Source organism: Colletes gigas, unplaced genomic scaffold (assembly GCF_013123115.1).
Source record: "Colletes gigas isolate AHSC1104 unplaced genomic scaffold, ASM1312311v1 Colletes_gigas_Sc00002, whole genome shotgun sequence".
NCBI lineage: Eukaryota > Metazoa > Arthropoda > Insecta > Hymenoptera > Colletidae > Colletes > Colletes gigas.
Genome location: NW_025106631.1, coordinates 6,721,026 through 6,845,773, shown reverse-complemented (window position 1 = coordinate 6,845,773; position 124,748 = coordinate 6,721,026). Strand labels below are relative to the sequence as shown.

The 124,748-nt window shown below is 38.3% G+C and overlaps 5 protein-coding genes across 7 annotated transcripts; 2 read left to right on the top strand and 3 right to left on the bottom strand.

Moving 5' to 3' along the window:
• The first annotated feature begins 24,097 nt into the window (after nt 1–24,097).
• On the top strand, nt 24,098–30,286 carry LOC122404018. 2 transcript variants are annotated; one of them, XM_043407870.1, is made up of 3 exons: nt 24,098–24,431; nt 28,264–28,454; nt 28,961–30,286. In XM_043407870.1, the coding sequence occupies exons 2-3, from the start codon at nt 28,370–28,372 to the stop codon at nt 29,509–29,511; spliced, it is 636 nt and encodes a 211-aa protein (XP_043263805.1). In that variant the 5' UTR covers nt 24,098–24,431; nt 28,264–28,369; the 3' UTR covers nt 29,512–30,286. The 2 variants fall into 2 exon arrangements, with proteins under 2 accessions (XP_043263805.1, XP_043263809.1); XM_043407874.1 differs by lacking the exon at nt 24,098–24,431 and adding an exon at nt 27,784–28,178.
• Nucleotides 30,287–30,383: 97 nt separating this feature from the next.
• LOC122404007 (alkaline phosphatase) lies at nt 30,384–34,203 on the bottom strand. Of its 2 annotated transcripts, none has more exons than XM_043407856.1 (8): nt 34,062–34,203; nt 33,501–33,721; nt 33,225–33,417; nt 32,212–32,375; nt 31,483–31,830; nt 31,047–31,245; nt 30,699–30,917; nt 30,384–30,593 (listed from the first exon to the last, which is right to left on the bottom strand). In XM_043407856.1, the coding sequence occupies exons 1-8, from the start codon at nt 34,135–34,137 to the stop codon at nt 30,397–30,399; spliced, it is 1,617 nt and encodes a 538-aa protein (XP_043263791.1). In that variant the 5' UTR covers nt 34,138–34,203; the 3' UTR covers nt 30,384–30,396. The 2 variants fall into 2 exon arrangements, with proteins under 2 accessions (XP_043263791.1, XP_043263799.1); XM_043407864.1 differs by having other exon boundaries at nt 33,501–33,703.
• Nucleotides 34,204–46,271: 12,068 nt separating this feature from the next.
• LOC122404298 (chromatin assembly factor 1 subunit A-B-like) lies at nt 46,272–111,964 on the bottom strand. Its single transcript, XM_043408231.1, has 9 exons — nt 111,828–111,964; nt 104,595–104,841; nt 63,761–63,823; nt 53,934–54,001; nt 53,211–53,325; nt 50,106–50,274; nt 48,899–49,041; nt 48,304–48,434; nt 46,272–47,081 (listed from the first exon to the last, which is right to left on the bottom strand). The coding sequence occupies exons 2-9, from the start codon at nt 104,829–104,831 to the stop codon at nt 46,733–46,735; spliced, it is 1,275 nt and encodes a 424-aa protein (XP_043264166.1). The 5' UTR covers nt 104,832–104,841; nt 111,828–111,964; the 3' UTR covers nt 46,272–46,732.
• LOC122404316 (ena/VASP-like protein) lies at nt 54,366–57,217 on the bottom strand. The gene is made up of 3 exons (XM_043408249.1): nt 57,066–57,217; nt 54,577–54,916; nt 54,366–54,502 (listed from the first exon to the last, which is right to left on the bottom strand). Exons 1-3 carry the CDS (start codon nt 57,114–57,116, stop codon nt 54,480–54,482), a joined length of 414 nt encoding a protein of 137 aa, XP_043264184.1. The 5' UTR covers nt 57,117–57,217; the 3' UTR covers nt 54,366–54,479.
• On the top strand, nt 70,218–79,843 carry LOC122404307 (pancreatic lipase-related protein 2). Its single transcript, XM_043408242.1, has 6 exons — nt 70,218–70,275; nt 75,368–75,467; nt 76,648–76,796; nt 78,273–78,508; nt 78,706–78,949; nt 79,608–79,843. Exons 1-6 carry the CDS (start codon nt 70,218–70,220, stop codon nt 79,841–79,843), a joined length of 1,023 nt encoding a protein of 340 aa, XP_043264177.1.
• Nucleotides 111,965–124,748: the final 12,784 nt, after the last annotated feature.

Genomic DNA, 124,748 nt, shown 5'->3' with positions numbered 1-124,748 from the left:
TCGACAATAAAGTGTTCGATTATGTTTCTCTTGAAGAGCAAGTATAGAGAGTAGAATAATGATAGTGTCAGTGGTGTTTGCTTAGCCATAACTTCTACAAATGCTGACTTTAAAAAAAGAATTAATATTCTTGTTCTCTTAGAATGCTACTTTTCAGTAAAAATGTTTGAACATCGAATCATTATATCCATAGAAAAGACAGTAGATCTAGCGATGGATCCTCTTGTCCGTGTCCCTTAATGCTGTCGACCGACGCAACAGTGGCGAACGACAGGTCGCATAACACGCCTCACAATTATCGTTGAAACTTGTGTCACTTGCACGATAAATCGTTACGCTGGAGAATCTTGCAATTAACGAACGATTACATGAATTAATTTGTGCGCGATCAACGACTGCCATTTACTCTAGAAACCGGATATGCTTGGCCTCAATTAAGATACTCTTTTTTCGTAAATACCGAGAAATTAAATATCGAGAAATTAGAAATTGAAACTTGAATACATTTTCGATGGGATGGGAATTTAATCAAATTTGTTGCTCAGTCAACACATGATCGTCCGAAAATCTTGGAAACGTCTTTCGAAATAATATGATCACCCCCTCCATTTAATCAAATTCAAAATGTTTTTCACAAATATTATACATTTCTTTTTGATCGTTGAATTGACAATTTTTATTGAATCAGAGATACTCATGAATTTTAAGTTTTATTTAAGTTATATTTTAAATTTCTTCGTCAAGGAGCTATTTATCGAAGTCTTCGTTCAGTTTTGATGGATCGTAATTATTTTGAGAATACTTGTGTAACTACTTCCAACTCTTCGATTTTTTATTTAAAAGGGAAACAAGAAACATTGTAGAAAAGGTTAAAAATTCAAAGAAGAAAGTGCAGTGTCTGAAACAGATTCGGACGAGCTTTGATCCGAGAAATGGTCCATTGGACGTGTACAGTGAATTGTTAAGCACCTCTCGAGTACGAAGTTCAAAAGTTTATTTTGGTTACTGAATACGATCGCCGATGATTTTGATACAGAAAGGGGAACGATGCATTTCGATCAATCGTTGCCTCGCCGTTGGTTAATTGCGTTAAAAAGACACTTAAGTGCAGCCATCGCTGACTTAATTCAAAAACTTCTGCATCTCATCGACTGTACGTCAGTATCATTCCACTAGCGGAGGTGCGTATACTATAATAGCGTCGACTGAGGTCGGGACGAAATCACCTGGCCGCCAAGGCCCATCGATATGTACCACCCCCACCACTCTGCCTCCCACTTGAACGCGTAAACATAGAAAAGTTAAGAAATCTGCGCAACCGTACAATAAATTTCAATTTATCTCTCGCAGTCAATCATCTTTTATAATAATTAAGCTATTCCAAGTGACTATTACTCGCAGACAAACGCCATTTTCCGTGTATTTCACAAGTTCAGCCTGAATTTTAAGAAACAGTACAATTTCTGCATTTCAAGTTTACCCTTTTGTAAATTGTTTAAGCTTTTGTAATGGAAATAAAATTAAATGTACATTTATTGCTGTAATATTCAAAATTGTATTGTTCGGAATACAAAGATGTACGTGAATTACTTATTTCATAGCAATTAATTTTGATTTATTTTTTTGTTATAAAACGGTGTTGTTTCGATTAATATAATGATTTTGCAACAAATTGCGTTTAGTATTTGATGTTTAAGTGCTTTCTGTTGGGTTTACTCAAATTTCATGAAGGTGGAGCTGCCTCTCTATTGTTGTAAGCCCTTCAATTACCAATTTATTACACACGGAGTTCATGATCAATTCACGACTATGTACAGCTGATGGTAATTTCATGTTTCTATGCATATAATAATCGAGACAATTTGTTGGAGGTAATAATTACAGAAGTATCATTAACTGCATCAGATATTTATGATTCGAAATTCACGTACCTCAAAACAAAGGGATGAAATTGATTTGCAAAAAGTGGAACTTGGAATGCAAAGCCTGTATCGAAACAATATTTACCTCTCCATGCTTCTTCTATAATGGTGTTTATCGGTTTCTTTGCAATTATTAATGGTTTAAATTGAAATTTATGTACTTATCGGTGGAATTTTGATCGGAAAAAAGTGAACTTGATTGCTGGAGATCGTCAGCTGGTGACAGAGGATCGACGATAGTGGGGGTAAAGTCGCGATTGAAAGTGGGGGGTAGCGACCTCGGGCGACCGACGAATGTTGCCCGGACTGTAGTCGTCGATCCTGCCTCGTGGTCGAGCAAAAGGCCGCCCCGATCGATTCCTAGATCGATCCCGTGGTGTCGGGTGTCTCGTTGTTCCCCGGAGTCGTAACGAGACCCGACACCGCGGCGTACAACGCGAGAAAAACGAACGGGAATCGCGAACGCCTGGCGTGGACGGATGGGGGAGGGAGGGAGAGGAAAAGGAGGCTGCTTGGGAGGAGGAGGAGGAGGAGGGAGGAGGAGGCCAGCCATTTTAAACGAGTGCCATAAACCGCGATAGTAAAAATCTCTCTCGGGCCTACCGATGTGTATAACTTTTTACTTTTTACTGTTAAGTTCCGTGTGCACGCCGGGAGGGAGGGAGACACGCGATCTTGTAAAATATTTATTTTGATCGGAACCGGAAACGGGGAGATCGCGGGAGGATCGAGCGTTCGGAGGGCGAATCAACCTCGACGGGTCATCGCGAGAGGCTCGCGCAAGGTCAGAGAAAAAAGAAAGGATCGACCCACGCCACACACCTAGTGTGTCTCGAGGAACGACGATGAACTGAGGTTGCCTTATAACTATCGAGCCTATACATTATACATATATATATATATATAAATATATATATATACATACATACATATGGTATGGTATATGTGTATATATATATATACAGAAAATATTATTGTGAGATTGTTCACGACGATCGAGATAAATATTAATTGAAGAATGTGAAAATGAGAGAGATAGTGGTATGTATGTGTATGTGTGCGCGCGTGTGGGTGACGTGATGTATACCAGTAGAAGACGTACTATTATTTGAAGATGTTAGAGAGAATCTATCGTACGATCATTAGTATTAAAATACCTGCTGTATGGATGTAAGAGAGAAGAAAACTATTATATAATTTTATCTATTATTATTATTATTAATTATTGATTAATATGCTCTATTATTATTATTATTATATTATTATTATGAATGAATATCCGGAACCACACATTTTATGTAGCTGTGATTTTGCTTTCGAACAAGTAAAGATTAAAAATATTTATAGCAACGGAACGTCTACTTTAGTTTTGTTCGTTTATTTTCTGTCGCCCTTGCGGAGTTCCGTGAACGGTTCAGTACGTCTTCAGTCTTCAGGCATCGTCGACTCAACATCAGAGCGGTTAAACTCGCAGGTAATAGGTTTCCATTAATGGAAGAAGTGGTAAGAATGTACCCTTTTTAGTTTTTAGAAAGACTATCCTTAAACAAGGGTAAAATAAATTTATTGTAATACTAAGAAGGTGATATATAGAAAATAGAAAATATTCCTTATAATTCTAATATTTTGTGAATGAAATATTTTTTAGTTTATGTGTATTTCATATATTATGACATATTTCAATGCTCCTATATTTCCAATAACTTCTTCGCAGTTTTTAAAAGAAACTCTAAGAATAGACGTTTATTTTCGAGTTAATTCGACGTTTTTTCAAAATCTACGCCTTCGATTATTTTTTAAAGTTTGAACAATCACACTGGAAAGAGACTTTGGAGCGAAACGTTTCATAAATTTTTTTTTCCCCCGGACGTGAAGTCATTTCGCAGTTGGAGCAGCTTGGAAAATGATTTTATTATTCAACGCGATCACGTGTCCTGCACACATTTTTATATTTAGCTGCAGACGGTCGAGCATTCGTACGATAAAACAAAAGACGATGAAAATGTAAGTCGAGAACGTGATCATCGGCTATTAGTTTATCAGCCAGGGTGCTGGTTTCGATAATTGTTAACTCCTACCGTCCTACAGCCCGTCGAATAGGCGAACAGAAATGAAAGAACAATTTAATTACACAGACGCACAGTAAATACAAAAATAAGCGACTGAAAATAACGATAAATCTTCATTCTAATTCAAACTGCCATAAATTAACAACTAAAAGTAGGTCAGAGTTGCTTATCTTTTCATTTTCGTGCCGCTTCTGAAACATGTAAATTGAATATGTTTATTTGCTTTCAATTCGAGTTTAAGAAAAAGCAAGCTAGTGTAATTTCCTTTAAACATCAGTTCGTAACAAAAGAAAGCTAGTTTTTTTAGGAAGATATTCAGTAAAATCGATTTTTTCTTTACTCCAATTAAACCTGTTACGGTGGTAAATTACCAACTGAAAATATTTCATCTTTTGCAAAACACAAAAATTAGGGATGCTGTTCCTATTTGTTCCAAAAAATTGTTTTATAGTATAGACGTAAAAATTTAATGCAATATCCTTTAAACATCAATTTTTTGTCTTCTGAGATGACGCAAAAGTTTTTCTATCATACAACGACCTGTTACACCTGTTCGAACAAAACGAATTTGTGAACATTGATTGATGTAATATACATTTCAGTCCGTTATTATAGAAAATGAATCGACAAGATCAATTATTCAAAGAGTGAATAATGGCAGTGCAATTAACTCGTTCAACAGAGAATTTTTTATCGTCATAATGCAATTAGTGTCGCCGTAAAATATCGTAGAGATAAAACATTATCTCTGAGTGACACGAACATGGTTTTTTCGTCACTTTATTTCACAACATATAAAAAAAGAAGGATACGCGTATCGATCGCTGGATCGGTAAAAGAAGCTATCGCTTTGTGTTACCGTTAAATAATATCGTTACGCGATATATTGAATAATCACGTAAAACGTGCTACGTATTTTTTCGCTCTTTTTATTTATGCTTTGTCATTCGATTCATTACGCGACGAACCGCGTAAATGTTGCCAGGACTCCAAGGCTTTTAATTATCAGAAAGTTTCGCGCCACGATAAAAGAACGAACAAGTGAAACGGATAGTTCGTTTTTTATACTATTCTGTTCTGTAGTTTATCGCATGATTTATTGCTTACTTTATCGCCAGACAGTGGCCACGTGGACGTCCAGCGAACGCCATGAACTTCCTACTCGACTATTTTGTTAGAAAAATGTAAAAAGAAAATGTAATAAGCACGAGGATTCTCGAGAAAAGGCAAGAATTTTTATTCGACAGACTCGATTCCTCCGAAGGTGTTAAACTTACAATTTGATCTAATGTAAACTTTGTGATCTACTTGTGTAACTACTTTTTCTTGATAAATGTGTGTTGCAAACCCTCAAACATTTTCTAGATTATAAACATTGGGTACCTTGAGTTTATTCAAACTGCGATGAAACAGCAACCAAAAATCTCTCTTTACAATCAAATCTTAAAATGAATTGCAAAAGAAAGTAATTAAGGTCCGTAGAGACGTTTGAATTTGTCAAACTTTTGAAAGAATAGAAAACCTTGTTTAGTCTACACTTTGATGTAAGAAAATTTTCAAGATAGTTTGTTTACGTGTGTGAAACAGGGACTTAAAGTTTTAAAATTAGCTCAAACTGATTATAGAGTTAGAGCAATTCAAATAACTCGTACGGTTCAAAAAATGGACTAGTATTGTTTTAGAACCTATGGTTTCGATTATTATATAACGCGATAGGAACAGCTGCAACTGCAGCGACACGTGGGGATTTTCAATTGTGTAAACACTCGATGTGTGTATTGTTACACGGTGAATTCATAAGAATTGCGTCAATTGAGCTGTTCTTACAAACACAACCGAAACTAGTTACTTAGAGCATCAACAATCTTTATCGGTATTTCGAATGTTTAAGAATAAAATTTTATATGATTTTATCTCATCAAATTTTCCAATAAAAGTAAAAATATATGTCTAAAGACTAAAGAAATAGAAAATTACAGCAAATGAAAAGCAACGGAGGATTAATAAAGTACAGTGTCCCAAAGTAAAACTAAATAATTTTCAAAGAAAAGATGAACGAATTTTTATCAAGTTATATTCATATTTATGCAAGTTCATCGAAAACAAGAGCAACGGTTATTTACATTAACCTCTTCACGCCCTTTTTTTTTATAATTATAGTTACTGTCAATAATAAATAGACCCCAAAAAAATCGTCCCTGAAGAGGTTAATTGACAAGAGATTTTCGAACATAAAAAATAAAAACTAGAAGGGATGAAAATTCCCATTTAGTAATACCAAGATCCAAATGTATATCATTCATCGTCTAATCCTAAATTATTTTCCAAGCCTCCAGTGAACTCAAAATTGTCAAATTCAGAAATTATGTCAACCACACGCTAAGCTTGAAATTTTACAAAACAAGTAAGTACACACAAATTAAAAGCTACCGATACGCGTAAATTATTAAGAATTATAATAAAAAAAAGACCCCACCTTAAAATAATTTTCTGCCCGTAAGGTTGTTGGTATTCGACGAATCGAGTGTCACGGTGTATATTATTTCGAGGATCGTGTGTTTCGCCGGTGCAACGGCCTAGCCTAAAATCCCGAGGGCCAGGCAGCGTGTAAATAGAAGCGTTCCGACGCGTATATACCTGGCTGTTCACGTGCTGCGTTTATAGTCCAGAATTCTAGCACGTGATCGTCACGTGATCACGCCTCCTATTGGCTGGCCGGGGTTAGATCACGTGCCTCGTTCGTGACCGTATCCGAAATCAGCTGAACACCCTCCGTGTTACAAACTTTCCATCGACGTCGCGCATTAAATCCCTGGGCCTGGCCTTCGTCCGTTCTCCTCAAAACTTTCGTCTTATCTCGCCGATGCTGCGTTGCCCGCGATTATGAATTTTAAACGATACCGGAGGACTGTTTACGTTTAATGCACGAGACCACAGTCTGGCGATACGGAACGCGGACTCGTTTGAGTCGATTGTCGCAACACTGTGTGTGTAGCAGAGATTATGGTCCGGAACGTGCATATTACATACACGTGTACCCGTCTGCTAATAATATTTCTGTACTTTATCCAATATTTTTATGTAAAATAAATTACTCGAATTTTTAATTATATAATGTTTAAGCAAGGAAATAATTTTGATATTTTGGTGGTCGAGGTTGAGCGGTATGACAACATACAACAGTGTTTCAATTAAAATAGTTCCTTTTTTTTTTTAAACTGAATTATACTGAAAGGTTTTTAATTACTAGTTATTTCGTGACTCATATTGTATTTGCAACTTTCATTTCCCTTGTCTTACTGCACTTGAAAAACCGCTTTTCGGAGGTTGAAAATTTGGAAACATTACGTAAAATAAAATATCGATATATTAATGTACATACACGTTTAATCGTTTAACGAAATACACGGGTGCACGTGTGTTAAAAATTACACGACTCCAAATGCGTATAAGTTATTTACACGTGTACACGTAAAATCGTGATCTTTAATATAAATATGCATGTCATTTCCACTTATTTCATTTTAAGTTTGCAATGTTTTTCGAAAACATTTATAAACTTTTAAATATTTTAATTGGAAATGCTGTAGAATACAAAGTCCATTGAATTACTGAGTATTTATACTTTTTTACATAACTTGAAAAGATATTCAGGACAACCATAGTCATGGAAAACTGGTGTGGCAGTGAACGTGTTAAATACATTTTAAAAATAAACTTAATACAATATTCTTTTAATTTAGTTTTATTAAACTTCTTTCAGTCTTTTCAACATAATTTAGTCCTTATTTCACTTTCTGACTGCTATATCCCTAAACATTCATATATACATACGTATCAGTTAAAAATATAAGATATAAATATAAAGTATAATATATAAAATCACTAATAATACAACATGCATCCATTCTTCGATATCGAACAACACAAAAATAAAGATCTCATATATTTATATTATTATAAAAATTAAAATCGAAATATAAGAGGAACTAAAATAAAAATACTTTCTTTTCGTATCAGTATTAACTTACATAACTTTGCCTTTCAACAACGCCATTCTTATCGTATTAGCCATACTTGTCCCGTCTTTATTCGCAATATCTCTTAATTCTAATTACAATTGTTCTTACGTCTATGTTTGTACTAATTTATATTCACACTTATTTAACACCTGTTAACGTTATTTTTTTTTTCATTTAAGTGCACTTGTCTCCCTTATCTAAATAGCTTCTGCGTTCCTGTTAGCGTAGGAGCAAATCTCATAGCATTGCATAACCAATGCTAGTAAAACTGTTCGTTATCTTGCTTTTATAATCCTCTGTCCTCGTCTAAGACCTCCACTATAGTTCTATGTTCATATTAACGTGCACAGCCTAAGCCCAACAAGACCCCATAATCAAAGTTGGTGAACCAATTGTTTATGCTACTTCCACATTGTTTCCATTCTTGTTTAAGAGCTTTACTATTGTTCCATGTTTTTGTTCACGTCGGAGCAACATTGACAGGGTTTCATAAAGTTAGTAAGCGTGTATCTTTTATCTCGGTTCTGTAATCTTTCTTTGGTTCGTACCTCCACTATCGTTCTATGTTCCAGTTAATATCGGAGCGTTTCCAACAGGATTCGTAACAAAAATTAGCAACGTTATGCAATACACGGAGATTAGATAATTACTTAGATATTAAGTTTCGCACGAAACGTTCGCAAAAATATTCTTAACTCATTCATGCTTACAATCAGACTGTTAGACCTTGTAAAGAGTACAAATTCCAACATTTTGACAAGTGTGACGATAACATAGACATAAACAGTGCCGATTACTTTATCTACATAGATTCTCCGTGCGAACAAATATGAGTAATTTTCTATGAAAGAAAGATTTTTACAAATACTTTTTTAGGAGAAATTAACATTTATATCAGTCTTTGAAATATAATATACGTTCAAATAAATTTGTACTATTATTCGCGTTGTTATTGAAAAGATTTTTATTATCGTGAAACAATGATATAAAACGTTCCATGAGATTATGATATTGTTTCTCGATCACTTTCTAAAGTAACTTTTTTGTCTATAAGATGCTTTTATATACTAAAATGGTGTGCTTACAATTTCTGTTTAACTCTCAGTGTAAATTTATTATTGCAAGCAGCTTCTGTTCATTTAAGATGGAAAAGACAAATTGTCATCCATTTTTGTATAATCTTTTCATACACAATAAATAATGAAATTATTATGTAATTATACGAAATTTATTTTTTATTTTTGATTGCAAATAATTTACAATTCTACGATATTCGGAAAACTTGTTTGTGTTGTTTCTTCTTTTTGACTCGCAGTTTAAAATAAGACACCACGAGACAATGACATGACTCACGCGTATTTATCATTGATCGATTAAACGAATTTATGCGGAATAATTCGAAGAGCTTTTAAAAACGGGCAACGTTCAAGAACATCTACGACACTGAATAATTAAACATCTTTATTTTCGTCTTTATCGTTATCGAAATCTTCTTATCAACGTACGATTAAACGGTCTTATAATCTGGATTAGTTTATCATAGGAATACTTTATCGTTTCGCTAATATACTCACGTGGTGTTCGATTTTAATCTGTAAATGTAAATTATTTTTAAAGTAATCGTTATACACAAAATGGTTCGGGCAGAAATTTAATAGTTTCATGGAAAATACAATTTGGAGTAATTCGTTTTTCTGTAAATGGACGTGTAGAGATTATCTGAACAATTGTTTTATTTATAATTAATGTTGTACTGTATTGTTTCGTAGAATCGATTTGTATAAAATAAAGACGACAATATAAGGAACAATATATCGATTCCATTTAAAAGTTAATATTATAAAGTGATACTTAAATGATTTAAGGGTTAATATTTGTCAAAGGACAAATATACAGGATTATTTTTTTACAACGTTTGAAAAACACCTTTTCATAGATAATGGCGAGCTATTTGCATTGGCGTACTAAAAATTATATAATTTCATTTTGGAGAACGTATGGTAATTTTCATATAATTTCCATGCGTCCATTTATGGAAATAATAAGTAAATTAGATTATGTCTTCCTCGAAACAGTTCATTTTCGAGTGCACTATGTTTCCGTGCAGTGGGTAGTTCGTAAATAATTTTTATTTATAGATTAAAATCGGACACCCTGTATGTAAGCTGCGTTTCGAAACAGGTGCACGCGACCGCGAGATCGCTCGGAATAAACCGAGAAATAATTTAAAAAATTTCCTGCGGACAAGGCTGTGCCCGTGCTGCGTTCGTCGACCTGTCTGCGGGAATATAGGCGAAAAAGCACACGAGAACTACTGAAACCCCGGGGTATGAGAATAGACGTTTCTCTCTGCGGCTTTGAAACGCAAGAGGAAAAGTAAAACAGAAGCCTAGGCGCAAACATATCGAAGATCCAACGCCGTAGATCCAAGACGAGTTCAGTGATGCCAGATTCAGCACCGGGTGCACTACTGACCACTTCTGATACTTCTGACAACGTATAATGATTATTACTGACTGCTGCCAGGATCTACTGGCCTCTGCTGGCCTCTGCTGACCACCGCCTATATTTCTAACAACGCACAACGATTACTACTGACTTCTGCAAGCCACCGTTGGCCTCTGCTGACCGCTGCTGACCACTCCTGTTACTTCTGACAACGTATAACGATTACAACTTGCTATTGCCTGCCCCTGCTGTCCCTTGCTGACCCCTGCTGGCCCCTGCTGACCACTGCTGACCATTGTTGACAACTTCTGATACGATGTATATGTATTAAAGCCTTGTATAATGTAAATCTATGGCAATAAATGTTATAATTTCAAAGAACTCTATGTGTTCTCGTCATTTTTACCTTTCTTTACCTCTCCAAAGCATTCCCATAGTTATAAGATACGTGCCACCTCTTCCCATATCATGTCCTCCTAATAACAAAGTCTAAAATGAACTTAAAACCGCCACCGCCATACCTACTCAGCTCTCGTACTTGCTGCCAAAATCAAAAATTAACTTTTAAATTTTTTCTCTGTAACCGTCACTCTCGTACCTGCTGGCAAAATCGAGAATTCATTTTTTTCGCCAAAAAATTTTTGCTCGAAAATTTCGCCGATTTCCCAATTTTTCAGCTGTTTCAGGACTTTCCAGCTGTTTCAGGACTTTCCAGTTGTTTCAGGACTTTCCAGCTGTTCCAGGACTTTCCAGCTGTTTCAGGCCTTCCCAGTTGTTTCAGGACTTCTCGAAAAATGAATTCTCGATTTTGCCAACAGGTACGAGAGCTGGACACTTTGGGAATCCAATTCTAACCGGAAGAACGGTCTCTTAAAACTAAGGCAATGATTTGGAGAGGAAAAGAAAGGTAAAAATGATGAAAACACATAGAATTCTTTGAAATTATTTCATTTATTGCCATAGATTTACATTATACAAAGTTTTAATACATATAAATCATGTCAGAAGTTGTCAACAAAGGCCAACAGTGGTCAACAAGGGCCAGCAGTGGTCAGCAAAGGCATGCAGAGGCAATCAGAGACCAGCAGGAGCAAGCAGTAACACGTAGTAATCGTTATACGTTGTCAGAAGCATCAGGGGTGGTCAGCAGTGGGCAGCAGAGGCCAGCAGAGTCCAGCGGAGACCACCAGTGACAAGTAGTAGCAAGCAGAGACCAGCAGGGGCAAGCAGTAGCCAGTCGTAATCGTTATACGTTGTCAGAAATACCAGGAAAGGTCAGCATCGGTCAACAGAGGCCAGCGGTGGCTGGTAGAAATCAGTAGTAATCGTTGTGCGTTGTCAGAAATATAATCGATGGTCAGCAGAGGCTGTGAGAGACTGGCAGTAGCTAGCAGTAATGGTTATACATTGCCAGATGTATCAGAAGTGATATCTGAAATGATATACATATGTACGCTCATACATAGGAATAATAAAAAAGAATTTATTTTTTTTCAATAATTCAAATATGATCAGGGGGCCTTAAAACGTGTATTTCCGTAAGACAAATTTCACAAAATTTCTTTTCATTATAGAACCTTGCTTATGTTCGTCTACGTACATAGGTCGGAAAGTAAAAAAGACCTGGGCAGTCGAGACTTGGAATCGTATGCCATTGACGTGAGGTCGAATTTCAGTTGTCCAAGATCTGGAAGGCAAATGTGAGCCTTCCTCTCTCGACTCCCACGAGGCGGTCCGAAATTACTTCCGGCATCTTCGGAGAATCGAGAAAGAGGGCATGCGTCAGTTTGTCTTTGTCGACATTCCGTAACTCCACGAGCTCACGTACGCGTGATCTGGCATGGGTGAGTAGGGCACAAGTGCTCGATCGACTCCTCGATTGCTATACATTCATTCCTCGAACGATTTTCCAATATTCCAGTCATCAAAGCCTTACCGATGAGTCCACTAGCAGGCCTGGACAAAATGGGGGGCCCCCCTCCTTTCGTTTTCTGTCCTCCTACGAAATTCTCACGAGATTCTACACCCTCAGACCCAAGTATAGTTCCACAGAATACACATTTAAACAATATTCTGTTCTCTCGTTGGAAACGTGTATCCAAAATCCCCTAAATAATAACAAATTTTCATCAACGCTACGCCCCTCGATTTTTCACTGTTCTAATACTTGGTAAATTTTATTTGCTTGCCACTTTCCTTCCTAATATGTCAGTAAAATTATGTATATATTGTATAATATTTAGAAAGAATGAAACAGAAAAATAATTGGCGCCAAATAACTTTCGTTGGAAACACTTTTTTATAGCACAGGGCAATCTACTAGCAACTTCAAGCGATTCCGGTTAAGGGAGTCGTGTTGTATAGTTATCTATAGTTATGTGCATCGGTGTCTGTTTAAAATTGCAGTTGCAAACGGTTCGCTAAATGTTTTCGTTAGGAGAAAACCACGAACGTCGTCAGAAAGTTCTGCGGCTCAATAATCTCTCTCGGACACGATAGTCAAACACCAACAGCGTAATTAATTAAATACGCTGATAACAGCTCATTTCTCGTACTGAAACGTCGTTTTATGTACCATCGTCTCAACACGTGGCCAAAAAAAAATGAGACAACGTTCCAGAATTGTCTTCCACTACAGAGAACAGCTAATTGCAAAGCTTGTGACAAACATATTGGCGTATTTCTATATTTAAAAGAAAGAAATTGTACATTTCGTGGAATACTTTCGATCCGTTGCTTCGTTTCCTCTTAAATGAATGCACTAATTAAGTAAATGACCGGTTTCGACAGAAATCGTACGAATGAAAATACATTTCTTTTTCTCTTCGTATTTTTTAATTAAATAAATTAAGTAATTTCATGTAAATTTAATTAAGTAAATGATAGGTTTCAACAGAAATTTTGAGAATGAAAAATAAACTGTTTTTTAATCTTTTTCAACAAAAGTCAGCTCATATACATATTTCTTTTTGTAGTATGTATAAAATCAACACATTCTTTTTTTATATACGAGAATTGTCTTATATTTTTGTTCAATGGAATACACTCGACACTGCTGCTGGCGAATAGCTGATCGATCGTTGCCTTTCGAATAAATTCCACGACTCCGTAGCTCCAATTTCCTTCCCGTTTGCATTTTATTAGCAGTTCGTCGCACGTGCACCTGTTCTCTGTGTATTTTACAATTTTTCACTATTAATCTATCATTCCCACTGTACACATATTCGACATATTCCATGGAATGGAACATTACTATCGTCTCATGTCAGTGGTGTGCAACTTTCTTCATCAGTCAGTTAAGGAAAATGAAATAATTTTTTATTATAATTACAAATAAAATTAAACACAAACTATTCGATTTTAAATTGTCTTGCCTGTGAATTTAAGCTGTATATAGGAATAGTGCATTAATGAAGATATTTAGATCCGGGTTCTGAGTCGTATTTTGGGTCGTACTCGTACACATACAGAGGTAACAATTTTAATTTTAACTAGTACAGCATGCAAATTGCACAACGAAAGGTTTTACAAAGGTAATAACGAGTGTAAAGTAATAACAGTTGCAAAAAGTCGTTTGAATACCATTGTACAATCGAGAAGAGAGCGCAAATAAACGCGTTTATCGCGGTTTATCAGTGGCCGCTGAAAATGCTGCCGTTGCAAGTTCTTATGAGATTACAGAAATGTAAGAATTTGTTAAGAAAACTTTGAAATTAACCTAGTCGATTAATTTTTGGAATAATGGAATATTGAAATTTTCGACTCCAAAGAATGATTCATTTACTAGTATTTATTTTTTGAAACCCTAAAGAGTGACTCATTTACTAATATTTATTCTCACGGAACGAGTTCTTAAAAAACAATTATATTATAGTCTCACAATTATTATCGATAGAAGTCACAGTTACTTAAGTTAAATTTAATATACAATATTACTAAATTAAACAAAATTGTATTCTAAGGGGAACCGAAATTTTCTATCAAATTTTTCTGGAATTATACGGATTGTTATTTTAATTTTAGTCTAATGCCTGAAGAGTTGATGTGATATATTGTACATAGAAAAAATTCTTTAGCGCCAGTGCATGCAGTATGTGCCCCCGACGCAAGGAAATAAACAATGCAAAAATGTTCGTGCATTTTAATAACGTAATTTTCTAGACATATTAACTCGCTTATCGAATATTTTCGTAACATTGTTGACCCATGGATAAACGGGGATCGATAATTACGTAATGTCGACGAATCGGATACATGCCAAGAGAACGTAATTCATCGTGAATACTGCGTTATGATTTGCATATCCTGTTGGCATAATTGTGTCATATGTATATCGAAATTCTTTCGATGGATGAAAAATCTAAATTTACTGCCAACATCTCTAGGATGCCGGTGATTGTGATTAATAAACGAGGAATAAGTAAAACCTGTTTGTGGACATTCATATGGAGTTGTGTATTTTTAGAAAGTGAATCCATTTTAATCACATGCTACACACGGTGTTAAAACTTGACACTACATTCTCTTTTTAATATCTTTTAGAGTCCTTTTACGTACAAAGTCCTTACCATGCAATAGAAAAAAAATACAGTACATAAAAAAAATACTTCCTGGTATGAAAAAATTAATAGGCAGTTCAGTATAATATTATCCTTCGTATTGTATAATATTTCCTTATTTTTTGGACGTACTTCTGGCATTGAATTCTGTTATTTATTGTTAAATGTAAATTGCAGAATTGATTTTGCTCTTAATACTGTATTATTTAATGGAAAACCAACAATGGCGCCAAGTGAAGCTTCTGCATGTACCGTTATTCCGTGACTAATGCAGTGTTTAGAATGACTTCGATGGAAGATCTGCAGATTATATGAACGTATTCTTAAGGCGTGAATTACTCGTCCTTAAAAGTGCCAGTGACGCATAGTCTGGTTGACATAATGTAGATAAGTACCGCACATAGATAAGAATTCACATTATAGGTAAAAACAAACTATTTTCTTTTGCTTGCCATTATCTCTACTTTTTTTACTTCAAAAAATTCCATACGTGATACGATAGAGGATAAATTTAAAAATAATAATACAATACATAATTGAAAAGATATTTAATAATGCTTTTTAAAAATTAATGAATTAAATATGTTTGTTATAGAAGCTATTTTTCTTTCATTACCATGTTTATGGCAAAACACAGCAGAAAAATTTTTTATTCTAGTTGGGTATCTAACATATTTGCAGATTCTTCCTCTTCAACAATATTTATTGTCATCCTACGGAGTTAAATAATATACAGTTAAAAAATATTCGTCCAACGACTAGCTTGAAATAAAATTTTACATGATTGCATACAATAATACATTTTCACGAAACAAACAGTCTGTATTGTATTTTTAAACTTTAAAAAGTGTAGTAACTGGTGGAAAGAACAGTTATTATCAATTTGCATAAAGACCTGTCTGAAACTTCCTGAATTACGAACAGACCACGGTCAACAATATAAGGGGTAATCGGTAGATACGAGACTCGTAAAAAGTTAATAAATAATCCAACGAGTGGTTGACCATGGTTAACGAGGACGTCTGGCAACTTGTTATTCGAACGACCAAGAGACATAAAAAAATAAGTGCGGTTAAAAATGACTAAAAAACGCAAAGGTAACTTAAATATTAATAAATCCGGTAGGAATGTTCATAACATCCTGTGGAACCGTGGAGTTTATCGAAACAAACAGGAAGCGAAGATTTGAGTTCGTAAATGATTATGTAAATATAGTAGGGCCTCGATTAACCGGTTTAATTGGGCGACAGCTCTGATAAATCGAGGCCCAATGGATATTCGATATTCCATACAAAATGAGCTGTCCATTCTTCGAAGACATATTTCCTTTATAATTCCGAACTTAAGAATGTTACTAAAACTCGAAATCGATTTTTGATTCATCTTTAAATTTTGAACAGCAATTGTGTTTGATTCGATGACATTTTGGTATTAGATTTTTGACAATTTATCCTACAGACCGACGTTGGATTTTTGTTTGTTTGCCATTGTATATCATGAGTTTAAATACCAAAATGTTAGCCAACAATTAAAAACTTTTGTTTCACGACAATCGTTCGAATTAATGGTTGAATTTTATCAAGAATTATCTTTTAGAATTCTTTTCATCAAAAGCATTACAATTATTGTATATTTATTTTAACTTCATTCAAAAGTTATAAAATTTCCATTAAAGTAGTAATTTAAAATGAATAAATGTAAGAAAGCGAGATAATAAAGTTGCTTCGAAAAATTGTGTATCTTAATTTGCATTCTCCAAGGCTAGACAAGCAAAATGTCTGGTGACTTATGAACGATAGCGTGAGTATCCGAGGTTCGGTTCGCGCCACTGTGACTAATAGAGAAATGACATGATCGTTTCTCGTCATAGTTGTTGACCAAGTCACGGAGGCGTTATCTCGCGATCGAAATGTCGCAGTTTTTAGTTATCAATCTTCGATTGTTTTGTTTAGTCTTCCCGAGGCCTATCTTTCTTCGTTGCTCGGAGAAGCATAACGCTCATACGATGGGACTTCCCCCGTGAAATTGGCCAATCGTGTGTTGTCTAGCGGCACGCGACCCGAATTCACGAAACACTTTTTCCTTTGGCGATCTTTGTCCGCGTATGACCCCGGTTCGATCATTCCTTGACCCCGTTGTAGTTCAGAAACAACTTAACGTTGATGCATTGGGAAGACTGGCAACGATTTGTTAATAACTGTTAATTATATACCCTTGTGCCAGTACCATACATATGGAAACTCTCACTTTCTGCAGCGGAGATGTATTTCGAACCGTCGAATGACGTTTTGTGTTTCTAATTTTACGTCAAGCTCATCGATTTTCATGTTAGAAAACAATAGTCGTTCTATAAACATCACTCCGAACTTAACATTCCGAGGATTTATCAAATTACACATTCCTAGTTCTCATATTGACATTCTAAGGAATATTTTCATTCGATATTTAGTAGTTTTGATTACAATGGACAAAGATTGATTTAATTTTGCATCGAAAGTTCGAAGTTATAAATTAATTCGTGAGCAACCATATTCATAAAATTTCATTTTTTTGGGTTCAGTATTTTCCCACTCATATTTCGTAATTGAATTAAATTGAAAAGGTGTAATTCTAAGTTAAAAATTAGCTCATCAACTATACCACGAATTTGTAAGGGTCACTTGTCACTTTCTGAATATGATTGTAATCAAGTATGTTTATAATAATAAATAATTATTTAATTAAGTTGGATCGACAGTCACGAAGCGTACGTCACAGTATTTTGAAAATGTCTTTTTCGTGTTCGTCGTATTTATCTATTTTCTGAGTTAATAGTTCCTGGAACGAAAAATGTTATTAGATTTCGACATACGCAATGATGGACGGTTTTTTTTCCTAATTGAAATGAGAATGCAGATCTTCTTCGATCAAAGTACTGTTTGCAATTATTTTAATGATTATGCAATTAAATTTTCATTGCGAAACGTGTTTATTAAACCCCAGGGTTCAATCTTCTAAGTTGGACCTTATACTGTCACGAACGATAACATGTTACAGTTAATAAAAATATTTTAAAGAATAGTTAAATCGTTTAAATAAAAATGTGGTTGGAGGGGGCAAGTAAATTGCGAAATAATTAATTGATGAGAAAGCAAGAATGGATATCGTATAGCTAAATGCCTTGTTCTCATATTTCGACTTTCGCCAAGTGTCTCTTATCTGCTTAAATTATAAAATTTATAATTTTTCGAGAACTTCAAATTCTTTCTATTTTGGTTTCTTGACATTTAGGAATTTATCAAATTTCGAGGATTTTCAAAATAAAATTAAGTTATTGAAATGGGAACTATGAACAAATATTTTTGTCTAATAATTATTTAACGAAGGGCTTGTGTATTAGAAATAACCTTTTAAATGTAATGTCTTCTCGAGCTTTATTCTTTCATTTATTCAAAATAAATTTTATTCGGTTCACAAGTTATTTCATTTCATTTGATTTCATATGAATGTGTTATTATTGTATATTGTATATTATTTCTATTTAATAATGAGATAAACTTATATTCCTATCATATGATAATCTTACTTTAAAATTAACGTTAAAAAGCAAATTGAAAAGGAAACTAAAAATGTCTTAGAAAATCTCAAGCACCGATAAAGCTTCTTCAGTTTTCAGACGCAAACGAGACAATGTAAACGGAAGCATTAGAAGTTAAACGCATTAGCATAGAGATTGACTCGCTTCGAACACGCGAGTAAATCACAGCCAAATGCATCCATTGATTTTTAAAGTTCGCATTAAATAATGTTCCCACGAGTGCAACGCGGAGCAGAAAATACATAATAAATCTCATGAAAAAATGCAAAGAATCGAAGAATTTCATGCATCGTTCATACGGAAGTATCTTTATTCTAGTCTACAATAGCCAACAAGGTGCATCAAACAGTATTCTGGCATACTAAATTGCCTAACACGCAAAAACACGGTACTATTCTCTTTTACAATAACAAAACAGTCGTTTCGATCGTATTCTAGCGCCTTATGTTGCACATGTGTGGGAACGTTGCTCTATTCTCTTCGAGGATGGCGAAGAAGAACGCACATATTGCCATCGATTACCCAACGTCACCTTAAACCACGTTTCCACTCGTGCAACTTTTGCAGCAGCGTACGACGAAGATGAAAAGTTGTCGTTTTTGAAAGGCAGAACGTACAGACATTTTAAACGTGTACGTGGTGCAATAACTTCGTGGAAACGTAGCTTTATGCCTCTCTAAGGAGATCAACCTGTATCTGATTGCACCACGATTTTCCAATTCCGTTCCGATTCGATTGGCAACCGAGTCAGGAGTCCGCGATGCACGATGCCACGGATAACGAATCTAGTTGGTCAAAATTCGAAATAACGAAATGTATTTATATTTAATAAAACATCATATTCTCAAACATCAGGATAGACATTAATATTGAGATTTAAGTAATAGAAAATGATGAAAATTCTGAGTCAACTGGATGCAGGTTTGGTCGAAAAATTTCCAACGTTTCGAAGCTCACGTATTACCCGCGTAAGCGAGGCTAGTGACGCTTAATTAATCGCTCGCCCACGCACTCGATTGGATATGAGGAAAGTGAAAAGATAAGGGGAGTCCAAGTGTCGCCGGAACCTCCTAATCGCGCTCGCTGGACCAACGTCCACTGCGATTGCTCGCCAGGAAATTAGACAATTGCCGGGTTCAAGGCATTTTCCCGGCATTTGTATCTTTGCAATCATGCATGCATCGTGTGGTAAAAGGGTGCAGATACGGGCTACTCGAATCACAACTTTGAAACGATTCCAAAATTTTTAAGACTACTCAAATCGTTTCTAATGTGATTTGAAGCTCAGAGCTCTCGAAAGTGTCGAAGGTTTCGATAGATTTGAAAATGTTAAGAATTTCGATTAAAAATGTTTCAGCCCCTTCTTCAAACGTTCCAATTAATTTTAATCGATTAAATTTCCCTCCTTTTTGTGTATTTGTTTAGGTGATAGGCATCTATCCGTAACGCCAACTTTATGATCGATTTGTAACAATAAATTCGTAAATTGTTACGAATGACGTTAATTACAAAATGGACTCCGTACGATATTTTCGAATGCAGGTACATTTGTGAATATAATACTAATTTAATATAATAATAATTTTAGACGTTGCAGAAATACGAAAATTCGCACAAAATGGTGGAAAATGTCTCGAAGATCAATTTGCAATACGTATATTACATAGAAAATTTTCAAGAAATGGCCAACATTTCTGCATAGATCTAATATACATATAAATTCTAAGCGCTTTAAATGTCATTGTCATCTACGGATGTTGAGCGTCTGCGATTCGCATATAGCCAACGACCCTTTTACCCGTCTCTCCTGCCTAACTCCACGTTTGGATTACGTCAGGGATCAATGAATCGTTGCGTAAGATCTACGTTATCGAGATCACCGACACGCGGAGCGACGATCGGTTGCAACCGCGCGCGAAATTGATCTCGATATTTTTACTATTTTTTTCGATCCCGCGGAACCGCATCGATGAATTTTAGCAAAACGGCGGATTACTCGGACAATCGTCGCAACAGGGTTTCCCGTTTCTTGGTCAGAGGTCTTTTTATTTGTAATCGATAGTTGGGGATGCTAAATTGTATCTGGAGCGAGACAGATCGAAGACGAAAAGGGGATTGCACGATTCAACAAATATTTATTGGATGAATTACAATCGTTTTCATTGATCCAATAAGTTGTTACAATTAATAGAAATTACATTGAAAATTAAATATAAAAATTTATTACTTCCTTTCACTCGAAAACGATAGATCTATTATTTCTGTAAACGAGAATAATTATTCAGTATGTATAAAATTAGAAATGTTATAACACTAGTACAAATTGACGTTACAAATTTGAACAGTGACAGTAAATTATATTACAGACTTTTAGAAGAACGAAGCTAATTTACGTGCTCACAATTATACTTTTTTAATTCTTTCTCCTATATATGATCATTTCTACTTTTAAATTTAATTGTAAATTAAACCTAAGCGTCACTATGTCTGCCATATTCTCGTGACACAATGCTACAAAGTCTGTCAGTAAACAAGAATTTTAGTTTCCCCCAAGTTGTTCATACTTAATCGTGTTACGCATAATATGATTATTGCTATGAAAATCTTTGCATGACATTTTGTTAGTCTTCTCCTCCCCCCTCCCTGACCTCTTCAAGATCCGCCAGTGTCTGGAGCTTCTGTTTTATCAAAGTGACCTACTTATTCGGTAAATTGAACGAGCACGAACGTCGATCGAGGATTTTTGATGTAAACACTTTTCAATTACCGTGATTTATGTTTCGTGCAGGTAGTGGGGATAGCAAGACGTAAGAATATAATGAAAATGATTGCTCGACATTCGTACAAAAAATTCTGACCAATAATTTTCATAAAAAACAACGACGTTAATTATCCGTGTGTACAGAGTCCACACAGCTGTTACAAGAATTTGTTCGACGCACAATTTCGCCGAATAGTTAAGTCGAATGACGTCGAGATGTTTGTCGGGGCCACGTTAATTGGACGTTAAATTTTAATATTTTGTTAATCGAATTGTAACTGAACTTTACACTCGTCCGAACGTTGATATACTGTTACAAGTTTCCGAGCGTTGCAACTCGAAGTGGTGTTTTTCATCCGCGAGAACAGAGTCGAGTTAATTACGTCCATTCGTAAATTAATTTTCATTTGTAAATCAAAATCTATTAATAAAGTTTTTTTAATACTAAAAGAGGATTCAAGAGCGAGTTTCTACGCTCGTTACTTTCGAGCAAGTGTTGCCACACTTTTAAGCTAGGTAAGACATCTGGATCTTTTTTTACACAGTTCTCTAACTCAGTTGCAAAACGTACCCCTAATTAGTTCACATCAAATGTCATAAAAATCCTGATCGTGAAAAATCGGTGGGAAATCGTTTATGGTTTATCGAACGTCGTGGTTATAGTGGTTAAGAACTAGACTCGAATTTGTTAATGTATGTGTAGAGATCTCCACTTTGTTCTCAATCAGTCCACTCCACAGAAAAATATGCTTTACAATGTTAGGGTTTTTCTCGGTTGTGTATTCTTAGTTTCTACCTGGGATTCTATTGATCCTCGGAGAGGTCGCGGAGGGTGCAGTTTTTACCGCTTTAGGTTTAAAACTACACCTGCGTAAGATTCCTCTCCAAAGACGATACTTACAAAGCTTTTGCGCCTCAACATAATTTAGCTTTATTATTATTCAACGGAACTTGCGATTTCAATCGCTACTTTTATCAAGAGCCAGAAAATTGATTTTTCAAAGACTTTATTTTAACATTTCTTAAATTTTCTTCGAGCTTGCTCGTTATGTCTCAAAATATAAATAATAAATAAGTTCGGTTGCAAGTATGATCATGTCTTAATTCTAAGCAACTAGGATTCTATTTAGTTGATTAAAAATACTAATGGAGATCGTGCAATCGATCGAAAGCAATTCTGTAGTATGTTATTTTACAAACAGAAATCTTCCAAATACATCAAAGTCCAGTTAATAAATGTTGGTCGTTTGCGACAGAATTTGAAAAAACGCGAATTTCTAAGGACGCGTCAATACCAAACACAAATATTTCCCTCTCCACCCAGTCTCTTGCAACCAGACGAAGATGCATCTACGGGACAGGCTTTCTTGTCAAACGGGTCGTATTTCATTGCGCATGTGCGGATGTCGAACACAGTGACGTGCATAACGCAGGTTGTATGGTTGTCAAAGTCTTAGGGAGGTCCATGATCTGAGAAGCGCTTTTTTAGCTGTATAATCAAATTGTAGAGTCAGACAACTACAAAAATAATATAAAAAATAACTTCAAACTATACAAATATCGTTATCATCGAATCAAGATGATTGCTCATGCAAGTAAAAGTCTCTAACGAAATGGGTATAAATTTTTTATAGGATAATAGGTCTAGAATCGATAATTTGATTTAAAAAATTCAATGTGCTGTTTTTATACACTATTATTGGACCTAAACAATAGCACAATGCTTCAAATTCTTTGTCAAATGACTTGCTATCAATATAAGAATCAAAAAGAAAACATACAATAAATATAACAGAACAGTGATTTATTAAAACATAATATTGTTTGTATAATACCTACTGCAATTTATAATCTTAATTTTTTGATAGTTTGCAATATATTTCTGTTCGAATAAAACTTCAATGTTTAATGCTGTTGTAGAAATTGTCGTATTTTTCTGTGACATAAGTCCTTCAAAAATAAGTAAAAATTAAACAGAATGTTGTATTCTGTCTTTAAAGGTAAAAAGCCACGTGATAAATATTACAAACTAGTCCGGTGAAATAATTAAAAATAATTCGTGTGAATTTTCACCCCTTAATTTTCTCTTCTTGAGTATTTCATGTTTATCCAAAAAGTAAAGACATATTTCTTTTGCAATTTGAGATACTATCATACTATATGTATTATATATTTTTTACTACTATTATAATTGAAAAACTGCTTCTTCAGAACATTGCTTGTTAATGAGACGTATATCAACATTGATGACAACATATAAATGTGTTTGTTTATTTCATTTTCGTGCGTAGTAAATATTCATATAATTGAAGCGAGGCTCAGTCATATTTAAGATAATAGAAGTCCAGTAAATGGAGTTCTACTATACTGATATTAAGTCTGTGTCATAAACTCCCTTGTTGGCGTGCCCTGACGAGCAACAACCAAAAATAAGGGCGATGGCGTTATCTATTTGGCAGCTGCGACCGAGACGAGCGTCCCAAGGGTCATTATTTCGAAAGATCACGAACAAACTTCGTGACTTCGTGATATGTCTACGTGACTGGTTCCAGGCGTTTGCGTTAAACAGCCCTTTTGCTTCCTCCACTGGCCTCCGCGGTAGTCCTTCCAAGAAGCCAGTCGATTGGTCCGGCCGCTCGGGAAGCCTCCCGCGGCGGCCAATCGGCGCGCCGTTTCGGTTGGGTGTGAAAGAGAGCTGCGAGGTCGCCACTTGTGCTACGCTTAACGTCGCGTCCCGCATTGCCGGACGGCCACAGTCTTTGCGTGTGTCTGGCCGTAGATGGTGATGAACTTCGTTGCCGGTTCGATCAGCTTTTAACCCTCCTCAAGCAACATCTCGTGACCGACGCCAATCGCGACCGGTTTATCGATTTCGGGGAAAAACACCGAGCCACCAAAGAATGGGCATATTCCGCGAGTTTCCAATAGTATTTAATCTTTACAAAAAGTATAGTTAGGCGCGTCCGTGAACGAACGGGACCGGTGGAACGCAGTGATCGTACGGTTTATATGGGCACCGGCCGTCGTGAATTTACATTCGACGTTCATGTAAATACAGAACTATACCGTGAAGGTGAGTAGTCAAATGGCTTGAAACATTTCATTTTCTTCATTGTGTCAAACTACAACGTTGTGACACCGTAAAACGTTTTTACGAATTTTCGTTCGAAAACGTATTACCGAGAAGGTACGAGCGTACATAGATTTACGGACAAGTTACGGTAAATGTTCGAAGGATACAAGCCTACATTCGTTGTAATTGAAATTTTTCAAATTCTTGTGATTATTCGTTCCGCGTTACGAATTATGGTATATTTACCGTATCTTCGTGAACCAACTGCTCTACACGACCCTTGTAAATAAAAATTAAGGGGAATTTTAAATCTGGTGACCTGGAAGGTCGACTGTTAGATCTGCTAACGTTGAAGGAATTGTTTACTCTCGTTTATCTAATTCAAATAGATTTGCTCTGGCTTCGAGACATCCTATTAAGTATTCATTTCCTGAAATTTAAGGATATAACCAGGTATCTTTAAATTACAGAAAATAATTTTGTTAATGTTCGACAGTTGACGCTGGTATTGGATCTGTTTTTGAGATAAAAAAATATTCTGATTTCGAATTTAAAACCAAACCACGGTTTCACGTACAGTCCCAGAAACGTTGACTACATAATTTTTGGGCAAAGGAGTGACGTGACGTTCGAAGGTTTTTTCTTTATGAGCGCTAAATGTACTTGAGCAACCAGTGCATAATTTATCTTGATTCCCCATGCGCTGGAACATTCTCTTCGTCAATTGGTCTGATGGACGGTGACAATTCACCGTATTTCCGGCATCCAATTATTAATTAGTCCGCGACCTGTACCGTCGAGGGTCGATCGACACGGTACTTTGTCCCCCATGTTTACCTCGTTGTCCTCGTCGTGTGTTTAAGGACACGGTCAGAAGTTTCTGGACGCGATTTAAATTTTACGCGGAATACTTTCGCGATTTGGTCACTGACCATTATCATAAGATCAACGTGACCGTTTTGCTAAATCAACCGTTTGGTGTGCCACTCTTTTGTACCGTGTTTGAGGTAACTGGTATCCTCGCGAAGGAACAATGCAACGAAAGAGGTTACTTTTTCTTCGATCGCTGTCTTCCACGGTCGAAGCAAGGATTTCAAGGTCTACGACACCGAATATGCTTCGAATTTGTATATAGAGTGTTTGGACACCCATGGGAAAAATTTTAATGGGATATTCTGGAGGACAAAATAAGATGAAAATCAAAAATATCAATTTCTTGACTGAGGCATCGTTAAAAAGTTATTAAAAAATTTCAAATCGTTCTAAAAAAATTATTGTTAGTTGCAAGGAACGATTACAATAATTTTTGGTCACTATACATACCCACGAAATCCTACGTATTTACAAGAAAAAAATTCTTTACCGAACTACAATGTCTGACACTGAAATTCCGATTCCCCTGAAATTTCAAAAAATTCCAAATCGTCTGGGAAAATTATTTTCGGTTGCGGGGATCAATTACAATCATTTTTGGTGAATAGACATATCCCCGAAATCCTACGCACATTCGAGAAAAAAATTCAAGAATGTAGTCAAATTTTTCGGGGGGGAAAAAAAATTTCAAATCGTTTTGGAAAAATTATTTTCGGTAGCAGGGGTCAATTACAATCATTTTTGGTGAATAGATATATCCCCGAAATCCTACGCACTTTCGAGAAAAAAATTCAGGAAGATGGTCAAATTTTTTGGCGAAAAAAAAATTTCAAATCGTTTTGGAAAAATTATTTTCGGTTGCGGGGATCAATTACAATCATTTTTGGTGAATAGATATATCCCCGAAATCCTACGCACTTTCGAGAAAAAAATTCAGGAAGATGGTCAAATTTTTTGGCGAAAAAAAAATTTCAAATCGTTTTGGAAAAATTATTTTCGGTAGCAGGGGTCAATTACAATCATTTTTGGTGAATAGACATATCCCCGAAATCCTGCGCATTTTCAAGAAAAAAATTCTGTAAGGGAGGAACTTTAAACGTTAATAACTTTTTAACGAAGTTAAAATCAACAAATTGGTATTCTTGATTTTCGTCTTATTTTGGGTTCTAGAATCTTGCATCTTTCCCAGAGGTGGTCGAACACTCTGTATAGGGGGCTTAAAGAGGATTTAAAAATTAATCAAAAAGATAGAGACGAATAAACTTTTATATTTGAGACTTTGAGTAGTAACGAAAAACAAATAGTATTTAAAATTTTGATCAAACTAAAAAATGACACAAAATAGTTTGGAATAGTGGTATTTCTATCTATATAGAATTTATACAGTCGCAAATGTAATTTCCGGTATCATAAGGAGCACATTCGCAATGCACTCACATTTCATAGATAATGCACGCATTCTTCTCTTCTTTTATCTTCGTTGCACTTCATATTACAGAAGAAATACAGTTGGTCTTTCGAATTAGCAAATTATCATGAAATTTTAAATTCAATATGTAAACGAGCATATTACATGGTTTCCTTTAAAGTTTTTACGAATGACCGAGAACTGAGATACGGATAATGTTTCTTGCACGATGCAGAACCGAGAAAAACACATTTTTCTTATCTGAATTACGTTTTCACCTCGGTCAGCGTTTTAACGTTTCTCTTTCTAAAGCAAGGACTACGCGAGTTTGTTTACATGCACTGTTTCACGGTAATCATACTGCAATGTTTACAAGGTTAACATATATTTATAGCATAAATAAACTTGTCGCAATAAATCATAGTCTTCTCATTAGAGCTGTCCAAATATACGAAATTCAAACCACGACAAAACTCATTTGTTCAAACCAAATCAAGTATATCATATCCAAGTAGCTTGAATATTTGTTCAAGCTTGAAAAGATTCAATCTCTTCAAATGTTTGAACTACTTGATTCTTTGTACAAAATTATCATATTCTAAGCTCGAAAAAAATGAAAAATTTTAAATCATTCTTCGACTTTTACTAATGTGAGGCCACAGATATTTCTTTTTAATTTCTAGAATTATCTAAACTTGTCCAAATTTTAATCAAGCGAACTTTAATATTAAAATATAATAATTATGTAAGAATACATAATCAAGTTTGTTTGAACGATCAAGATTGCTTGAACGATCAAATAATTGATTTAAACAGCCCAAATTGAGCTTGACTCTGCATGGTCGCCTCTAGTTCTCGTAAAAAGTCCACTGCAAGTGCGATACGACCTACCTAAGTCAGAGTATGACTGTACACAAATGGTTACATCAGCTCGGACCAGTTCCTCTACATTCGATGGCCCTCTATCTACGATCTACGAGGTCGCTTATTCGCGTTGATCAAGAGGGGTTGGGGGGGAGGCATGGGGGACACGACACAAGAGTATATTACGATCGACTCGACCGGTTCGCGAGTGTGTCACGAGGCTCGTGCCGTTGTGAAATAGTGCGTTGCACCGATACGCGCTCATAGTCATTGTTTGCTCTTCTGCCCTGACGGTTCCTCCACCTTCGTGTACCTTCCATCGCGCGTTGCATTTCCAAACGTTCATCGAGTTTCTCGGTTTCGCCAACGGTACGGCTCCGAGTTCGAGCGAACTGTTTCGCGATCGACGTTGCTCCGAATCGTCTGAAAATGCCGCTGGCTCCTTAATCTCGGGTCGCATGGGCTATCTGGCCGTCGCCTTTTTTTCTTCCACCACGTAGCTTTCACAACGCGAAAAGGCAAAGGTCTGTTCAGCGGCGATCGAAATGTTTGCTCGCGATTCTTGAACCGTGCGTCAAAGTCGACCCGGTCTACGTGCATCGGTGAAAATATTTACATTTGCGTGCATTGCCAAATCCCCTTTCGCTCAGACCCTTTTCAAACAACGTTTTTCGTTTATTTTTTCAGAACGAGGTACCAAGCCGATCGCGATTGGACGTTGACTGGAACGTCCAAAAGGAAACGCAGACGATCCAAAGATAACACACAGGTCTCGAGCTAGGTAACGAGCGGCATGGCGAAAGTACCAGGAATGGTGGAGACTGAGAACGCGGTTGGGAAACAGACTCTAGTGGGCCGTGTATCCAATATGCTCAAAGGTGAGAAACATTTTATAGTTTACGTTTACCCAAATTACGCAGTATTGGGAGGCGAGATGCTGAGACGCAGAAATCGAATGACGCAAATGTTCGAACTCTTCCAGTTTTCAGGTTCTTGTTTATTATTACATTGGTGGAGACGTAAACTCAGAATAGTAATCGTTAACGGAGTATTTCGATCCAGAATTTCGAATATTATTTCATTTTACATCAATAACGAAGTTATAGATTTGAATATGTTTGTTACATGCAGTCATATCTCTCCTGATATCTCAACATTTCGTCTATCAATAGTAACAACGTCGATTTCTGCAGCTTCCTAATGATTACTCTTAGGATTATGTTAATTAGTATAATATGGTTGTTTTAAGCTGCCAAAACATGGTGTAAAAGGAAAATTACTTATATCTAATCGTTTCTTTCTAACAAATCCTTACAAAAAGGCTCGATCTGATTGCCTGGTCCCCTTAACGCGTCGCTGAAGCATAGGTTTCCTTTGCCGACAGATGGAAGCTACAGCGGGCCACCGATGCTGTTCCGCCACGCGTCGATGCAGCGAATCCGCCATTGTTGCCAGAATCTGAATCTCTTCCCTTATTTGCTCTACTCGTTCGACAATTCAAAGTCTCACCCCATAGCTCGCAAGGCGCATCTGCGCTTCGGTCAGCTTCTGCAGAGTATCGCGGCGAGGATCCTCTGTCTGTTCAGGAGCTTCCGGCAGTCGTTGGTCCAGGAGGTTCGTCCCGACGAATCCCAGACGCAGGAGTCGACGACGCGGGCCAAAGAGACGTGCAAGACGACGCTCAAGTTCCGGTCTGTTGATCCGCGGAAGCGCAAACAGCACCCGATCGGGCTGATCATAGCCGTTTACTTCGCGCCGATGCTGCTGATCTTCCAATCGATCGGTCTGTTCAGCGTGATGGTATTCGACAAATACACGCCGGGGTTCATCTTCCTCATCGCGGCTCTGCTGATCTTGGGCGGTATCTGGCTGAAGATCCTCTTCCACGAATCCGTGACGCACAGACCCAAGCACGATAAAAAAAAAGATCAGTGATAACCACGGTGATTCCTTCTTGACCCCATCATCCGTCATGCTGCGATCGAAAACTGTTCATCGAGAAGATAGCGGACTACAGAAAGTATTGTGACACTTGGTCTCCCATTGCAATTATCCGCCCGTCGCATTTAAACACTTAAACAGTGCCGGATAGAGTTTATGACTGTCGCGGGGCTAGCTCGTCCGACAGGCCGTGTTCTCACTTGTCCATCTGCTTCGATAGGTTTGTAGGGATCTCTGGTTCGACCCGGTCAGTTTTTGCGAGTTCCGTAATATTTGTTCTATTTTGTTTTTTTTTTGTACATCGCCAAATGGACATGTAAGAAGCGTTAGAGGATAGGAAACGGTATGACGTACGACCGTGAACTCGGGTAGATTTTAAGGATACCGTACAGCACTTAAATGCCCGCATAATTGTAATTGTTCTTTATCTTAAACGTAATTCTGGGAATTGCTACTTTCCAGCGCCGTTACGAATCGAGAGCAATCGAAGGAATTGTTTAGATAACGATCGCGAAGCACCTTATCCTCTGCAGCAGAAGACTGAGAACCGTTTTAACTTGTTTGTATATATAAAAAGAAGAAGAGGAGGAAGAATAAAAAATAGAAAAAAAAAAAGATAAAACGCGTTAGGGAAACATATATTATCTATATTACACGGAGTTGCTTGATCGTTCTTGAGAAGATTCGGTGCGTCCATTGAACAAGTTAGGTTGATCTGTGATGAAGTGGATCCGAGTGTATTTTTCACGGCCACTTGCTATTCCACTTACTTAAGTACAATAAGAATACATGTGTAACGTCGATTTTTTTTTTAAAATATATGTTGCTTACACAATTACCTTCTCTCTTATTATGAATACTGTACACTTTGCGCTATTTCTACCGCCGGTTTACTATAACCAGAAGGAACAAACTGCAGTACAAAAGAATGGTGATCAAAACATCGCTGTCGTGTCTTCGACCACTGTTCACGTCCGAATTTGAATTCGCGCGTGGTTCCATATTCGCTGCAAACCCTATAACGCGGGCGACGTAATTCTGCTCGTGCACGCTATGGAACAGGTGAGCGAACGGACCTACGAAATGGAAAAATATATTACATTTTGATCAACTCTGACATTCGAAGTTCACCATTGCTATACTCGTTGCAGACTCCTATTATGAATCATTGATACTGGTACCTATTGCATAGACAGCTACGTCGCCGCCACCGTGATAAGCTTCGTCCGATATGATCGTAGCTTGCTGGCTGTACGTGAATGCTGTCGTGTTTTCTTCAGAAGGGTCCATCCTAACCGAAACGTTGTTCTTTACCGTGTACGCGACGTTGTTGGGGCCCCCGGTGCTGTAAGTCAGCGTCGTGTATGGAATACCGTCGTGTTTCGACTTCTGAGCGACGCCTGAAATTTTTTAGTCCGTTACTCACTTTCAGATTCACTTGGGTTTAACTCATTACGAAGTCTCATGCATTTTCGTACGACTAGGTTGTTCGATTAAAAATTATCTAGTGTAAACACGGTGTAATGTACCCAGGATGTTCGAGCCACGTTCGCTGTATCCGTTGAAGCTCATCGAATGAGTGTGATCGCTCGTTACGATAACCAGAGTATCGTTGGTGTCGATCATCTTTAAAGTCGCGTTGATAGCATCCGAGAACCTGACGGTCTCCAGTAATGCCTGAGCGGCGTGGCCGCGATGATGGGCGAAGTCGATAAGACCCCCCTCGACCTAAAAGTAACACCTCGTGTTAATAATGATGGAACACCTCTGAAATTTTTCTGTTTCTCGAAAACAATAATGTGGAGGGTCGTCCCTGGGAAAAATTTTAATGAGAGATTCTAGAGGCCAAAACAAGACGAAAATCAAGAGTACCAATTTGTTGATCGAGGCCTATATTAACAACTCTAAGCGAAACAGAGAAATTTCAGGGACGTCCTATCATTTTGTCACGAATTCCAGTTTTACCACTAATAGGTAGCCCCGTTTCGATCTCTGTAAGACTTTCAACGCTGTGACGGTCATCTCTTCGAGACTTGGCTGCCCTTTCGGACCCTTTTCCCTGTTCCAGTCCATGTTGATGTGACCATTCGCGAAGATGCCTAACAAATAGTCCACCTTGCCAGTGTCCACCTTGGACAATTGTTCGTTATTTTCAACGACACCGAACGACAATTTCCTGGACACTTTGTCCCGTTTCCATTCTTCGATCAAATCTCGACCATCCTGTCTTTTACACGCCCACGTATCTATCGGATCGAATTGCGTACCTGTTGCATTGGTCTTCATTACTTGTCTTCCTCCTCCCATGATTACCTGCATATGAAAGTTTCTGTTCAGCCGTAATCACCCTCCGTGTAAAGTGGGTTGCGTAATAGATCCATGCGCATCGTGTAATACATAAGGTTGTTGCATATGAAATGACTCGATTCTTGACATTCACCGGATGTCGATTAATAGACTTTACATTGTTAGTGTTTATAGCTTAAAAATTGGCTTCTTCTCAGATCAATATTTTACTTGTTTTTTTTCAAACTTGTCATGATAATTTTAATCCTCCAAAATGAGGTGTTTGTGGGTCATTTATAGTTAATGGAGGCCACAAACTTTCTATGACTCTATGCAAAAATGAAAATTCCCATCCCTGTTATAGTTTATGAAATCAGTCGTTTCATTTTTAAGAATTTAATATTTTGCCTTTATATTTCTCCCTGGAAGATCCTCCACCAGCTGCCTCGCGATGTCCTTGCATTTTCCAGCAGTTTTTGGCATGGTTCCATCGCATTCCCATCTCCTGTCTGCGCTATGAGCGTACAAAGGCGCGGGGGTAGCGTGGGTGACTCTGGTGGTCGTCACGAATCCTGTAAATTGAAGGGTGATAAACCCTGACATTTGTTTGAGGGTAGTTTCTCTTTCAAACAAGTTCGTAGAATCCGACATCATGAAAGCATTCGAGAAACTTTCTATAAAAATGTAAAAATATGGCGCAGTAACTACGTACTTCGACACTTATTCAAGGGGATGAATCAAGTCATGCATTATGTGCTATTCTCATCTTTAAAAAATATGCTTTGATAATAAAATTGCTCGAGAGTTGAATATTTTAATTAATTTGGTTCAATAATTTATCTTCATTGGATTTGATTGCAGTTGTCTTTAGTTTTGTGATTATTTTTTCGCGTTTGATATTCTTAGGTAGGGTCCAGGAATCAGGCGAGTCTCCGCAGCCTGAGTCGTCTTTCACTCCGTTGGGAATTAAAAGAATTCTTGTAATTTCATTTCCTACCACAAGAAGCGCTACGGTCGTTTTCTCTAGCCTGTCGGTAATGTTGCGAGCGACGCCAAAATGATAATGGGCCGAAAAAATATAGTTCGGGCCAGAATATAGCGAGGTGGTAAAGTCGAGGTGTCAAAGTTTACACGTTTCAGCTCTCGAGTCAAGTGAATTGACAAAAATACGAGCAGCTAAGGGCCTTAGACCATAGTCAGGGCTCTACGAAGAAATGTTTTATCTACTGTCGCCATTTTTAGAGGTATCGTAACAGGTAAAGGTCTTTCTCAAGTCTTGGATATCTTAACTCAAGCAAGATGTCATGTACGACCCTAAGTGCCGCAGTAGGAGTCCGCCCCAACCCTCGAGAGTTTTGTGGCCCGTACTATACATTGGGTGAAAGGTCTACTCTCATACCTCGTCTATGGTTGTGACTCACCTGTGTCTTTACCAGCAGCCAGTGCCCACGACACGATCGAATCCACATGATTGTCGGTATTGAGGCTCGCTGTGCAATTAGCCAGAGGCACGTTCGCGTTGACACCGACCACTTCGTAATTAGTTTTCACACCGCCGAACAGTGCTGTTGCCGTTGACGCAGAGTCCGGCACTTGCTTGTCCACGTTGTAAGTCTGGCGTAAACAACGTAATATACATAAATGAACCTCTACGAAACACGCTGTGTATATCGTAAAAAAACTGTAGCGTCCAAGACCTTGAGAATTCCAATGTGTGGGAATTTCTCCCAGGCCAGATGACCGGTTTCGCCAGCACTGTAAATCCTGCTAGCAGTTATGGTGTCGGGACTCATACCGTCGCCCACAAAAATTATCACGTTCGTCGCTCGGTTTGTGTTCCATTTGTACGACAAAGCCTCCTCTAATTCCTTTTTTGATAATTTCTGCCAGTGTTTACTGTCTGCGCAATCAATGATCTCTTTAGATCCTCTTTAGGTTTATTTTTTCGTGGAAACGTATTCATAAATGTCTTAGCAACGATAAGGAATTAATGCACGCGCAAAAATGATCGAGATAAGAGTTCAGAGACGAGGATGAATGTCACACGATTCGATGAGAGAATCGTCGTTTTAAATATTCTTTTCTGAATGTTTTGCGTGTTTCTGATTCTAACGACGAGGCTGTAGTGTATGTTTGCAAGCAATTTATGAGACTTATAAACTACAATGAAAATGGAAACTGCATTATCGTCCGAGGACGTCGACGCAGAGAGCCACTGACGATCACAATTTACGCACGAGTCGATAAATTTAATATACCTTCTTTGATCGTTGCACCAGCGATTCCCATCAGTAGGATGACAAGGTGTAACGTGAAAATCTTCATTCTAAACATGTTCTTTTCCTGCCTCTTGATGGTTCTTGCTGGTCATGTCACAAACTGGTGTCAATTACGTTATACGCCAGAGGCGACTGAAGGGAATAACAAGGCTCTGCTAACTACTTGCTTACGATTGCTCCTAACGCTCCCTATTGCAGGACAGATTGTATCATGTCGGTAAGAAAGAAACCTGTTTCTGGCTGAATATCATCAGAGCCAATAAACCTATAATAAAATTCACGACTGTTCGCTGCAAAACATTTAATTCTATAATTGAAATGTCTATTCTAATAAATAAACTATTCTAATAAACTACTGCCTCGAGAATTAGTGCATCTTAAATATTTGAACTCAAAGAATCAAGGTTTAAGATAGGGTTATTGAACATTGATCAATTAATGCTCGGATAACTGAAAGAAACGTGGGATCGAAGTCTTGCAGTTATAGAAGCATTTTTTATTGTTCGTTAATGGAGTCTTTACGAATATATTTGTGAAATTTTTTTGATTGAAATAAGACCAAAGTATAACTTCAATCATACTAAACTGTTGCAAAATTAATAGATAAATATTATTCAAATTATATCGTGTTTGGTCCCATTTTAATCTGAAAAATCTGAGAAATACATTGCTAAAAGATTCATTAAAAAAAAAAGAACAATAGTAAAGAAACTTCATCTCTGCATTAGGTACTACGTAATCGTTCACTTATCCGATCGAAAGTGACTATCAGTTATCCAAACATTGTTGCATTTGATACGATGGAAGCTTTTTAGGAGCACAGGGTGGGCAATACGAAGGGATCGGACGGATTTAGCTAACATTCACTGTAACGTTTTATTTGATTTTTGTTCATATTCACTGTCTGTTCGTACAGATCGTAACACATCGCGTAATACAATTTCTGTAGACGAATTTTCTTCTCCACTCGCGTGTTCGACGTTAAACAAAACTACTAAAAATAGACTCGATAAAATCAACCGTTCAAGTCATTTTTCTTGCCACGTCGCTGGGTGTTACCTGGGTCGTGCGTTTCTTTTTTTTGTTTTTTTTTTTTGGAGACGAGAATCCGTTTCTTCGAGAAACGCGCAGTAGAAAAACCAGGAGAAACCTACAATTTCTAACGTCCGTCTTCTTCGCTTTCGACGTCCACCGCGTCGAAGGATTCGCGAAGAAGCGCGCTCGCGCTATTATAATATTATCAGATCACGTCCCTAACATGCCTAACGTCCTCCACGATCACGGGAGTCGACGATACAGAGTATAAGTTTGTAAATTTTGATTTTGTCACCGCGGTTAGAGGCTTCTTGGGCGCGCTCGATCCTTCAACGCTCGATTCCTGTTACCCTTTGGCCGAATTTCGAGTCAAATACACGTGTGCATGATCTATCGTCTACCGTCGACAAGATTCTCTCGATGAAAAGAAATTAGGCGTATCAGCGGTCCCGATGGTTCTACGTTTCGCCGATCCAGCAGGGTCAGCTACGATGAATTTCGTGCAGCAACAAAGTTTAATCTTTTACGGACTACGCGAGCATGTTTTGTACTGGCACTCGAGGTATCCTCTTTATCGAATTCCGTGTTATCGAACAATTGTACAAACGCGAACTCGTCATCAACGGCAATCGTTACGCGAGTATTACGCTGGAACGCGACACGATCTTTTGTGTCTAGAACTGTGGCCAACAGTTCGGGCTGCTCATGGTCACTGCATCGTCATCCATTACTTCCCCCCACTTTGGTTGGTTGTTCCACTTTTCAGGGGTCTCTACACGACATGTAGCTACAGTAATATAATGCAAGGTTAATTTTCGGGTGATTTGGGACCCAAAAGTGAAAGAATGATCATGCAATATACATATGAAACTTCACTTTTCGTAGCTTTCGTGTTATCCTTGAATGGTACACATTCTTCAGATTTTTCTAATTAAAATTAGTGTATACACGACCTCACCCAAACTACTTTTAATTTACTTAATATATGTAGTGTTACAAAATTGTCCTTGACTGACCTTTTGAAGGTCAATTTTTTTTTATGAATGCATCGTGCACTGTTAATTATAAGCATAACTCGATCGTACTCTTGAAAAATTATATTAATTTATAAATTTACATTTTAAAGAAAAAACTGTGTGTCATCGTTGAACTGCATTTGTTTATATTTTAAATTCTAATTAGTGTAAATGTTAATGTGTGGAGAGATTTTATAAGGGATGATATTATAGACTCTATTTGCCTACATAATTAAGAAATCAAAATTATTTACATTTTCTTTGTTCTCGTCTCCTACTTGAATTAAGGCACATCATTTCTCGACATAGACGTAACACAATTCTTTTTATACATGGTGCAAAAAAATTAAGGTGAACATCGAATATCAGCTGTGGTAAAATTATTTTGGAAAAAAATTTTCACAATTTTTAGGTTTCGCGTTTTGTAAATACGGAAAGTGGTATAGACTTGATTTTAACGATTCAATTTTTTCTTTAAAATGTGAAAAAATGAAACTTTAGTAATCTTTCAAAAATTGAAAGAAAAATGCGCAAACAGTGTCACAAATGCTACGAATCAGTTATTATATGTTAAGTTTGTTAAAAGTAATTTGATTTACGTGGTGTTTGGGAAGTAAACATTTTTCTCATTGCATAATTATCAATCTTTTTAGATTCACTTTCTTTGTTCAAGTTTCTTAGTGAGAATTCATTTCGATCCCAACGAAATTTACCCGATGGTAAGAACTTCGATTTCCTCGAAGCTTGCGAAATCCACGTTCACGGTATAGTACCAACAAAACAATAGAAAGTTGTGAAAGGCCGCGAAATGGCAAAAGGCTATGGATCGAAATGGTAAATACGTTCTTCAACCCTTTGCACTCCATTGAGCGCCGTCACGGTGCCATACACAATACCCACAACTTAGTTCGAGTTTCATTTATGATAACGCAAACTGAATTAACTAAAACGAACGAAATTAAAATTATAAACACGTATAAAATTTTGTGCGATACAAGAACACTTATAATTTCCAGAAATGGCGCTGCAAAATTGCCCTGACGTCTAGACTTTCATATTTTTGGTCTTTTTAGGAATCTTTTTAGAATAAAGGTATAAGTTTCTAAATTTTTACATCTTGCATATATATTTATTTATACCAATATTTCTTTAAAAACTGGTGTCCTGCTGGTCGACACGATTATGTTTATTTGAAATAATAAAGTCAAAAGGATTCTTGATTGGTATGATTGTGATTATGGTGTGAATCAAAATGGGGGAAAAATAGTTTCAGAATAAGATTTTAAATTTTGAACAATAAGGAAAATTCTTTTTTTTATAATTATAATCCTTTCGATTTTTTTTATATCAGATAAACAGAAAAATCGAAATTCTATTAACTAGCAGGACATAATTTTTTAAGAGGAATCTTGTTCAATGACATATGTATAAGTCAGTAAGTTTTGATTATTTTCACTTGAAAAAAATTGTGACTATTGGACTATAACATAAAGAAACACGTATGCAGAGTATCGAAATTAAGAAACTTATACTTTGTTTGTAAAAAATCCCTAAAAAGACCAATATGAAACTTTAGGCTAGAATATCCCCTTAAATAACATTGCAAAGGATTAATAAGGTACTCGTACGTTTTAAAAAGAATAACGTCACTTTTTGAACAACCCAATTCCTTCGAAGATTGACCGAGCAGCCCGATTGGTTAGCTACGACACTAGTTGGGAGAAAACATCGCTATCATAGAACTCTCGCTGCGACAATTGCTCTAATATAAACTCTCTACAAATCTCTCTTAGACGATAAAGTACAATAAAGTTGTCCTCCATACGCATTAACACAATACACGCGTGTCACGCTGTATCGATTACAGACGCCGCTCGATCGTTCGCCCTTCAGCTACTTTCTTTCGTCTTCCTTAAGTCGCATATTATTGCCAACGGTTTGTGTCTTTGGTATATCAGTTCTCTCTACTCCTTTAACAGTCTCCGTGACGAACTACCCTTTCCAACGAAACTATCGCTAACACATTCAGACGAGTCTTCTTCGTTTCTGAAGGATCCTCCGCAACGTTGACGATACTATTACCAGTCCTGAGCTTTCTGACGCTAGTCGACTCTGTATTAAATGTTATTCTATCCATTCTCTAGCTTCATAACTAGTTTCAACCTTGTTCAACGCAAGGACTCCAACCCTGACCACAATCTGGTTTAAAAACGCAATAATCAAGCTTATATTTTAGCTTAATCAGACTTGCTCGAGAGGTCCAATTTCTTTTATAATTGGACATAAAAATCGGGACAAAAGAAATCCTTAAAATGGGTTTTTAGTTAAAATCCAGGACATTTGAGACAAAAATTGGTCAAATGGAAACCGTATTGTACATCTACCAAATGTTTACGATAGATCGATTTATGAAAAAACTGTTTCGATGGTGTTCATCGCTGGAAATTATAATGATAGACCAACAAGCACTGTCTGACCAACGTGATCACGTGCTCCAAAACAAAAGGAGAAATTCGATTCCGTCGATAATTGAATTTGCAGTGTAAAACCTGCAACGGAGTCAGCAGACTAGATTAACGGTAGCAGTTAGACGTCATAACATTTAATACGGACGCAAATAACATCCGGAAGCCTAGACTATAACCAGGTCGCAAGGAACTGGTCGCTGTAGGTTACCTTCTGCCAGCAAGACACTCTAGATACGTCCTCCAGGCTTAAGCCTCGTACATACTTGCGATCAAGGCTCGCGGTGCAAAGTTATCGACGAGTTTCGTACGCGAATCAGCCTGACTCGTCCGTAAATCGAGGAACACAGCGATTCACGATCACTGTTTAGATCTTGTCTCAAGTGCGTACGCGGCTTAAGGGTTATACCATGCTTGATCGCCGCTGGTGCATAACTGTATGCACGATTGCAGCTGATACCGCATATGTATTGGGAAAGTGTGCTAAACATAACGCCAGACCTTGAACGGCCAGTTGCTTCCGGTCGGGTTACGGTAATAGTAGGAACAGCGGCCGTGAAAGTCTCAAGACTTTAACGCTGACGCCCGAGTATTAATTTATTCGTTTCCTTTCTTCCACGAAGCACCGGCCACGTACATATATCGGAAACTAGCCAAACGGTCCGGTGAATTCCACCAGAAATATCCATTCGCGGCGATGCATATACACACACGTACACGATAAAATTGACTTCACGATGCCAGAAAACAGTCATTCTCTCTCTCACTCTCTCTCTCTATTTTTCTATTTCTCTCTGTGTCATCCCTCAGTCGCTCGACATCGGTTTCTCTTCCTAGTCTCCATCCTTTCCTTTGGGATTCGAGAAAGTCTCGCGAATGCAACGAAATGATCCGAGGTCGTTCTGAACACGCGAGGATTCTCTTGACATTCTCCCCATCGATTCTGGGAACTTCGTTTCCCTTTTTCGCGTTCGTAGGATTCTGACTCCAAATCGCGGGAATCCTCGTTTTTAGAACCGTTCGACCCTTTGCGTTCTTCGATGCAAACTCGATGTATCTCGCCTAATTCGATCCTTTTACCAACGTTTCGCTACTAGCTTTATCAGGGTTTGTACGACACACTGATACCGTACACTTTGTCCACCGAGACGAGACAGCAAATACAAGCAAACGTCCGCGCGATGGAACGGATCGAACGTCAATATTAACAGGCGATGAATAAAGACTAGCTCGCTGTCTCGTCTCGTTAAACAAGGTTTATGTTCGAACAACTTCGAGTGTTTCGCGAAGTTAGACGATTCGAGTTACATTTGATTTCGTATGCATATACAATCACTCTCATTCGTGTTTGTACACTATAATGGTGATTTGCTATAAGCAAAAAGAAACTTGTTTCTTATAAATCCTTTGCAGTTATTTTTATCAAATGTTACTTCTTTCACTGTGTTACTTCTATTTATGAAGTAGTTTTTTAAAAATATTAACGGATAAGGTATAATATAAACAGTATATAATAATGTCAACAATATGGCGGTGTTCCCAAGTGTTTCTATTAACAAGCTTTGTTTTTAATTTATTCAAACACACAAACTTAATTATCCTTAAATATCTTAATGTACGAAAAAATGTACCAGATTCTAAAACAATGGCTGAATTCATAAGAAACAAGTGTACGAATACGAGTAACTATATTCATTGTTATATTAGTTATTTACAAGCCAGGGCAATTAACTCTATTTTTTTAAATTTTAGTGTCAGAGCATCGATACATAACTTCTTGCATTTAAAACAAATTTCCTTTACTCAAATGATTATACTAAAATGAACTTTAAGAAAGAATGCAATTTCTTCTCCTTTTGTGGGGTCAATTGATTCGACAAATTAGCGGCATAATTCCTTCTTGAAGCCTAAGTCCGCGTAAAAAACTTATCACAGATGAAAATGACACTGCATCTCGAAACGTCTACCAAATTTTTTGGTTTCACGTAGGTAAATTCACGTAGTTGATTCATGGAATGAGAGCTATGCATCGAAGCGCAAAGAGTCCTCAGTCCACGGTAACTTCTGCTTCCAAATCACCGACTTCCATTAATAGGTTCACCAAGGTTCACCATCGAGATAAGCTATCGATATCCTGGTGATGTCGTTCGGAAGTAGAAATTGTTGTAATCCCCGCGAAATAGGAGCAAACAGACACCCTAATCAACCCCCTAAAAGTCACAGAGAATCGTCGGCGCTAACCACGACGTCCTCCTCATCGTGAAACGTCGACAATGTTGAACTCGTTACAGATGAAACTGATGTAATAGGTAATAATTGACAGTCTACATTACACGCTAATTAGCAGCGTCGTTGAGTAAACTTCGTCTCCCGCGAGCACGACGGATGTACGCCCGTCCTCGAGGTTGAAGTTCAAGCAAGGACGCCAATTAAAATGTACTAATTACTACTGATATGTGCGCGACGTTCTCCTTGGATACAACAAATTCTGCTCGTCGAGTTCCTCCGTCGCGTTCCGTCGAACGCGCCGCGAGAACTTAAAGCGTCCACCCTCGTTGGCGGTTCGTCTAAAAGCGACGTAACGAGCTCGTCCTAACAGAGAAGAACTTTTTTTTGGAGACTTTCTCGACCGTTTGCTCGCGAGAAGAACCCTGGCTGGGGTAACGATGCTTCCAGAGACCAGAATGTCCGTTCAGCCCTGGAAACACGGCGAGCCTTTTGACGATGACCCTCCCTCTCATCTCCGATCGTTGGAAAAGAAAATGTTGGTTATTATTTGGAAAAGGCCAAGTCTCACCGATTTCGATCATTTCTTTCACGAGGGACTGTTTAATCGAACTAAAATTAAATATCTCTAGGATTATGAATTTATTTCGGTTGCTTTACTTCATTTTTCCCTCGAATGTTTCATTTCACGTTATTGATATTGGTTATCGGTGATTCGAAACGAAAGTTGTATTATTGATATTGGTAATTCATTAACCAAAGCATTTGGATGGTCGTATGCAGTCTAATAAATAGTTCATAAGTAATGTTTGTTGTTTTTTGAAAAATGTATTCCAAACATTACATGTACTGCTCTCAACCTAACACTTTGATGACCACACTAATTACCACTGTACTTCTAATCATTTGTTTGACTTGTTTACAAAATCTGTGTTTAAAATAGTCAATTTTAACAACAAGAACAAAAATTGTACACTATACAACGAATGTTAAATTTGTTTTGAGAGGTCAGAAGATCGCAAATAATACTACCTATGTAGTTTCGTTTGTATTTCACGCGCAAATGTCGAGGAAAAAATTGTTTAAAAATTATCGATGATCGACGAGACTTTTCATTTTTGAAATAATCACCAAAAAGTTACCGGCAGTGCGTAAATTAGGTCAAGTTGAAGGAGGACGTTTCAACGCACGCGGGACGTAAGAAGCAGACGCAAACGGGGATCGTAGGAACAAGCCAAGGGACAAAGTATGAGAAAAGCAAACGAGAAGCTTTCCTGCTTTCTCGTTTGCTCTTCCGTGTCTTTCTATTCGCCTGCTCGTCTTCCTCTAGTTTTGATATCGCGTCTTTCTTTTTTTTTCTTCTAAATAATCGTTGCGCGTTGTAAAAAAATTGCTTTTGATTTTTGGCTGCTCGAGCTGGCGCGCGAGCGACGCTAGTTGACCTAATCGAAATAGTTATAATATCGGTTTCGGTTCTTAACAGGGATTCTAACTCAGACCTAACTCTGGATCGAGTTTTTAGTAGAATGATTCACTTATCCGGGTTAACCAATGCACGAAGACTTGATTAACCCGGTTAACTCGCTCTTACAACGGGTCGTTTTACTATAGTTGACTCTTGGAACCCACTCTTGAAAAATAGGTTACTATTTAATTCCTATTGGTTATTCTCAATAATTTATCATACAAACAGAACGGTGCAATTATCACATTCGAAACGCATTACAACATCGTTGATCAGTCGATGCGAAATAAAATTAACAGTAGGTTATTTGTAGCACTTAAATCGTAAATACCGCGCGTTCGCGAGAAGTTGTTTCGACCAATAGGGCGCGCCAAACTTGGAACTAAAGTGGGGAACCAATCAGACCCGCATTTCTTTCGCTAGCCAATTTCTCGCGGACGAACAATATATTGTCTGGTCTTATTACATATGTACAACGAGAGTCAAAAGTAAATATACTGTACACACCTTTCGTAAATATTCAAAACTTCCTCTTGTCAGTAAATAATGCTACGTTTCACTAATAATAACGGTGTACTTTAGCATTGCTTTGCAAAGTACAATTTTTAATGGTTTTGTATACATACTTTTGCCTTGTGAGTTAGATAAACTGTTCTAAACGGTTTAACCCGAGTTGTTCTCTTGTGTGTTAACCAGTCTTGGTTAATCGGGTCACGGTTAGGGTTATACAGTGGTTAGAATCCCTGGTTCTTGAAACAGTTACGAGAACCGAGAAAATTTATATATTTGTATTGATTTGTAAATTTTCCATTTCTTAATTTGAAACCAGGTTCGAAATCAGCATAAACTTTAAAAAAATTATTTTTTGCCAAATGCTACACAAGACGTAAGCAGAGGTCGTCGAAAAGATAAATAATAAAAAGAATCGACATAAATAATGTTTTTCTGTAATTTAAAAATAGTTTTCCCAAAATAGAAAATTCATAAAAATCAGTTACTTTTAGAGCTATTCCAATGAATTTTCTTTTATCAAACCATACTCAAATCGATATAAAAATGTATTTATATACACAGAACCATAATCGAAGCAGAATGATATATCGGTTCTTCAGAACTAACTGAAATCGATATAACTGTAACAGTTATGCCATTTTCTAGGTTCTCCATAGCTCTTTTAACTCAGAACCAATATACAATAGTTCGAAATAGTCATTTTCGTAACCATTTTTGCATTTGCAGCTGTGTAATTAAAAACGTGATGTTGAATCCCATACATTTGAGTCTGTTTTGAGTACTCAAACCTCTCTACCTAATTACACTGAAAGACAAAGTATCGCTGGTTCGTTTAATATCAGGTCATCGCATAAGTTTGTGCCTTTCTTTCCTTTTAAACTGGCGAAGATAAAGTTTCATAGATCAAATTCACTAAAAAGTGAAGTAATAATGTAATTTTGTTGTTTTTCGTAATCTCATTCGTACTTACTTGTGCGGTTATGCGAGCTAGCACTCAAAAACGAGAAAACTGATTCCTTCAAGTGTCAACTAAGCATTGAATGTTATTTTTTGTGCAAGTATCATTACATACATGCAATAAAATTTTTATTACAATGTAGTAAGAAGAAAACTTGATTTGCGAAAAGGTTAATTTCGAAAAATTACCATCATCGTGTAATCATGGGTGTAAAATGATCAGTATCATTGAATGGACACAACGTGATAAAGACATTGTGACAACGTTAACCCACACGCGACAAAATATAAAAAAAAAAAGTTATGTATATTTTTTGGAGAAATTTTGTCACGTCCATCTTGTTGTGCGGATATTGCTTTGTACGATAGTCACTCATTTCGTGCATTACTCACAAATTTTGTAATACCCATTTTTCAATGGGTAATCAATTTGAAAATATCAAAGTATTAAAAAAAGAGTATTGAATAACATTTCAATGAAAGAGGAACGAGAAGGGGATTACAATTTTTCTCAAAATTCAATGGTACGTTTGAATTAATATTAAATTCTAATAATTTGGCACAAACTTATGGGGTGGTTATAGAACAGTGCTCGATCATCATTATTTCATCTAGCGTCGCTCACGCCGCCAAAAAGGACGAAAAAGGAGCAAAGGTTGGGGTCGGAGGGTGAACAGTTTCAAAGAGTTCTAATCGCGTATTAGTCTCGTTATCGTTAATCGTATACTCTTAATATTCGAACCATTTTCCTTTTAAACAACATTCCGCGCGTATTATATTATGTATATATTTATATGTATGCGTTTTCACTCATTGTTACTATTGTTCTGTAACCTTTTCACTGGACAACTCGATCTCGGTGTTCGAAATGACGAAACTCAGATTTCTCGTGCACCATAGTCGACACAAAAATTAACTGTCCGCTCGAGGTTACTGGTAAGCGCCATCCCCCACTCTGCCGACTCTCTAAATAGGCGTGGCGTAAAAGTAGGCGTTGCGTTTCAGCGGGCAATTAATTTTCCAACCGTGAGACGAACACTTGCGAAGAAAGTTCTTTCAATAATATTATTTAAAAATGCATATTTTACGAGTTCCATATCGTGGATACTTTTTGTTAAAGTAACTGTCTACAGAGCTTTTCAAATTAACCCTTTCGCAGATCAAGTTCTTCTAGAAATTTGTTTTCTTAATACTTCTACCGAACAGGTCTAAGAAAAACAAGAAGAAAAAACTAAAATTTATACGCTTGATAAAGGTCACCAAAAATTTCAGAAACTAAAATAAGTTATTTTGACCCCCAAATGATAAAATGACGTGAAATTAACGTAAAACACTTGTTCAACGATGAAAGTATTGATTGGTCGATTTTTGAGTGCTGGCTCGCTAATCAAAATCACAGAAAATTACAAAATGACGTTATGTTAGTGTTTTTTTTTTGCGTCGAGTTTGATTTGTGAAAGGGTGAGCTTGAAGAGCAACGCCTCATTGACTCTCTTTGAGTCTAAACGAACTTGGACGCAAGTGCCCGCAAGAGATCGTTTCGGTATGCCCGGCGAAAGGGTGACTTCATAAACAGCGATTAGGGTAACGTGGCGGAGGGGGATATTAGTTTTGCAAGTAGTCGATCGATCGATCGAGCCTCTCGAGCCGCGTCTCGAGCGAGAGAAGAGGAATTCAACGAATCGGTTCGTAAAACGCTACGGATCTACGATAATCACGAAGTGACGAGACACTCACTGCACTCGAAACTCTGCTTCGTCGTTTACCTATTGTATTGTACTATGATTTAAAACTATCTTCGTCGCGGAACGGGCGCCGTGTCGCGCGCGTTCCTCGATTAGGCTATCTTCGTGTACGCTTGTCGCCTCCCCGGCGGGGGAACGAACTCTCACCTCGCGAGGAAGAGGGTCGGAACAGATTGGCGGGGGCTCACGAAAAGCGAAATAAACGCCGTCGCGTTTGGAAATTAGCGCAAACGTTCGATGCTCGTCGATTCGAGCATGGTTCAAACTATTCCCTCGTTCAACCTGATTCGTCCTTTCTGCGCCCGGAGGATGGTGACCCGGGGTTCCTGGGGTTCGAACCGACTGGAGGAACAGGCTTTATCGACGACGAACGTTCACGCGAGTCCTCGCGACAAACCGGCGACGATCAGTTGCGAAACAAGCTACCGTCCACAAAGTATTGTCTGTGAAGCAGAGTCGAAATAATAGATCGCCGTTTCTTTCACCGCTAAAACGACAGACATTAAGTACGAACTGACGGGTGATCTATAAAAAAAGTAACGACAAACGTCACGGCGGTTACTGTTCCTAAAAAGGAAACGTCCAGAATAAAGGGGTTTCGAGGTTTTGGGTTGGGGGGGGGGGGCAGGGGGGCAAGGGGGGGGGGCGAAGATTACGCGATTAATCAAATAATAACAACGTAGCCGCTACGCTCTCGAGTCTTCCTATCGATTAGTATTATTAGTCCGCGATAACTCGATATGACAGGTTGCTAAGTTTGGCCGCTTCTAGGTTTTCTTAGGTATACTTCTCTACCGTCGCTATACGTTCGCTGCCCCCCGGGATCGTTGGTGGTTCAAGATGCGTCGCAAACGCGCCCGCCAGCTTTTTTCTATTTCATTTTATAAAACGTTAAAACGCCTTATCCTAATTTGCCCGTGAAACGAAGCGACGGTACATTCGACAAAGAGAACCCATTCTTCCGGGAACAAAACGCCTACGTTCGACGTTGTCACGCCCCCGGGGAAGAAAACTACGCGAACCCTAACGATTACAAAACGCACGCGGATCTTTGATTTTAACGGCAACGACCGGGTTTGCAGTTCATCTTGAACGAATATCCCGGTGGCGGTGAGATCAAGTGTATTCAAAATCCTTCAGTCCCCATCAGGGTCGAGAGTCGTACGGGCTATTCGAATACGTTATTGATCACTCTGAACTCTCTACGTTGTTCCTACTCGACAGAAGACTACTTTTCTTCCCTGAGGAGGTTCTCCTCGGCCTCCTTTCGCCTCGCTTTCGCTTCCTTCTTCGCTTTCTTCTTCTCCTCCTTGGCCAGTTTCTTGGCCTCCTTCTGTCTGGTCTTTTCCGCCTTCTCCTCCTCCTTCTGCCGTGCCTTCTCCGCCTTCTCCCGCTCCTTCTCCCTCTCCTTCTCCTTCTTTGATTTCTGGACCTCTTGGATCACCGACAACTTCGGCGCCGGCTGCGGCCTCTTCGTCGACGTCCTCGCTAACGTCGCGAGCGTCGTGGTGGCCCCGCTGCTCGAGCCTCTAGGACTCGGTGATGTCTCTAGTTGAGTTACGATTTTTTGAGCACATCTGCGGAGCAAAAATTGCGAATATACGTCGCAAAAGGATGGAGCAACGATTGCCAGTGGATGGTGTCAGTCAACGTTTCCCAACTTCGTTCCTTCAACGTATCTTGCTCGACTCGACAATTTTCGAATCCTCTATTTCATTTTTCAACCAACAGAGTCTTGAATCTTAACGTGAATCTACAATTCATTCGTCTTCGCTGTCGCAGTCGTTGCAATCATTTAAAAAAACTACATATACAGGGTGTTCAGTCACCCCTGGGAAAAATTTTATTGGGAGATTCTAAAATCAATAATATCAATTTGTTGATCGAGGTTTCGTTCTTTTTCCAAAGAAATTTTTTGTAGTACAAATTAAACAATTCCTAAAGCATTTCGAGATGCACTTCAAAACACTACAATCTTGAGCTTTCTCTTGTTGCAATCACTCTCGTTATCACTTGGGTCATAGACACGATCAATCACAGTTTATGCTTATCTGTAGGTACGAATGCTATTAATAGTATGTCTATCGACCAAACAGCGACGGTTATTCGGTTTTTATGCGTTTTTAGAGTCGCTCTAGAATATAGAGGGTTAACTAGAACTAAGTCATTTTTAATATCACGTTGCTCAAGAAACATAATTTCGAGTTAAAAACTTTATGAGATGTCTTTCGACACTTTCGGGTAGGAGTAGTGTAAATAAAATTAATCCTTATCCTTAAAAAACCTCAGTGATTGTATTCGATCTACAGTGTTAAATATGGATCACTATCCTCTGGTGTGTTGAAACACCCCTCACTGCTTAGGTTCGTAGTCGTTTTAGAGCTCCCCTGAAAGACTGTAGCGCCTCCCAGAGGGTTATTACCGTTCATGTTGGGAAACGCTGGTGTAAATGTTTCGGTTAGGCTTGGAGTAGGTGCAGTGGGTATGTTAGGGTTTAAGTAGCCGAGATATGCCAAGTCTGAGTTAATTAAACCGGCCGCCGAATCATGATATGCACGCCAACTCTGCCAGATAGGTCAGATATATTAGGTGTTGATTAGATTTGGATTAAGTGATTCCAGACTTCGATTGATTAGAGTGGGATCGGTTCCTTGGATGTTGCTTGGGTTAGGCTGATGCTAGATTCGCTTTACGTGTTTTTGGTCTGTAATAGAGAATATCTTGATATGCCTCCAAGTGATAGTCCTCTGAATGTATCGTTCTCCAGGTATGAAATATATAAAAACGTCCACGTATTACCGTATCCTAGTGGAGGCTTTCCCTGCGCGATAGTCCCTCTGGAACTCCTTGATCGGTGGCAATCTACGTTCCCGGTTTTCTCTCATCACTTCCTCCTCCTCGGTGACTTGCTGAACGGGATCCTGATACTCCTAGTACGTATCCGTAAAGTACACAAGGTTAGTGAATTTTGGTGTGCTGCAATTCTCACTTTCAAGCGACTAAGTTGGACAAAATCGAAACAGGTTGCTCTGAAGCAATTCCAACGAGATGACACCTCGATTGTACCGCTTTTTTAACGATCTTTTGTAAAATAATGGGATGTTTAATAATATGGTTTTATAGTTGCTCAGACGACACTGATCGGCGTAGCAAGCTATTAAAACTGTGATTATACAAAGTGTCCCACTATCTGTATACAAATAAAAGTATATTTTTTATCACCGTACGAAAGATCGTTAAAATCGAAGCGTAACTTGGAGTCTTCCTCTTTCAAGCATCGATTCTTCTATTGTTCGGTGTGATTGAGCTCAATTTGGTGCAGTAAGAGATTGTCGATCGAAAGTAAGGATTGCTATAGTTACTAATAAGCGTTGTTTAACTATATCCAACGGACCTGAATCCTCATTTTCATGGATTGCGTCTGCGAACGTCTCAAGATCGCGCTACAAGGCTGCCTCACTCTTGTAGATTTCCCAAGGTTGGAACTTCCTGTGCTACTTGCAGAAGACGAACTCGAAGAAGATACGGAAGACACTCCTGCACCAATAAAGACGAGGCAACTTCAGGCTGGTTAATCTTTGTATTCATGTTTCATCGGTTAGGGCACATAACGACTGGTCAACAAATTGTTAACAATTGTTTGCATTCTTTACGATTAAGCTATCTTTCTATTCATGTACACTAGGAAAGAAAATATTTTTTTAGCTCTGGTTTGAAAACATAATGCATGGTTTATTTGGTTCAAGCCCGGTAGATTAAAGTATACGTATATTAATATGAAATGACATTAAACTAATGAAATTACAATGGATTTTTATGTCTATGTTGATCCATCACAGATTATAATGGAACTGAAAATAGTATGTTTCCATATTAAGTCTACTTAGCGTTTATATTTCAAGAATAGTCTGCTGAAATTGCAAATCAGGTAAAAGGCTAACGGATATAAAATGTAAAACCCGGAAAGAATGACCTATTTTTATGCATTTTAATTTAACTTTCATCTCTGTACTTCGAGTCGTATAACAAGAACTTGAATCGATCGCTTAGATGAAGAATAAATATTTGTCGTTGACCAGTCTAATTAACAGACACACAGTAAGCAACACTTTCTTTAATTTAAGATAAATATTAATTTCTAAAATTAGGTTTACTGTTACTTTAGACAAGTTAACTTATCAATTTTCTCTTTTGAAAAATAATAGAAATTTCGTTAAAATATTCTTGCAATTTTCGATACGTATGAACAACGTCGTTCAAAAAATATAGATTTTGCAATGTTTTCCCTAATTTTTTGACAATTCTTGAGAACTGACAAGGTCCTACCAAACACAATGATATTCGATATTCCGTAACTCCGTTATTTTACAACTTTAAGTGCTAAAACTTGGTGAACATATAGTTCAAGTACTGTTTAATATGTGATAAAAGAAAAATATCCTTTTTCTATTTAATAATTTGCCCAGGAAGAAATTTTAAATGAAAAATGAATACTTCGGGACCACTCGAAATTTTGTTGGTTTAACTTGTGGTGCTTGGAATTACAGGACGTATGGTTAAGTAATTTCTACATGACAGATTTATACATGGAGTGTACGAACCAGAAATAGAGGACGAGCCGCTGGCCATAGAGTACAGCGATGCAGAGGCTGGTACGTTTCCAGGAACCCATCTGCCACCAGGACCAGACACCCCTACGGGCACCCCGGTGCCCATGTTGTACTCCGATGCACTCTGAGGCAGCACCCAGGACTTCCCTGACATCGAGTACTATGAAAAGAAATAAATCATAATTTATTATATCGGTACCAAAAAACCTTAAAAAATGATTCGTTGCTTTTTCATTGTTTTTCGAAAGGCTACGTTCAACCCCTAAAGTACCAGGGGCCAACGAGCTCCAAAATATTTATATTTATTATACACAGTGATCTTTAGGTTCCAGAATAAAGAAATTCGAAACCAAACGCTCCTCGAATTTTCCCTAAAATATTATACAGTGTTTCAGATTGAATCATTTTTTATGATTGTTACTATTTATATTAATTCATACGTGAACTCCTTTCATTTATGACAAGTAATAAGTTCACTGAATACTTCTCAACAAATATAATAATAATGATATTCTTCTTTAGCACTAAATTGAAGTTCGATTATGAAAACAGAGATAAACGTATGTCTCTAGTGCATAGACTGCCAAAATACTTCTCGGAGTTAGTTTTTCTTTTCATTACAGAATATAAGTATATATCTAAATACTGATCTGTGGTCCAAATTACTATTATGAAAATATTGTTTTGTAATTAGCCATTCTAAATTGTTCTTAAATTTTTCTGTTCGAAACAATGACCACGTTTTCGATTTACGAAGGTTTCTTAAATGGTCCAATATAGGAAATTAATTCCTTGATATTTTAATATACTTCCAGAGAGTTTGTTTTATGTTTATTCGTACCTCGAATCCGGCTATTTAAATCAGAAATGCTCCCGTGGAAGAATAATAATTACGAAACAACATCGGTGGGAATAAATGACAATGGGGTCCGCCGCGAGCTCCAATATAGTATTAACGAACGAACAAAAAAAACTGTTGGTACTCTAAGGTTGAAGCATCGCCAAAGCACTCGGGGCTTTTATCGGGGCAAATTCGAGCGGGTCTGAACGGATCATTTACGGGTCGTTTCTCGTCCGTACAGCGGAAATTTCGCAAGATTAATCGCGAATGAATGGGAAAAAGAGCGTGGCGCGCATTCATGGCGGACGGTATTTATGAATACTGCTTCGAACGGAATGGTCATACGTCGCGCGACGTGGCATTCAGGTTCGCTGAAAGGCGACGAGGACTTTCCGAGTCCGCTCCAATTACTCGCAATTTTACGCCAACGGAATCAAATGAGCGAACGCGAACGCCACGTTGCCGTGGACGCGTTTCTGGACCTCGATTTCAAAACGTAAATAAAATTCTCGGATACTGAAGGGTGGCCAAACTAATGGCCTAGATCCCGGTTGGCTAAAAATTTCAAGGATGCACGAAGTTTCAGGGTCGTCGTCGAATCGAATATTTTTTTTAAATAACGTATTACGCCTCACTGTAATTTCGTTATTTAATTTTTATTTAAAATCGTCAAAAGACTTGGTTAATCGAAAGCAATGATTCTTGGAACCATTTTGGCAGTCTAATGGAGCTTATTGGACTCTTTTATGTAATATTTCTATAGCGAATATTTTTTTAAGCAACGTATTGCGTCTCACTGTAATTTCGTTATTTAATTTTTATTTAAAATCGTCAAAAGACTTGGTTAATCGAAAGCAATGATTCTTGGAACCATTTTGGCAGTCTAATGGAGCTTATTGGACTCTTTTATGTAATATTTCTATAGCGAATATTTTTTTTAAGCAACGTATTGCGTCTCACTGTAATTTCGTTATTTAATTTTTATTTAAAATCGTCAAAAGACTTGGTTAATCGAAAGCAATGATTCTTGGAACCATTTTGGCAGTCTAATGGAGCTTATTGGACTCTTTTATGTAATATTTCTATAGCGAATATTTTTTTTAAGCAACGTATTGCGTCTCACTGCAATTTCGTTATTTAATTTTTATTTAAAATCCTTGAAGGACTTGGTTAATCGAAAGCAGTGATTCTTGGAACCATTTTAGCAGTCTAATGGAGCTTGTGGGCCCCTTTTATGTAATATTTCTATAACGTTCTCAAATATTAGTTAAATGGCACATTTTTCGTTCTGAGGTGAACGAGTTTATTCTTGGCTAGGTCGTGGAAATTGACTGGGGTGGTTAATTCCGGAAAAACAATTATTTACGAAGAAATGCTGGAACAGTAATTACGAAAACATTGTGTATACAAATTTAAATTCATTTTCTATTATATAAATAATTTATAATCCAGTTTTATCGTACAACATGTATAATCAATAGGAATTGCTGAAACTTCTTTAGATATATAGCTTCAAAGTAAATATACAGCATGAACTATAACAGTAGTTACATTCATCGGTTAGGGGATGAAGAGCCCTTTAAAATGAGGGTTCATTCAAGTCGATAGCGTAATTAGTTCCGGAGATATAAGGGTTCGAAGCGTTTGTTTACTTTCTATTGTTGACGTCGCGAGGTCAATGAACTTTCACTATGGCCTTAGCGAGGTCGTTGATCGTACGTGCTCGTAATAAATAGTGAATTCTTGGAAATACTACTACTTTCTAGTCACGAATGTCAGAGATAGTTGAATTTCTAAAAACTACCCCTTCATTTAAATTACGATATCTTCAAAATCATTTTAAAGGAGAGGCCTTTGCTTCTTCTAACGTTTCCTATTTACATCGAAAGCTAACTAGAATTCCATAACAAATTTTGTTGACCGGTCGTGGTATATATAGTGTTAATTTCCATCAAAATTAATTATCGATATTTCGGTATGTTCCATTGTTAATTAACCGTATACTAAAATAACAGACTAAAATACAGGGGAAGATTTGTCAAACAGACGGTATTCAGAATCAGAATACTGGAATAATACCGGTATTTATTTCGGTTTTCGGGATAACTTCGCTGGCATAATACCAGCATGAAAATCACACCGGTGTTAAATCCCTACTCGGAATGTCTCTCGACGAGCACGAAAAGTGGTACGACGGATATACAGTCGACACGGATGTTAAAATACGAACGTGCATAATTATTTGCGCTACTTACGTCCCGTGGGATTAGGGTCTGCTTCAGACGCAGGATCTTCGCTCTGCATATGACGCATCTCAGTGGTAGCAGCCTCTGCGAGACAGCCATTTGTATCGTTTTGACGAAACAGCGTCTGCAGCACACCGAGAACAAAGGCACGATTAGCTAAAATAGCATTAACTGTCTCACTTCCAAACCACACACGTGACTCTGAAAATCCTTGGAGTCGAGTCTACACTTATTGTCTCGTTTCCCAAACTGCCATCGCGAAGATGGGCAAAATTCTATTCGAAAGAGAAACAACTGATAAAACGTATAGCGTATAACGTTTAATGAAACAGCTAAGTTTCTATCTGTTCGTTAACGATTCAATTAAAATCTATAATTAATATACACCTGGAATTCCTTTTACACGATTCCAAAGTTGCAGTGTTCCCATTATTTAATACGTTTCATTTACATTCACACGTTTGCATATCTTTACACTTTTGGAAAAACGTACTTTTAATGGAAATTTTAATGCATATTTATTGATAATCAAAGTAGATTTTAAGTGTGAAAGTAATTACTATTAGCATCTACAGGGTGTCTTATCTAAGTGAGTACAGCAGGATATCTCGAATGGAGTTGTAATTATTAAAAAAATGTTCATACAAATGTTGTTTACATCACGTAGTAGTAATTGTCTTTTTGTGGCAAGAAGGAACATCGAACACAATGTGATTATTTTGTCTATTTTACCTGCAGACCACTCGATGCCCACACGGAGCCGTCTGCATCGTGGCTCTGGCGTTCACGCAGATCACGCACTGCAAGAACAAAAAGAACGATAATTGAAAACCCAACCCCGTACGAATGCAGCTAACTACGTTAACCGCGTTAACTCGATCTTACGAGCTAGCATTCGAGATTAATTCCCCAAAAGGTCAAAGATAAAACCTGATGAACCTTCTTTGGGGAGTTTCTGGTTATCCGGCAGAAATTTTCGGGGAGTTAAATGGACAGCTTTCGGGCGCTTGGGTCTCGTCAAAGGGAGCGCTCTTCGAAAGAGGATAGTGTACTTAACCCAAATAAGGTACGGAATTTTCGAATGGAATTCTCAAAGGAACCCTGCGAAAATAATTTCGTTCCTTTACACCGGAATGGGAAAGATTCACGCTGTGTTTTTGTTGCAAAGAGACATTTATTTCGTCATTCTGACAAACTACAAACAAAGGAGTCGTTTACAAGTACATTGTCGGATTGAAGGGGCGTAAAATAGCTGGTGGATGTAGTTTAGGCTTCCGTTTATCCCATGTGGTGACCTCCACCTGAAGAGAAACGTATCAGTTTTTTAGATTCTGTGTTAGATGAGTTCAGAAGAATTTCGAAGCATCGTGTTCACCTCCTCCCATCGGGTTGGGCAGGTTATCATCCATGTTCTTGTCGCGACCGTTACCACCCTGTCCTCCCTGTCCGTCCTGATGATCTAATAAACGATCGTGCGCGGATCTTTTCATCCTTCCCATGGATGACATCATCGCTTCACCTGCGCTTGCAAGTTGAGCCATGTTACTAGGAGGCATACACGGAGGAGCTCCGTCTGGAGGAGGTCCACGTGGTGGTTCTCCATTTGGCGGGGGAGGACATGGAGGCAGATCCTGTGGACTGCGTTTTCCCCGGACAGCCAACACCTGGGGGGTGGGGGCTTCCGTCGAAACTTCACCGGCCGAAATTTCGGTAACCTCCAATCAACATTTATCCATTTTAATCAACCTCATCACTAAACTGCGGATCTTTATGCAAATTCATGTTTTTATTAATAGAATTAATTAAATAGGAGCTTTGAAGAGGGTTGTCTCAGCTCCTAAATATAATTCATATCCTATTTAAGATATTTATTATATTTTTGCATATTGAGTGCATTTTGTAGTTTCTTGAGAATTAAAATTTCCTATAAATGCATAAACATCCGCAGTCTACTCATCACCTTCAATTTTAAACAGTACAATGAAGCTAAACACCTAAACAGCTAACAGATCTTTTAAGGAATTACGTTCCAGAGCTTGAAAAGAATTATAATATAGATTTCGGTTCTTGTAACAATTATGAAGAACTTTTATTCCGAATAACTGTTATAAAGAATACTGTAACCATTAGTTTTTAAATTTTACAAAAGTTTCAAATCTATTAATGTGAATGTCTGCTGTTCTTAATGAGTCAGATCAAATGTTGATTATCTTTTCGAGATATTTATTACTATAGAGATTCGAAACTATTTCAGAACGAATATAGCAACCATACACGCCAGAACATTCGATGATTCGTCGAGTACTTGTGAGAAAGTGGTCCCTCTATTGGCGAGTGTGGGAGGTATCGCTACAAAGAGCCTATATAACCCACACAAACCGATACAATTCGACTTTTACGTTCTTTACAACAATTTCGATTACAGCTTTTATACAGGGTGTTCCAGTAACGAAAAAGTAAACCGAAAATGAAGAATAAGACATTTTCTTTGTAGTTGCTTTGGTATGTCTGTCCACTATCCACTGTTTCTACTTATAAAAAGTCCAAGTCGTACTCTATTGCTTACATTTACAATGGAATTTTCAATTTTTTTAAAAACAAAGCCTCAAACGAGCAAACTATTTATTTTCAGCCCCCTCTTGGTTGTACCATCGATACTGAAACCCCCAGTACGAAACAATTATTTTCCTAGCCTTTTCAAGCTCTGATTACGCCACAGAAAAGATGTAAAAAAAAGAAAATAATTAATAATATTGTGAAATTATAAAAATATTATATAATCTTACTTCGAGCCCCCCAATTGGATTATTGTAAAGAAAATAAGGAACACCATTGACAGCAGTTACTAACGAGAAAAGAAGTAAAATTCTTAATGAAAATGGCCACCTTGCAAGCAAGGTTATTTCGGAATCTTTTGTCAGGATGTTCCTCAGACAACGAAAATTCGTGTAAAGAGTGTTGCAGGTCACGTTCTCCACCTCGAAGCACAGTTTATAATCAAACGGATTGAAATCTGGGCTACCAAAAGGTCAATCTTTAGCTGAAATGAACTCTGAGACATTAGCCGCGCTTCGGTTGTTTTTGCTTTGTAAGCCGAGGCAAAATCTTGGCGGAAAAGTAACCTTTGCCTTTGGAAGTGTCACACTCAAGGGTTTTACCACTCCTCTCACCTTTTTGACTAGACCTTGTCCCGAGCTTTAACGCCCTTCTCTCAGAAATAAATCCGCGTTACGGCTTAATGGGCCACTTACCATTAAATTATTAACTTTGTATGGAGCCTCGCTCGAATTCATTCATGGACGATTACAAATTATGCTCAAAATCACTAAAATTCAGAATCTCAGATAATTCACTATGCAATGAATCTTTCTCAAAAATGGTGACTATGTATATACTTTCTTTATTTCTCTGGCAAAATATCCATACTACTATGGTTTCAATTTTTATTATAATTTTACGTGTTACTATTATCTAGATTTATTTTTTATTGTATGACACTTTTTATTAATATTTCCAGGACATTTCCAGGCCATAGGAAACTAGTATACCACTTAAAGTTTTAAAAAACTTGATTACAATTTTTACAGTTATAAAACACTACAATAACACTTAAATATTTGAATTAACTACGTTAAATATTTAAATTCAGTTCGAGAATGTAGACTCAAATGGTTCATAATGCCGACCAATTCTTTCTCAGGATGAGACATAGCTGTTGCTAGCTACTCCAACCGATTGTTTTTTGTGCACATGATAATGGTTCTTGCTCCTTTACAATAATCCAATGGTTGTGAAAAAGAGTTGAATAAATATAAACGATGGTAATATTTTGAATTTGGAACTGGATGTATGAATGTAGCTTACAGAGAACACCAGCAAGGTGGCGATGCCAGCGAGTAGGATAAAACGCTTCATGATCCTTGATGTCTTGGTACTCGATACTGTTCTCCGTGATTCCGGATCGAGGGAATAAATAGCAAACAGTGGATGCACCACGTCATCGTAGAGAAAAAAGGTAGGAGAAGCAAAAAGCGTCAGATGAACGTTGCACGGCACATCGCACGCGAAAGGAACTTGCTGGAGAGAAAATCATCTCTGTCGTCATTATCGGCTCCCCCGATTACCGGCCATTGTTCTACGCCCACGATATGTTATTTCCCTTCTTGTTTTATTTTTTTCTTCCTATTCTGTCACGAACAGCAACGGAAACGACGAACGAGGCGGCATGAAAGCATTGTTTACAGGTACGGAAGAAAATTACCGCGCCTGGTCCCGAGATTCACGACGTTTATCTCTGATTGGCCTCAATGTTATCGTTGCTACTCCTAATTTCAGTTTAATAATTGCGATGCTTATCGACCCCGGAAAACAATTTACTTCGCGACAACAATATTTAAACATTGTCTTGGGAACCTGGAATTACGCAATCGAAGGTGACGTCGGATCTTTGATTACTTCGCGTGGTTTTAATTTCCTCTTCATCGACAGAAGTCACTTCGTACGAAGAACTTGACGCGTTCACGTATTTGTCAATTTTTATGAGAAAAATAAATTTAATTTACCCGAACTACGCTTTTATGTCTCTCGTGCTTATTTAGTTATGTCTGATTGAATACGTTCGATTTTCAGTCCATTTATTAATTATATGTTTCATGGAATTCAGTGTCCATTTTGGACTATTTTACAGAGTCCTGTTTTTAAACAATTAGCTGCTACTAGAGAATTTTAATTATTAATTTTTCAATTGACTATATATCAGTTAAAACAATTGAATATTATTTTATTATTTAATTATAATTTGATATTTAAATGTTTATATTCGTATAAACAAATGAACTAAAAACTTCTGACTATAATCAAAATATTCAGTTGGTCTGTTAAATATATTTTACTACAAATACAGCAGTCGTTGAAAAATATTGAGAAACTTCGTGAAGTGATTCAACTGTTCGTCGATGTGAAGTTTGCGTCCAAGCAGAACGTTTTGAAATTTTAAAAATAATTTAAGATTTTAAAAATAATACGACATGGAATATAGTTTGCAAAAATAATAACACGCGTTGATTAATTTCCTGAGTACTGTGGCATACGTGAAATCGAAAAAATATTGAATATGGGCACTTACCAGGTGTTCCTTGTCAACAATATCACCTTTTCGAACGAGTCATTATTTAACATAATGCAAACGAACCTGATAATCTAATCGTTGTCATTTTTTAGTAATGCAATTGAGTGGAAATGGCAAAGAATCGTCGAATTCATAAGTTTTGGTCATTTAGGGAGTAATGGTTGAAAATATCACCATTATTAGAAGATATACAAACTAATCAAAACTGAAAAAACAGTGATAGACACCTCAAGCGTTTGACACGTTAATTGCTATGCCTGCTATGTATTTAGGGATTTTCTTGACATTTTTTCAAACTTTAATGCGGACAACAGAAATATTCAACAATTCTTCGGTGTATTTGCAACTTTAACACGATTAAAGTGCTTGAAGATATGATATGAAGTTATAATTGCCATACAACACACATGTTTTCAACATAAAATTGTACAAATCATTGAAAATCATTCGATGAATTTATCAATCATACAGGGTGTTCGGCCACCTCTAGCAAAAATTTTAATGAGCGATAGTAGATGCCAAAATAAGACGAAAATCAAGAATACTAATTTGTTGATGGAAGCTTCGTTAAAAAGTTATTAACAATTAAATTCAAAAATTTCAAATCGTTCTGGAAAAATTATTTTCGGTTGCGGGGGTCAACTACAATCATTTTTGGTGAGTACACATACCTCCGAAATCCTATCTACTTTCGAGAAAAAAAATCGAGTAGATGCTGAAATTTTTCGGCGAAAAAAAAATTTTTCAAATCGTTTTAAAAAAATTATTTTCGTTTGCGGGGATCAATTACAATCATTTTTTATCATTACACATACCTCCGAAATCGTACGCACTTTCGAGAAAAAAATTCCTTACTGAAAATCCAATTAGGTGCCTAAAGTCAACGGAGAAAAAAAATTGCAAATCGTTGTGGAAAAATTATTTTCGGTTGCGGGGGTCAATTACAATCAGTTTTTGTCATTAGACATACCCACGAAATCCTGCCCACTTTTGAGAAAAAAAATAGAGAAGGTGTGAAATTATTCGAGAAAATTAAAAAATTGCAAATCGTTGTGGAAAAATTATTTTCGGTTGTAGGGTTCAATTACAGTCATTTTTGGTGAATAGACATACCCCCGAAATCTTGCGCATTTTCGAGAAAAAAATTCAGTAAGAGCGGCACTTTAAACGTTAATAACTTTTTAACGAAGCTTCCACCAACGAATTAGTATTCTTGATTTTCGTCTTATTTTGGCCTCTACTATCGCTCATTAAAATTTTTGCTAGAGGTGGCCGAACACCCTGTATAGCTTCTAATTCGAAGCAATTTCAATTTCTGGTGTTTTAAATTTACTAGTTTACAACAATTTTATTTTATCCTCGAGTGAAACGTGAAAGATTGCAATTTATAAAGCAATTCTAAAAAATTTACAGCCTTTCGATGTGGTTGGAAATATTTACAATTAACAATTTCGAAATGTTTCCCTCGCTAATTTATACGGTAGTGGAAAACCAAACTAACGAAGCAAAATTTTATTATTCCAAAAGCAAATATTGAAATTATTCAATTTATATGAAAGCCTCGTGTTACGGATGTTTCTTCCAGCGATGTTGAATAAATAAAAATCCACAGCACATGGATTGCCCTCCAAGAATGGACGGTCGGTACAAGTGGCGACGAGCTGAAGCTCTTGGAAGCGACAAAGAAATGGAGTCACGAACCGTCAATCAAGGGAAAAGTTCAAGAGGTATTGTACCTTCTTACGGAGGCTTAACTGATGAAGAATTGTTAGAGAGGTGTTCGGGACGCCATATACAAAATTCCAACGAAATCTTCAAGACTGCAGTATGGCAAGTTGCCCGGAAACATCATTTTCCTATATCGAAGCCCTTTGATTCCCACATTTTCTTAATAAATAAATAGAAGTGCACTCAATTCTTTTTTTATGCATAATTTCTTTGTGATTAATTCCTCGATGCCCAAAGTTTTTTTATTAGTTACCTAACACCGTCAGAATTCTTATAAAAAAATTACAATGAAAGACGTTTTCGAATTTTGGAAATAATGGCTTTAAAATCGCTATTCCAAAAGTGCTCTTTTTTCATAAAAAAAAGTACGATTGTATATAATATTTTCTAAGAAAGTTATTATATGGGAGGATTTCCTCGAACAAAATATTTTATTAAGTTTGAAATATACGAAAAGAAGATAATATTGTTCGTTAAAAATACATTCACGTTTGTAACAAATAAAATTACTGACTAATAGAAAATTACTGGCTAAATAAAAGTAATCGACTGTTTTTATTAATTATATCGATGCTGTATGAAAAAGATGGAAAATAATTCCGAGTGAAATTAATTTACAAATTCATTTCAGTTTGGTATCCACTGCGATAAATTATTACCTGCAAATATTAACTCGATCGTTAATATAATATAATATTTACAATTACGGGCCCCTCAATTCTCAACGTAATATAATAATTCACGTATTGTCAAATCGATCAATTTAACGATGATTGAATTCAGGGGAATTTGATACCCGAACGACACAATAATCTATGAGTAACTGAAGAAATACTGGTCCAGTTTTAAATTAACGTTGTGTCTTTGGAAATTTTCGAGCAAAAGCATCCTCTGTAATAGTCAAAGGATTCGGCGGTGATAAAAATAGCCGCGTTAGTTGGCTCGTGGCGAGCGCCATTACGGTTATTAAAGCTCGTAGAAGTTGATGACGTAAACCGGAAGTTTCCCCGTGGTTTTCAAGCATTGGCGAGCATCGAGAGTGTCGCGTGTGTTCGGCGATGAACGTTGCTTGCACGGATCTCGGCGATCGTAATTGACATAACCGAATTAAGCGTCGACTTGATCGAAATATTAATAGTTTGCCGAGGGTGGACAAACACGTCAGGAGTCGCAGGGTCGACAGCTACTGCTTTGTCAGCTCCGTTAATCGACTTTTGCAACCCGTTGAGCGGCCTATTCGCTCGGAAATTGCAACTTTCCCAGACCAATGGCTGTCTTTCGAGCAGCACAGAGGCCTTTCCGCACCAGCATTCGATAGAAGCGACAAAAATTTCGCTTGCACCCACCGTGTCCCTAATTTCGCCGATGTATTAATACAACGAAAAGCTTTCTGGGTCAGTGTATCTTACGGCTCTTCCATTTTTTCCTAAATTCGTTATGGAAATGCTCCCCAAAGCGAATTAATAGCATTTGCATCGCTCGAGTCCTTTGTGCAAATCTTTTTTATCGAGATTCGAGCCAAGTACGAGGGTTGATCGACGACCGGAACCTCCAACGACGCCATTACGCGAGCGAAATTAACGTATAAATATGTACGTTTCGAGCACAATGAATATATTTCACTTTGAGATCGGTTTTATTCGTTCCTCTTGTATCAACCATATTTTATAGGATTGGAGATCTCAAACGAAATAAATCATTCTTACAGTTTCTTAGAGAAAGTTAAATACAATGAGAAGTAATACCATTTTTTCGAACCGTTGTATCACGAATGTAGGAACATTTTTTATGTAAATTGCGTGCACTTGTGTCTTTGATATCGTATGCTGCATCGCTATGAAAATCAGAGACGTTCACAGGATCATCTAAAATAAACAAAGGCTGAAAGAAGTGTTTCATTTTATATGAATGGCTTCCATTTCCTTTTGTGGATATTTTTCTACGTGAAAAACATTTTTACAAAATATAATTAACAGCAGTGAAATGGAATTCATATTTTACAGATTTATGTAATATTTAAACCGAATTCTGAATATATTATTCGAGTATTCGTATTAATTTCCTTTCTATAATTTCTATTCAATTTCATTAATATTTCGAAACATTTTCTGGAATATCAACTTATCTGATATTGAATTATGTGCCCAGTATGTGATTATTTAAAATTGAGATTCCTTTCTCGAGTAAATTTGTTACGGACTTTCTAAGTAACTGTTTTTTTGTTTTAATGCGGTTCGTAATCATGTTTTGAGCGGATTTAGAAAATGTTATTTAATGGAAACAGGTGGTTTCTCAAAAAGGAAGTCAATTACGGCAAGCGCAAATTGCGTCTAAGGATTACTGAACAAGCATCGCTGAAGAGTTCTCCAGTAATCTAGCACGAAACGCACTTTTTTGGGAAACCACCTGTTTCCATTAAATAACGTCTCTTAAGTATTCTTAAAGCATGATTATGCGACACGTTCAACCAAGCAAATTATTACGTAGCAATAATTAATTTCAGTAACAAAAACTGTACTAATCTTTTAATATTATTTTCTTTGTATAATTCTCTATAACAAAGGCTGCAAATAATTTTCAAAGCCTAAATAAATTAATTCTTTAAATATCCTAAATATGCAAGTTTAATTTTTATATTTACAGAGAATCCAAAAACTTGTTGGAGAAAAAATTGAATTAATGTCAGCTCTCTTAACAATCACAAAATAATTATCTCTTGTCTCAACACTTATGCAATTATAATTACACTCATTGTTGTACTCTGCCAATAATTAATGTAATTTTTGTGACATTGTACTCGTACATCGTACAGAACGAAATGTACGTAATTATTATTATTCCAGATTTAAATTAATTTTGTTGAAGGAACTATGAACGTCAAATAATAATAATTAGTACAGCTATTTCGAGTCGTTGGTAAATGTCAACTTTTGCACACCATATTTTTAAAACTTTCCAGGTAGAGTTCCACACACGATGAAACCGCAATTACAGTTTCAATAATTCACACATTTGGATTGATTTGAACACAGATCCAGGAAAACGTTTTCACATCCAACTTATTTCGAGCGTTCAGGACTTGTTTTTGCTATCAAATCTGTGAAGTTTGAAATAAGATGGCGAAGGAATGAAAATATGGTGGAAATTAAAATGCATTTAGGCGGATCGGTAATAAGGCTCGTTCTCAATCCGTAGAACGGAATTGATTCGTCGAAATTGTTCACTGACGTCAAGGGGGGAGACGATTTCTTTTATTCCGGCCTTTTTAGCCTTCTACTCGAGGGGAAATGAGAAAATCTGATTCTCCCGTCAATCATTGGCCCCCGTTCCCGGGCGAAATTACGAATTAGGCTTGATTACGCCTTGTCCCTCGTAGCCAGGGAGAAAGTAACAAGGTTACCTCGAGAAACCTTGAAGAGAAAAGTGGAGACGGGCACAGCAGAAAATGCAGCTGACCTTACCCACCGAGAGCATGCTTTAGGATAACTCAGAAACTCCCCTATAGGGTCTTCCTGGGGTGTTAATTGGATCAAAGGCTACTCGAACTTCCCACAGGAAATTTCTTTCGTTCGATGGGAGGATTAAGTGAAATATCGTGGCTGTTCCTCGAACGCGAATACTTGATTTTAGGGTTACTTGACCAAGCAATTTATTTATCGCTGATTACTTACGAGGGTCGAAATCACTATGGCCATTTACTCACCTCGTCTTCCTGCGAGGAGGCCAACTCTGGCTCGTTCTCCTCCAACTTCGTTAAAAGTTTATCCTGCAACAAAAGGATAGTCATCGTTTATTCAAATTGAAATGTAAATGTTATTGCTTCGATTTAAATATCAATCTACTCGTGACAATTCTTGTTAAATTCTTAGGTAATTTAGACGTATAACATTATTAATCCCTGGGAAAAATTTTAATGGAGGATTCTAGAGGACAAAATAAGACGAAAATCAAGGATAACAATTTGTTGATCGAGGCTACGTTAAAAAGTTATTAACGTTTAAAGTTCCGCCTGTAGAACAGCAACGCGTGACAGTGGTTCTCATTCAAAGAACGATGAGGCTGTCGATGAGTCAGTGAGTATAGTTTTTTATGCTGAGTGAGAACCACTATCTATCTACAGGTGGAACTTTAAACATTAATAACTCTTTAACGAGGTCTCAATCAACAAATTGGCATTCTTGATTTTCGTCTTATTTTGGCCTCCAGAATCTTCCACTAAAATTTTTTCCCAGGTGTAGCCGAACACTCTGTATATAGGATATCTGAATCGAATCACACTTTTTTAGGATTTTAATCTGTTAACTCAAAATCTATCAATGTTGATTACTACTATTTTGTTAGTATTAAGCAATTATAAATAACATTAGATAATAATGAACATTTCTATCTGAAATATTTTTCTAATTACCTAAAATTAATACTAAATTATAGACACAAACAATCATACAAGAATTTATGACAAGCTTTCATAAGAAAAACTAGAAACTTACAATATAACAAATAGAAAGTTAACTCAAATAACTATAGAATATATGACTCAAAATAGTTGTCAAGTTTAATTTAAATTGCACAAGACGTTGAAGAAATACAAATTATGAAAGTTAATAGTAAAAATTAAACAGCTGTCTCATTAGATCGCCATTTTTATATTATTTCTATAAAATTGTACCATTATAATAGAATTTCGGTGTTTCTGCTCCTGTTTAATAAAACACTAAATTTCAAGTATTGTACCGATAACTTCAAAAAACCAAAGTTGAAAATGTTCTGTGATAAAGTAATTGAATTGTCTAATTTTTCAAGAAACCGTTACTCCGAAGCAAGGATTAATTTTCATCGGAATTCTATTGATTTTTTCTTCGAGACAGACAAGTTGAAGGCCTGATCGTTTTCGTGGAAGGTTGAATCATAATGATATAATGCTTCAACAATAGTTCCCAGCGCTATTCTTGCACCCGTGCATACTAGGAATACGATCGATATATTATTTCGTTCCAGTGTCCCTTGTTTTTCGCATTTCATGAGGCTCTTTTTACCGTCCCGCGTCACGCGATCTTAAAAGTTGGTAAACAAAAACCGTCCCTCCCGTCTGCCAAACAAATGGAAACTAAGTTCCACAACCACTTCCGGGCCCCTGGATTCGATATTCCGTTGACTTCGGTCTTCGGGGGTTTCATGAAATTCAAAGCGAACCGCTACATCCACGAAACGTCACCAAGTCGCACAAAGAACATCCGCGACAGTCACCCCCTCACCCTCGCCGATTTTAATAAAACTTTTCAGGTTTTTAGAGCAACCAAAAATAAGGGATACTTATCGTGTGGCCGGGTCAACTTAAATTTCAGGGGTAAAATATAAAATAAATTTAACTGTATCACTTTTCCAGAAATGTTAAAACTGAGTTGACTCTTTTAATAATCCTTAAAAAATGATTAGAAATCAAACTTAAAGTATTAAATTAAATTCCGTACTTTAGTTCGACGACTCTGGGAATGGAAGTAATACTTTGCAGCAATTTTATTATTTTGGTAAAATTTTTGAGTGTTATGTGTGTACCAGTGACGCAGTTATTTCATTTAAAATATTTATTTTCATCGAAATTCCTAACAATAAGTATTGGAATGCATTCGACTTCCGGCTATCGTGTTTTATGGTCATTTTGAAACTTTCTGTTCCAAGTTTTTGGTTGAGTTTATATATCAGATTTTTCGTTCGTCAGAAAACGTTGGATCTACTTTCACCTGCAGATATGACTCCGTTTCACCACGTTTGTTCTTTGCAAACAAAGCGATTAGCAAAGATTTATTCACTTATGTAAGACTTTCTACGAGTCACGTTATCTACGGTTTTGATCGCTTTCTTTTAACGTTTAGTGAACTGCTGCGATCGAAGAATCTTTCCACTCTCTAGGAAAAATATTATAGCCTAGTTTGGAGCACGTGGTCCAAGGTCTTTCTTTATCTTTTTTGTAATGTTAATCGCACGAATACACATGCAACATAGCGTTTCTTAAACTTTTTTGAAGAATTAAACACTTGTTCTTACTATATATCTACGGAACACTTACTCAAAATGAAAAACAAACAGATAACATAAAGTTCAAATGCATTTTAATTTTTTAGATTTTTTTCATTTTTACCTTATCAGTCACTACCATTCCAAATTTATTTATTACAATACGCATTATTAATTCGATTTATTTTTATCGAACTGTAACTATAATTTTTCTTTAAAATGTGACCTGATTTTGTAAATTTTGAAAATTCAAATTATCTATCACTTTATGCAATAAAAAGTTGCCTAACCATTGTAAAAAATTATTTCTCAAACCAGCTCAATTTTTAGTAGAAATATTGTTCACACCTTTCTTCAAACAACAATATCATTCACATTATTTATTTTGTCGCCATAAAAAAAATATTTGTTATATCATGAAAGTATGTTACATAAATAGTAAACATCTCAAATGGGTGGATTGTACCGTTTGCTTGTAATAAATTCCTCCAAAATGGTTCCTCTCGAGCCGAAGGAAACTACCCTTTAAAAAGACACTAAACTCGAAAGAATAATTCACAAAGTAGCATGATACTTCAAAACACAAATCGTAAAATTCATTTGTAGATGAAACTACAATCCCATTAGTTTTTATCACCGTCGTTCACTGCAAATCCATAAAGAATTTTAATCCCCGGAAGTTTCCGCGTATCATTAGACGGTAAGAAGTTCGGGTTAATTTCACCCTTTGAACTTAAGCGCTTGCGGACGAAAAATATACGTGTTCCTTATTTTTGGCAGCTCCCGGAAACTTGCAAAGTTTCACGAGAATCGCGGGAAAGGGGGAGAAGAGAGGGGGTGGGGGTGGTATTTCCCGGACGTTCGTTATTAAAGCGTCGAACAACAGAGTAGCAAAAAAAAAATATTTCGTCGTGTTCTTGGCACGGAGATCCATTCGTCGCTGAAACAATGGCGTCGCGAGGCGGTACGATCGCCGGTCCTCGCAGGTTAAATGGAAAATTGGCTGGCTGTGATTCGAGACGGTCCACGGTCGGTGCGTCGGAGTGAAAAGTTGCTGTACCAATGCTGCACACAGTGGTGGGGATATTTTGCGCATCATCCCCCTAATATCTGGAAAGCACCCTGACCCAGATACACGTACGCGCCGAACAACCGGACGGTCCTCTGCCAGGATCATCCCGACAGCAAATGAAAACCTGCGCGACATTTCCCCGTCGACTTTTCTGTTTATTGTTTACCGATCGACGCCGCGTCTCGACCGCGTTGCATTCGGCGAACCCCACACACGAGAGGGGGTAGTTTCGCGTGTACGTTGCGAAATTTAACCATCTTTGTTCATTTTTTAAAACTAAACGTTACATCCAACGCTGTAATTTATGTTTGCAATTTACTCAACTATCCTTTGGGAATACAAAATTAATTTTTCAATCGTTTTCATTCACTTTCCACGTTTTTATTACGCTCGCAGTACACATGTGTTCAAGATTGACTAAATCAAAAAAAATTAAAAAGATTTTTATTCGGTAGGTTTCCTCTTCTCGCCAGGAGCAAAGTAATTAATTTGTTTAATTATAATACATAATATTTGACATTTATATCTCAAAAAATTAAATAAGAAATAATTGATTTTTTTAGGTCTCACCTGAAACTACCCCCTCAGGATCACTTCCGGTACAGTTTGAAACACGTAACTTATTCCGATTATTTTCGAAACTACAATTAGTTAATTTACAATCTCCAATTTTTACGAAACCTGATAAATTTCTTTTCTTTGTGGGATTATATTCGTGTTCGGGGGTTGAAGCTTCCTTGTTTGAATGTTTTGAATGTTTCTAGGGAAAAAAGTTTCTGTAGACGAGTGGTAGGTTTAAAATGATTCGAGAGTAATATGTATACTTCTATATAATTGTTGAATTTTGTTAATTTGTATTAAGAGGAAACGATCGAGTCAATCGTGTCTTTCTGTATTGGAAGTTTTCTTTTGCGTACTCTTTGAACTTAAGACGCACCTCCATTTTAAAATTTTCGCCCTCTGTGAAGACACTGTTTATATTATTAAATTCCAGATTTAACAAATTTACTGTGTGGTAATATTTGAGGCCAGAGTATATCAGAGGCCAATAGTATAATACATCTTACGTGGTATAGCGTGTCAAAAATTACGATAAATAATATATATACAACAACACGTTCTTTTACCATTATTTTCTACTTTTAAATAGAAACAATTGCTAGAATAATTTGCTTCCTTTTAAAATTCCTCCATCAGTTCAATTTATTTAATTTCAAGGGATACACAATCTGCTAAAAATAATTTTGTTGTGAACAATCAATTTTAATTTTTAGTTTCGATGCATAGTTAAAGGTAGACGTCATCGTGGAATTCCTAAAATTTTTTCAAAAATCGCCAAAAATTCGGAAGACGCAGACGGTGATCAAAGTTACGCGACCGCATGTCACGAACAATCAGAACAGAAAACGTATGTTGTTATTGCCTCTAAATATAGTAACGTCGTAAATAATTCCTGGTGTATGCATGATGTAAATCCAGAGTCGATTAAACTCCTCAAAATTCCGTACCCGGCGAGTTAACGGAATTATCGCGTGGAAATTGTGCAATTTCCATTCGATACACCCCGTCGATCGCAAATGAATTTGTACTCGTTTCTATCGAGCCCAAGAAGGACATCGAGCATTCGATTAGTTCCTCGATCTACCGGGTCCAATTTGCCGAATAATTGTCGCAGTTTGCGCTCGAGGATCCACGAAGAAGCATCGACTCCATTTATTTGCACATCGAAACAGAACGCCCGTAGGTAATTGATGTTGCTTAAGATTAGATTTGGACTGGGCATTCGGTAAAATTATGGTTCCTAGTACCTTTGAATTTCAGTTTCAATCGTAGATGAATCATACTCGACAGTCGTATTTCTATTCTGTCTTTATTAATTTTTAATCTGTCTCCAAAATTTATTTTTTAAAAAGGGTAGCCATGTTAACACTGATTGCCACATCACTCATACATGAATAACAGAATTTTCTACTATGGAACTAGAAAAATTAATTCTGAAGTTGAAATGTCGAGGAAGATAAATTCAGGTAAGATTTGTCAATTTTAGAAAAGATTACAAAAATTAGTACTCAAACAAAACATAGTTTACAATGATCTGAAATCAAAATTTTAGTCTTGGAGAAAATTGTATCCTGGAAAAAATCATTGGAGGTTTGAACTAGGAGTACATTCAACTAAATTTAGTTACTTCTTTGATTCAAGTTTTAATTTTGTCTTAAATCTCATAATTTATATTCAAGAGTCCAATAAACAACTAGCTTTAAACATTTACTGATTTGAACAGAATCTCCATAGAAAATTGATGTTATCTAGGATTAGATTTGGAACTAAGAACTCATTTGATAAAGTTTACATACTTGAGTCATCAAATTCAGAGTTTTAATTTTGTCCTAATTGCCTAAATTTGCGCTTGGAACATCACTATCTATCATTAGCTTCATATTTATTTACCGAAACAGAATCCTCGTGAAAAATTAATATACTCCGAGACTGAGTATAGGCTAAGTACCAACTTGATGAAATTGAAGTACCCGACAGATCAGATCGAGAGTTCTAACGTTGTCTTAATTGGCCCAGTTTGCGTTTGGAAGACTAATAAGTATCATTAGCTACATATTCACTTATCGAAAACGGATCATTGCCACAAATTAGGTACCTTCTCGATGCGCCCATTAAGTTCGAATCTAAATTCTGCTTTTTAATCGTCATAATTGCGTTCGTGGATCGAATAAACCCTGCATTTATCTCCTCTTTGATACAAAAGAGTTAAGGGACCAATTTCTTCGCCACGATGGTCTCCGATGTCGGAGTTTCGCTACCTCCTTGCACAATTTTCGTTACTGGGAAAGCACGTTCCACGAATACACGATGGGAACTGGGTCCGATTGCACAAAATCTCCAAGTTCTCCGAAAGGGAGTCTGCCACCGCCTAACGTCATGCTTCAGATCCTCGGTGCTGCAGCATGCTGATCATAGCTTTCGATTGCTGCCAGTTTGCTCTCGGTTCTATCGTTGACTGGAATCCTGGTTCCCTTCCGCCGTTCTTCTGATTACAGCGTCCCGTTACGAAGACATGGTGGTGCCGCAATTCATGGTTTCTCTATTGTGCCGCGTGCTCGTGTTCAGAAGAGGTAACAAGAACTTTATTATATCCAAACCGCGATAAACGTATTAACAAATTTAACAAACCAACGCTTGATAAATTTGATCGGTTTCTGTGATCCACGTCTGATAAAAAGGGACGAAATTCGGGGAATTATCCTCGGGGATTCCCGAAAGTGAAGTTTCAGTGAAATTACTCGGTGATAAATAAATGGCTGAGAACCCGTAGGAAACGTTTCCTCCTTAATTAAAAGAGTCGTTCCGGCAACGTGTACGCGTGCTCCGGACGAAGCGAATAATGGCGGCGTTTGAATTTCGACAGGTTGCATTTAAGCCCCGTTTGTCCCGCTTTTGACTGAAATATTCGGAAAAGTTCGTTTCGCGGAAAGGAGCGTTTAGTGTCTGTGCAAACCTCCGGGCTCCTTCCTCGCCGTGCAGGATTTATTTAAATTTTATTCATAATCCGGGAAATTCCATTAGGAGGATATTCAAATTTCCCGGTGCCCCGCGCGAATTACCATGTAAATGGATAATGTTTTATATATAAACAGGAAGAATGGTCGCTGAACAATTTCATCCGAATCTCGGTTGAAGTGTCTCGGTATCGCGGTCTCGATCATCGAAGTATGAGGGTCGCGGGTACTTTCACTTCGTGTGAAGGGGACCAAGATGCGCAGGATTCAACGCGTGCTCCACTGCCACTATTTTGCAGTATTAATTAGTGCGTGCGATGAGTCGGCTTTCCCGGTCGCCGGACCCCACGAAACTTTATTTTCTTATCGTTTGCAACAAATATTCGTTAGAAATAATACATCTTCACGGTGAATGGTGTCGCGTGAAATTCCTTCGTAGAATTTCACCGTGATTTTCTCGGTGCTTTTCGCAGAGACGCGACTGTGTCATCGTCGAATCGGTCACGGAGAATGATTTCGCGTAACTGCAAAATCACGGCTATCGAGCCACGGATGCATTAGGTTAACAGTGCACGGTGATCAATAGCGCGAAAGCCAGGTTGCACGTAGCTGTTCCGTTTCGCTTGCCGTTTCGCGCCTCGACTTATGGGCTCGCGACAACAATGCCCGCGGTTGATTAACTCGAGCATAAATCGCTTTTAACGACCAGCCACTTTCTCTGACATTTCGACGATCGTTGTAAAAAATTGCCCGAGTGGCCGCAACGATGATAATACGTCGGAATAGAATTTGCGGAAAGATCCGCGCTTGGGAGCCTCGACCAGTCAGCCACGAAATAGTCGACGGTTAGGGAGGAGTGTATCGAGTATAGCTTACGTTCCAGCTGAACGTTTCGTACGCTTTATCAAAAGAGTATTTCACTTTTAAAAAGAAAGTTTTGAGATGGTTCAAGGATCGTAAGAATTGTTTTTTGAAAATATCTCGTGGATACTTTATGAAGGAAATAACTAACATCGAAATTAAAGAGCAAACAATTCTGCATGAGAAAAGTTTCATTTTTAATAACTCTGATAAGCAAATCGTAGATGTTCATAGAAACGTACCCTCAAAAATATAGAAAGGTTTGTAATATTAGAAAGTTTTTTGCAAATAACCAACATCAAAATTAAAGAGCAAAGAATTCTCCATAAGGAATGATTCACTCATATTTTTAATAACTCTGATATTTTACGAACAAATAACACTAAAAAAACAAGATTTTTATGGTAATTTTGTTGTAAAATTGTATTATTTAACGTTCTTTTCTTCTGAAATAGCTCTCGACCTTTTAGACACAGAATGCACTAATTTTCGAGTGAAACCTAATGCAATTTTCTTTTAAAATTCTCTAAATAATCTCTAAAAAATGTTATTTAGATACATTATGTAATAGTTATTCTCAAATTACCTGGGTATTCTATTGAAAGATTGAATTATTTCCTAAATGCAACTTTTCTGAATTTCTTTTTAAATGGCGTTTCAATATCTCCAAATATACTCACCGATCGATGATAATGCTTATAGAAGCTAACCTTTCTAACTCAGCCGCTGTCATTGCACTCCAAACCATTATTATCTCCACATTTTAAGATTGGAATTATATTTTTTAATTTTAGTATCACTTTACCATTCTCGATCTATTTTCATCGGTGAACAAAATGCATTTCAAACATTCTAAATCTATTTCTTGGTCTTCTTTAGGAAATTCAATCGATGTTAATATTCATATTTCAAGCGCAAAACAATGCAAACCCTTTATTTCCACAGATTTCTATCGAAACCAATTATTTATCGATCAATCAGCTTACCAGTCCAAGACAGACGTACAAACATCGATTTTGTCTATTGTAATACGCTTAAAGAAATATCTTTAATTTACAATCCTTTTGTTTTACCAATCTAAAATCTGCATGAATATCACTGATATTTAATAGAGCGATGAATAGAGATTCGCTGAGAATCTACAAAGAGTCTATCGCGATCATACTAACCGCGATATGCTAGGATAGGATCGCATAATATGTACCAAGATGTTGCTTTATCGCGTAGCAATTAAAATCAGAGTTGCAACTTTCTATTAATAAATCCATGTTTCGAACACCATCATCAAATTTTTAAATAGAAAAAAATGGCACTTTATAATATTGGCAAACAAGCCAAACCCTAAAACGAATGTTCCAAAGACACATTGCTTTATTTCTTTCAACTGATCAATGCTTTTTATATATTTTTCAGAAACATGAACATTTAAATTCGTCTGCTTTAATTTATACAATTATAAATATTTATTATATTAGACTTTTTTGTTAGAAACAAAAGTTTGATGATTTGAGGGGCCACAATAATTTTTTTCTGACGCGTAAAGGACATACGAAGGTCAACACCAATCATTGGAAATGTACCAATTTCCTAGCTTATTGTTTCACCCATTATGAAAAATTATTGGTTTAAAAAATGTTTCGACTTCAATATCAGTCGATAACTCATTACTAGTCTGCGGATGTTTATGCATTTATGGGAAATTTTAATCCTCAAAAAACTACAGAATGCATTTAATATGCAAAAATATAAGAAATACTTAAAGATACGAATTATTATATTTAGGGTTTGAGACAGCCCTCTGAGAAGCTTCCGTTTCATTAATTCTATTAATAAAAATGTGAATTTGCATAAAGATCCGCAGTCTACTCATTACATACTCGAACCATCAAACTTTTCTTTCTAATATTATTCCGTGTCATCGAGTATAGTTTCGAAGATATTCAGCTGGATCGATTTAAACGGGGCACTCAGTATTTTTCTTTTCTACTTTTAAACTCCTCGAATTACTCAGCTTGCAATTTGCCATTCGATTTATCGCCCACGAATCGTAACAATTATTTTCTAATTACATCAACGCATACAATTTGCACGCGATACGACTGAAAAATTGGCTTAGAAATATTTCTGTTGGCCAAGGAATAAAGTAGCAAACTGGAAGCTCGTCGAGAAAAGTCTGACGTTCGCGTTCCCCCTAAAAAGATGTCGTTTTGTCAAGATCAGCAGGAAGGCGGTTCCCAAAAATAGCCTACTGGGATTATGCCAGGATTTTCAGCGCACCCCTCGCGCAATTCACGCGTGGCCGAGCATTGATATTATTTTGTGCACTGTCAGGAGGGAGGAACGTAACGCCGCACACGTCACTGCGACGTATGCAATGCGGTTTAATAGTTCAATAGAGACCGTAAACGTAAACACGACAGCCACAAAGCGATCCGGCCCGGAATTCCAGGCACGAATGGAACATAAATCAGCAACAACGTTTGTTTACGGCCCGCGAAATTTTATCCCGGCCACTTATCCGACGGTTTCTAATTTTAACGGAGGGCGGCTATTACCGGTTTCCCTCGTTCCGATGGGAATAACTATGGGAAAGGAAACCGCGACGGCTATCTGTCGCGTGATCGTCAAACAATGTCGTGCTGACGCGTGATTAAATTTTTACGAACCGTGTCGCGGTGTTACGTGTCCGATGTTTACCTAACGCGAACGTAACACAAGCGGCATCTCCGGAACGAACGAGCAAGTGGCATAATTGCTCGCGCAATCAAAGCCTATCTTACGTATTACAATACTCCAGTCGATCAATTAATCTTCAATTTTCTCAAATTTTATTCGAATCACTTAATAAAAAGCATTCTTAGAGGGTTCTTCTAGTGTGAAACACGTATTTCTAGGGATTTTTTAGAGAATTGTAACACCTTTGGTCACGAGATTTATTCATATATGTTTCAGTGATATTTCTAAATTTTTTGGGGAGAAATAGTTGAAATTGATGACACTGCTTACTCTCAAATATAGTCGTTTTTAAAAAAGATCGTTCTGTTTGAAATGAAGGCTACAGCTTGCAATGGAACAAAAGAAACCGAATGAACTTAAAAACGCAACTTTCTATACACACAACGCAAAAGTTAAAAGTTGCCTCGTGGAAGAGAAAATGAAAGACTGGTCATTTGAATTGAGGTTATCCATTAATATTAATAAATCCTGCGAGTCTCTGTTCTCCGAACGTGAAACTCTCAATTTATCGTAACCTCTGGGTCAAGTATTCATTCTAAGTTTTTCATTTCCACTTCGTTCGAAGAATTAGCCCGTGTACAAGTAAATAAAATTGAAAAGCTCAAAGCATCGCTCTGCTGCTTCTGTTAGACTTGACCCTCGAACATTTGACTCCCGTTCGAGGTTCGCTTTTACAGCGCTATTGTGTCATCCAGAACTATTAAATTTCAAGTGTCACGTTCCTTCGACGCGAACGTTTCAAAGCCCCGGAAACTTTCAGGATGACCCGATAGATAATAGAGTCCGTGCACCGTTGGAATGTATTCCCATCGTATCGGAAGTTTGTCCGCCCCCATCGTTCGAGCACGTTTGCTCGTATCGATGCATCGATCGTGTGTCGGTGCGGTGTCGTCGGGAATTATTGTCGTCGCGGCGTTTTATCGCCGAGGAAAAAAGGCCTTCGACAGGTACGACGCGTCCGGGTGATCGTCGATTGGCAACGCACGCGACATCACGTGTCACGTTCTCAGGTTCAATGACGACGACCGCGAGAATTGGTCGAGGCCGAGGCGTCGCCATGCGCGAGCATTCCGACTGCCATTCGAGACAACGTTTCCTTTCTGTGAACCAGGTGACGTTCCGCTCTACGTTTCGCCGCTCCCGACCGGCGTCTGCTGGTACTGCTGCCCTATCAACGTGGACCGCGACGTCAAGTATCTGTTGTACACCAGGTACGTTCGCTCCGGAGTATCGATCGGGGCCAACCTTTGTAGCGGGAAAGTAATAGAAGACGCGAATTGGCTTGCACCGGTTCGCTAAACTCTGAACGAATTAGTCGTGTACGACGACGAAACGCAATTTAATACAATAGGAACTAATCTTGTAATTAGATCGTTGGAATTTTAGCCTGGAAACGTTATACGAGGTGCTTCGCGTAACTGGGATAAAACTATAACGAGTCGAAGCCAAATCGTACACCACAAATACGAAAATATATTTCATTCGAAAAAAGAAGAAAATAAGGCAGACATATATTGTAAATATATCTGTATATATTGTGTAATAATGACAAAAATAATGAATGTTAACATAAAAAAGTTATTAAAAAATTAAATCGAAAAATTTCAAATCATTCCGAAAAAATTATTTTTGACTATGGGGATTAATTACAGTCATTTCTTGTCATTACACATACCCACGAAATCCTACGCACTTTCGAGAAAAAAATTCTTTACCGAAACTACGTCTGGTCCTGACATTCCGATTCCCCTGAAATTTCAAAAAGTTTCAAATCATTCTGAAAAAATTATTTTTGTTTGCTGGGGTCAATTGCAATCATTTTTGGTGAATACACATATCCCCGAAATCCTACCCAGTTTCGAGAAAAAAATTCGAGTAGATGTAAAATTTCTCGGCGAAAAAAAAAATTTCAAATCGTTCTAAAAAAATTATTTTCAGTTACAGGGGTCGATTACAATCACTTTTGGTGATTAGATATACCTCCGGAATCCTACGTACTTTCGAGAAAAAAATTCTTTACAGAAAATATACTGTATGGCCGAAATATATATATTTTATATAGAACCCTATAATTTGAATTGCACTGTTCGATGCAGTTTCTAAATCTCTACAAAATAGTGTTAACGTGTTTATACTCTAAACTTAATAGTTCAGGAGTTATATTATATTTAAAGTTCACTACATTTGTTTAATTAGTGATAAGACAGTTGGCATGATACACGAAAAGTTTCTCTATTAATTATTATTTAATATCTTGTGGGGCGATTCTACAGACAATAATTCAGAATCTACGTAATTTGTAAACTAAGAAGAAGCACAGTTAAATAATTTTTATGAGACACTCAATTGCACTCAATAATCCTGACTGCTTGTTTTCTGTTTTCATGTTAGACGGAATCCAACTTACGCCACTACGTTGGATATAAGGAACCCGTATTCGTTGCGAAACAGCTATTTCGACGGTAGATATCCAACCATAATCTACATCCATGGGTACAGCGATAGCGCGTCTGGTGGTAGCTCCACTGCAATTCGAGACGGTATTTTCACTCTTTCTCAATTCCAACTTTTCTACTCCAAATGTAACTTGTTTCAAATCAAATTCACCCTTTTCTTTTGCGTTTTGGAATACTTGATCTCATTGGTCAAACAATGCTCTACTTCTTCTACCGCCATATTCTTCAACGTCGAATTCCATCGAAATTATCGTCGGTTACCATAATTTTCATACTATACTCGAACACAATTGCGAATTCCATTCGTATACATCTTTGTATCACATAGAATAAAATTTGGAATATTTCAACAATAAATTTACATTGAATTTTATTTAAAAATTTTCAATTTCATCTTCGCCAAGTCTTATTTTTGTACAAAGGTCAACACACCATTTAAAATTTTTACTTGGAATTGCTTTCCAAGTTTAATCATTTTTTTTGTTATTTAACAATTATTTTCACAACTATTCGCATTCAAATGAAATGGAGTTAAAAAAGATCTCGTGTTAAATATCAGTCCCCTTGAGAATATCCTCAATGATCAAGGATCTCTAGTTTTGAAGTTACGAATACGTAAGAGGAAAATAACAGATGATTGCAATCTATTTACTGTTGCTGTCTCATACATAAACACATTTTGAGGCTATTGAAATTAATGCTGTCCTTAATAATGTTAAGAATTCCTATAGTTCGAAATTCTAGGTTGTCGTGTGTATTTATAACTTTTGATACTGTTAGTCACATTCCCAGACAGGAATTGATGGAACTGGCTGGGGGACATTAGTAGTTACAAGAATCACCAAGCCACTCAACGATGTTCCTGACAGAATGATGCATCGCGGATCTTTCCGAACTTCACCTCCCTAGCTTGGAAACTTGAGCATACGCGCGGTATCCATATTTCGAAACGTTCATGACTGACATATTCATTTCAACCCTTTTCAATTGAAAACGCTAGAGTGCTGTGCAGGAACAGACGTTTCAGCTTCGCGAGACGTTCGATACGTTTGCATCGAAATGCAACTGTGTCACTAAGTTAAAATCGAATGAACGTCACGATGAAACCCGTGCCTTAAAATAATTTCCGTACAGAATGTTTCTTTACATGCGAGCAACAATTTAGGGAATGATTCTACAGACCTTCTAAATTTTTCTAACACAACAACAAATGAATTTTTTTTTCATTAAAAATATTAGACACAATCTATGAGTAATAACTTACACTATGTTACGTGAATATATTTTTTAGCCTTAGGTAATGTTTATGTAAGAATATTGCCTTTTCAACTCATTTATTTCGCCATTCCACGTTGCTCTTCCAAAAGATTTATTTATAATATTGTTTCGAATAATTCTGACTTATGATAATTTATCTACACCAAGCAACGATTCGAGCCTTCGATGAAGTAACATAGTACGCCACTTCTTAGCAAGTGTTTACGTTTCGCGCGAGAAAATCTTTCCTCGAGTTAATACCGAAGTCACGTTCGTTTGTCCAATCTGACCGATTGTTTTTAGGATACCTCAAGCGTGGACAGTACAACGTGATCCTGGTGGACTGGGCAATGTTGGCAGGCTTGCCTTGGTACGTGACAGCAGTCGGGAACACGAAAATCATTGGACCCCACGTTGCTCGTTTGGTGAGATGGCTGGACGCTCAACGAGCGGTCCCTTTGTCCAACTTGCACGTGATTGGTTTCAGTTTGGGCGCGGAAATCGCCGGGTTCATGGGGAAGGCGTTAGGCCGGCGAAAAGTAAATAATAATATTCGATACGATGGAAATAAAAGTGTTTCTTCTTTTGGTCAAAAGATAATTGCAAGAAAATAAGTAGAAAAAAATATATGTTCAAAGTCCCAAATACATAACGATTAACTTCTTTTCCAAAAGCAGCAAAATAAAATTGCATATTTAAACGGAAATACCAACTTGACAAAAGAATTTGCTTTCAGGTTGGACGGATCACTGGACTGGACCCAGCATACCCTCTCTACATGAACAGTGGCAGAGAGGGACACCTAACAGCGGCTGACGCGTTGTTCGTAGACGTGATCCACACGGACGGTGGCCATTTTGGATTCCCGAATCCTCTGGGCCACGTGGACTTCTATCCAAACGGTGGTAGAGCGATTCAACCGGGTTGCAACTTGCAAAGTGTCATTCGTAGGAGCATTTCGCGACTCATCAATCAGTACAGTACGATCCTCAATGCCTCATCAATTTACACGTTGACTATCATGGCATTTCAATTTTACTTCAAACACTTACATACATATAATTAATATATAATATATAATTTAATTTATTTATAATATAATATATAATTTAATTTATTTATAATATAATATGTAATTTAATTTATTTATAATATAATTTAATTTAAATTATATATTATACATTTATATATAATATAAACTAACTGTCCAGTTTGATTGAACGCAACGAAGGAAGATAAGGCCAAGAAATTTTTTAATATTGATCATCGAGCATGATCTACGAATATGATACGAATTCTATTATAATTGATCAAATAAGTAACAAACGTTATCAAGAACATCTAACTTAAGAAAATCAGACCACTTAAAAATTTTCGAATTTTATATATTCTTGTCAAAATTTAAGAAAACAGGATTCCTCGTGTCTTTTTCATAATGAAGTTTATACGAATGTATTTATTTTTCTGTTCTTAGCATCGCATTTTAAGCTCATTTTGTTGATCGATATGGCTCGTTGATATCATATTTTAGAGTGGTTTGTACACGTAAAGTAGAAAGAAGTCAACGTGTTAATTTAGACTTAGCTAGACGACTCGATCTGTCGTGATTAATTTAAAAATGATTTATTTATTGTTCAGTTGTATGCGGACATAATCGAGCTTGGATGTTTTACGCGGAGTCCGTGGTGAATCCTTTCGGGTTCCCCGCCAGTCGGTGTCCAAGATGGCGTGCGGACATTCGAGCGAATTGCATGTGGACACCGGACGTATTAATGGGATTCGCGGTGCAGTCTACAGTCAGGGGCAAGTTCTATTTGAGGACAAACGCGGAACCGCCGTTCGCCAAGAACGCGACCGGTTACATCGGGAAATGACGGGCAACAGTTTCAGTTTGGATGAACCAGACGTGTATCACTGATGTTATTACCGATGTTACGTCCCGACGAACGGCTCGCTAACCGCGAGCATTTGACACTTCCTTGGAGTCAGCATTGCCACCGAAATCCTCTCTCTTTCTCAAGAGTTCTGCGCGCGGAGGTCCGTGAAGTGGGTCAGTATTGTCATCGAATTCCTCTCGGTATCTCAAGAAACTTGCACACGGAAGTCGGTAAAGCAAGTCAGCGCTTCAACGTGGGTTGAAAACCCAAAAATTAGGCTAGCACGAGGCAGTCAGTTGTTAAGTCACGAGAATTCGTCGGTTAACCCGCGAAAGACTTGAGCTTCTCGTCAACCACCTTCTATTTAAAATTTATTATTATTATCATTATTAGTAATATAAGTGATTAGTGCATTCCTAAAAAATTAAGCTACGACTCGTTGTGTGAGGAAAAAGAGAAAAAGAAAGGTAGAGAGAGAGGGAGGATACAGCGCTAACTTGGTGAGCAGAAAAACTCGTAACCCATATGTAACCCAATAAGTCAGCCAAATCTAAGGTTTTCTGTTTTCATGAAATATATACAGGGTGAGGCATTTTAAACAGGTCACCTGAATAACTCGCTTGTTTTTGAAGATAGGAGAAAATGCATTAGACCAAACTTATTTGGTATCGGGGGGCTCATAATCTGGTATTACCAATTTTTTTGTAGGTGGAGGCGTCAAGGAGATATGAAGGTCAACTTTGTTTTTTTAAATGGAACAGTATATTTTATTACTTACATTCTGATAGAGTGTTTCAAGGCGAATACAATGACCTATTATTAAGGTCATTCAAGGTCACCCAAAGTCAACTGCAATAGAAAATAAATTGTGTCAAAGCACTCTTCGAACACTTGGATACTTTGATACTGCTATTACAAGTGTTCAAAATGGCGACCTTGAACATGGATACATAGTCTAAATCGTTGCAATACTGATGACACTGCCTGGCAAATTTCATTTGTATCTATTACAGAGCAAGCTCTTCTTATACGTTCTTGCATGTCAAGTTTGGTAGTTGGTTTTTCGCGGTACACTTCTGCCTTTAATTTTCCCCACAAATAAAAATCGAGAGGTGTCAGGTCTGGGGATCGTGCCGGCCATTTGTTACTTCCTGATCGACCTACCCAAGAATCTCCAAATTTTCTATTTAGAAATTCTGTAACATTGCGTGCTGAATGAGCAGGGCATCCGTCTTGCTGGAACCACATGGATTGTCGTATGTCCAGTGAAGTGTCTTCTAACAATTCTGGCAAAACGTCTTCTAAGATTCTCAGGTACTTACTACTATTTAGCGTGCCATCAATAAAATATGGACCAATTATTTTATTATGAAGAAGACCGCACCAGACGTTTACAGACCAAGGTCTCTGTTTGTCGACTTCTCTCAACCATCGTGGATTATCTACCGACCAGTAGTGCATGTTGTGACGGTTAATTGCTCCATGGTTTGTAAATGTGGCCTCATCGGTAAATAACAATTTACTCAAGAACATTTCATCGTCTTGTAGTTTTTGTAAGCCCCATTCACAAAATTGTAAACGTTTTGTATAATCATTTTCAGTTAATTGTTGATGAAGTGATATGTGGAACGGATGAAATTTGTTAATGTGTAATATTCGTAAAATACTTCGTTGACTGATGCCACTTTCGCGTTCCAGTTGTCTTGTACTAACATGTGGATCTTGTATTACAGCTGCTACAATATTTATCGAGTTTCCATCATCAGTTGCTCGTTTGGCAAGATTACGTGTTTTGTTATCCACAGTTCCAGTTTCTTGGAACTTTTTTATAATGTTTGTAAAGACAGAAAGTGAAGGTCTATTATTACGATCGGGAAATCTTTCACTATACACACGTACCGCTTCCCTCATAATTCTATGACATTCACCATAAATAAGAACCATTTCTACTTTCTCTGCTATCGTGTAACGCATTTTAGAAAACTAAACACTTAGACTGAATAAATGTTACGAAGCTGTGCTCTAGTCGGTAGTAAAATTACCAATAATGTTTGAGGATACGGATAAGCGTACAATGTGATTGAATGTTTGTTTATCTTTTGTGACCCGTGTCACGCAATACACACACGTGATACACAAGTATTCGAAATGTACTCTGACACAATTTATTTTCTATTGCAGTTGACTTTGGGTGACCTTGAATGACCTTAATAATAGGTCATTGTATTCGCCTTGAAACACTCTATCAGAATGTAAGTAATAAAATATACTGTTCCATTTAAAAAAACAAAGTTGACCTTCATATCTCCTTGACGCCTCCACCTACAAAAAAATTGGTAATACCAGATTATGAGCCCCCCGATACCAAATAAGTTTGGTCTAATGCATTTTCTCCTATCTTCAAAAACAAGCGAGTTATTCAGGTGACCTGTTTAAAATGCCTCACCCTGTATACAGCAATTTTGGTTTCATTTCGTTTCTTTTCCCTAATATACATTTTCCCAATCTTCTCCTCAACGAGCAAGGAGTTTGTATAAGCTTAGATCAACTCCGATTCCATATAGTTTCCTTCGAGAACTCGAAGGTGTTTAAGCGTTACGCCGGGGTACGAGCAATCGCTCACAACCTTGTTAACTTGATTAACTTGCTTGAATCCTTTGAATCCCGTTCAGAGAAGGTTGCACTGTCCCTCATCGGGAAGACGATAATTCACGATTAATTTCTCTATCTCTATTTTTTTGTTGCAATTATTCCACTACTGTAGATTCGATTTTCAAACGATTCGTTTTCGAGTCTGACAATATTTTCCCCGACAAGCCAGGAACGACTACCATAATTCCTGCCACGAAGCGGGTAAGATACGTCACGGTGGGATTTATGATTCTGGAATTTAGAGACTCGCCAATTTGCGCCACGAGCACGATACCGTCCAAGTTATTCCGTCCAGTGCGTGACAAATCGATGTAAATAGTCGACAACAAAAATCTTCGCCCATCGCGATACGTTTCTTCTATCGGTGATCGGAGATAGAACGAAAACTGACCATGAAACACCGAAAACTTGAACGATGCGCGGTTCTCGTGCCGCTCCCGATGCATCTTGGCCGCCGTCGAAATATGGAAATTCCAAGGACAAGTGCTACCTTATTCTCTGTTTTTAGGCGATCGATAAGGGTTGGTGGGAAAGTTCCCGCGAGTCGAGGGTAATTGCGTTAAACAGTTTATAAGCCAGAGTCTGGCATCGGAGAGAACAGGGCCACAGCGAATAAAAATGTTCGAGGGGAGAGCTGGCGAGTTTCCAATACCTTTCGATGCTTTTATTTTGCAGTGATTTTGCTGGATGAACGAGGAACTAAAAGTCTGTGAATTCGAGACTCGTGCGTTCGTATCTAAGGGCTGGAGAGCACGGTCAAGGGTTATCGATCACTTGCCGCGAAGAATCATAATATCGCAGGCACATATTATGATCCTTTAGGTATCAAAAGGAATCGAACTCCAAATGATACTTGTTTTTTACAAGTTCGGATCTGACACGAGAGTTACGAACTCTTCAGTACTTTGACAATCTGAAACGATACTTTCAAGTGTACTAGAACCTTTGGTGTGCCATAAATCTTAAGAAAAAATCCAATAGTGGGATCTTTTTTCATTAGAAACATTAATTTTATTAGGCCAGTCACTGTAACTGAGAGGTCACAACTGCATTTTTTAAAACTTTGAGCCTCAGTCGTAGATTCCTTCATATCGAAGCAGAAAATTAAAACTGACATTTTCAATCGAGAATAACTTTATGATGCAGACACAAATGTTTCTACAGGGGTATGTTGACAGATGCCCAAGTTAATTGAACGACACTTATGATCTATATATTTCGACCATCACTTACCAAAGCCAGCTATTGAACCACGACAGAAGCAAAGTTGTACACCTAATACCACATATTTACGGAGTAAATGAATTTAAAATGATGGTATTGTCATCAAAGTTTCGCTCGTTGTGCACGAGCAACGATTTCTTCCGGTTGAAACGTCATATCGATTCTCGAAAACGCCTCTCCGCGAGCGTCAAAGAACCAAAGAACGACATCGAGTCGAAGAGGATGAAAGCATTTCCCGCAGGAAGCAGTCGCGAAATCCTATCCCCCCGGAGTCGTTCAGCGCAGGAGAAATCATACGTCAAGCATTTGTCCCGCGCGGATCAGAAGTTTCCCGCGAAACATTTACGGGGCACCCACGGCAGAGATTTTCCAATCCGTCGTAGCAACAAAGACTGTTTCTGCGACGCCGCGGCTACCTTCTCCCTCGTTCCCTTTGTCTCCCTTTGCCAGCATCGCGGATAGTTTCCAATCCATAACGCTCGGACGGGCATCCGTGCGAGACAATGCTTTCCTCCTTTTTTCACCGCTGGCTTCTTCCACGTTCGGTCTTTCGAGTAGACGCGGTCCTTTCATCCGAAAAAGCTCGTACGATGCAAATGACGAAGGACTCCCCAACCACCCCACCTCGTTCGTTCTTATTCGCTTCGAAAACGAACACTCGAGACGACTATCTGCTGCTCTTGCATCTAGGACGGCAAGTGTTGACTCGAAATGTTTGCACGAGAATTCATGAACTCGGCACGCGTCCGATGCCTTGGAAAGAATCCGAAGCTCGAGTGTCTAAAGGACCCTCGAGAACTCGATAGCGATACAAGTAGTACATAGTTCGTTGTACGAGTGGCTAGTGCTCGGTGCAACGTAGTCAAAAAACGTTTATCGAAATATTGTGAAACTGGTCAGCGATTTGGCTGAACGCGTAGGAGAGTCTCTTTGGTCGAGGCTCGCGTTGTACAAACATTATAATGCGAACCACGATAGGAGACGAGAGGAGGATGTTAAAAATTCATTAAGTATAGTACGGGCCACGATATAGCGAGGTTGTAAACTCCAGTAGGTGTCAAAGTTCACAGGTTTCCCGGAACAAGTGAATTGACAGAAATATGAGCAGCTAAGGGCCTTTGATCATAGTCAAAGCCATACTAAGAAATGCTTTATCTAGTGTCGTCATTTTTAGGGGTATCGTTGTAGGTAAAGGTCTTACTTAAGTCTTGAATTTCTAAACGGTTACTTTATCTCTTAATTTTTGTCTAATAAATGCCTTGCAATGGTACAATATTATATACATATATAACATACAAATGTTACAATACAAACCACGATGGACAACGTCGAAAAGGAAATTTGTTTAGATCGAGTAGTCGGTTTATCGAGGGAAGCATTTTCTTAACTTTCGTCATATAACCTTTTCTTTTGTCGAATCGACGCGAGCCTGACATTTCGGATGCCCACGCAGCTCTACCTGGAAGACATTTCCGTGCGGAATAGAACACAATTTCGAGAATCAATAGGATGATTCATGTAAAGCAGTAACAATTTGCACGACTTCTCTTCCAGGCCATCTGACGTTTCATGAACCATCTTGGTTCGTAGCGTTTCCTCGATAGGACGAGGATCTTCGTCCTGGAGGAACCAAGGATTGCTAAGCTCTATCGGTGCAAGGCAAACTGAGGAATCTCGGCGGGAGCTTCGGGGCTCCCGGTCAGTGAACCCGGCACTTTCGCTAAAAAATTCAACACTGACAGGTCGATAACGATCGACGACCTATGGCCGGGGTTATAGATGACCCTAGTCTTGAAAGACCACAGGCTGTAAAGGCCTAAGCGTGCATTCCACGCCTCGCCACGTTCGCCACACATGTCTCCTTACTGGCGTGGAAATCCCACGAGTATCGTGGCCAGCTGTGCCGCCTCTGAAAAACCTACGCGGAAGTTCAGCGCGAAAAACTGCCCCGACTACCGATCATTACTCTCTCGCAACCCCCAACGTCACATTCAATTAAATTTCTGACGCTGATCGTTAACATTTCGACGTACCAATAAACTAAACTTCAGCACGGTTTTTCGAAAGACATTCTAGCCTAAAAGTTTGACAAAATTCATTTCTTAGCGGGATTTGTTCGAACTCGTGCAATTAACGTCGATACAGCTGTTTGAAACTCATTTTTTGAACTGGTATTCGTGATGATTCTGGCTGACTGAAGGACTTGATGAATTTTTTAAAATATTGAATTTTTCATACGTTTTTAGTATGCTGTGTACGAACAAAAATCGAGAGGATCGATACTTGCACTTCGATGCTCCGATATTTTTTTAATTGTCCAGCTTTTTTATTTGTCGTGGTTCGTACGATAGTCATACTCATCCTACACACTGTCGAACCATTTTTTTGTTGTATACAAACATAAAATGGTGATGAATGTATACGTATACGTTTTTTTTGTAAAAAAATTCACTGAAAAGGCTTTTAGGCCACAATACCCCTTTAAGAATCAATTTGACTTCGATTTCGATTATTACTGTAAACTTTTTCTTGTAAACAACGTTCTTATCTTCTAACCTTACTACAACTTCCCCAACTTCTTTGCCAGTTTCATTTTTAAATACGTCCAGAGATTTTCTATCGAATTCGAATCTTAATAAACAACATTGGTTTATAGAACACGGATCCAGGGTGGTAACGTGCAGTCAACAATCGTAAAAATACGTCAAAGCAAACCCGTGCACCCGTCTGTTCACGCAACGGTTGAAAAATAAGCGATCGAAGAGGCGAGGCAGTGCCAGGACGCACAGGATTCAGTTTTCCAAATTAAATGGCCACTAGACCTAGATCGTGCAACACGCGATTCTCCCGGGGATTCCCCGCGAGAGTAAGAAACAAAATATGCCGTGGCACGACGAAGCGTGAACCGCGGGCATGGAAGCCACCAGAGATTCAGCCTAGGTTTCACCGGCGTTTAACCAATCACAATGTCCCATTAATAACGCCTGCTTTTCGTACTTCGTTGCAAAGCGAAAGCAACTACGGCGGATCGAGATTCAGAGCAGTGTACGTATACAAGTTTCCTGTTTGCCTCTAAACTTTTGTCGTTCCGGGGTCTATCAAGGCATCGTCTACTTGGCGAGCCCAGTAGTTTGAAATTTAAAGTGAATTTTCTAGCGAGAAGCATTTACGAGAACCGCCGTTACCTCGAGCCTTCAACACTATTTCTGCCCGAAGCTGTCGATAAACGATTAACATCTTTTTAATTTTAACTTGAAATTATTTTCAAAGTATCATTGTTTCTTCTTAATATTTAAAATAAAATAATTCGCGTTAACGATTACACTGGTCAACAATTTGTGGTGATGGGTCTTTTTAGATCCAGATAGCACTTACTTTTCATTCATTGTTTTCCTTTATTTTCTAAAACATTGATGTTCCTGGTATTTATTATACACTCTGTAACTATTTATATTTCATTGATATTTTAAGAGCAATGGTCTAATAAAATTTATTATAAATATTTTATTTAGGACAAAATTAGAATCATTGTGTATTCTACATTGATATAGGTTAGAAGTCTAAATATATAAATATTGCGCAATGTAAGGTACGAGTCTAAAAAGACCCAACGATCACCATTCGGGAAACTAATGACAGCCGTACGAGCGTTCACTTATCTTCCTTATTTATCTATACTGAGGCAGGAAATAACACAAAAAAATGATTCGACTCTGGTTTGAAAAATACAAGAAAGTCTTTTTTAAATTAGTTACGTGAAATTTCCGTGACATTAAAGCTAATGTTATATGGATTTTTATGTGTCTGTCAATACACAAATAAATCTGTTGGTAACGTTGCTAGTGACACGAAAATGGTAATGGGGCCCTAGAGGCCCAGAAAAATGGGCCGAAAAAATGCATCGGGTGAAAGGTCCACTCGTCTACCTCGCCTCTGATATAAATTAGAGAAGGAAATCGCTCGGTAAATTGAACCGAATGAGACATTATATCGTTATTGGCTTTGTCATCGCTGTCAGTGACAGCGGTAAAATCGATAAAACGGAATAACGTCTGGCCGGTGCAGTCGCGGCTGCAATTCAAATCCCGGCCGCGTATCGAGAATTTCGATTCCGCAACGGCTGGGGGTGCATTGTCCTCCGCGGAAATAGGAAACGAAACGCGAAATGTCCGACTCCCGTCTCCTGTTGATGACTCCGTTATCGATTTCCTGCGGTCGAGATTATGGGCACGTCAGAACCGGTCGACCCTAAGCGACGTTCCACCCTCGTTACATTATTTTCTGCGTGTGCATGCCCGCCCTTGGAGAAGGTCGCCGACGAAGGGTCCGCCTCCCCTACGAGTCTCCGTTTGCATCGCTTTTATGGCGCGTCGCACGCCACACAAAGCTTACCTGGCGATTTCAATCGTCGTACAGTGAGATATTTCTACTAAAAAAGCAGAAAAGTTGTATAATAACGATGAAAATCGCGTTTCTCCCTATGGTTTTCTCATCCTCTATATCAACACTAAACCTACCACGACCGGTCAAACGACCGTTTTTAAAATTTCATTTATTTTATTATTTTAGCGCCATTTAACTTCACGGCTTTTCTCATAGCGAACTTGCAATGAATTTTACAATATTCACTTCTACTCTAATTGTTTATTTTCTGAGAAAAATAGAAAGATATGATCGTTCATCTGACCGGTTGAATGATTTATATTTTTTTGCAAAGAACTGGACAAAATTTGATACCAAATTCTGGTTAGCTTCAAATGTAAATAGGAAATATATAGCAAAGATGAAAGAAGAGAATCTTCAGCTTCCACTGTCTCAGAACAGTCTAACAACGCGTATTAAAAATAGTCAAACTTTACACGCCCGCAGTTCCGAAACTACTCACGCTATTTGCATAAAAGCGGCAAACTCTCCCCTTTAAACTGATTTTTTGTTTTTGTCGATCCGACTTTCCGTTCTCGAGATATCGTAATTTATGTAAAGGGTGATTTTTAAAATCTCGCTGTCTTTCGCTTCCCCGGGTTAGATAAGGCTATTAACGCGTATTAAAAATACTAAAACTTTAGACGCGTGCAGTTCCAAAACTACTAGTGTTTTCACCATTATTAAGACATTGTTAGCGGCGGTAGAGCTTCCTCTTTGAAATGGTTTTTGGTTTTTGACGATCCGACTTACCGTTTTCGAGATATCGCAATTTATGTGAAAGGGTATTTTTCTTAATTTGACTATCTCTGTCTCCGTCTGACGCGTCGCGTTGGACCTCCTTGTCGCGCGTGAGTCGAGACGGTCACGTGACCAGGAAGACGTAGTATTTCCAAGAATTTACTACGCACTGTTTACTATTTTCACGCGCGCGTGTTCATTGATGACAATGAAACGTAAACAAACGCTTCGGACCCTCGTATCTCCGAAACTAGCCACCGCATCGACTTGAAATTAAAATCGCCATATCTCCGGAACTAATAAAGCTATCGACTGGTTCGAACGCTCGTTTTAAAGGGCATTTCATCCCCTATCCAACGACCATACCAGCTACTATAATTTTTGCTGTCTTCCATGTTTATTTCGACATTTACTTTGACGCTACATACCCAAAGTAGTTCCAGCACTTCCTATTGACCATACAACTGATTTGGGAGAAAACTGGATCATAAATTGTTGATTTAATTGAAAATTAATTTAAACTTGTATACAGGGTGTTTGCATAATGTCATTTTTTATAATCGACGTGAAAGAAAATTTCTATCCGATGAAAATTACTAATTTACTGATACTATTAAAGTATTAATGCACATTTAGAGTAAAAGTATTGAATATTTTTGTACCGGTTTTCAGAATTCAATGCTTTAAGAAACAATATGAGACATAAAGGGATATCTTATGAATAAACTTCAAAACACAACTTTCTATACATATAATGCAAAAATTAGAAAAATTAGACGTTGTCTCGTAAAAGAGAAAAGGAAAGACTGGTCTAATAATTCGTGAAGATACACTCATTTTACACCCAAGTAAATTATTTATTAATAAGAGTGTAGTTTATGATATGAGAATTATATTACGTTTTTGTAATTAGATTACATAACTCGACCCTTTGCATAATTTAATAAAACAAATGTAGTATCAAGGGAACGATTAATAATATTTTTATTCCAGTTTGATGTAGTGAATTGTTTACTTTCATCAGTTAATATTAATTTATGCACAGCGAACACGAATTCTACGTTATAGTCCATAATAGGCGTGTATTTAAATTTTCTTTAATGTCGTTCTGATATGCAACATATTCGTGCACATGATATTTAACGTAAATATGCAAAACGTATGCATTACAAACAATATGTAAAATAAAACATATATATGAGACAAAAGTCAATACTACTGTTTTCTAAAATTGTGATAATAACTTCTATCACGGAAAAGTGGCCAGAATAATTAAAACAGAAAGACGATATTCAAGTTGCAATCTAGAATTTAAAATATTGACGATTATATACTTTGATAAGAAACAATCCCTAATGTAAATTTCGAGGTTAATAAGTTCATTATTATTTATCAGGATCTAGTCGGAACATTTGCTTCTAAATCATAGTTTCCACGATACATAGATTATTCCAGTACTTGACAAGATTATAATTTATTACAAAATATGGCAAACGTAATCATAATTGGGCCACTGTCGAAATTAGGTGCACTTACCTCAGTGTACTTCATTGAGAGTTTAATTAATAGATTAGCGAGGTTCTCCCGATGAAAATGAGTACAAACATGACCTCATTCGGAGCCCCACGCACATTTAGGGTATTCAGAATCAATTCGTATTACGTTTATAGTACTGTACCTCGGGTTGTCACATGTTCCACCAACCACCTCAAGTTTTTTACTATTAAACGAGGTTGAAATGTCCAACGTACGGATCACGTCTAGGGTTTATTTTAAGAATCGTTACGAAATGATAGTTTGTCTTTAAATAAATAGATATTTCCATTATTCGTTGCGTCTCGATATGTGGCGTCGAGGTCGCGCTTGCACGCGTCGCGGTAACGTGATCAACAGCAATTACAATATAATTACGAGGATTGTGCATAGATCTGGTAAGCGTACGACTCACGTGAACACGTTCAGTCGTTGCCACATTGTTTTAGTGTTAGAAGTCAGAATGTTTGAACAATCACTTTCGAGATAGCAAAATCAAAATATCGAGATCTCTAAAATTCGCGATCATTCAGAAAAATTACACGAACTTCGTGATGGGGGCTTGTACATCGTAAACAAAACTTAGAAAAAATTGCCAAAATTGTAAATGTTATAGTGTTCATTTAAATAATAGGTATTTTGGGCAATGCTTGTGGCGTTGCCTCCCATGCTCGCCACCAGGGGGCTCGCGCTCTCACAAGCGCTCGACCGACCCGTCAGTTACTATATATATATGTATATATTAATCGAACGATTTCCCAATATCAATAAATAAACAAAATAATATATAATATAATAGAATAAACAAAAACAGTGGCGCCAGACGACTACGTTTCATCTACGCGGGGCAAAATCGTTTCCTTGTGTCGTTTCAAGTTCGAAACTGATCTAATAATCATTACATTTCCAATGCAATCAAAAATTAAAATTTCGTTCAATTGTTTCATATTAAAATTACAATTTTATTTTGTCGAATTTTTATAGGTCGTTGTTGGATGTGCTTTGATCGAAAAAGCCTGGTGAAAGCCTATTTATAATCGCAAATGTATCAACGACCCGTCGTCACACGCTGAATGAACAGAACCAGCGGCGCGGAGGGCTCGGTTTCATCCACGCGGGGTGAAATTCTTTCTCGCGAGCCGGGGGGGGGGTGCCGTTTTTGGCGACTGTCCGCGAGGCTAGACATTTTCGTTCGTGACTGGCGCTATAAATACCCCCAGTATCGCATATTCCGGTACGCCACCCTTCGATAGCGACCCCGATTTAAATCTTTTCACCGGTTTGCCCGGAGTTTTTGAAAAGTGACACGACCGAGTACCGCCGACGAGCGGAACAACGGGAGCCAGTTTCTTTCTTTGCACGGAATCGCAGTGTGTGCAAGCCGTTTCGAATACGCCTTCCCGTGACGTCACGTGATTATTTCCACAGAAGAAAGTCTTCCACGCGGCCGGGAGTGACGCTCGAGGCATTAACGCCTCATTAACGCCCTTCGTAAATGACGCGATCCTTCATCACGTGCCGCCACTCGTTTCCACGTCCCTCGTTTCGGTCCTTTTCCATTCTCGTTGCCACCTCGCGTACTGTTCGGTTAACTTAAAATCAGATATCCCCTAGTTCGATAAAGCAATCGCGTGAAGTGTAACGATCACGTTTTAAAAGAACCTTTGTATACACCTGCGGACTCCCTTTACACGGCGAAAGCGTATCACGATGTAAAAAGTTAGATAAGCAAATATTGATTGATAGCGAAGTATAAAACGTGTGTTAAAAGACACAAACCCGTAAACAAAATAATTCTAAACATAGGAATGTATACGTTGAAGCATTTTATATATCACTTTCTTGCCATTTTAATCGTGGAAGATTAAGAAGGGAAGAATAATATTGTTAAAATAAAGATTTTATCTCGACTATAAAGTAGAGTTTTTTTGTAAAAGACAATACATAAATTACTTGCTTTAAATAATGATTACTAGTCGGTTGGAGGTTGCTACCAGTCACCAGGGAGACCACTCACTTTGTTTTCGAAACTATTTAAGTGGACCACGGAGGCACATGTAAATAGTGACGAGCATCGGTTAGGTTTCGCGTGCAGGTCGAACTAGTTCGATCGTTTATATGATTTTATAGTTTTCGAATACGAAACACCGGACGAGGCAATACGGCAAAGAACTACGTTTCAACTATTCGCTGTATATGGATCCTCATTAAGCCTCATTAAGAAGACACCCCCAAGTATCGTGGCCATTCTATTTTTGCTACATGCTGAAGTTTATCCAGAACCTCGCGCCCCGGGAGTAATTGAGCCCTTTGTTCCACCATCGACCCTTTCCGTGCCATCTTTAACCCCGAACTGCACCATTTTGTAAACGGCAACGAACGAAGAGATTAATTTCACGCGTTGCACCGGGTCGACGTTCAATTTTAAACGCAGACGCGATTTAACCCGTCGCAGTTTCAGCCATTACGATCTTCCAAAGCACCACGGTTACTTTACTGGAAATTATGCTATCGTTTCCTTTCTTATCTTTTACATTTCGTTTCAAGAGGTCCATGCACAATTTAACTATCTCTACTTATACTTCAAGATTTATTTGTGATGATGGCAAACCAAGTTAGAGTAATATATTTAATACCAATGAAGCAATAATTTACAAAAATATGTTTCACATATATAAGGAGCGATTCTAGAGGCCAACATAAGACGAAAATCAAGAACATCAATTTGTTGATCGAGGCTTCGTTAAAAAGTTATTAAAAAATTCCCAATCATTCTGAAAAAATTATTTTTGGTTGCAGGGGTCAATTGCAAGCATTTTTGGTGAATATACATACCCCCGAAATCCTACGCAGTTTCGAGAAAAAAATTCATTACTGAAAATTTCATGTCTGACCATACCGTTGATATGTTTCACTGAAATTACATGCGTATCTTTAAAACATCATAACTTCTGAACGGATTGGAGGATTTTAATGTTTCAACCGGCAAACAACGCGTATTTTAGTGAAGAATATGTAGAAATTCCAAAATTATTCGAAAAGTTGACCCTTAACCCCGTAAAATTAGAAAAACCCACTAAAACTGGCCCAATTTTCAAACGGTCATAACTCCTACAATAGTCAATGGATCTCAATGAAATTTAGTACGGAAGTAGGGCTTATGGATACCTACAAAAAAGTGTTAAAGAACCTTTCTTTTTTTAACATCGAATTTTTGAGAAAAATGGACAGGGGGTAGGTGCCTAAATTTCGGCGAAAAAAAAAAATTTCAAATCGTTCTAAAAAATTTATTTTTAACTAAGGGGGTTAATTACAATTATTTTTAATGAATTCACATACCCCTGAAATCCTTCATACTTTCGAAAAAACATTCAGGAAGGTGGACAAAGTGGAGAAAATTAAAAAATATCGAATCGTTCTGGAAAAATTATTTTTGATTGCGGGGGTCAATTATAATCATTCTTGGTGAATACACATACCCCCGAAATCCTACGCATTTTCGAGAAAAAAATTCAGGAATGTGGTCAAATTTTTCGGCGAAAAAAAAAATTTCAAATCGTTCTGGAAAAATTATTTTCGGTTGCAGGGGTCAATGACAATCATTCTTGGTGAATACACATACCCCCGAAATCCTACGCATTTTCAAGAAAAAAATTCAGGAAGGTGGTCAAATTTTTCGGCGGAAAAAAAATTTCAAATCGTTCTGGAAAAATTATTTTCGGTTGCGAGGGTCAATTACAATCATTCTTGGTGAATAAACATACCCCCGAATTCCTACGTACTTTCGAGAAAAAAATTCTATAACTTTTTAACGAAGGCTCAATCAATAAATCCTTGGTTTTCGTCTTATTTTGGGGTCTAGAATCTCTTATGAAAATTTTTCCCACCCCCAAAAATGACGTAACTCCCCCACACGTCGAACCTGTGTGCACCATTTACATCGACGTTCAGTTTAGGCTCGAAACAACCCCCTAGATCCTCCCCACGATCGTTTCTTCTCGCACTTTCAGTCCATTCCAGGAGAACTATCCCTACCAGTTTCGTTCCATTACAGGAAATTATACGCGATACAGTTTCATCCATCGTAGCATCCGCGGCCAGACAATAGCGACGGATCCACTCACGCGCTGATACTCCAGGGGAAGTTCCACAGCCGGCCATTAACGACGACAGCGGAGAGAGCCGCATCGTCACGGAAACTCCGAATTATACCCTCCAGCCAGAATGAACTTCCATTGTGCGACGCGTTCCTTTTTATCGCACCGATTCTCGGATTTCGCTGAATATTTTCAGCCCCCCGTCGACCGGCGCGAAGCTCCTCGAAACCAATTTTATTTCTCCGCTCTTATTCTCAACTATACCCCGTTCGCGACAAACTGTTGCAACATGTAGAATCTTCGAGAGTTGGATAACAGAAACTATCGAGATGTTCGATTACGCAATAAACGTGGGGAATATTCGTCGGGGCGTTCGAACGAAGCAACGCTTTTAAACTAATAATCCGATCTCGTGGGCGTCGTAAGCTCTTGGCGATTGTTTCCACGCGCGCGAAAACTAACGAACTTTATACTCTTTCCTGCTGGCACGTTTTTCATCAAAGATTGGAAACGTGGGTTACGGATGAAAGAGTACAATTTCTAATTAACACTAGACGAAGAAGATTATCGCCTTGAATCATTGAGGATTTATTTACGTTAAATTCTGAGACTTTCCAAGATTTTTTCGTTCGTCGTATCCGTCGTTAAAAATGAAATATAAGTCGTTAGCTAAGGCAAAGTTAGTCGATAGGAGAAATTAAATTGTAAAACCTTGTATACAGCCCTGAATGGCTCCTCGTGTCTGTCCACGAGAACCCAAACTCCTTAATGACTCCCCGTAGTTCTACTGCGAGTTCATCCACGAATACCAACCCCCTTATTGACTCCCCACAGTTTCGCTACGAGTTCATTCACAACGTTCATCCGCCTAAACAGTTCCATGTAGTTCTGCTCCGGAGTTCATTCGTGATCAACAAATTCTAGTAAAACCTGCAAACCTCGGCTTTGTACCCGTCTCAGACCTGGACCCGGGCTCGTAACGTCGCTAAAGCAGCAAAGCATGAAGATAAACGAATATCCGTTACAACAACGTCGTTAACTTTCGAGATTACTTCAACGACCGAGGGCACGCTTAAGGACCCCATCTTAAAACTGAAGGGCTGTAGTAATTAGGCCTGCGATATATTCAACAGCCAAATTGTGGCCTCTTGCGATAGAGAAAACCTTATCAGGTGCATATATCACCCTATCAATCAATCGATAAGATCAAAATTATCCTCGCTCGTATCCAAAGAAGGGTAGAATTGATTACATTTGCCATTATACGATCCTATATAATTGCAAGGTAAATAATCGTACAATTAAGGTGTAATCATTTGGACACCTGAAAAAGCTATTTAATAACTGTAATTGTATCATACCAAATGTAATACTAGATTATATTTTATCCAACTGTAAATGAAAGATACTTCATCCATTCGAACTGTTAGAGTTAGAGTCTTGTTTCGATTGCCATAAACATTTATATTCCAAAATTGAAGAATTGAACAATTCCAAAACTGTTGTGGTATTGGTTTCGATTCTCAAAACAGTTACGGGAACCGAAATGATGTGATAACTGTTGTCAGTGAAAAAGGTTCTATCTGAGTCGAAACAGATCCAATATTGACAAATTTTGACTACCTTGTTTCTGAATCTGAATTATTTCTCTACCTCTATTTCTTTCTATTTAAAGAATAAAAAATATCCTGCGAGGACAGCATTTTGGAGTTAGAAACACGAGTGAATTAAACGAGACGAGACTGTGCTAAAGACCATACCAAATATGAAATTGCAGAAATGTTAAGAGCAATAGAAACAACGCTGAATTAATTGTGTCGATTTTAATGGGAACTACTTTGGATTTTTTTTAACATTTTCACATACAATAAATGATTTCAGGCTTCAAGAAGTGGCACAGAGTCTTTTCATCGAGCACTGATCGCGTTATCCTCGAGTAATTGAACCCTTCATCCCCCTCCCTCGCCCCTCCCTTTCTAGCTCACTCCTCCTCTCCTTTTCGCATCTGTTTCCCGCGATATCGTATCTTCAGCTATCGTTCCTAGATAATACTAGACATCGTTGTATTCGAAAAGCTTGCAAGCGCCATTTTCAACGAACTCGTCCATCGGAAAATCTGACGCTTGAAATGTTTATTCCATTCTGGTATTTCGGGCAAGCATTTCCGATTCATCGACTCTTTAGAAGATACTTTGATATCTCGGCAAAAATATCGCGTGAAATTGGATTCCCTTTTTTGGCAGAGTTGGGCAAATTTTATTCGCAATTAACAAATGAGAATCGCGGATCCAAATCTAGCTTGTTATTTCCGCTTCGCTCGCTTTAATATCAGTTGAGAAAGTCCGTTTAACGTGAATCAAATTTGCTCGACTCCCTTTTCTGAGGGGAAAATGGGGTAGACTAAAAATTGATTTCTTCGTAAATATGGAATAGTTTGGAAGTGGCGAGAAATGTAACCAGCATGATGATTGATTCATCGGGCGCCATAGTGTCTCGTACAGTGAATTTCGTGAGAGTAAGTGAACGTCCATCAAAGATTTTTTAAAAAATCTTACGATTTATTTTCTCTGATCGAAACTACAAGAACTCCTTAATGCGTGTTAGCGTGTTGTCTGTTGTTGTAAAAGAAACACGCTGGTAGCAACCGATTACAGTGATAATCCTCGAAACCTATCTTCTGGAAAGTGGGCAAGCCTTTGTGTAATCCTACGGAAGCGAAAGACTGCATCGATCGGCATTCCTAAGGTCTGAGCATTATGGGGGTTTATGCGGTCGACCTAATGGTATTATCAACCCTTGATGCCGGGTCGCCGTGGGGTCACTGACCACGCAGGCGCTGGTGTATTTTTAAATCCACTTCGCTGCTCCTAATTAAGGCCGTTTCATTCAGGAAAATTAAAACGATCGCGCGCTAAAAATGGCGCGAGCCCACGTACGGCCGAGGGGGTTACGTCAGTTCATTGTTGCAGAGGTAGTTCACCGGCATCGTTCACGTGTTATCTATTGCTAGGGGCGAGGTCACGTTACCGTCGCGTTTAAACAAACTTTGTAAAGCGGGCCCTACACTGCGATACTTAACCCGACGACATGACTCGCGACAAGAAATACATTCGAGATATTTTGATTGCTCGTATCGTGAGGCGAAACGAAGCGGTTCGAAACGGTCTCTTGCACGACTCCGAAGCAACGAACAGCCGTGCCAGAATCTTTCAAAACGAAAAGAAACTGCAATTGGCGCGACGATTCTTTTGTGTTTGAAAGAAAAAGGAAAGTGATCAAAGATATTGTTAATTGATGAAAATACATTTTCTCACGTACAACGTGCAACATAAGGATCCCAAAGATATATTTAGCTATTTGCGTATGAACGAAGAAAAATTTGATTTCATTTTAAATTTAATTCCACCATGCATACGAAAGGAGAGTATATACTATATACGAGGCTTTGAAAGATAATTATTTAAAGGCAAGTAATGACATTTTAAAGAATCTTGTGCTTAACCAATTCTTATTGAAATGTATGGAAATGTAAATGGATGAAAATTGTCAAAAAGTGGAAAATTATTTAACGACTTCTCGATATCATGTTTCGTAAATTTCCATTCGGTTTTTAATTCAATTTTAATTCAATACGAAAAATAGTATCTCGTTGTTAAAAACATCGTAGGAAAGTAAACTAAAAAATTTAATTGAGAAATGGAAAATTGGGATCGCAAGCCAGGCGTTTATGGAGTGGATGGATCGATTCTAATTATGGAAACGGCCCAAGTTGACTGTCGAACGTGGAAAAGGACAGGGAGTGAAAGAGGAAGGGTTCCTTTCCAGCTGTCGAGCTTTGTGGTGTGTCGAGAGCATTTATACTGTAGATCAATTCGGGCATATATCCGACGCACGCTACTCTTTGTATGGAGCGATGTTACAAGATCGTTTCGAATAGTCTCGAGCCCATCGTTTGTCGCGAGACGCGTCTCGAGGAAAGTCTCATCGTGTAGAGGCTGCTTTACACCCGAGGGTACACGCGTTACGATCTTTTGCAAACGATATGAATGAATTCGATACGCGGAGTAACAGAGTGACTATTTACGACTGACAAGAGTCAGTCTGCATCTTGATAAATACGCTCAAGAGGAGTTAGGTTATCGACCGCTCATACATGGTACATATTGTACATGTTATACGCGTTTATTCCAGCAAGTAACGAAAATGGAAAGATCACCATTTGTAAATCATAACGACAAAATGGTGTTTATCAAGTAAAATTTTAATTTTACGGAAATTAACTTATTCTTACTTGTTATATAGAATTTTTATTATCGAACAATGTACTAACTAAAAAAAATGAAAAAAATTACTTTTAAATAAATAAATCTTTTTTTTCAATATTCAATAACCACAAGAAAGTGTCAACCTTTTGTCTTCATCGATTGAAAATAATTGCCATTTTTCTTGTATTATTTTCTCTCTCTCTCTGAAACGTGAAAGACATTTAAAAACACGATACGAGCTAAATATCTGCTGATGTCAAATTTTGCCTTCCTTGCACGAAAGATGAACCAACCCTGAAGCAACGTTCATCTTGCGGATCATTAACGTAAATAAATGTTCAAACTACAATAGAAGACCATTTGAACATTTCTTAGAGCGCGTAACATCCATAATGTGCAGCAAAGTAAGTAGATTTGAAAGTTTGATAAGATCTGGCATAAATCGTTCGCTGGCCTGTTCCGCGAGTCCGTAACCTGTGAACACCTTTCGAGACTTCCGTTAAAAATACGACGACGTTAACGTGCCCCGGCGTCGTTCGTCGGCAGGATACTTGAAATGGAAAGTAAAGGCAGGAATTGCCAAGTACGTTGGGTCGACGGAAAGAAACCGTTCTCCGCACGGTGGAGGCATTCGGCCAGACCAGACGAATAACGTTAAGGTTCACGTACACCGAGCGATGGCGATCTTAACGCGGAGGTGGCGTGCGCCTTATCTATCACGACGTCTAGCTACGAAGGTCTTCGATCCAGAAGGACTCCGAGTTTCCAGCCATTTTTACCTAACCGTTTCTGCGTACCCGCATTATTCCCAAGGTTACCAGTTCCCATCGGTGATCACCGACTTTCCCCGACTGTACAGTAAAGCTCACGCAAGTACGTAGAACAATTCGAAGAAGGTGGCAGCTTGTTACCACGAACGACCAAGAGGATTCTCGAAAGTCACTTTCCAGATTGGTCAATTTTCGCGGTAAGTGGTCGACACCTGGGTGTCCGTGCAAGGCCATGTGCTAACTCGTTCCTCGCGAGACTTCGGGCTCGCGTCTGACCGTTTACTAGCACGCGAGAGCGTTTATGAAATTTTAAAAAACGAGGAAGTCCAGACTTCTAACGATATCCTCGATAACCTGGCGATTCGTTGCAATCATTAATGAGCCCAGGATTGTTATTAAGGTCGCAAGCCGGCTGGGGCCGTGATAAGGTCTAAAAATTCCAAGGCTTTGGTTGTCGTTTACCGACACGCGAGTCTACCACCCGGTCCACGATTCGATTCGCCAGCCGTGGTTCGCGATCGAACTGTTCTGGGCGTGGTACCTCTCGAAAACGGTCACCGATTGGCGGAATTTTGGGATCGAAATATTTGTGATGGATCGTAAAAGTTTCCATGTGTTTTGCTATACCTGACTTTAATGCCATAAGACTAAAGCAGTGGTGTTTAACGTGAGATTCGTGGGCCTCGATGAGACCGTAGCTAGACCGTAGCTAAATTCTGGAGGTCCATGAATCTGAATGTTATATCTGTTTCGATTCTTCAAATAATTATGAACAACTTCTATTTTGTACTGTTTCGGTTCTATGTCCGTTTCAAAACAATTACATTTAAGGAAATATTATTTTTAGGATTGAAATTTATTGTTTCTTTCTCGTTTTATAGCCAATGATAATCAAATTTTAGACGACATTTATAATTATTAAACAAGTTAATAAGTGCTATTTTCTTTTTTCGACCACATAAAAGTACAAAGTATCGCACTTTACACATGCATATTAACATTTTTCTAAAAACAATAATAGTATAAAGCAAACCTACGTAACAAGGAATGACACAGAACCGAACTTCAGTGAAGTTCTCTCGGGATGACACAATAATATGTACCTGAATCTAAAGTCTACTCGAACAGTGGGTATTGTACATTCGAAAACGTTTTAACGACCCAATTCAACTCGACTCGATTCGAATCTCGGAGAACCCGGACGCTCTCAGAGATCATAATTCTCGTTCCCCTGAGTCTGGAGATCCTGAAAGAATTGCCCGGGGAGACAACTTCCATCGGTGTTCGTCGAACGATTTCATCGATCCGCGCTGTCGAAATCGACGAGGGTCTCGGGCAATCGGTCGAAGAAGCCTTTCGAATCGCCGAAATCACATTCATGAGGAACGAATTTGCGGGTTCGCGGTAATCGAATATCGGTACTGTGGGAATATCGGTGTCGTATCATTGTTTTCAGTCTCCGATGGGACGCGGCATGGATCGTAAATCAGCGGGGCGACGGTAGCTAAATGGATACGAGAAATTCCAAGCCGGCGAGACGCGAATGTTGGCCATACTAACTGTACCAAGCATCCGGGCAATCCGATCCTCGAACCACCGGCCGTGAATACTGCTCCTTGGCAGGCTTCCTGACAGGGACACTTTTTTCAGTTTCGTTTTTGGCGGGCTACGCCAACTCTGCTCGCTGACCTACTGAACTACGGGGGGGGTGGCGGTGATTTCTGAAGGTGACCGGGAAATTGCTGCGCACGGACACATCTTGGGACTGGTCTAGTCTGTTACGACACTTCCCGCGCTCGCCGGTAGAGGGATACGCTCAAATTGTACCTCTCTCGCAAGTACTCTATCGACCACGTACAGGATGTTCCACATTTTTTCGTACACACTTCAGCAGTGTTCTAGATGTAACTCTAAGACTAAAATGTTATGTAACAAAAAATCCATAAATGCTTTGTAAAGAAATTATAACAAAAATATGAACTATGGAACTCGGTTGAAATTTATAATAAAATAATAATTCGATATCGTGAGTTTCTTTGCAATTTACTGAACATAAGCTTGAACAATGGTTAAAAATTTTAAAAAGTTATCATCGATAAAAGAATACTTCAGCATACAACTTAAATGATATAAAATGAATATAAATAGAAAAGAATAGAATAAATTAAGCTAGTCAAGTTATGTGATTCATCCTGAACAGCGACAAGAATATCTAAACGAGGCTGAGAACCGTCAAAGAAGTCTACTTCGTTATCATGCAGGACATTTAATTATTCATAATGAATATTCTCGGTGACTCTACGGACGAGAATAAGATAAAAAGTAAGAGTGACATGATTATTAAACGAAACGTCAGGATACGGGATTTGTCTTCGTGGTCAATAAAGTGTGTAAAGTTTAGTCGACAATTTGGGGCTTTGAAAGCCGCGAAACGCGTCCATGCACAAACTAACTTACCGGAAGTTTAAATGTATATGCTTTGGAACCTCCTGAACTTAATGCTCGCTTGGAATTGTACTGGTGGATTCGAATAATATAGACAAAACAATTAAGCCATTGACTAAAACGATACTTGAACTCTGTATTACTTTCTTCGAAAGAAAAGTATCGAATTTCTAATACGGATTCAAACCAGAGTCTCTTACTAATGGGAAGTGAGCTAAGTTAGCTTGTGTATGAGGTGGGGTATAGAAATCAATACGTATTCAGAGTTTCTAGTCGTAAATCATCGGCATACGGGCGCTCAGAGTAACTCTTATTCAAGATTAAACTGACTTCGACCGAAGGGACGAATACGATTAAATCTTGACGTAGTTCTTGACATTATTAGAGGTAGTGACATAGGGTGCCAGTACGTCATCCGTGATATCCGAGAGTTAGGTCACGAACCACTATTACGTCGAATGATGCAAATGAGGGTTAATATTTTCCAGATTTACCTGCTCGCTGAAAGATATTACAAATTGGGTGTAATTCGTTGATCGTGACGTACCGCCAAAAAAAAAGCTGAAGGACCCAATAAGGTCTGAAGTATCGTGCTTACGCGAAAAGAAGGCTAGATTATATTGGCAATTTCATATAATTACGATCTAATTACCATCTAATTGCACTGTAATCAAAATTGTGAATTTTTGAAACCTGAAAAAGCTATCCAATAACTGTAATTTTATCATACCAAATATAATACCAGATTATATTTTATCTAACTGTGAATAAAAGCTACTTCATCCATCCAAACTGTACGAATTACAGAGTATCGTTTCGATCGCCATAAACTTTTATATTCAATGAATTACCCAGACAGTTGCAGGCAGGATACCAAACCTGTTATGGTATTGGTTTGGGTTCCCAAAACAGTTATGGAAACCTCAATGATGTGATAGCTGTCGTAAGTGAAAATGGTTCTCGCATATATAGGTTCCGGTTCCAGTTCTACCTTCTACCGTATCGGTTTTGTATTGATTCCAAATCGAAACTAATCCAGTATCGACAAATTTTAACTACCTTGTTACTGTATCTGAATTATTTCCTTCGTTTACTTCCAACGTGATGCGAAAGAGCACTTGTCACGATATGAAAAGTTCACGAGTACGAAAAATGGATTTTACGTTGAAATAATTGCTTGTAGAATCTGAATTAATATGATTCATTTTTATACACCGATGCAACTAAAATATGCAACTACTTTAAATGGAATTCTGTAATTTTTATTACACTATTCGTTGCAGTTTTTTAATCTCTACCAAAAACTATTGAGATATTTATGATCTTCAGCTAATAGTACATTGAATGATGCAAATGGGGGTTAATAATTTATAGAATTATGTTATTGCTAAAAGACAATCGAAATTGAAATATACACGGTGTGTTCAAAAATTTTGTGGCATGACTTTTTTCCTCTTACACCAATAACGTTGCAGCTCTTTTTTAGCCTAGTAAAGCTAGACTTGCGATGATGAAACCAATAAGATTCTCCATCGCGACAATGCACCGTTGCAAACAGCATTCGCCATTCGTGGGTTTCTTGCAAAATGTAATATTACCTTTCTCGATCATCCGCTCTATTCCCTTAACGTATCTCTGTACGACTTCTTTCTATTCTAAAAAATAAAAAATACCCCGCGAGGACAGCATTTTGGGGTTGGAAACACGAGTCAATTAGACGCGACAAGACTATACCAAATGTGAAACTGCAGAAATGTTAAGAACAATAGAAACAACACTGAACTAAATGTGTCGATTTTAATGGGAACTACTTTGGATTTTTTTTAACATTTTCCAAGATTTTTCTGAATACACCACGTTTAATGAATGATTTTAGGCTTCCAGAAGTGGCACAGAGTCTTTTCATCGAGCACTGATCGCGTTATCTTCGAGTAATTGAACCCTTCACCCCCCTCCCTCGTCCCTCACTTTCTAGTTCACTCCTCCTCTCCATTTCGCATCTGTTTCCCGGTATATCGTATCTTTAGCTACCGCCCCTAGATAATAGTAGACATCGTTGTATTCGAAAAGCTTGCAAGCGCCATTTTCACTCGGTTCTCTTTCCGACGCAGAGGAGCGATTACAAAGGAACTCGTCCATTGGAAAATCTGACGCTTAAAATGTTTATTCCATTCTGGTATTTCGGGCAACCATTCCGATTCATCGACTCTTTAGAAAATACTTTGATATCTCGACAAAAATAACGCGTTCAATTTGAATCCGTTTTTTGGCAAAGTTGGGCAAATTCTATTCACGATTAATAAATAAAAATTGCAGATCCGAGTCAAGCTTCGCTCGCTTTGATATAAAGTTTTAAAAAAATTATCGCCAATCCGGAAATTTAAACAACTCTGAAATTTTTTAATTATTTCTTAAATATCCATAATATATCTAAAATCCCTGTACTGTCTTATGTATTTGGCGGAAGTGTATTAGAACGCCTCGATGGTGGGGATGAACACCGAGCGTTCATGTTGTAGATCCGTTGGAGCATACAGGGTGTCCCCTAAATAGTGTAAGAACGTTCATTGTACCTAGTAGTGAATATTCAAGTACTCACGATTTTATGATGAAGATGTTGGAGTTCCCTCTCGGTGACCCTTCTCCGCGACAATTCGCGCTGTTCTCGCCTGTACTGGCTGTACTTGTAGAAAAGGTACATGCCAGGAAGTGCTAAGACGACCAGCGGCCTCATCAAGCCAGCTCGCCCGCTGCCCCCGCGAACTCGAGGCTCTGGTGGCTCATCCAGGTCCTCCAATTGGGCAGCAGCCTCGGCCACAGCCGGTACAGCTGGCATGATCGATCACCTGAACACGATCGGTATCATTCGAAACAGTACAGGAAACACGTGACAAAATGTTTAACACACAAATTTCTAATCCCTACCGAACGAAATCCATTTCAATGCATCTATAAGACTAGTCTATAAAGAGTAACATTAATTAGTAATTTTAGTTGGAAATTATTATTGTACGCGCGAGAGAAGAAAGATCGTTTGGATATTGACTAATTAATGACATTGTATCTGATTGTTACGACGTTAGACAATGGTCTGCACCGGTATATTGTACTCCATTGAGGATATTGAAACGCTACGGCCACTGTTCCAATTACACGGGACGCGTTCCACACAGAAACGTGACATCCAAGTCTCGTAAAGGATCACTTCTTCGATACAATTAACCCTCGTCCTGCTACCTGTTATTGTTGTCGAAGTTGACACTTGTATACAGGATATTTCAAAACAGCGGGACAAACTTAAACGTGCAAAAGGCTCCGATATCGGGATTAGAAGCAGTTAAAACGCGTATGCGCATGCGCTCAATCAGCTGACTCAGATACAAATGGCGGGCGCAAGGAATTGCATCAGAAATTTAACCGTTTAGATCTCGAGAACGACGCATCCGATTATAAAATAGTAAAAGACTTTTCGATTTCTCTTCTCTCGACGAATTTATATGTTCCGTTTTGAAACGACAGTTTTTGCAAACAATATTTTATATAACATCGAAAAAACAATTCTTATTGTCATAATTAATTAATTTGATTTCTTCAGTGTCTCCTTTCCTATATTTAAACGTCTTCTCATTTTTGCAATATTTGCAATACGTTTTCTTTTCTGACCTCCTTATTTGTTTCATTACCTTTTCTTACGGTTTGGTTAAAATTGTTACACACTCGACTATTTTATGTACATATTGAACATATGTTTTCACATATATCTTTTATTAGATTAAAAAATATTTCGAGACAATACCAATATCGTAACTCGACATAAAATCTTGTTCCAAAACGAGGACACCGAAACTTTTACCGTGGACCAAATTGCCCTTCGCCCGCGGGGTTAAACTGCACAAGACATAGTGTATCGTTCAAACTATCGCTCCTTAAATCCCTGGAACTGCAATACCATATAACAAAGCAAATGGCTCGCCGAGCTGACCTGCACAGTTATTCGACTCCGGACAAGAAAAACGATATTCCGTGCAATGATTCGACGTTTTCAACTTTTCCCAGGCTTTTTTCGAAGCGCAGATAGGGACTAATACAGAGGATCCGAAAAGGCCGGATAACCGTTTGCTCGTTCGCGCGAAGAATTTCAGTTTTCTGATAGAGTTCGGTAAGCGAACGACGAATTTTAGGTCACCAAGAGACGACTGGGTATTGGATTTCCATCAAATCATTCTTCCTTTTTTTTTTTTTTTTCACAATTCCTCGTCTGTGCGAGTCGTCGAACAAGGCGTAGGTGTATATCGCGCGCGACTTTACTTCCTCATTTTTCGATATTTATAATCCTCGTTAATGTCGCGCGGGGAACATCTGCGACGAAATAGCTTTCCGTTGCAGATGACTGCGACGAAAAGGTACCCGTTCGCCAATTATTTCAGCCCGGGAACATTTCCGCGCGAGCTCCGCCGCCCATAAAACAACGATATCGACGAGATCTTCCGGCCCAAATGAGTACGAACCTCCGTACAACGAGCGCTATCTTCGCGAACGACCTACTGGAAAATATATCTGGGTACATCGATAGTGATGATATCAACAGCAGGACTTCTGACACAGGTTCGCCTCGTTCGGAGACCTCCGCGGAAGCCTGTTTGTTATCAAAGTGCTCCAACAATCTCCGCTGAAAACTTATTCCGCACCGCTCGCTGCGATCAAAGCTGAGGCGAACAGGCCTTCTGTGCTCTTTGACTTTTCAGAGAATGGGAATCTAATAACAAGATGTCATGACCTTTTTCATTAGAAAGGAACCTAATAATCTTCGCTATTCGGTGAAACAAATCTGAGCAGGACAGGTCTACCCTTTAAGTGTTTGGTTCCTCAGAGAACAGGATTGTAATAACGAGAGGTTTTCATTTTATAGGTTTAAGCGAACGCTAAATCTATTCTCAGTGTGACACAAAGTCGATTATAACGTCTCCAAGGATCGAGGAATGTAAAAGCTTAGTCCATCCGAGCTAAGGGCATTCAATAAGGATTCTGGCTTTCAATGCGAATCAAACGTGAAAAGGATAGATTTGTCTCTTTAATTCGTGGCTTCGGGAAATCTCCATAGACGCCTGTTCATTATGAAAACACGCAACAATCTTTATCGTTCAATAAACTTATTTTGCTCGACTCGCTGCGAACTACACTTGGGAAGAACAAATCTCTCCCTTTTGATCTTGGACTTCTCAAGGAACGTTGATTTGTGTAATAACGAGAAAACTTATGGCGGGTCTGTTCTTCAGAGAATTCTATGAAAGTCTGTTCATTGACAAGATACTTAACAATATTCGCTATTCCGAAAATACATTTTACTCTGATTCTTGTCTTCTCAAGGAATAGGAATTTGATAACAAAGTGTATCCATATTCTGTAGATTCCAATAGGAGTCTGTTCATCATCAAGTTACTCAAGAATCTCAAACTTTCTACACAACTTATTCTGCTCTGATTGTTTTAAACAAAACTTGAGAGGAACAGATCTGTCGCTTTCGATGTCTGACTTCTCGGAGAAAGTAGATTTAATAGCGAAGAAGTTTATATTAAATCTGTCCTTCGCAGAACTTCGGAAGATTTCACTGTCAAAGTACCGAACGATCTTCACTTTTCAGTCCCATAGCTTCGAACGAAGTACAGTTATGTTTCTTTTGATCTTCGAATTCTGAGGGACCACGAATCTGTTAATTGGGAGGCCTGTGTTAGGTCTGACCAACAGAGAACTTGGGAATCCACCGTCAAAGTACTCGCGAATCTTCAGTTACCCGTAAGCTTATTCCGCTGTACTTGTTACAAGTGAAACTTGAGGACAGGTCAGTGGAAAGGAGCCTTGTCCTTTCAGGGAGCAGGAATGTAATAACGCGGAGAGCCGGATAGCGACGGTAGCCGTCCTAACGGACTTCCGTGACTTCAATGAAATTTCGTAATCTATTTGCCGGTCGTTCACCGACTATATTTAATTCAACCGCCTATTTGCCGTGCTATTCTTAACCGGCTGCTCTAGAAATACACGCCCGCTCTATATCGCCATCCGCGCCTGGGTCGTACACCCTTCGTTCCTCGCAGTCTGCACGGGGATAAGATAGTGTCTGTGCTGCGGGCAACGATGGTGTAGCGATGGGGTCGATCCGATTACGCGCAGTCTGCGAAGCAACCTGGGGTATCGCTTTCATGATGCCGTCGCGTCATTACTTGACGGCTAAGCACCCAGTTTGTCGAGCTTTTCACCCTGAGAGACGGAACAGTCGGGATTCCCGATCGAACGCCTCAGCTACGACGAGTACGCGTCGACGAAGCCGCTGTTCTCGTTTTCTTGCGAACCGACACGAAACTACGTTCCCCGATAACGCTACTAACACACCATGTAAGATCAAATAAATCTTTGGCGTAACAAAGAATTTCATTTACTTCTGACACACTTTGCGTGCCTTTATCTTTTCCCAAATCATGAAAATCATAGTTCAGGTCGAGCCCACGTAACTTGAATCTTTCCTTGTCAGAAAAAAATGATTCTTTCCCGCTTTTTAAGCCAATGTGATCTTTGCTCGGCAAACTCTAATCTTGCTTGTTTGTGGCGGCTGGTTAGTGGCGGTTGTTTCATCGTTTTACGTCTCCTGAACTTTTTATTATTCTTTGCACGGTCATTGCGTTTGTTTTCACACCAGCTTATGCTACCACTTGTCTTATCGCCAACGTGAAGCTTGTTTTAAAATGACTCGTCGTTCTTTCGATCTTGTAGACTTTGGGCATCTTGGATTTTTTTTTATCAATTATGAATAACACAGCGATTCCTTCCTAATGTCTTTGAAATGTCTGCTATTGAACAGTTTCTATCTTTTACATTTTTGATTCTGATAATTTTCTGATAATAAATGAAAAAAAAACTGGTACACTCGCAATATTCTTTTAGGTATTAAACAATTAATATTAATCATTTTCTTGCGTCATACTATTCACGCTGCTTGTTCAACGGAAACTGTCTTATAGTTTTTTAATATACCTCTGAACTTCAAAAGTTTAGAAAACTTGTCACGCGACTAAAACTACCCCGAATTTAAAGATTAAAACGTCCCTTTTACAAGCCATTCCCCTTAAAAATTGATGCATCATGTTTTCGTAATTTGGTTGTACTTTGAATGAGCAGTGTCGGTATCCAAGGGTCCAAAGTATTAAATCAGATCTGTCATATTTGTAGAAAATGAGACATTTATTCCAGATGGAACATTTCTGCTTTCAATCCAAATTCATATTCAACTTCTAAATCATACCTAACCCAGACCTTATAATACTCAATAAAGTGAAGAATTAATTTTCAAAATTGTCCACTACTATTCTTTATAGAGTGAACAAAATGAGCAGCAATCTTGTATTTGTCAGACATATTCCTTCCATTTTCTCATTTGTTCAAAAATAACTTTTAAATTCGTATCATTTTTTAACTCAATGAATTTGTCAAATAGTTTGCATAATTGCATTGTGTGTGTGTTGTTTCTAAGTTCCAAGGATTTGCTACAATCAACAGACAATTCTTAATATTCCATAAATCCTGAAGTTCTTAAATACCTCGAATCAGACAACTAAATATCTACATGCAAGAGATATGTGTTCTCATAAATGTATCTGCAACGAGCGTCAGTGTTTCAGGCCGTGTATAAAGGCTTGGAGGGCGGTTGAGTATCATGGCTGCCCTAAGTCACCAGTGTTTAAGATTTCAGTAGACAATTTCAAAGACGGTTCGCGTGGAAGAGAAATATCGCGGGATTGTTTATTCTGTCTTACGAGGATCGCGACGGAGTCTGTACTTATTGACGTTGGCTGACCGTTTCTCTCACCCCAGAACAAACATCTCCGCCGAATGTTTGCCAAGAAGTTTACCAGCTCGCGCTCGGCAATCAGGAAATATGCCATTGCGAATGTTTCATCGATTAATTACGCGACATCACGGTCAAGATGATGCTACATCGTCGGGAGATCGTCCCGTCGCTTTGACTCGAGGAGCTCGATAACGCGGCATCGATTGTACGCTGTCTAATGCGCTAATTAGACCATCCATGCATCGTCCATCCTCAAAGCATTGCGACAATCGAGGACTCGAAACGGTAAACGGTTACTCCGATAGCGTCCGTTGGAAGATGACAGGTTTGCCCGGTGCGTAGACAACACACATACCTGTGCACGCGTTATCACCTTGGGAGGTAATATATTATCGGAAATGAATCAATATATCGACTCGTTGTTGTACGCTCAGCGCTCGACACTATGAAAACGTACACCACCTCGGGGATTCGTCGCGTTTCTGCCAAGGGCAAGGTCGTTTACATGTAATTTGTCTGCCCCCCCCAAGTCCTGACCAGCCTGAAATCCAGCTACACGTGATAGTTGGCTGGCCGAGCTAAACCCTAACTCATCGTCCGATCGAATGGCGTTCGAAAGTTCTGGTAACGGTGAAAGCGTATCTATGAGATTGGGACACGTGACACGAGAATCATAATCGAGGATGTCCCCAGGAATTAGCCGAATCACGCGAGAAGCGCGGCTCGATAAGACAGAGTTCACGGTGAGAGTGGTAGTATGACGTTCGGAGAAATTATTACGCTATTATCGCGAGGACTATCGCTCTGATCTAATATTACACGTACGTATGCGTTTCGCCTTGACATGTCGCAATGGCGGTCGCAAGAACAAGGACACCCGACGCGGCAGGATAACATCGTACCGGATAGGCTACGGCCAAGTACACTTCCTGACGACTTCTATTTTTATGCCATTTTCCGTTGTTCGGTACCGTTCGATTGCCGTGTTGCGCGATTAGGATCGATCCGCCCGCTCTATCCTCGTCCTCACGTGACTCCGTGGCGAAACCCGACGACGTGACAGGGTACGCGTTCGATTTTTATCGTTTCGATTCATCGTGTACGGCGGTCTTCGCTCCAAAGAGCTACGGGATCAACGAACGAAACGATCACCAAACGATTCGTGACTGTAAACTAAATACAGAAGCGTGGCGCATCCTTTAAGGATCGATGTGATATCAATTGATTGCAATGACTCTGAAAGGGAAACACCATCCACTACCATCCACGCATACACGAAATATTGCAACCAAACAAATGGATATATCGTCCCATTGCGGCGTTCGAGTTCATCAAATCATCGAGAGTAAACATAACGCGCCGGGTAGAATTATTGTGCGCCGTTGTACACATCGAACCGTTCTTTCCCATTGTTTCAACGATCGTAAGTCAAGATATTATCGGATTTTAAGAGGCATGGAAATTCGATGCAATTAACCGCTTTTAATGCAACTTAAGTGATTCCCAACTTCGACGATCGATTGTCCGGTAACAACCGGGGTACGGAAAACGTGCGGCATAAGGTTTCCGATAACGTTATTCCACTTTTAATTATTTGCCGGACCGTGAGACCGTTGCTTCGAACCAGTTCACTTTCTGGACGTCAAGACCAAAACAAATGCGATCGAACCGCGCGCGTAAACACTAAGACGCGAGAAAGGCACCAGCGAAGTACATCGTCGGAACAAAGGACGACGCGGACTTCCTGGAGCATCGAGAGTGACAAATTTCTTCCGTTATCGAGCCCTTACTGTATCGCAATTGGCGCACGTAGTTTCGCCGTGTCGATCCCGTTTCCACAGAACAAACGCACACCTCGTACTTCGAACCGTCTACATACATGTCGTCGTTCATCTTCGACGAGGATGAATCGTAACCTTCGATCGTTTACCAAAAGGTCTCGCACTCGGAACTAGCAACTAGATGACACTATAATCATCGCGGTGCACTTACGTCGTCGTTTGCTGGCTCCTCGACGGTACTCGTGATCGCGCGTGCTTGTCAGCGAAGCGTGGAACGACGACGTACAAGAACCCGGGGGAAGAAAGTGCGTCGAGTACGAGGAGAGATCACGAAAAAAAAGAGACCGCCTGCGCCGGCGACACGAGCGTCCCTCGTGCGCTCAGCTCAGCCGAAACATCGCCGAGCCGCGACTGTGTTGGCGGTGTACCGGCGGCTGCACTGCGCGCCTGCAGCGATGCAAACCGCGCAAGAGCTCTGGTTCGTGACCGCTCGTGCGAGATCGGCCGTTTCCGTGCCCCGTCGACCGGACTCTCCGCCACCCGCTCGACCTCGATGCTTTTTGGCGGTCTACGAATGCACCTGCGCGCATCCTCCACGCGCAGGGTTGTATCTATGCAGAGGCTCCGACGCGTACTGCGCGCGCGCTGCACGCAGGGTTGTATCTACACAGGGGCTCTGTCACGGGAATCACACGATTCGAGGATCGCCGCGAACCTACGGTACGAGCGCAGGGTTGTATCTACGGTCAGGATCCCGCGGATCGAACGAACAGAAATTTAAAAGGTTCAAAAAGGAACTCTTGTACAGGGTGTTAGGTTACCCCTGGGAAAAATTTTAATGGAAGATTCTAGAGGTCCAAATAAGACGAAAATGAAGGATACCAATTTGTTGTTTGAGGCTTCTGGCAATTGAGGCAATTTTATAATCGACACTCATTTCATCGATGATTTTTATCCGCAATGTATCTAATGTAGTATTTAACGATATAGAGTAATTTCATTTATTTACATAGTTCCTTGACACCGTCGTAAATATTTACGTTTCTTCCTTCTCAGGAACTTCTATTACAAACTATTTCTAAATTATCAATTTATGGGAATTGAAATTTCCGGTTAACCTGCTTAAATTTAATTTAATCGAGTTGAGATGGATACTTTGGAACAGCTTTCTATATTAAAATTGTAGACAAAAGGGAGGCATATACGTGACAATAGCCGTAAAGAAATAAGATAAAAGAGAAGAGTACATAGAATGCAAGAAGAAATCTAATGTCTCGGAAAAGTTATTAGCCAATGAGCAGATTCTATTAAATGAATCAGAGGTAAAAAGTGTAGAAGAATAAAAGGAAGACCGAAACAATCTATACGACCTCGTTGGTCGAGAAAGGACATTAAAATGGATAAAGGCAGTGACCTGAGGATTGTTTGCCTTCTCATTGATCATTTTATTCAGTACCAACGAATAAAATTTTTAAATTCGTTCGCGAACTAGCTCTTCGCCACGTTTTTTGCTCGTCTAAATGCAGGTTTAAAAAATCCGTTATTGGATTCCAACTTGCAAATAAAACGCAAATGAAAGATAGTTTACAAATGAATCTAAAGTTTGTATTCGTTGTTTGCAAATAAAATTTGCCCACTCTGGTCACGGGTATGGCAACCTCATTCAGATGAGTAGACAGAGCAGGACAAATTTTATTTAAAAATGCTAGATTCGCTCGTAAGCTAGCTTTTGTCACCTGAATATTAATTTAAAAAATTCCTTAATAGATTCTGATTTATAAATGCAATTATGTGATTAAAATTTGTCCAATACAGCACGTAAAACATTTTTGGAGGCTTTTCCGCATGTTCGATCGATCTTGTTTCTCGTTTATTTTTTTCGCATAGAACAAAACAGCGTCAATAAAATTTGCAATTGATTTTCTGGTCTGGATGTGTTATAAAAATCAGCTTTTTTATCTTCATTTTCTTAAAGTATACCTATTTGAAAACATATTTGCAGAAGGATTTGTTTCAATTTGAAAAATTGACGAGGTTACAACTGTTTGAAGAGTACAGTTTATAGCTGTAGCGTACGGTCGCAAAACTTTAAACGTGTTTTTCTCGAAACAAAATTTCTTGAACTGGTGTGCACAATATCTCAAGTTCTCTAGTTGATTGAATGGCTTGAAATTTATATAAAATCTTCAGAAAACATATCACTATTACATGAAAGTGGCATAAGTCATATATTTTTCATATTATATTGAATATTTTTATATGAAAAAGATTGTGACTATTGTTTGAATAGAAATCCAAATGAATCAGCTTGAAATTGATGCAAAAATATTTTACCGTTTCCCCCCAAAAATTCCAAAAAACCACTAAAAAATTGCCTTCTAGAATAGAACACCCCCTTAGCATGTTCTCAATTTATTCTCTCTTCGACACTAATCAAAATAAAATGAAGACATATCAAACCTACTGTCCCTTACGATATACGCCATAAAACTACTAACAATTACATCCTGTGTAATAACAACAAACATGAACAATCATATACCTCTAAAATATCGAATATTTTTATACGTAAAAGATTGTGGCTATTGTTTGAATATAAATCCAAATGAATCTGTTTAAAAATTGACGCTCCCTCCCGCAAAATTCCAAAGAACCACTAAAAAATTTCGTTCTGGAGTAGAGTACCCTCCTAAATAAATATTGGAGACGTTGGGTCAAGAATGGATTTATTTACAAGTTATGAATTTGGTCCCGAGTTTTACCATTCCGCTCCCTCCCCCAAAATTCTAAAGAACCACTAAAAAAATGCATTCTAGAGTAGGGTACCCTCTCAAATAAATATTGGAGACGTTGGGTCAAGAATGGATTAATTTACAAGTTATGAATTTGGTCCCGAGTTTTACCATTCCGCTCCCTACCCCAAAATTCCAAAGAACCACTAAAAAATTGCATTCTAGAGTAGAGTACCCTCTTAAATAAATATTGGAGACGTTGGGTCGAGAATGGATTAGTTTACAAGTTATGAATTTGGTCCCGACTGGTCGGTTGGGGCACCAGGAGTCGATTATCCGTGGTTGCGAGGGTACCACCGAGTGGCCGTGCAACTGGCTACGTGACGCAATGCGTGAAGCACCGTACAACCACCGATCGAAGCAGTTCTGTCGGCGTAGTGGCCGGGTACCCACTGAGGTTGTACGAACACCGTCGGTGATTCCTGCCGACGATGCTGCGCTACTGCTGCCAGAGGATCGATAAAGGGAGGAGGGATAGAAACCACCCCGGGAAGAAACGAGGGAATCTGCGCCCTCTCCCCCCGTTTCTCTCTGGGCATACTCTCCCTCGCCCACAACGCATGACTGTTTGGTAGATCCGCTGATGCCGGTCTATTCTCCGGTTCCCTCTTCCACCTGGCCTACCCTCCTTTCCCCTTTCTACTCTACTATCACTGCTTTTTTTTCTGCTCTGTCTCTGGAATACTGGTTTCATCTCCCTTGGGACGTGCCGGTGCGATATTAGGGTTAGTGAACTTTGGATCGACATACATAAGCCTCCGCGTAGGTACAGCGCCGGGCGGACGACTTCGCAATAATGAAACCTCTGTTTCCAATTCTCCTTTTCTGGTATTCCATTTCGTACAGTTTCGAGCATGGTACAACCTAAGAAAAGTTATGGTCTGACGACTGTTTATTTATTTTTTTATTTCGTTTGAATAGACATCAAGTGCGTGACGCAATCTCCTAAGAGATCTCATCGTTTCTATATGTATTTATGAAAATAAAAATACTTCATTCGACGCCCCTTTGCTCCCTTTTCGTAGGCCTCGAGCAGAGGCGTAACATCGCATAAAATAACGTTCAACGAATCCTGCAGTGGCATCCGAAGATTCAATGTATCACTTTCTATCCGGACAGTGTAGTCCGTAACGCTGAACGTTTCTCTTAAATAATTCAGCAACAATTTATCAGGAAACACTTGCTTTCTGCCAACCTTGGCAACTTACGGGAAAATAAATGATTCCGCGCGGGGAAAGTAGAGGGAATAAAGGGCGAACAGAAGCACGCCATTCGCTGGCGATTCGCGTTCCGGGCATCGTGCAACCACAGAATCTGGGGGGACCTTCGAATTCCGATTGACGAATTTGACATTTTCCATGTCGTGGCACGAACGTTCCGCGCGTTTCATCGCAGTTTCGACCAGTTTTATCCGTTGGATCGAGCAAGGCGAAACTGTAATCACAATGGAATCGTGTTATTTACACGAAGAGGTTGGTTCCAATGCGGAGGAAAGGTCAGGGCAGCTACGCCCTCGCATAGTTGGTCCATGCTTCCATCAACGTCGCAAATTAGTCTGTTATTTGCAATCTGCCGGCTGTGTGTACAATGCGTTGCTATAGAATCGACGCACAGTCCGGGTTACCAAAAACGCAAACTAACGTCAAGCTTTACTGTATAGATTAAATCTAGACGCGTATAAAAGTCACCTGGAATTATTTTCAAATCTTTTGATAACGAGAAAAAACTTGTTTTTAATATCGTTGTGGTACTAACAAATGGTCTTTTGGAAACGGTTTAGAAAAGAAAATAAAAACGATATTTTAACCTTTTCAAATTACACCTTCCTGAATTTCTCGTTTCTTCATTTAGAACTATAAAACAGATCAAATGAATGGATACCTGAGACCTTACGTAAAATAACCACACAAAAATAATTTGCATCTCTAAAAGTTATAACATATATTGGGACAATAGCAGGGATAATATACTATAAATAATAAAAATAGTTACTACCAGTTAGATCGAGATTGCTCAAGTAAATTGTTATATTGGAACTTGATCGTCTAAATATTACCGAATTCTTAATTTTTACTCGCGTTTACAGATAAAAGGTAAAAATATACATGAACAAAGTTTGAAAAAATTGTTAATCGAAAAGCGTATCAAATCTCCCCTACTTTTCGCTTCAGCGTTTGGGATAGGACGATGGCGCGCTCGGTTGCACAGGGACGATACGAGGATGTCCGATAAACCGGGGAATAAAGAAGGAGCCGTTGATAATGGTACATTATGAACGAAGCTCCGAGGGACCCGTCTGGTTTGTGTGTCGCAGCAATTCAGCGCACGCCTGTAACGAGTACGAGTTTCTGACGTACCCTCGAAATAACGAGGCCTCCGAACAAAAATGCAGAGGTTCTTGTGCTACCGGGCTGCTACCGAAGAGAGTGTCGTTACGTAATAATATCTCTAAAAATTCAACGTGTTACTGCTCCCTCGCGCGAGGGTGTCGCGAACAGGCAGCTTAATCCTCTCAAGAGTACACTACTCCTTCTTTTCCGCCCCTATCTCCGGCCGTTCCTCGCGGAATGCGAGCGTGTTTCTTGCGCCGGTTCGAGCCGCCGCAGCCCCCGCGCTACTCTCATTCTGAAAACGATGCTAGTACCCTAATCCGCGAACGTTAAACGATCGATTTACGAGAGTGAAATACAATACATCCTTGAATCGCAGCCAGGAGCACCGAGCAGAACCGTTTTTCGTGACGTTTGACCCGCTTCTATCGGACGAGCGTGACGTCACCGCGGGGAATGTCAGATCAATGGTCCCCGAGGGTTGGTTGCACTGCTTTACCGCCGTCACCATCCTCCGCATAACCATCCTCGCCAACCGGGCACGTGCACACCGACGTCCCACGCAGAATTTAAAACGCGACGATAGCTGCAAAAAGCACCCACGACGACGAATGTCAGGGAACGTGGTTCGTTAATACCAAGAATTTCGTGCCCGCCCATAATGCAATCTCATCGTCGCGTTACCTTCGTAGCCTCAATTAGTAGGGCCTGTCCATAAAGATGCGGTAAATGGGAGGGCAAGCAGCGAACGTGGCCGTCGAGCACTCTAGAAAATCGACAGTACGCGATTGTAAAATATTCCAGGCTAGACCCAGTTGCCACTCTCCCGAAATGGGGACAGTTTCGCTCGGATAGCACGTTCGTTCGCGAGTTCTATATCGTAACAAAAGGATCTGTTGTCTGTGATACGTCAACCCTTTTACCTATCGATGTTGACTCTGGTTAAATTGATATTCCAGCGACAATGGCCGAGATTTGCTCAAACAAATTGTTTCTCTGTCTGTTCTTTGGACACCTTTTACCTAGAGGATCCTCCAATCCAAGCGTCTGTCATCGATGAAACCCCAGACCAAGCTTCATACCGAACAATTCCACTGAGAAACCCCATTTCTCTCTGTTCTCAATGATACCCTAACCCAAGCTTCGTACTGTCAACGATGACTCTTATCTACTTAACTTACTACCCCAGTGACAGTAGCCAAGTTTTGGCGGATCAGTTTCGCTCAAATAACCCATTCCTCTTCCGTTGCCTATCTTTTGCCAAGATCTATCCTCAATAATACACCCACTCTAGCTTCGTACTGTCAACGACGACTCTTATCAGCCTAGACCATTATCCTAGAGCACAAGTTTCATGGAACGATGTGACTGAAACAGTCCCGTTCCTCTCTAACTTGTCCGCGTGTCTTTCACCCAAGTTTTCAAAGACACACCCCGACCCAATCTCGGGATTTATCTAGGAAAATTGGTGTCCTCGTGACGGTCAAGTTTTGTCGTTACGTTTTTAATAACTCCGCGGCGAAGTGGTTGATCGCCGAGCGATAATTCTTTCTTAAAGCTCGTCGCGATCCAGATTAGAAGGAGCTGAACGAGAACGGTCGGCGCTTGGTCGATGACACGGTTCGAGAATCGTTTCGACTGGCACTGGTGAATCCCCCGGAATGAGCGCCACTGGTGTGACGTCACAGAAGTTCAATGACGTCATAGCCCGTTCGATACACCGCGATCTGATGGTGGGGGTTAGTTCACCGAGACGAGAGCAAAGAAGAGCACGACCCCGCCAGGGAGGAAACGAAGCTCCGTAGCGTCAGACGAAGAGGAACCAACGCGGAATGAGAGACTTTTCACGCCGTTCCTAGTGAATGCCACTACTACACACGATTCCCATATCGAGGAACTAGGCTGACGTATTTGTCCACGATCTCGAGATACATACTTTGTTATGTCAATACTTCGTATTCAATTCCCCGAAAATGGAACCCAAATTGTCTCGATTCCCTACACCTCCAAAAGTAAACTGATACATTTGCGAATTTTTTTTAAATCTATCGTTAAATTTACACGTTTTTGTAAAGACTCTCTATAGTCCAAATTATGTTTGACTTTTGAAAAAGATTATACTATCTAACCATTGATAAACACTAATAACGAGGTACAAATTGACAGGTTTTCAAGAAACATAAATTTTCCACTGTGCCAGACCTAATGTGAGACGCTAAGATAATTGGTAAGAGTAGAATTAAATCGAACTTCAAAGTTACGTTGAGTTATAAAGGGTTAAATTATCGAAAACAATTTTTCTATTATTTAATAATTAATGTAGAATTTTGTTAATCTTGTTAATTTGTTTATATCTTGCTTAGCACCTGATCCACTCATCCGATTGCAAGAAACAGTTAATTCTTGAACGCAAGAGTTCACTCACTACTTAATTAAAAATTTGAAATTCTCGTTTTTTTCCCCTCTTGCGCCTGGCCGCCCATAAATAATGCACGAAGCCTGTGTCCATGGCCGCCACGCATGAGTCACCCTTGTGCAAAATTTCACGAAATCACCCTCTACTAAAAAGTGGTTGAATAGAACCAAAAATTTCGACAATTCTATTTTAAAAATTAAATAACAATAATTGTATAGAATTGCAAAAAGATTTTATATTACATAAAAATGATAATATAATAACGTTGATTACTTTGGATTTTAAGCAATTTTGAACAATTTTAACAGTACAAACAAATTTGTAACTTTCAATTAATCGATTTGGATGCCACCCTGTTGATTTACTATCCCTGTGCGGTGAACAACCTGCACGAAACGACCCTGTCTGGGTTGGGAAGACCATGAATCATAATTGCAACAACTTTTTATCATTGTCAAATAAAACCCACTCTTTCTTGTATTCTAATATTTTTTTCACGTCTTAATATAAATCATATACGTTAACTTTTGTCGTTCCAGACTAATATACTTTTTTAATACGGTGCCTATAGCCTTTTAATAGCGATGAAAACTTACTATTATATGTGTAAGAAATAAATTCACTAAAAAGAATTAAAACGTGTACTCGACGAGATTAATATTAAATTCTCAGGGGGTTGTAATCGTTGCTAAGCTCGAGTGAAAAACAGGGGTACCGATGTAAGGTTAGTGTAACCCATAGCAACTTGCGTGGGTCGCTTATGACAAAGTATTGAAGCAGCAGTTGACATTAAAAACGAAAATGCAATCAATAAATTGCAGGTTTTAATCCTTGTTCTAATGGCTACTGGAAGGTTATTTATGTTTATTCTAGAGCATTAGCTTTTGAAGTCATGGTCGCAATCACTGTCCGTACGTAATGCATAAAAGATTTTACTGAAACCTCTTTTCGGGGAACGAAACGTTACCGGAGATAAAGAGTGGCTGGTGTCTGCGACATATTTAATCCTCACAAGCAGCGAAACCCAAGAGGAACATACTTTTACATTTGTAAGCACTCGCTAGCAAATTCAGTGGATGAAATACGTTCAAAGTTTGTGCCGTGAGAAGAAGAGATCGCGATAACTTCCACCCTCGTTCCACAATTATCGTGTTCCCCTTGCTTTTCAATCATTCTTCCTCGCGTCTTTTAATTGCCCGAACACTCGATTTCCATTCTACACTACCACCAATCACTCTTATCTCTCTCGGAATTCTTTTATTACCAAATTTATGTTTCGAACAACTGAACAACTTCAAACGTAACTTATTTTATTCATTATATATTTCTTCAGGGACTGAACCTAAAATTTCAAACGAAAATTAACTTGTCCAAAAAAAAGGGACTTTTTTCTTTCAATTCCTATACAATATCAGTTTCAATTCTCCATTTTGTTACCTTGAAAACGGGTTCTATACCAACGTAAACTATTTAACTTCGAGAAAATTGCTTCGAGAGGGTTAATAAGATCAATCACCGAATAATAAAGAAAATCGACGCAAAAAAATTATTTTCTGAAATTTAATATCTCGATACGTTCACTAAAAATTTCAACCCAAATTAGCAATAATTTTTCCATTTGTAAATTAGAGATACTTTTAGAGCTGTTACATTGAAGAATCCCCAGTTAATGGCAAGTGAAATTTTATAGTTATAGTTTTTGCTGTGTACGACATGGAATTTTGCTTTCTAGCGACAAAAGTTCATCTACCTTGGTATAGTTATTTGCAGTAGAGTTTCAAAGGCTGTCGTTATCGCAGTTATCGTCGCGAGCAGAGGTTATTCCTCCAGGAAGAGCTGGCCGCGATAAATCAATGGAAGTTCCCGAGAAGCTTGCACGAGCACGTGAATGTGGAATAGGATGGCGCAGCGCGAGAGTGCCGTGGTGATTCTAGAGCACGAAGAAGAAGCTCGTCGAGTGGATACCGAGTTCCCGAAGAGGCAACCGGCTCGTTTCTAAACGAGGATTTTCTCGGCAACGTCGACGTATACACACGATACGTATCTATATCGAAACGACCCCGAAAACCGAGGCGACCGAGGTGCAGTCTTTTTTTCTTTTCTTTTTCTTTCATCGCCGCGCCTTCATCCGCGAGAAACCAACTTGAAGGATACTCTTTACCGTTCATCTTCCCCTATCCAAAGAACACGTTTCAAAGTTCCTTTAGTGACGTCTCGGTGAAACGAGATTCTCGCGTTTGAAACGGCCGGTGCGTTAACGAAAGCACGCGTTGACTTTCCAGGGAATCAAAGACCGAGCGTACTCTGAAGAGGACAGACTCAGCGGCCGGATACCAATTCGATTATCATCCAGCCGAATTGTGGCTTGTAACTACCTACGCCGCGTATTTTGAATTTTATTTGAGGAATTTATTTATTCAACTAACGTTCGTTTATTCTATAAATACAGAGTGTTGCACATTTTTCCGTATACGCTTCAACAGCGTGCTCTTCGAGTAAAACTAAGATTAAAATGTATTGTTCTTCTTCGTGAAAAGGAACAATTTTCTTATAATATATAAATATTTTATTGAATTGTGTACTGGTCATTTTGATCCAACACCTTTTGCCATATTCCTGGTCCTAAAAATTTCTGATCTTTGTTTATAAAAAACTGATGCAAGTGATCTTTGACATCGTCGCTTTAAGGAAATGTTTTATCGTTTAAGAAATTTTTTAAAGACTGGAACATGTATGGTGGATGTGGGAGTTACTAAACTTGACGTGCTATTTAATTTATCGTTGACTTCATTTGGTTGCGACTTTGTCGAAATTCTTCGCATGCGAATTGATTTTTGCAATTAAAAAATGTGGAACGCTCTGTATATGTTAGTGACGTGGGAAAACATTATTAACACTGCGGTGTCGTTACCGTGAAATGGCGGATGTAAAAAAAACTCGCGTGTACCCACTTTAGAAGGAGAAACATTAAAACGCTGCTCGACGCCGCGGTGGAGTGTTTGGCCTGAAACGCGGGCCAAAACTATTTTAAAATATGATCGATCTTTAAACTGCCATAACTTCTTTAAAATTTATCCGATATTGATAACAAGAAAACAATTTTGAAGCTTGAAACTTCTGCTCGTCGAACCTATGTCCCGCTATAGTTTAAATCGATATAGAAAGGGTAAAAATCGCCCTCGCGGAGGAATACATAAATCTAGATTTTTGGAAATGTTTAAACCTTAAACCTTCCAGTTTTCGAAACTTTATATTGCGATCCAGGAAAATTTAAATCAATGTTCAATGTGGACTATAGAAAAAAATAGTTAAAAATTCTTTCAAATTACAGGCAAAATTACTACAATTTTAACGTAATTACATGTGTTGGAATATTCCATTTTAATTTTCTTACAAATTTAGAATGCTCCATAAAAATGTCTCTTTTCCAAAAATCTCGAAACGCTAATCAGAAATTGTTAACCAATTTGAAATCAGCATGCCAAGATATAAAAGAAAGAATGTCCAACAAATCAAAAAGAGAATTCAATTGAAAAAAAAATATCAAGTTTAGTATATAATTATAGGATTAAAAATTACATGGGACATATTCCTTTTACTTTTCTCTTATTATACGGCATGTTAACTTTAATTTAAACAAAAGATCATCCCTTAATCGCGTTTCTGTGGAAAAGTTCTACGATTTTTACACGTACTTGTTCAATTTGTCCCACTGTAGCTCCGACAAAGTACTTACAAGGGGCGGTGGGTATAATTTTGTGACAAATTCGAGGGAAGAAATTAGTAGCGAGCCGAAGGACGTTACTCGTAACTCGTAGCACCCATTCAATTTCAGAAGAACCTCGTCGAAAGGTAGACGAGGCATTTTCGAGAACGAAGGGTCCCGTCTGTCGAGATCTCCAGCGAGCTGTTTGTCCGCTCTTAGGGATGCAAGTCAGGGTAGCCGCATTGCGCCACCCCCACTATCAGTCACTCCTGCTTATAAAAGGTACGCCTGTAATTTTCGTTCCCGTGGCTGGTGCACTCTGCGGTTTCCGGCTGGGCGAGACAGAACGCCGGAAGTACTGTTGTCACGGTATTCTTGATCGTTAAATGGCGTTATGAAACGATGTTTACGCGGCCATCGTTGTTTTCCCGTTGTTTCTGCCCCCCCGCGACCGAATTTGATTTTCCCGAAATTCGTAACTAACTTAAATTTACGTTACATTGTATTTGAGGTCGTCATCGATTACTATTAGCCCACCTTAATCCCTTGACGTACGATTTAATGTAATTTTTCAAACGTATAATAATTAATTTTGTTTAAATTTGTTCGTACAATGAATGGTCACGAAAAAGAATAGATTTACGAATATCTCGTGACTGTAAAAATATGTTAACTTTAATATACAGGGTGTGAGGCCACCCTTGGGAAAAATTTTAATGGGAGATTAAGACGAAAATCAAGAATATCAATTTTGTTAACTGAGGCTCCATTAAAGAGTTATTAAAAAATTTCAAATCGTTCTGGAAAAATTATTTTCGATTGTGGAGGTCAATTACAATCATTTTTGGTGAATACATATACCCCTGAAATCCTACCCACTTTCGAGAAAAAAATTCGGATAGGTGCCGGAATTTCTTGGCGATAAAAATTTTTCAAATTGTTCAAACAAAATTATGTTCACTTACAGGGCTCGATTACAATCGTTTTTGGTGAATAGACATAACCCCGAATTCCTACGCAGTTTCGAGAAAAAAATTCATTACCGAAAATTCTATGTCTGACCATACCATTGACATGTTTCACTGAAATTTCATACATATCTTTAAAACATCATAACTTCTGAACGGATTGGAGGATTTTAATGTTTCAACCGGCAAACAACGCGTATTTTAGTGGAGAATATGTAGAAATTCCAAAATTATTCGAAAAGTTGACCCTTAACCCCATAAAATTAGAAAACCCCCCTAAAACTGGCCCAATTTTCAAACGGCCATAACTCCTACAGTAGTCAATGGATCTCAATGAAATTTAGTACGGAAGTAGGGCTTATGGATACCTACAAAAAAGTGTTAAAGAACCTTTCTTTTTTTAACATCGAATTTTTGAGAAAAATGGACAGGGGGGAGGTGCCTAAATTTCGGCGAAAAAAAAAAATTTCAAATTGTTTTAAAAAATGTATTTTTAGCTAAGGGGGTTAATTACAATTATTTTTAATGAATACACATACCCCTGAAATCCTTCATACTTTCGAAAAAACATTCAGGAAGGTGGATAAAATGGAGAAAATTAAAAAATTTCTAATCGTTCTGGAAAAATTATTTTTGGTTGTGGGGGTCAATTACAATCATTCTTGGTGAATACACATACCCCCAAAATCCTACAGATTTTTTAAGAAAAAATTCAGAAAGGTGGACAAATTCGACGAAAATGAAAAGTTTCAAATCGTTCTGGAAAAATTATTTTCGATTGCAGGGGTCAATTACAATAATTTTTGGTGAATACACATACCCCCGAAATCCTACGCACTTTAGAGAAAAAAATTCGAGAAGGAGTAAAATTTTTCGACAAAATTAAAAAATCTCAAATCATTCTGGAAAAATTATTTTCG

Excerpts from the sequence above, each read along its gene's own strand:
- LOC122404316 (XM_043408249.1), bottom strand. The coding sequence starts at position 57,116 with ATGAAGCGTTTTATCCTACTCGCTGGCATCGCCACCTTGCTGGTGTTC. Across the intron at positions 54,917-57,065 it reads CCACCTTGCTGGTGTTCTCT|GTTACCGAAATTTCGGCCGG; the intron begins GTAAGCTACATT and ends TGTTGATTGGAG. Across the intron at positions 54,503-54,576 it reads GCCCAACCCGATGGGAGGAG|GTGGAGGTCACCACATGGGA; the intron begins GTGAACACGATG and ends GTTTCTCTTCAG.
- LOC122404018 (XM_043407870.1), top strand. The coding sequence starts at position 28,370 with ATGGCGAAAGTACCAGGAATGGTGGAGACTGAGAACGCGGTTGGGAAA. Across the intron at positions 28,455-28,960 it reads TGTATCCAATATGCTCAAAG|ATGGAAGCTACAGCGGGCCA; the intron begins GTGAGAAACATT and ends CTTTGCCGACAG.
- LOC122404298 (XM_043408231.1), bottom strand. The coding sequence starts at position 104,831 with ATGCCAGCTGTACCGGCTGTGGCCGAGGCTGCTGCCCAATTGGAGGAC. Across the intron at positions 63,824-104,594 it reads AACATCTTCATCATAAAATC|GATAAACTTTTAACGAAGTT; the intron begins GTGAGTACTTGA and ends CTTTTGTTGCAG. Across the intron at positions 50,275-53,210 it reads AGACCCTAATCCCACGGGAC|TACTCGATGTCAGGGAAGTC; the intron begins GTAAGTAGCGCA and ends TTCTTTTCATAG.
- LOC122404007 (XM_043407856.1), bottom strand. The coding sequence starts at position 34,137 with ATGTTTAGAATGAAGATTTTCACGTTACACCTTGTCATCCTACTGATG. Across the intron at positions 33,418-33,500 it reads CACACATTGGAATTCTCAAG|ACTTACAACGTGGACAAGCA; the intron begins GTCTTGGACGCT and ends TGTTTACGCCAG. Across the intron at positions 32,376-33,224 it reads GGCTGCTGGTAAAGACACAG|GATTCGTGACGACCACCAGA; the intron begins GTGAGTCACAAC and ends TTCAATTTACAG.
- LOC122404307 (XM_043408242.1), top strand. The coding sequence starts at position 70,218 with ATGGTGGTGCCGCAATTCATGGTTTCTCTATTGTGCCGCGTGCTCGTG. Across the intron at positions 75,468-76,647 it reads AAGTATCTGTTGTACACCAG|ACGGAATCCAACTTACGCCA; the intron begins GTACGTTCGCTC and ends TTTTCATGTTAG. Across the intron at positions 78,950-79,607 it reads GCGACTCATCAATCAGTACA|TTGTATGCGGACATAATCGA; the intron begins GTACGATCCTCA and ends TTTATTGTTCAG.